This window comes from Camellia sinensis, chromosome 5, assembly GCF_055761805.1.
Source record: "Camellia sinensis isolate YWXY chromosome 5, ASM5576180v1, whole genome shotgun sequence".
NCBI classification, from domain to species: Eukaryota; Viridiplantae; Streptophyta; class Magnoliopsida; order Ericales; family Theaceae; genus Camellia; species Camellia sinensis.
Genome location: NC_138965.1, coordinates 69,327,447 through 69,457,516, shown reverse-complemented (window position 1 = coordinate 69,457,516; position 130,070 = coordinate 69,327,447). Strand labels below are relative to the sequence as shown.

General features: G+C 37.5%; 1 protein-coding gene and 2 long non-coding RNA genes across 3 annotated transcripts; all 3 read left to right on the top strand.

Annotated features, from left to right (window-relative positions):
• Positions 1-22,800: 22,800 nt before the first annotated feature.
• LOC114305959 (uncharacterized) lies at positions 22,801-105,493 on the top strand. Its single transcript, XM_028251109.2, has 10 exons — positions 22,801-22,882; positions 23,859-24,067; positions 51,088-51,177; positions 52,785-52,868; positions 73,763-73,849; positions 73,950-74,042; positions 74,600-74,665; positions 74,995-75,069; positions 75,821-75,919; positions 104,898-105,493. Exons 1-10 carry the CDS (start codon positions 22,801-22,803, stop codon positions 105,129-105,131), a joined length of 1,119 nt encoding a protein of 372 aa, XP_028106910.2. The 3' UTR covers positions 105,132-105,493.
• On the top strand, positions 44,164-44,514 carry LOC145790680 (uncharacterized). The gene is made up of 2 exons (XR_014329609.1): positions 44,164-44,344; positions 44,387-44,514. It is a non-coding gene; the product is annotated as an uncharacterized LOC145790680 (long non-coding RNA).
• On the top strand, positions 63,852-66,005 carry LOC145790681 (uncharacterized). The gene is made up of 2 exons (XR_014329610.1): positions 63,852-63,998; positions 64,029-66,005. It is a non-coding gene; the product is annotated as an uncharacterized LOC145790681 (long non-coding RNA).
• Positions 105,494-130,070: the final 24,577 nt, after the last annotated feature.

Sequence of the window (130,070 nt, the reverse complement as noted above, 5' to 3'; positions counted from 1 at the left end):
TACAATCAACCAATGGAGTAACTTGGTCCTTCGAACTGTAACCAATCAAATCCATGATATTTTCAGTTACAACGAAACAACAACAATCCCATTTCGCTCTACTAGCTATGTGCATAGTAAGCCAACAATACACCCCACTCAACAACATTAACAACAAGCCAGTTTACCAGGTGCTAGCTGGAGGGGTATGGTACCCTTGATTATTAGCACAGACAGTTCTCCAGGCGCTAGCTGGAAGGTAATGGTACCTTTGATTCTAAGCGCGGTCAGTTCTCCAGTCACTAGCTGGAAGGGTATGATACCTTTGATTCTCAGCGCGGGGCATAACACCAACAATCACAGCACATCAAGGCATAACCAACATGTATAATGCATATACATAAACTATCAAGACACCAGCAATGTGTTAAAGCATAAGAACACATGACCATCTCCTTCTGAGCAAATATACATATATATAATGTATCTAGCACTTCATCACATACGATGTTCAATTAATCAATGGCAAAATGCAAACCCGACAATTCTACACAACCGTGTCATCCTCCACCGATGACCAAGGACAAAACCTCTAGATGCATATAGTTAGTACATCTATTAAAAGACTCAAATATCATGAATCATAAACCCAACAACAATATTAACATGATAGTTAAAGATACAACTTCTACATGTGTGTTCAACACTCAAGATACAACAATCCAATTCTCAAACTTATTTCGAAAACACTTCCCTCATTTTCACAAAAACGATTTCATTTCCTTTTTGTTATCACAAAACCAACTCCACTAATCTTGTTTCCATAAAATCAACTCCAAAGCCATGGTTAATCCTTTTGGTATTAACACCCTTACCACACTCATTTTGACAAAAGAGATTTACATGCAATGGTCAACAAACCCCCATTTTAATTTACCCAACCAAAATATAATTTAGGGCTTTTCTTCTATTAACTACAACATGCTAATTTATATTCTAATTAGCCAAGACAACAATCAATTAAGCCAAAACCATTCTCCATACAACCAACCCTAGGTTTATTTCATGATTTTCAAACAAATCCAACTTGATACAAATTTTTATGCAATACAAAAATTACCACATGTCTATCTATAGACGGAGTATTGAAAAAGAACAAGGAGAATCCCTACCTCAAATGGAGAACTCAAATGGAGAAGATGACCCGAAATCAAAGTGCTCCAAATCCCAAATTTCTTGGATCACAATGAAGCCCTCGACGATCAACACACTTCTTACAAAGGCCCAAGGTGAGGAAAACACTCTAGCTAGATCAATCCTAAGAGAGAAGTTAGGTTTTAGAGTGAGGTGCTCTCCAATGGCTTTTTCGGAAAAGTAAGAGAGAGAAAGGAAATCAAAAAGTGATTCAAAAAGCTGAAAGGAAATCAAAAAGTGATTCAAAAAGCTGAATCTCGGTGTGTTATACAGGTCGCCCCGCTCGAGCGTGGAAATCCCCGCTGTCACTCACAGACTCCCGCTCGAGCGCCAAAACCCCCCACTCGAGCGGCGGATACCACCATCCAGAAGTTTTGCAGAACAGGTCCCCGCTCGAGCGTCCAACTCCCCGCTTGAGCGACACACACAAACTCCCGCTCAAGCGTCAAACCTCACGCTCGAGCGTCCAACACTACAGAGGAAATACAGGGAAGGTGATTTTCCCGCTCGAGCGCCGAAACCCCCGCTCGAGCGGAGAGGCCAAAAACTGGGCAAAGATTCAAAGTTTTAAAACACAACCAACTTATTCCTAACAAGTCCAACACAACCCAAAGCTCTACAACAAAGAGTAAGGGATAGAATAAGGATAAGACAACAACAAATCTACGGAACCAAGTCCGGATTACAGTTAAACAACAACAGGGAATACCGGGATCGCTATATGATGGGTTGACTTAGACTTATATGATCCTGTCTGTACAGAACTTTATGGTACTGTTTTTCCGTTATGAGTTATTATTGTTTATATGTTTGGTTTATTTGATGTGCCATGTATGCACAGCTCTATGGACAAAGTTTTCAATTTTGCTTCCGTTTGGCCCTTTTACTCTGATGAGTTATGTCTGATTTGGTTTGAGGTCGTAGGTAATCTCAAGATTACTGGCCAGTTATGTCCTTAACCCACAGGGGCGGGTTCGGGTCATGACACCCAAAATGAACGATGATGAAATTCAATCTCCCCCGCACACAACGTAGCCCTCGCCTAGATAACCGACTTTGGTGAAGAACTTAGGTCTAAATCCTAATGGATTTGGAGAAATCAAAGAGAGAAGATGACTTCTAGAGAGAGAAGCTCCCAATCTAGAATTCTGGAGAGTTTTAGAGAGAGAAAGAGAGGACTGAAAAAGTGATATGAAATATTAGATTCACGAACTGATATAATATGGTCCGCTCGAGCGTAGAATGTCCCGCTCGAGCATCAAATACACTAACCCAGTACTTTTGCAGACAGGTCAAACTTCTGAAACTAAACATTCTCTGCTCAAGCGGACAAGCAACTTCGAATCCAGTTTGCATTTTTGTTTTGGGGGCACTGCCCCTCAACCCCGCCGGGGCGTTGACCTAGGACCCACGAAGGGGCGCCGCTCCTTAGACCCCCACGAGCTGATCGGGCAGCTCGACCCTCGACCGGCCCAGTCGAAGTGGCAAAACATGAAAGAAGGATCGGAACCGGGATCGCTACGAGTGAAGTGCCCTGTTTTAGAAAATTTTCAAAAGCCATATTTTGTTCCAAATTCCGTTCTCATTCTTTCTTGAACACTCTTAGGCGTACATTGAGCATTCTAAATGAATTAAAAGGTTAGAAAGAAGCCTAAAAAAATTAAACAAGTTAAGGAATAGATTAAATAGCATTGTGATCTGATTTGTGTATGTTTATGACTTGTGTAGGATCAGACACAGGGATGAGTCAACAGTTAAACCACAGTGAGTAATATCTTCGTGTCATATGCTATTTTCTTAAATGCTTGTATGGAAAGTTTCCGAACTTATGATTTCTGAATATGAATGAGACTTCGAATATTTTGAATATAATTTCTGAATCTTTGATAAGTCTGACTGACTGATATGAAATGGTTGAAAGGCCATTATATTACTGTTAATTGTTGGGCCCAAGGTTGTTTCGAATATGATGGTATCGAACCGAAGGTCATTTTGATTACGAATGTATTGGACTGAAGGTCGTTGTGAATATGAATGTATCGGACCGAAGGTCATTTTGAATATGAAAATATTGGACCTAAGGTCGTTTCGAATATGACTGTATCGGACCGAAGGTCATTTTGATTATGAATGTATTAGACCGAAGGTCGTTGTGGATATAAATGTATCTGACCGAAGGTCATTTTGAATATGAATGTATCGGACTGGAGGTCGTTTTGAATATGAATGTATTGGACCTAAGGTTGTTTCTAATATGACTGTATCGGACCGAAGGTCATTTTGATTAAGAATGTATTGGACCGAAGGTCATTATGAATATGAATGTATTGGACCGAAGGTCATTGTGAATATGAATGTATCAAATCGAAGGTCGTTTTCATTATGAATGTATTGGACTGAAGGTCATTTTGAATATGAATGTATTGGACCGAAGGTCGTTTTGTATATGAATATGTTGGACTCAAGGTTGTTTCATCCCTTCGATATATTATGGATTGGACTCGAGGTCATTCCTTTATGATTTGCTTAAGTCTGTTATGAATGAGAATTGTGTTTCATATGTATTAAATACAAGTATGATTTATTTAATTAACGAATCTCATTCATTAACCTATTTACTCTGATGTTATTCACTGAGCATTAGTTCATTCCATATTTATATGTATGTAGGTGAGCAGCGGGATGCCCAGCCCCAGGCTTAGTGAAATAGTGACATAGTGAAAGAGTACCAAGATTTTGGAGTCAGCTTAGGTTGCCTCACGTATGAGGCTTTTGTTTTTGAACTTCTGTTTTCTTTTTTGGTCCCTTTGACCGATATCTGTAAATGATCCTTGGTTTATGATATGACAGTTTCTGAATGATCCTGGACATGTATAATTGGATTATGTATGTGATGTGTGAGTTATTATATATATGTGAAAGGTTTTTATTTTGCCATATATGCACGGCTCATTGGACAAAATTTATTATTCTGCTTTCGCTTCTAGCCCCTCTACTATTAAATATGATTTGATTTTTTGTCTACGGCTATAGGTAATCTCATGATTACTGGCCGGTTATGATCCCAACCTATAGGGGCGGATTCAAGTTGTGACAAATCAAGTTGTATTACTTTCAAAAATAATAATTAAAGTAATTTGAAGAGTTTGATTTTGAAAACAATAAAACTAAAACTAATTAAGATAATAGAACATAAAAGAAATAAAATAATAAATTTCTTAGGGTTTTAAATCTACCATTAACCTCATAATCAGGAAAATTTTGTATTAGTTTTCAAAAATCATTAATTTAGATAATGTGACGATCCCGACCCCTGTAACATTATATTACACTATTTCAATAAGCTTAATTACATGATTGTGTGTTTGATTGTCTAATTATATGCTTAATTTTGTGATTATCTGTCGATACATGGAATATATGTTTACTTATCAACTTAGAACTATAAATTGAAAGCCCAAACGGCTTCAGCTTATTCGGTTTCTGAAGCCGTTTGGGTTTTCAATTTCTGGTTCTAAGTCGATAAGTAAATAAATATTCCATGTATCGACAGATAATCACAAAATTAAGCATATAATCATACAATCAAACACACAATCATGCAATTAAGCTTATTGAAATAGTGTAATATAATATTACGGTGGTCGGGGTTGTCACATTATCTAAATTAATGATTTTTTGAAAACCAATACAAATTTTTCCTGATTATGAGGCTAATGGTAGATTTAAAACCCTAAGAAATTTATTATTTTATTTCTTTCATGTTTTATTATCTTAATTAGTTTTAGTTTTATTGTTTTCAAAATCAAACTCTTCAAATTACTTTAGAAATTTATGGTAACTTTAATTGAAATTTGATTTGGCTCAAAATAATTAGAATAAATTAATTAGAATTAATCAAAACTAGTTGGGATTAATCTGTCCTAAGTGAACTTAATTAGCCTAAGTTAATTACACCTTATATAAGGCCTTAATCATGTTTTGAGATCACATTATACAACTCATGGGCTGAAATTGTTGAGAGAGAGGGAGAGAACTCAATTTTGAGAGAGAACAAGCAGAATTTGTAGGAGATTGGAGGAGACTTGGAGAATTAAGCTAAGATACACTTGAATTCACACACTAGGTATGAAATTCTCCCTTAATCTTTGTAGATAAAACATGTAGAAGTTGAATTCATCTAGTTTTTGAGTTTATTTGCATGAAATTGTACAATGGAGGTATGAATTACCTTGAATTGGAAGAATTGAGTTGAATTATGTACATGAATGCATGATCCTTCATTTTGGACTTAAGATTTCTTGAATTTCATACATGCATGAGGTCTAGAAGGCATAAACTTAAAGGTTTTTCATGGTTTTATACATTTCCTTCCATCTTGTTATGTTTTGAAAAGAAGAGCATTCAAGTTAAGACATGCATGGTTTATAACTTAAAGTTTGAGTTCAAATTTGAGTAATGGACCATGATTTTGGCCAATTGGTTTCAAATTGAAAGTGTTTTCATATTCTATACTGTTTTCCATGTTTTTTGTACCAAACTTACAAGTTTTGAACCTTTGAATTCATGTTTTGAGCTTCAAACAAAATTCTGGAAATTCTAGAATTCAACCAGTTCACTCGAGCAAAGAAAGTGTCGCTCGAGTGTAAATTTTGAGCTCCCATAAGTTTTGTAGACAACTGCACAGTGGCTTGAGCGGAAAAACTTACGCTCGAGCGAACCTTGTTTTGCACTACTCATGGCTTAAGCAACAAAAAATTGGCTCGGGCCTAAAAATCAAGCAACCAGTACTTTTGCAGAGTTTTGCTGACTGCTCAAGCGACCAAAGTTGCACTCGAGTGAAGACCCTGTTTTCAGCAAATTTTGACTAACTCTTTTAAGTGCATACTTGCATTGTCATATCATTTCAAGTACTCTTAGGCACCAATTGGACTCATATAATCATGGAATGAGTTAGAAATACATGAGAAGAGTTTAATTAAAGTGAAATGGTTATTGAATGGTGCTTCAATTGTGTATTTGTTATGTGTTTTGTTTAGGTGGCCGTCCGAAGCCTAGTGTCGATAAAACCCACTATGAGTAATAACTTTATAAAGACATGTTCAACTTATTTTTATTTTCAAAATTGTTATTGTTCTCAAAATCGATATATGATTGATTGAAGGTTTATTGAAATGTTATTTTCTTATAAATGAATGAAGTTCCCTTTTGAAATTGTAATCGTGGCATCCTTTAGTGAGGCCCATGCTTGGGGGATATAATACCAAGGTCCAATGATTAATTAGCCCTCACCCAGGGGAAACAATACTGTAGCCCATTGGATTAATTAAAACACAAAGATATATGATGTTAGACCCACATGGTCACATTGAATATGGAATATTGATTGGCCCATTATGGTCCCATTGAATGACCCTTGTGGTCCCATTGTCATTGATGCATTGTTACTTTATTGGATGTGCGACGTAAATGGATTGAAATGGCTATTGATATCGAGATTTGAATAGAATTGGAAATTGATATTGGAAATGTTATTGAACTTCATTCATATAACCTCTTTATTCTATTATTATTCACTGGGCCCTAGCTCACTATTTATATATATATGTAGGTGAGCAAACGAAATGTTAAGGTTAGAAGAGAAAGCCTTGGAGTCTACCCTATTGTCAGCCTTTTTGAAGAGCTTTCGAGAAGGAGTCAGCTTGGGCTCGAGCAGAGCCAAGCAAAGTCAAAACCCCTTTTGTTTTGGAGATTTCATTTTGGTATTTGTATATGGGGCTTTTGTTTAGTCATGACTTGTGGAGTTTTGATGTATGGATTTAAAGTTTTAAACTTTTGTAATGTATGCACTTAAGGAAGGGCTGCACAACTATAACATGAGGTCTTTTCATATAAGCAAAACTTAATGGATTATATTCAAGTCTTATATTGCTTCCGCTAAGCCCCGTAATTTTATGCTCAAATTGAATTTGTTAATAGAGGTCGTAGGTAATCTAAGATTACTGGCCGGTCATGACGCTAAACATATATAGGGGGGTTTGGGTCGTGTCTGAGTGGTATCAGAGCACGAGTTATATCTCACTCACTTGTCCATTGAGCAATAGAGAGTCTAGAAAAGACATCAGGTTTGCATTCATGTGCATTTACACATTAGAGTGAGATAATTTTTTTGATTATCTCTATGAATTTGTGTGCATGAATGTATTATGTTTATCATAACACAATGTTTCATATAGAAAATGGTGAGAACAACAGGTGATGAGCTAGAGGAGGCGACCTCCTCAAGATTGGAATGGAACGAAACAAATGATGCAAGATATGGCTGAAGCTATAAGACAACAACAGCAACAATGGCAACAACAACAGCAAAAAAAACCACCACTTCCTCCTCCAATGACTGTGCCACCTCTAGTACCAGGGTATCAGATTAGTAATTGTACTATTGCATTAACTAAGGAATTCAAGAAGATAAAGCTGCCCTTATTTTATGGAGGCATAGATTCGCTTAAAGCTAAAGCTTGGGTTTTGGACATAGAGAGACTATTTGAAGTGTTTTCCTGTACCGAGGCTCAAAAAGTATTGTTAGCCGCATTCACAGTAGAAGATGAAGCCAGAAGATGGTGGATACTGGTTCGGGAAGAGAATAGAGATATTACATGGGCCTGTTTCCTAGAAATTTTCAACGAAAGATACTTCCCACAATGTGTTAGAGATCGAAAGGTGTCTACATTTGAACAACTCAAATAGGGAAACAAGCCAGTTGCTGAATATGAGGCCCAATTTATAGAGTTGGCTCGCTTTGCGCCACACATGGTTGATACAAACTACAAGAAAGCCAGAAAGTTTGAAGGAGGCATACGTGACTCGATTTTGGAAAGAATTAATGTGCTTAAATTGCCAAACTATATGGATGTGCTAGATAGAGCGTTAATGTTGGAGAAAAACAGGGCCAACTGTAGTTAGAAATTTGAATGGAAGGGTAAAAGACAAAACTTTAACAAAGAAGCATCATCTACATCAAGCAAGAAATCCAAGTCTGAGGCTTCCAATAATTTGGGGTCAACCCAAAGTGGCAACTCAATACCTACTTGTACTGTTTGTGGAATGAAGCACCGAGGTGTTTGCTATCGCACCACAGGGGCCTGTTATTAGTGTGGAAAGGTTGGACATATGGTGAAAGATTGTACACAGTAATGTCAAGGTGGTAACCGTGGTACTACAAGCTTAATTGGATTAGTTTCCATAGAAAAACCAACTGCAACACCGTCTAAAACAAGAAATGATGTGAGACAAGGAAGGGTTTTTGCTCTCGTATCAGGGGATACTCAAAATACAGAGGCAGTGGTGTCAGGTACAATTTCCGTTTGTGGTCAACCTGCTTATCTCTTAATTGATTTAGGGTCTACACATTCTATCATGACCCAAACCCGCCCCAATGGATTAAGGTTATAACTGGCCAGTAATTATGAGATTACCTACAACCTCAGACCTTATTAAACATGTTTCAAAAGAAATAAAGGGGCCAAAATGGAAGCAGACTTAAAAATTTTGTCCAATGAGCTATACTTATATGGCAAAGCAAAATTATTCCAAAAACATTTTATAATAACTCACACATATAGGCAAACTTAACATTTTGTATATCCAGGAACTTCAAACATGTAGTCAACCAAATAAAAGCTTATATACATGGGTGATCCAACGTATTTACCAAGGTAGCAAAAAGAGTAAACAAAAGAACAAAACAAAGTCTCATGCATGAGATGCTCGGGCTGACTCCACAAAACTTGACTTCCTTTCACATTCTTCACTGAGGCTGGGTTTGGACATCTCTTTGCTCACCTACATACATATAAATGAGAGTGATCGAAAGCCTAGTGAATAAAGAAGTTACATGAATGAAATTCGTAACAGACATATCAAACGGCCTTAGGCATATTCATATTTCTATCTAATACATCAAACAGCCTCAGGCCCAAACTTATCAAACAGCCTCTAGCCCATCATATCAAATGGCCTCGAGCCCAATTCATTCTTATCAGACGGCCTCGGGCCCAATTCATTCATGTCAAACAACCTTTGGCCCAATCATTCATGCCAAATGGCCTTTAGCCCAATCATTCATGTCAAACGGCCTCTGGCCTAATCATTCATGTCAAACGGCCTCTGGCCCAATCATTCATGTCAGACGGCCTCTAGCTCAATCATTCATGTCAGACGGCCTCTGGCTCAATCATTTCTATCACACGACCTTTGGCTCAATCATTCATGTCAGACGGCCTTTGGCTCAATCATTCATATCAAACGGCTTCTGGCCCAATCATTCATGTCAAACAGTCTCTGGCCTAATCATTCATGTCAGACGGTCTGTGACCCAATCATTCATGTCAAACGGCCTTTGGCCTAATCATTCATGTCAAACGGCCTTTGGCCCAATCATTTATGTCAAACGGCCTTTGGCCTAATCATTCATGTCAGACGGCCTTTGGCCCAATCATTCATGTCAAACGGCCTCTGGCCCAATTCATTCATGTTCGTGCGCATTTCATACTTGAGATCAAAATCATAATTGGGTGTGGTGTATGTTGACTATGTGATTTGGGTGCTTGAAATTGAGGGCAACCTGAGTCCTTATACCTTGCAGTAATGACTATTTTGTATTACGAGTGTGATTTTGTGTAGCGAATTTCGTTCCATTGTGAGTAAAATGGCAATATGTATCATTGATATATAGGTTTAGTACCATCACTAAGTTTAGTGTAGAGTATTCAATCTAGAGTATTTAGCATTTGTCTTTTATGGTTGTTTCAAGGTGCTGTAGACATCCCCGAGCGTCCCTGGGGGGAGGGGAACCCCGTTTTGTTCATATTGGGCTCACTACAGTTCGGACTCAAATTGTCACGGTTCTTAATCTGAACCAAAGAATCCAAATCCGGCAAATCGTTTTGAGAAAAACAGATTTTTAGAAAAGAAGTGCCAAATATGGACTGCTTTGCCAGATACAGAGTCGCCACCTAAATATTTTTATGGGGGAATTTAGAAAACCATGACTTGTTTGCCTAAGGCCACGTGTCCGTCATCACCAAAGTTGTCTCGGCTCGAGAACTTGGGTACGATTGGGGAAGGTCAGCTATGAGCACCCCCGCTCGCCTGATCAGAGATCGGCCTTTACTAACTATGATATCTAGTTTTGAAAACATTATGTGTTCTTATTCCGGTTATTAGCCTAGATTTACTACGTGATGCGCACATCAAACAAGTATAGACTAAGTCGCCTAAATTGGAACGAAACATGTCATGTTTGTTTATTTGAAAATGGTTTGATGGTGCTACCCGCAAGTAGGCTAAGACATGAATTTTTCCACCCTCAAGTGGGCTTAGAAAATATAATTTTGCCACTCTCAAGTGGGCTTAAAACTCATATTCAATGCGTTGTTCCAATTTAAGTAACTCAACCTTCACCCACAGGCATTCAGGCAGTTATATCACATAAGCACATAGCCACATGGCAAGCATGCTGTCATGTTAATATTCACATACATGCAAGATGCTAAAGCATAAACACTCACAGTGTACTCCGAGCCAAAACAAGAAACTAGTTAGTAATCATGCATGATCCTAGTTCATGTTAAAATGGCTAATGCATCACATACAAAATGTCACTAGAATAGGCTCGGCTAATCTATGGATGGCATGTGAAATGCACAGATAACATGTATTCAAGTTAGATTTGAGATACTATGCAATTAGTATGATGCACTGAGCCCGGTGCATGCAATACAAATGAATGGATGCACGCATGCATAGCATAAGGATGCTAATTGAAATATGTCATAATACTAACCATCAAAAGCAGGTAAGTAAAAGGGAGAAAGAAGTAGGGATTGGAAGATATGCATCACACACACACACGCTTATTACAAATTCGCCCTCGCTCGGAGGGACCAAAAGAATAATACAATTTAATTAACCTACAAGCTAATTAAATAATTTACAGACCACCTAATTAATTAACAAATCAATTAAGCTAAGGAAAGCGGTAAAAGGCCTCGGGAAGAGGGATGCACGCATGCTCGGATTGATTTCGCCCGAAAATCTAATGCCATGCCATTGTTGCCTCTATTTACACTATTTTGCACCTCTGAAAACTGCATAAGTCTCCAGGATGCTTCTGAACCACCTTCTGAGCACTGTGGAAGGTTATCGGCCAAGGGTAAAGGCCACTGGCCATCCATCGACCATGGATATTGATATCGGCCACAAATGTTTGGTCGATCGGCACTGTAGATGGCCGACCGGCCATATCTTTCTGAAAAACCTGTTTTGACAGCAACAGAGGGCAAAACAAGGCATGACAATGCATTTCAAGCAAATGTGTGCACCAACACACCCCTTATCATGTTTATGACTCAAAGGGGGGTGGTACTCGATTCTCGGACCACCAATCGCGCATTTCAATGCATGATGGCCCAAGAAACCAAGTTGTGCATTTTTATTTCAAATGACATGCAAACCAAATAAACGCATAAAGCCCAATCTCTATCATACTCAATTCAAGAGGCAAAGCATGCATGCTCTATGCAATGTAACCTAGGCATGGAGGCTAAGTATGCAACATGAACATGAGGGCAAGTATGCAAGTTAGCAAACACGCAAAGTGTAATCTGAACCATGCACACATGCAAGGCATGTAACATGTTAGGCAACTTAGCAAGAAATGCATACCAAATGCAACACCATTTAAACATGTAACAAAATGTCATGAGCCAAGTACCTAAGCATACAAACATGCCACAAGGACTGAAATGACATGACAAGTGGTTCTAAACCAATGAAATGATGCAAGGATAGCATGCTAGAGGGTCCGATACTTAAGGCCTACAAGGGGGACTACATGGTAGCTATACAAAGCAAAGTATGAATGACCCAAATGACCAAAAACAGTCCTCAAGCACATCAAAACAAGCATAAAAGCTTCATAAAGCTAAGCCAAAAACATGCTAGAAACAAGGCTCAAAGCATAAAACATGTTAAGGCAAATCATGGCATTACAAGACAAGTATGTAAAGCAAGCATGGTGTGTCTAAACCAAGTAAAAAACAGTGCTATATCATGGCAAAATAAGCACAAATAACACTTAAGACATGGTCAACATGAACTCAAGAATGGTGCTCACACATGAGGCTAAAATGGCACATTTTGAAGACAACAAGGAGAGGGGATGGCCCTTTCCTTCTTAGGACCTTAAGACACCATCCTCACTACTGAAATCCCTCAAGATTTCAGTGGTGAGGATGCCCAAACAAGGTGGTCCCGAAGCTCACCAAAAATAGCACAAAATGGGGCCAAACAAGGCCTAAGAGGGGGTAAACGACCCCAAACACAAAAGTGATCTTAAACAAACTTCAAAAGGAGCTCAAAATAAGACTTTTTTCAGTTTATGACAAAGCCAAAATATGCTTTCAAGTAAGGCTAAAAGTGTGTGCAAAAACGGGGAATAAAGAGGGTAAGAAGTGTTACCCTTGAAGACCAGCAAGAACCAGCAGCCTTTAGACCCAAAAATGCAACCCTCAACCTCTGAAAACAAGCTCCAAGAACTTCCAAGTGATGATGGAAGCGCGTGGCTATGAAGTGGTGTGCAATAGGCCAAGAACAAGACCCTTTTGAACCTTCTAACACACCCAAATGTAGAGAGAGGGAGATATAGAGAGAGAGTGATATATATATCTTATATATCAGATTTTTCAATCCTTGAAATGGGAGGAAAGGCCCTCTATTTATAGAGCAAGGCAAAAGGCCTAAGCTTCTTGGAGAAGCTAAGGCAAAAGGGTCAAAGGGGGCAAGCTTCTAAGGGAAGCTAAGGTAAAGGGGCCAAGCTTCTTGGAGAAGCTAGACAAGGGTTCAAGCTTCTCTTAGAAGCTTGGAGCAAAGGGTTCAAGCTTCTTGGAGAAGCTAGAACAAAGGTTCAAGCTTCCTCAAGAAGCTAAAACCAAGGGTTCAAAAGGTTCAAGCTTCCTCAAGAAGCTAGAACCAAGGGTTCAAAAGGTTCAAACCCCCTCAAGAAAAGGTCTCGGCTAGAAAAAGTGGCCGACCGACCACAAAAGGTGCCAACCGACCATCACCAATGGCCGGTGGAAAGAAAACAAGGCCGGTGGCCTCAAGCCATAGCCGGTGGGTTTAGGGAATGGCAAACAAGCCATTCTCTACCCTCAAAAGCAAAAACCAACAAGTGTTTAGTCTAACCAAGCACAAAACAGTCGAGTTGAGAGATCTTGAGGCAAGGCGCGTAGCCGAGACCTCCGAGAACTCAGGACGAACACGAACATGGGTAATCATAGAGTGTTCAAACGATGACGTCCAAGTCTCGAGGACGGTAAAAAATGGGGTGTTTACAGGTGTGATCTAGAATTTCTTGAGTATTGGAATTATATATGAGTTCCTAAACGAATTCGGTGTGAGTTGTGACTATGCGAGTGGTGTGATTAGAGTAGAAATTAACTCCTCTGCTTTATTTTTTTAAGCGATGATGACATTTTGTGTTATAATATGTTGAAACAGTTGCATAAGGGAGTATGAGTTGTTTGGTGAATAGGGAAATGACCTTATTCTAGTTTTGTTTTACCTTGGGGGTGAGGAAACTTTGTAAAGTAAGAATCTTGATTTACCATATTACTAAGTTGTGGCATAATTGTGCACGTGTGTTTGCCGGTAGGTGGCTGACAAATACCCTGGATTGATGATGCCTAGAAAATTTCCAATCCTTATTAACCGGCCTAACTGTAGTGTTGATTATAGTGTGGATTTGAGTATATCTTTGTGAATCTCTTTAGTGAGTATTTATTATTACCTTTAGTCTTGGGAAGTTGTTCTAGAACGTGGGAGATGTGAATGTACTTGCTCCTCTTGGCGGGTGGAAACCATAAGATAATTTTAGGAATATAGTTAGCAGGAAGTGGGCTAACTTGTATCCTTGTCTTTCAATACCAGTGTCAGAGTGATGCGGTAAATGGTGTTAGACGTAGTTGTCTATTAATATGAGAATTTGGGGTAGCCTTTCCTAGACTCCTTTAGTCATTTGTGTTCGGTGGAGTCGGTAGTTAGTACCACTGTGTAATGACCTGGTTAGTTAATAGAGTTAAATCTTCGCTCTTCTTTCAATAAGGCTATTAAGTGATTGGGGCATAATGGTCTTGTGGTTAGAAGTAAGAGGTTGACTTTACTTTTGATTGCCTTTCATTAATTTCTCCTATTGAGTTAGTCGTTAGTGGATGCGAGTAATTGTAATTTTCGGGAAAGAAATTCCTTCTTAATAGTTGACCTTGAGACTTAGGCTTGGTGTTTTTTTATATTTATTTTAATTCCACTATGGGTGTGGAAAGATTTTGGGTCCTTGGTGTGTTGATCTAGCGTGGTTATTAAGGTCATTCTTGTGCATTTGACTCATAGTGAGGTGATTTAAATTCTAGAGTTAGATTTTATCTTTGAGAAGGTTTTCTTATAGTTAGTTGGAAAGTTTTTGCCTCAATAAAAGGTGTCACTTATCATTGAATTAAGATGTGGGGTTGTGATTAAGAATTAGGGGTATGGTGTGGACTTCAAGGAATGTAGTGTATTGTGTTAATTATTGTCGTAGCGTTAGGAGGTTGACAGGGAGTCACCTCAAAATTTTTCTTAATTTTAGAAACGAGGTGTTTGAGTGAGAATTGCTTGTTAAGGGAGTGTGTGTGTGTGTGTAGCTCGACTTTTTCGCGCCCCCTTTTGGAAGCTTGAATATAAGCCCTACTGTTCGGACTCCCGCAGTTCTGAATCTCATCTCACAAGTGCAATGTGAAATTGATAAACACTAAAGAGTCCAAATCCGACAAATCGTTTTGGAAAATTGATTTTGAATCAAAAATGCCAAAATTGGACTGTTTTGCCAGATGTAGAGACGCCACATAAATATTTTATTTTGGAAAATTTAGGAAACTCATGACTCGTGCCAAAGGCTACGTGTCCGTCATCACCAAGATTGTCTTGGCTCGGGAACTTAGGTATGAGAGGGGAAGGTCATGAATGCATTTGAGCACCCCCGCTCGCCAATCAAAGATCGGTTTCTACTAATCATGATATGATTCTTATGTACATTATATGCTCTTGTTCCGGTTTTTTAGGTTAGCATTACTATGTGATGCACATACACAAGTATAGACTAACTTTGCAAGAATTGGAACATTTCGAGTCATGCTTGTTTTGAAAATTGTTTCGAAATATGTACCACTTGAAAAAGTGATCGCATATGAACATTACTCAAATTATTCCAATTCAAGCAATAAGCCTTCATCCATAGGCATTCAAGCAATTTATAGCAATTAAACACTTAGCCTCATGGCAAGCATGCTAAACATGAAAACATCAACACTCATGCAAGATGCTAAAGCAAGTAAAAGGCTCACCTAGTACTTCAAGCCAAAATAAACAAAAGAGTTAGAAAAATGCATGATCCTAACTTTATGCAATATGACTAATGTAACACAAGTGATATGTAACTAATAGGCTCAGCTACTAACATGGCATATGAATCAATTAAATAGCATGCGGTCTAAGCACGTATTCAAAGAAATATTGCACTAATAATGCAATTAGAATGATAAACTGAGCCTCGGTGCATGCAATACAAATGGATGCAAACATGAAAAATGCTAATTGAAACATGATGTCCCTAAACTAACCATCATAAGCTAGTAAATAAAAGGGAGAAAGACGTGGGGTTGGAAGATATACACATTATTACATTGCGCTCTCACGAAAGGAGAGTCCGAATGAATAAACTAGCTAATTAGCTAATTAAAGTTAAGCTAATTAAGCTAATTACTATAAACCAAAATGAATAACTAGCTAAATCTACTTAACTAATTATTACAAATAATGAATTAACTAACTATTCTAGTTAACTAAGGTGCCGTTTGGTAACACTTACGTTTTCAGTTTTCTGTTTATATTTACAAAAATTTTAAAATCTCAAATAAAAACTTGTTTGGTAAAATTTTTGATTTATAAACCAGTGGTCTCAGTTTATAAATTCGGCCAAAAAATGAAAACACAAAAAATGTATTTCTGTTTTGAGTTTTCAATTTTTTTTTTTTACTACCTAACACTAGCCACCACCCGCCACCATTTTCCACCACCGTCTTCTGCTACTACCACCCACTACCCACCCCCCACCGCCACCTGCCACCACCACCCACCACCCACCTGCCACCACCACCCACCACCCGCCACCACCACCCACTACACACCTGCCATCCACCCGCCATTACCATCCACCGCTCGCTACTACTACTCGCCACCTACTTGCCACCACCACTCACCATCCACCTGCCACCACCATCCACCACTTGCTACCACCAGCCACCCACCACCACCAACCACCTGCCACCTGCCACCCACCCACCACCCATCACCACCACCACCACCACCACCACCACCACCACCACCACCACCCACTAGCCACCCACCTGCCACCACCACCACCCACTTGCTACCACCTACCACCTGCCACCCACCTGCCACCACCACCCACCACCCGCCACCGTCGCCCACCCACCTACCACCACCTACCCACCACCACTACCACCCGTCATCTGCCACCCACCCGCCGCCACCACCCACCACCCGCCGCCACCACCACCCGCCACTGTCACCCACCCACCCACCACCACTACCCACCTGCTACCACCCATCACCACCAGCTACCCACCACCCACCGTCACCACTTTCCACCACCGTCTTCCGTCGCCACTTGTCACTTGCCACCACTTGCCATTTCTCACTCTTTTTTATATTTTTAAATTTTTTTAATATTTTGTCAATTACCAAACGCGTTTATAGTTTATGTTTTTCTAAAAATAAACAAAAATCAGTTTATAAAATTTTTGTAAATATAAACTGAAAATGTAAACGTTACCAAACACATTAATCAAAAAACAAAATTGAATAACTAGTTAAACTAACTAATTAATTACAACACATATTAAAATTAATTAGCTACAACTAATTAATTACAACGGATAACTAAGCTAAATATTTAAACTTAAAACAAGCTTGGAATGCAAAGAATGATCATGTATGTGCTCAGTTTCTACCCGAAAAGCCACCGTTTTGCTTCTGAAAAGCCTTTATTACACAATAGAACACCAACACTGATGCCCACTTCTAGAACAACTCTACTTGGCCTTATAATCACACTGCTCAATTTTATATCAATGGCCGGCCGGTCAGTGATAAAGGTTGCCGGCCACTAGTGATAAGTGGCCTGCCAGCCACCTGCCGGCCATGGAAAGTGTCCTGCCGGCCACTACTGCACAAGTTCATCTTGCTGCAACAAAGGACAAATAGAGCATATACAAGATATTTTCAGTGTTTGTTTGCACAACTCACCACTCATTTTCATGAGCAAATCAAAGGAGTAGCAAGTTCGGTTCATAAACCATCAATAGATGCAATTTTATTGCATGATGGCTTGTGAAACCAAGTGTGCAAATTCAATAAATGCAAAACAAGACACAAACCTCCTCCCTTTCATGATTGATCAAGGGAAGTGGTGACCTTAGAACCTTGAATCATTTCATCACTAATGAGTATGAAATGGTTCAAGTTTCCATGTGTTCAATTAACGTCCGATTAAACACAACTAAATTATCATCTTGCTCACTTTTAATTCCACATTTTAGTTACTCCATTTTAGTTACCAACCATTTTTTAATTCAATTGAGTCCAAGGGTGAGATTAAGTCCTCTAAGGGAAAGAGGGCTCAAACCAAGAGTTGTTTTAGGCATGAATGGGACATCATACCACTGATAATGAACTTCCTAAGGGATTAAACCATTAAGCATGACATCTCAATCTTATGCTTCAAACAAACAAATTGTTTGAACCACTTTCAAAGCAAAATAAAAGCCAAGAAAGGAGGGAGGTTGCAGAGATTATTAGTATTGAAAATGAGTGAGAAAAATATAAATAAATGCTATCAACTCCAATAAGATGGTGTCTAAGGCCTAGAACACCAATATCATGAGGACTATTACACTATAAGCGTGCAAAACAAAGTTCAAACGCAACCAACAACCCAAAACAATACTAAAACAGTTCTGATACAGTCCTAAAACATGTTGGACTTAAGCTAAAAAAAAGCTAGATTAACATGCTAAAACATGGCACAAACTAGGCTAGTAAGCAAGACACAAGGAGGGGAGGCTAACCCCTCTAAATTTGAACTTCAAAACATGATTTTGGCCATTGAAAAAGCTCTGAAAATCAGTGTTTAAAAGCTTGGAAAAAGATAGTAAAAGGGTGGGAAATACAAGGGTAAAGGCCTCCAAAACAAGTTACAAAGAAGAGCTATCAACCCCTCAACCTTTAATGGCCTTAAACCTAAACTTCAGTCCAAAAAACACAGAGTTTTGATAGCCCAAAACAATGGAAAAATAGTAGAGAAAACAATCAAATAGGTAAAGCCTTATACCTCTTGAAGAGAAGAAGCAATTCCAAGCAACAAAACCAACTAAACACAACCTCTAGAGCTCAAACCAAGCTCAAAAGTACCTCAACTCAAAGATGGTGAGATTTAATTAAGGGTGTATACGCAAAGGTTGAAGATTTGTAGGCAAAAGTGTAAAGATTTGGTAAAGAGAGAGGAAAATTTTTGAGTTCAAAATTTTCTAATCTTAAAACATAAGAAATGGACCTTCTATATATAGAAAACATGAAATTCCCTCAAGGAGATCTAGCCTTACATGTGGGGATAGATGCATGCATCTATGCAAACAGCTAGCATAACTGGCATAAAATATCTACAAAACACACTAGTGGGCGGCAATTAAAAAGTGATGGCCGACAGCCCAAATAGTCCAAAACTGGGACAGCAAAGGTACATGATTTGAAAGGCTCAAAGCTGTAGCATCTCGCTGAGGACTTTGAGCACTTGGCGAGCAAATAAACTCATCATTAGGTGTGCATATAATGGTGTCCAAGTCACAAGGGCCATAAAAAATGGGGTGTCTACTGTGTGTGTCGCTCTAGAGAGTGACAAGTCGTGAATATTGCTTGATAATTATTTCTAGTTGGTCGCATGTGATTCCCAATATGGGGTAGTTGCGAATATTATTTTTGCGAGCTTGAAATTTGTAATGAGTATTTGATGTATTGTAATGGTACTTGTGGGGAAAATTGACTTCCCAAACTTATGGGCAAACCTTATTAGAGCATCTCCAATGGAGCTCTCAAAACACTTGCCAAAGCTATAATGACCCCGTTTGGTGTAGCTGTTAAAACAGCTTATAGATTATAGCTTAACAGATTATAGATTATGACTTTAATCAGAAGTTGTTAATCTGTTTGGTGTAGCTGTTGGATTATTGATTTAAGTTGCTGAGTAGTGTTTGTTAAATAAGCTGTGAAATAGCTTTTTCAATTAATTTTTATTTTTTGTTTGTCTACATTTCTCATAAAAAATAATAATAATAATCTATAGTCCATTTGAGTCTTTTTCTATTTTTAAAAAAATAAAAAATAAAAAAATTTAAGAGTATAACCATAAATTAACATGTCCACAGCAGAAGTTGATAATCAGAAGCAAGGGGTGAGCAGCTTCTCAGAATCAGCTTTTTTGAGTTAAAATAAGCTGGTAGAATCAGAAGCTGTTTGAAATAAGTTTAACCAAACAGTCCAAAATAACTTTTTCAAAGCTAAAAGCCATAAGTTGGCTCTGAAAAGCTGAAACAAACACCCCCAATTTAGCAATAGTGATAAAAAGTGGGTTTCCAATGGTTTGCTATTTTACTTGTCAAAGATGACATATGTCATATCTGTTCTTAAATTTGGCAAGTAAAATTAACAATTGCCAAACATGCCATATCAGCAAATACGAACATATTTATGGCTTCAAATTCAGTTGAAAAAACATAATTGAAACAGTAAAGTAATTTTTCAAATTTAATTTTTCTATTTAATTTTTCAAATTGAATTATATTTTTTTTTTTTCTAATTTTTCTAATTTTTTTTCATTTTTTATATTTGTCTAGTTAAGAATAATATAAATATATAATTTTTTTTTACAAATAGTTAAAAAAAAGGACATAAAAGACAAAAAATAAATAAAAATAAAATCACAAAAAAATCTATATCCAAACAATACTTACAAATTTGAAGAAAAAGTTAGGTGAAAATTGCTAAAATAGTAAGTGACCATTAAAATATCATTGCTATAATTTAATAAAATAATATTATTTATTGTCAAATTATAACAATAACAATATTATAGTAACAATCATTACAGATTTATTTTTATTTAACCCTATCATATTATTTTGAATTTCGGTTGCCTGTATGATTGTGATGGGATTGTTGGGTAACGGTTGAGCGTGTCACTGGTTGAAGTGTTTTTTAAAATTGTTCGGTTACAAAAAAGAACTAGGGTTGCCTAGAGCCGGAGCTGAGCGGGTTTCGGTGGCGCTTGAAGAGAGAGAGCGAGAGAGAGAGAGCGAGAGAGCAGAGCGGTCTAAGTTGTCGAGGCTTTTCCCAATATAAGCCTTTTTTCCATTGTATTTCCAAAACTAGGCTAACTTTTGACGGAATTCCAAAACTAAGCTAAAACGCCATTACTATTCTCGTTTTTACTGTTAGGAGGCCAAAAGTTGATGAATAGTGAAATCGCTATTTGAAATCGCGATTTTAATTAAGAAAACGCTGTTCAAAATCGCGCTTTTAACATAAAAAAAATTTCTGAAGAAAACGCTATTTAAAATAGCGCTTTTACTGTGCATATACTAATTTTTTTTTTTAAAAACGCCATTTGAAATGGCGTTTCTACTGTTGAATCACCAACCAAAGCCAACCCACACACTGACACACACACCAATGGGCACACCCACAACACTCAAGCATTGAAATAATATAATTTTTATATATAATAATAATTTATAATAATTAATTATATAATTTTTATAATTTTCGTAAATATAAATCATTTTTAGGTTATGAATGGTTTGATTTATAATACGTATGTAAGGATAAAAATTTTTATAATCAAAAATAATTTTTTCAATTTTTATAATCAAAAATAATTTATAAATTATCAAAAATAATTTATAATACGTATGTATTATTTAAATCTTTATATTTTTTATTTAAAATTTTTTACAGTAAACCGATCTTCACATTTTATAATACGTATGTATTATTCAAAAATAATTTATAAAATTTTATAATTAATACGTATGTAAATAATTTAATACGTATCTTCACATTTACATTTACAGTAAACCCATCTTCACATTTACATACGTATGGTTTAAGGGTAAATTTTTTTATAAATGACTTAAATGATAAATCAAACTATTCATAACCTAAATTTTTTTACCCTTACATACGTATGGTTTAAATAATTTATAAAAATTATTGCCATACGTATGTAAAAATCGATTATAAAAATTGCAAAAATTGATTATAAATTTTTTTATATATAATAATAATTTATAATAATCAATTATATAATTTTTATAATTTTTAATTTTTTTTTTAATTTTTACAATTTTTACAATTTTTTTACCCTTTATTTTATAAATAAAGGGTAAAAAAATGATTTATATTTACGAAAATTATATTTTGCAATTTTTAAAATTATAAATAATCTAAATGTGAAGATGGATTTACTGTAATAATTTTTGAATAATTTTTGCAATTTTTATAATCGATTTTTACATACGTATGACAATAATTTTTATAAATTATTTAAACCATACGTATGTAAGGGTAAAAAAATTTAGGTTATGGATGGTGTGATTTATCATTTAAGTCATTTATCAAAAAATTTACCCTTAAACCATACATATGTAAATGTGAAGATAGGTTTACTGTAAATGTAAATATGAAGATACGTATTAAATTATTTACATACGTATTAATTATAAATTTTTATAAATTATTTTTGAATAATACATACGTATTATAAAATGTGAAGATGGGTTTACTGTGAAAAATTTTAAATAAAAAATGTAAAGATTCAAATAATACATACGTATTATAAATTATTATAAATTTTTTTATAATACATACGTATTATAAATTGTTTTTGATTATAAAAATTATAAAAATTATTTTTGATTATAAAAATTTTTATCCTTACATACATACGTATTATAAATTAAACCATTCATAACCTAAAAATGATTTATATTTACGAAAATTATAAAAATTATATAATTAATTATTATTATATATAAAAATTATATTATTTTAATGCTTGAGTGTTGTGGGTGTGCCCATTGGTGTGTGTGTCAGTGTGTGGGTTGGCTTTGGTTGGTGATCCAACAGTAGAAACGCCATTTCAAATGGCGTTTTAAAAAAAAAAAAAAAAAAAATTATTATATGCACAGTAAAAGCGCTATTTTAAATAGCGTTTTCTTTTAGAAATTTTTTTTATGTTAAAAGCGCTTTGGAAAAGCGTTTTCTTAATTAAAATCGCGATTTCAAATAGCGATTTCACTATTCATCAACTTTTGGCCTCCTAACAATAAAAGCGCGAATAATAATGGCGTTTTAACTCAATTTTGGAATTCCGTGAGGGGTGGACTTAGTTTTGGAAATATAATGAAAAAAGGGCTTATATTGGAAAAAGGCTCTAAGTTGTCTCCTCCTCACGACTCTTGGAACACTTCAGGGCAGTCTAGAGGTAGGGTCCCGTAACAAAATTGTCCCATTTTTTATTTATTTTTTGCTATCTGTGTATATATATATATATATATATATGTTTTTCATGAACATATCCGTGAATCTGAATGAATATAAGGGTAACAAGAAGCTTATTCAATCGTTGCGATGAATTGTTTATGCCCTCACATGCCGGTAGTTTCACATTCTAGGGTTTGTCCTCACAATTCTGCTCACCCCTTTTCTTTCCCTACTCTCACTGTGCTACTTTCCTTAATTTCTCTCGAGACCAATAAACTTATAATTGCACTTATCCTAATTCTACCCAGCACCAGTAATAGTTAAACGAACTAGTTTGATTTCGTTTGTGTCTGTCTGCTCATAATGTGTGTCTACATCATTTGGGGTTTTCATGCAGTTTGTTACCACATCTTTTGTTAAGTGTCTTACCAATATCAAAAAAAATATTATTTTATTAGTTCCTTGTGCATTTTCGCCAATTTGCTTGGTTTCATTTTTTTCAAAAACACTTTTTAAAAAATTTTACTTTCTTGTTTTTCGTATTTTTTTGTTTTTATTGAATTTTTTTAAATATTTTAAGCAATTTTTTTTACTTTTTAGACATACCTAACATAAATATAGCTAAAAAATAAAAAATTTGTGAAAAAAACCTTTTAAAAATTCATTAAATACCAAAAATACAAAAAAATACGAGAATTCAGTACATTTTTTTTAATATTTTTATGTATTTATTAATTTTTTAAAATATTTTTTTACAATTTTTTTACTTTTTAGATACATCTAAGTGAGATACATCTAAAAAAGTAAAAAAAATGTTTAAAATTTTAAAAATATTCACTAAAAACAAAAAAATACAAAAATAAAAAAACTCAATTTTCAAAAAACTCAAACCAAACACAAGTCTCGCTCTCTCTCTCTCTCTCCTTCCTTTCTATTCCCTTATTTAAGAATATAATTTTTTTGTTTTTTGGTTTCAGAATTGAACTTGAGACAGATGGATAAGTTGATTCCACAGCTTCCTTCTGGAATAGCATCGTTTTGTCAGCAATATCCCCCAGCTAACTGGCGTCAATTTTCTAATATATTCCTCGAAACTGAAGAATCTCTTGTTGATTATGCCAAATTTTGTTCCTCAGTAATGGACATCTACTCATCTCTGGTCATGTCTATTGCCAGTGAAAATGAGGTTATTTTGTTTAATTACACTGAGTTTTTATTTATTTTTATTTTTTATATGCTTATATGTTGCCTGAATTATGCTGTTTCTTCTGTCTGTGAAAATATCAAACCACATGATACTGTAACCAGTACATCTTTCAGGACAAGGAAAATTTCAGGAGACTTACTCTGTCCAAAACATCTACTTTGCAACATTTAGCACATGCTTTTCAACTTAGGAGCCACTGATTTGACATATTGACGAGAGATCTGAAGTCTGGCATTGACACATGAAATGTTGGGCTTTGATCAGTTTGGGCTATTTGAAGTTTTGAATGCAGCTTGGATGGTAGGAAAAGGAGTAGGGGACGTCTTATGCTGGGATATGTTTGACTTATTTTATGGTTTTGGATGCTTACTTTTGTGAGGGTATAGGGCTTGAGTTTTTGGAACCCATGGTTTGCTCTCCGGTTGCAATGTTGTTGCCGCCCCGGCCTAAGATACTGTTTGTTATTGGATCAGTGTGTAAGATGGAAGTGCTGGGGAGGAGGATGTGTCTGAGTGGGGTATTGCAAAGAATTAAGGCTTTCAACTAATTCCTTAGATTGTGTGCAGAAGGTTTTGAGGAAGTGAGGATATTGGGGAGGCAGATGGGTGGGGCCCATTTGGGGCTGCAACTGGCATTTTTGTTGTATGGTGTATGCTATAGTATTGGGTAAGTAGGACGATAGAGGAGTTTTTTTTGTCTTGTGTGTTATAAGAACTTGGCATTTTATGGCAAATATCTCTGTTATTAGAATCGTACGATTCGCGATTCGAATCGTACGATTTGATTCAATTCGGTGGATAATCAATACGAACAAGTTGTTTGAATCGCAAATAGCTATGAATCGTAGGTGAATCGGTGAACTGAACCGGTGAATCGTGAATCGATTCGATTTGCTAAAATCTATGTTTGGCTTTCTTTTTTGGTTTTTTATTGTTGGAAAAGGGTTCACAAAACTTTTTTATGGTCTTTAGGATTACTATATGCCATATTTTGACTTTCTCTGTCCCTATTTACTCTCAAATACTCAAACCTTAGCTAAAAAAAATGAACTCTCTCTCTACAATATTCTAGGCATACATATTCAGATTTATCTTAATACTTGCATTTACTAAATGAATTTTTTTAAGGTATCAAAAAAGATTTTTGAAAATATTTGAATATTTTGGTTTTTTAACCTTGTAAAAACTTAAAAACATGTTTTTGAGTTATTGTTACTTAGAAATTGAAAATTTGTCTTTGTTTGCTTTTTTTATTAAGAATGATTGATAAGAAATGGTATCTAAAAGGGAAAAGGTGAAGTAATATGGAAAACCGTGTTAACTTCTTACCTAGACCATATAATTATCATTAAAACAATATTTTCATTGATTTAAGTATAGAAATTTCATATTTATTAGATATTTAATATCTAAGTGTGTATATATGTTTTTCTATGTAATTTAAAAAAAGTGACTAAATCTTTACGATTCACGATTTGATTTGCGATTCGGTACAATATCATTTCGATTCACGATTCAAATCTCAATTTGACAACTATGGCAAATATTGACACGGGTGCTGAATATGACTTTGACACGACCCTTTTCACAAGGATATGATTTTCTAAGTAAATCAATGAAAAAGAAACACAGTTCGGAGTAGATTGTGGAGAAAGAAATGCTAAAACAGTCTCGTCATGCTGTATGTTCATCTGTTATTGTTGAAGACACTAGAGCTAGAGATCAAGAGAGGCACAATAGATGAGCTTTTCGGGGCATTTAAGGACCTTATCTCTTTTGCTATGCTGTATTGTATAAGTTGCTGTCCAGATTCAGCCCTTATTTTTTATTTTTCTTGAATTTTTTCATCATTAAATATATCTACTAGTTATGATCGACGAGTTTTTTTAAAAATAAATGTCAATGGATTTTTTGGGTCTTGTTATTTTTGGGCGGTTTCGCATTTATTTATATGTAGTACATATCAAATTTTATCCATATGTTTGAGCCAAAGTAGAGTGATTGTGAAAATAGTTAGCGGGCTTACTTTGTAACTCATCTTCGTTTTGGCTAGCCCATTCTTCAAATTACCAAACTAATTTAACAATTTTTTATTCTGCACGAACCAAAATCCTGCTGCAAGGAAAAACGAAAAAACATTAGATACAAAAAGGGGGGGGGGGGGGGGGGAGAACCAATGAAAAGGAAAAAGAAGAAAAAGTTACAATAGGAAGAGACTTGTAATTGTTTGATACCTTTTGTAGTATCCACATACTCGTATATAATTTTTTTACTTTTCTTAGCTGAGTCTGTACATCCTTTTTATTGCATGTGTATAGCTATTTGGAGGCAAGTTGACATAGGCAAGGTATAAGGTACTATTTGGGCTGGAGTCCCCAAGACTGATTTGGAGTTCTTGCAGTCTTTGTGTGAGGAACCAGTGTTGTGCCTCAATGCTAGGTTGGTTCCTTGGGGATTGCCATGATACTCCTGAGCTGAAATGTAGGGAAATGGTGGAGAGTGAATATTTGAGCTCTTGGGTTCTCCCTACAAAGTGGAACCTAAGAGGATATCACAGTCAATCGGGTGGGTTTTCGATGGTAGGGAGGTCTACTTCGACCATTGGTGTCACACCCTATTTTTAAAGATTAATTAGGCGCAATCTCTAATTAACCTACGTATGATTTATTATCAAAAAATTATTATTTTACCTTGTTAATCATTTAGCTTCTTTGCCAACCTTTTATTTGTTTATTTTTGTCAGAAAACTTGACAAAACCATATTTGTCGAGAAATGTATTCTAATCTGTTTCATTTGATAAAATTAAATAGAAGAGGTGCAAGATGACTTAGGAATGGCCTCTGGGCTTCACACAACCCTTTATAACATTATATGGGGTGCTGGTTTGCCAAAAATGGGTTTCTAATCAAGTTAAAGGGGTCTTTATGACCTAGAAATACTACACTTTATTTATCTGGGCAGATTCATTATTATTTAAAATGTTTGTTCTTCGTTCAAAAAACCATTTTTCTAGCTATTGAAAGTGCTTGAAGTGTGCCCAAAATAATTTGTTTTGAGTTATCAGCTATTGTGCCGGTTCTCTCATGCTGGGAAAGACTCGCATCAGCGTAATTCTCACAACTCATACGAATGGAAATGCATGCAAATATTATAGGCCCAATTAAGAACAACAATTATATTCACAGAAAGAGCCCTTGGCCAAAATGAGTTGGGTTAAGAACCTGTCAACAATGTCTACTCTGGGTCCTCACTAGTGCAGCCTCCTGTTTGGACTCGCAATGTAGGGGGTGACTGCCAACATATGAATCATGGATATAGGATACGATAGGGATACGGCTATACGACAAAATTTTAAATAATAGGATATAGGTACGGCTAGGATATGTTCGTAAATATTTTTTTTAATAATAATTTTTAGTATTATTTTATAAGCATGCTCAAAGAATGGCTAATGACCAACTACTTTTTCTTTTTATAGTAGATCCTATGAAAATTTCATTTCAACGTCAAGTACACTTTTTTATTGCCATTGTACACTTCCCCATTCATACTTAAATGTGTTATATGCTAAAGTGTTGTATGCAAGTTTACTTATTCAACTGTTGAAATCCAATTTTAGTGTATCATTATTTATTATTGTTTGTATTACTTCGTTTAGTATGGATATGAATATGAATATATATATGCAAGTTTACTTATTTAGTATGCAAGTTTACTTATTTAGTATGGATATGAATATATATAACCAAACCAAACCAAACTAAGCCAAGCCTTCAGTCCTATCAAATGGGATCGGCTACATGAATCCTTCTTCTCCAATCGACTCTATCAAAGGCCATTCTGTTATTCAAATTAAATAGATTCATTTCTCGATTTACTATGCTAGCCAATGTCGATCTAGGTCTACCCCGTCCCTAACATTTCCATCCACTGTCACTGTATCGCATCTCTTCACTAAAATGGATATATATATATATATATATATCCATTTTATCTCACTATTTTTTCTTTTGCAAGTTGAAAGCAAAGTGTTGAGATGTTTTTCTTGTACTTATCCTAACAATTATACCTTATTACTCTAAAAAAATTATTGCAATCTCACTTTCATAATAATTCTGATACGTGATCTAGAGTATCTAAGATGTATTCGGTACTTCTCAAAATTAAAAAAAAATTAATGTAAAGTATTGAATACGTTTAGGAAGTATTGGATATGTATCCGCGTGTATTCGAGTAGTATTGGTATTCGTTATGGATACAACTTCCTTCTAGAAGTATCCATGCATCATAAGTGCCAACAGTGTTTTAAAAAGCTTTTGGCGCATGCCTCACCAAGGCAGGGCACATGTTGTAGAAGATAAGCAAAATTTTCATCGTAAGGAGATTATTTCTAGAATTTGAAAAAACGTAGAACAAAATTCAATATTACAAGTTGCCTGATAGGTTCAATCATTTGAATAAAATGGTCATAATGCACTACATTGAAAGGAATCCCAAAGCCATATCTTGCAATCCTAGAGCTTTTGCTCAATGCCTCGCTTTTTTTTTTTGATATGAAAATTGAGGCTGAAACATGTGTTTACATTTTATATTAAAGGCATTGTGATTCCCTGTGGCTACACACAAAGAATAAGGATGAAGCAAAAATTTAAATAAAGTGCATGAGGCGTGTGCCTCGAGCCTGAGCCTAAGCTGTGTGCCTCATATGTGCCTTTCCTATAGCGCCTCACCTGAAGTTGGAAGAATATGGTTGTGTTGCTAAAACGGAGATAAAAAAACTCATCAATTATGGTTGATAACAAGGGATAAGAATGCTAACGTCTTTCACTCACGAGTAATGTTGAGAAGGCGTTAAATAAAATCAATTTGGAGTTTCTCTTGCATTGAAGGTTGACGCGTTGGATTTGTGTCCCATTTATTGTACGCTGATGATAATTTTATTTCTTATCGAGTTGATGTGCGTTAGGTATGTTACCCAAAAGGCAATCCAAGAGGAGGAGGGGGGGGGGGGAGTGAATTGGGTTTCTAAATAAATTGTCAAATTAAAAATTTAACCCCAATAATAAATAAATAAAAATGCTCAACAATATAAAATAGAGTAATGAAATAAAATGAGCAAAGGGAAGAGAAAGCAAACTCAATTTATAGTGGTTCGGCTTAACCCAAGTCTACATCCTTGTCCACTATTCTTCAAATAGTAATACACCACTAGCTTCACCGGTGCTAGTGAACTTTTACAAGAAGTGACCAATCTCGATCACTTCGACTAGTTTAGAATTCGGTGCCTAGTCACACCTCGCTAAGTGATTTATCCCAAAAATCAATCACAAAAATAGCCTGACTAGTTTTGAATTCGGTGCCTAGTTTCACCTAACCCAAGTGATTTTAACCTGAAAAATAGTCACAAACTCTCTTTTAAGAAGAATAATATGAAGGATATGAAAACCTTTTTACAACTTTGTTCAAACTCTTGACATATTTTCTCTCAAAAGATATAACTCAATGAAGCACAATACAACTCGAATATCGCAAGATATAATCACTTCTCTTTTCTTCTTCTTCTCTTTTGTTTCTTCAAAACAGAATGCAATTGATATATATACTCAAAATGTATCCATTGTAGGAGAGGAGACACTCCTCAATTGAGTCTATAGCTCAGACCACGTGGAGATAGCTCAGGCACGCCAAAACTTCTCTTTCACAAGCGAAGTTTGAAAATATAAGCCAGCGGTTGCTTTCAATAAATAGTATTTGTAATTTTTCAACAAATGAATAGCGAAGTTACTATTTGCACAGTAACTTCTGTCAATCGATTGTCAAAAAGTAAATAGTGAAATACTATTTGTATAGTACTTTTCTATTAAAAAATATATGATGCACAGTAAATCCTATTAAAATAATATTCAGATCAGATACATTACGCAACATATGTTTTAATAGACAATATTGTGTCAAAGAATGTAAAATATTTGTACTAAAAATATGATAAATCTGATGTATTTTAGACATCATCAAAATCAAACAACATGCTAGAATAGGAAATAAGAATGGGTTGGCTCATAGATTATGCCTTATGGCACTCCTGTAATTATTCATTATTATCAATATAAAAGGGGATGAGATCTAACTCATTCCCTAACTCTTTCTCTTCTCTAAAATTACATGGTATCAAAGCCAAAACCCTAGGCCATCCCTCCTTACCTTTCTTCTCGTCTGTCGACAGTCCTGTCTTGAGTCCAGGAGTTCCGACAACAACTGTAGACCCGCCGACAACCAATGTTGACCTTCACCCAGTCTCTGACAGCCACTGTCGACCCTCACCCAGCCTGAACCAGCCTCCGACAGCCTTGCCCAGGCCTTCGGCAGTTTGCCTGGGCTCCCCGACAGCCTATTCGGCTTAGGCGGCAGCCCCTCTGGCCTCCTAGGGGCCTGTCGGCAGCTCCACTGGCCCTCTTGGCCTCTGTCGACTTCTCTCCTGCCTCCTAGGTTGCTGTTGGCTTCTTGGTATCATTGTTTCTCTCCTTGCGACCGTCTCCTGTAATGGTACCCTAGACTTTGTTTAAAACACAAAAAAAAAAAAAAAAAACAGAAAAAAAAACATTGACAATCTAAAAGAAAAAAAAAAAAATTGTAATTTTTCATGTGATATTCTTGTGGTTATAGTGTTTACTATTTCTCTACCATCTTCCGGGTTTGTGATTGGCACTAGGTTTGAGGATTACTTAGTAGAATATTCATAGCAGATTTCACTAGTGAATCAACGACTTCTTAGCCACCTAGGAGTAAGAGTCCCCTTCTACCTTCTACTATGACTGATAATCTCAACCTTGGCTTTAAAATCACCACTTCTCTATTCAATGGTCAAAACTATCTAGCGTGGTTGTAGAGTTCGACTATTTTTTTGAAGAGCAGAGGGAAGATGGGGTATGTTGATGGCCGAATACAGGCACCCAGTATCACGGACCCTAGTTATGATCAGTGGGAAATTACCAACTCTCTCATCATGGGTTGGTTGATCCACTCTATGGTCCTTGAGATTGGAGAGGGCTACTTGTCTATGGACATTGCCCACGATATTTGGGAGGCTGTAGCTACTACTTACTCCAAGAAGGGGAACTTCTCCCAGGCTTTTAAGTTACGTCGCTCCATTGAAAGGTCGGTCCAAGGTAAGATGACTATCCTTCAGTAGTTTACCTTCCTTAGCAATGGGTGGAAACGACTTGATCACCTTCAGGATTACAAGCTTGTCTGTCCCACTGATTCTGTTAGTTTCCAGAAGCTTGTGGCGCAAGAATGGGTCTTCAAGTTCTTGGAAGGCCTAAATGTAGAGTATGATTCGGTTCGGAGCAGAGTAATTAGCATGGATGTGCTTACTTCTCTCCAGGAAGCCTTTGTTTTTGTGCAGAATAAGGAGTGCCGCCGTTCTGCGATGCTTTCTTTGGCTACTACTGATCGCTCGGCCTTCGTTTCTGCACTCCCTCGCGATGGAGATCGTGTGACTCGTGGTTCTCGTCCTTCTTCTGAGAAGGATAATCTTTACTGTGACTATTGTCGTAGACCTCGCCACACACGAGAGACTTGTTGGAAGCTGCATGAAACTTCCTTTGGTGGCCGAAGAGATTGTCCTGGTACTTGAGGGGGTCAGTCTGGTCAGTCTAGAGGCCGAGGGGCCAATGCACCGGCACATCATTCAGAAATTGTTGAGCCACCATCTTCATCTCCAGTTGTCTCCTCTACTGCTGATGTTTCGGGGTTATCTGTCTCGGATTCTGAGATTGCTCTTTGCCACTTGTTAGACCATCGAGCCTCCACTTCTGCTACAGGTGCACCCTCTTCTTTCTTTATCAATTCTGGTAACTTGGCTTCCTCTCTATGTGCATTGCTATCTCACATGACTGTACCATGGATTATTGATTCTGGTGCTTCCGACCATATGTCCGGCTACTCTAATTTATTTTCAGAGTATAACCTCTCCTCAGGTCAAGAAAAAATGCGTATTGCTGATGGTACTATTTCGTCTGTGTCAGGGAAAGGTTAAATTCATGCCACCTCTTCCCTTCCTTTGTCCTTTATCCTCCATGTTCTCAATTTTAGTGTTAATCTTTTATTTTTGAGTCGTATTACCCCATGACTTAAATTGTAGTATGACGTTTTTTCCTGATTATTGTCTTTTTCAGGACCTTGTCACGAGGATGAGGATTGACAGTGGTAGAGAGGAACATGGTCTCTACATTCTGGATCAGTCAGACAGACAAACTGGCTCATTCATTTATTAAGTTACCATCTACCAAGGAAGACATTTGGCTATGGCACTGTCGCTTAGGACACCCCTCATTTTATTACTTAAGCATTTATTTCCTTCTGTTTTTGAAAAAAATAATGTGTCAGATTTTCAATGTGAGTCTTGTCAACTTGGAAAACAACACAAAGCCTCTTTTGCTCATTCTATTAATAAAAGTTAGTTCTATTTTCTTTGATTCATTCTGATGTATGGTGTCCCTCCCGTTTTGTGTTTTTAATCGGTCAAAAATGGTTTGTTACTTTCATAGATGATTGTTCCAGGCCCACTTGGGTATATTTGATGAAAGATAAAAGTGAGGTGTTTTCTGTGTTTCAAAACTTCCATAATATGGTTTGTACTCAGTTTGGGGTAGTTGTTAAAATTCTACGTTCTGATAATTTGGGGGGGGGGGAATATATTGACTTTGGTCTTGCCACTTTGCCACTCATGGCATTATTCACCAGACTTCATGCACTAATACCCCTCAACAAAATGGTGTTGCAAAACGCAAAAATCGCCATCTCCTTGATGTCGCCCGTTATTTATCCTTTGAGATGCGGGTTCCTCGATCCTATTGGGGGGAAGCGGTTCTCACTGTCGCTTATTTGATTAATCGTCTTCCCACCCAAGTCCTTCAAAAATAAACACCTTTTCAAGTTTTGTTTGGGTCTACCTCTTCCGGATTTTCCATTCCTCCTAAGACCTTTGGCTGCATTTGCTTTGTCCATAATCATTCACCCACTTGTGGTAAATTGGATCCTAGGTGTCTTAAGTGTGTTTTTTTGGGTTATTCTGCCACCAAAAAGGGTTATAAGTGTTATCATCCTCCCACTCGCAAATGGTTTCTCCATAGATGTCACTTTATTTGAATATTAGCCTTACTTTCCGACCTTCCTGGTATCACAGTCATCCCTTGAGGGGGAGCCTTGGTGTGAAGAGATTCCTGCCACTTCCACCAGTGGTTGAACAGATAGAGGATGATGAGCCAGCAATTGTTGAGGAAAAGGAAGCAGGCAAAGTTTATATCAAGGACAAGGACAGATAACAAGTCACTTGGATGCAAGAGACTACTTTCCCTCCTCTACTGCCAACTTCTTCTCCGGATGAGTGTCCATAGTCAGCCCCCTCTCTTGAGAGTCCATGTAATTCTGATTCTAGTGCTCCTATTCTTGATTATTTAGATCTTGATGTTCTCATTGTTAATAGGAAGGGGGTTAGGTCATGTACTTAGTGTCCTATTACTAATCATGTCTCTTATTTTAATTTGTCTTCCTCATATAAGGCCTTTCTGTCTAAAGTGTCTTCTGTGAGTCTACCTACCAATTTTCAGGATGCTCTCTCTATTCCTGAATGGAAACATGCCGTGATGGAAGAGATGAGAGCTCTCAGCAAGAGTGGCACTTGGGAGTTAGTGGAGTTACCTAGAGGCAAAAATCTAGTTAGGTGTAAGTGGGTGTATGCGTCTCTTATTCTAATCTGTCTTCCTCATATAAAGCCTTTCTGTCTAAAGTGTCTTCTGTAAGTCTAAACTACCAATTTTCAGGATGCTCTCTCTATTCCTGAATGGAAACATGCTATGATGGAAGAGATGAGAGCTCTCAGCAAGAGTGGCACTTGGGAGTTAGTGGAGTTACCTAGAGGCAAAAATCCAGTTGGGTGTAAGTGGGTGTACACGGTAAAACACAAAGCAGATGGTTCCATGGAACGGTACAAAGCAAGATTGGTTGCTAAGGGTTTCACTTAGACTCATGGGGTAGATTGGCAGGAGACATTTGCACTGGTTGCTAAGATGAACTCTGTGAGAATCTTACTCTCTTTTGTTGCAAATTTGGATTGGCCACTTCATCAGTTTGATGTGAAGAACGCCTTCTTTCATAGAGACCTAGCAGAAGAGGTCTATCTGGATATTTCCCCTGGTTTTGCAGATGCTAAGTCCAAAGGTAAAGTATATAGGCTCTGAAAGTCACTTTATGGACTAAAGTAGCCTCCTAGGGCTTGGTTTGAAAGGTTTGCTCAAGCCATGCTGAAATATGGGTTCAAGCAAAGTCAAACTGATCACACTTTGTTTGTGAAACACTCCTCACATGGTAAGACCACATCTCTTATTGTTTATGTTTATGATATTGTTCTGACAGGGGATGACGTTGAAGAGATTCTTCGGTTGAAGGAATACTTAACCAAGGAGTTTGAAATCAAAGACTTGGGTAGTTTGAAGTATTTCTTGGGCATTGAAGTTACTAGGACCAAGGATGGCATCTTCATATATCAGAGAAATTATGTACTTGACTTGCTAAAGGAAACTGGAATGCTTGGAGGTAGACCATGTGATACACCTCCAGAACTAGGCCAGAAACTAAGTGAGGATCAAGAGGGAGAGCCAGTGGACAGGGGGAGATACTAGAGACTAGTGGGCAAGCTCATATACTTATCCCACTCATGTCCAGACATTGCCATTGCAGTGAGCATGGTTAGTGTTACAGGGTCAATTTTTGTTTCAAATTTCCAACCTGTAATGGCACTAAGTTGGGCACTTAGTCTTAGCCAATTATGAATACACACACACACACACACAGTGTTATAACAAGTAAGAGAGTAGGCAGCAAGAGATTACAGGAAAATTTTCCAACCTTTATTAATTGCACCAACAATACAAAGGAGGCCTATGGTAACTCTTACAAAACACTTGGTTCTTTTCGAGTTCCATGGCTATGTCTTAAATAGGCTTACAATCAGTTACAAACTTACAACCAGCATTACAAGGAAAGCATGCCAAAAGGCATGACAGTTGACACCCCCAACTGCCTAGGGACTTAGGAACATTTCTGGGACTAACTGCTAGTAACTGCTGCTATCTTCCAGCCTTAGTTCCTGATTTCCAGCCTTGCCTTGTCTCTGCCCAACATGGGTAACTGCTGCCAACAGACAAGCATAACTGCTATCAACTGCTATGTTGTTTGCCTCATCAAGTCAGCCACGAATTTGGTTGTTTTGGCCTCCAGACCAAGTTTTGCCTACTGATTGCTTTGAACCCCCAAATATGCTGCAGCCCACATTCGGGTCATGTTAATGCCTTGCATTTGTGTAACTGCTGCCCATACTTTGGCCAAGGATTGTGTGCTGCTGCCTCAGCATTTAGCCAACTTTTCACCTTGCTGTCTTGGCATGCCACAATCATGCCATGGTTTTGGTTGGACATTGGCGCAAGGTGTTGCCAATGCCAAACTTGCAGCCTTCAAGTAGAACGTGCTAATAAACCACCCCCATTAGAAGAAGCCAACGTCCTCGTTGGTAGGGTCTTCAAGTACTCTTGGACTTGTTTTTCAAATTGCCACAATGTTACATTCTTTTCCTAAGTTGCATCTAATTTTGAGGAACCCTTCCATTTTACTAAGTAATGGGTCCTCCGATTATTTTTGCTTTGACCCTCGGTCTTGTGATCAAGAATCTGTTCCACCTGCTTGTCAAACTGTTTTTTGATCACCGGGGTTGCTCTCCGAGCTTGTTTCCTTGTCAAGTTTGTTTGATCCTCATGTAAAGGTTTCAATAAACTAACATGGAAAATTGGGTGGATTTTCAACCGATCAGGCATGTAGAAATTTAATGTATAAAGAGAAATAGAGAATTGTATTATTGATTGATATTTGTTGTGTTTACAATGAGTCCTATATATAGAAGATTAGAGGAGGTAGGTATGTAGTAGGTAAGGAGTAGGTGAAGTGGAGGTGGTAGTGGTGTAGTGGGTTAGGTTTAGTGGAGTAGGTGAGGTGGTAGTGGTGTAGTGGGTTAGGTTTAGTGGAGTAGGTTTAAGTGGGTGAAGTAGGTGGAGAGTAGGTGAATTTTAACAGCAACACTAGCCTGTATGCAACATTGCCCACACGTTTTAAGACTTCAAAGGGGCCATCATATTTCGGAATTAAGCTTCGGTGGTCTTACTGCTTATCTTCTTCCAAATTTGTGGAGTAAGCTTCAGTAGCACTTTGTCGCCCACTTTGAGGGTCTTCGCCCTTTATCAGCATACTTCATTCGTTTGCTTGCTTTGGCCAAACTGTCTTGTGCTTCTTCCAACAATTCTTGTTTGGTCCTTGCAAAGTGGTATGCTGCTGGACATCTGCTAGACATCTACCACCAGAGCTTGTTTTAGCCACTTCGTGAGGAGTTAGGGGTTGCTGCCTCGTGGCCAATTCAAATGGACTCATCCCGGTTGCGGATGATCTATGCAGATTGTAGCAAAACTATGCGCTGTCCAACAATTCGACCCAGTTCTTTTGACTTGCGGTCACATAATGTTGGAGATACTCCTCCAGCAATCCATTCATCCTCTCGGTTTGGCCATCCGTCTGAGGGTGATTTGTTGTGGAGAACTTTAATTCGGAACCCAGCAAATTAAAGAGCATAGTCCAAAACCTTCCCGTAAACTGGGTATCCCTGTCGCTTATTATGTCCTCAGGCAAGCCAAAGTATTTTACGACATACTTATAAAATAAATCAGCAGCAAAATCAGCGGGACAAGCATGAGGAGCAGGGATAAAAATAGCATACTTAGAGAAGCGGTCAACAATTACCATGATGGAGCGCATCCCATTGATTTTGGGAAATCCGGAGATGAAGTCCGTGGATATGGAAATTCAAGGCTTCTCAGGGACAGGTAATGGTTGTAATAACCCAGTTGCCTTCTTTCTTTTGGTCTTGTCCAATTGGCACACCATGCAAGTTTTGACATAAGCTTCTACATCTTCTTCCATTTTTGGCCAAACATATGAACGCGACAAAAGTGCCATCATGCGTTGTTGCCCTGGATGACCAGCCCACTGCGGGTCATGTGTTTCTCTAAGAAGTTCCATTCGTAGTCCCCCAACACTAGGGACATATAGCCTATCTCCTTTGCCATGGAGAAGACCATCTTCAAGCCAATACCGACGAACAATTCCATCCTTTACTTGTTGTACCAACCGTTGATATTCTGGGTCGATTGCAGTACTATCCCTTATCCTTTCCAGCAATTGTGATTCAATGTTGGAGATAGCAGCCACATATTCAATTATCTCTTTTCGGCTTAAGGCATCAGCGACTAGGTTATGTCGTCCAGGCTTGTGTCGCCACTCAAAGTCATATTTTTCAAGGAATTCCTGCCAATAGGCCTGCCTTGGAGACAACTTTTTCTGAGTTTTGAAGAATGTGTTAGCCACATTATCAGTAAGAACCAAAAACTTCGATCCCAACAGATAGACCCTCTAGGTGAGAAGGCAATGCACTACTACCATCATATCCTTCTCATGGGTTGAATAATTCTTCTCACCAACATTCAATTTTCTGCTATCGAAGGCCACAGGGTGTCCTTCCTGCACCAATACACCTCCAAGTGCTTTGTCTGAGGCATCCGTGTGTACTTCGAAAGGCAACTCGAAACTAGGCAGTCGCAAGACCGGTTCACTTGCCATTGCACTTTTCAATTTGTCAAAGGCCTCTTGACGATTAATGGACCAATGCCATTTGTGATCTTTCTTCAGCAAGTCAGTGAGGGGAGCAGCCTTCTTTGAATATCCCTCAATGAATTTCCGATAGTAGTTTGCCAAGCCTAAGAAGGATCGCAATTCCTCAACATTGGTGGGTAGAGACCATTCCATAATAACTTGCACCTTCATTCCATCCATTTTGACATGGCCTTGGCAAATAATATGCCCAAGAAACTTAGTTTCTTTTTGAGCAAATTCGCACTTCTCCTTCTTTACATAGAGTTTATTTACCCGCAATCGGGAGAATACCTTTCTGAGATGGGTCAAATGGTCTTGTAGTGTTTCACTATAAATTACAGTGTCATCTAAGTAAACAACTACAAACCGATCAACATAATCGTTAAAAACATCATTCATTAAATTGCAGAATGTCGCAGGAGCATTAGTAAGGCCAAAAGGCATAACTAAAAATTCAAAAAAACCCTATCTAGTTACACAAGTGGTCTTTGCCTCGTCTCCTTCCGCAACCCGAACTTGCCAATACCCCAAGCGAAGGTCCAACTTTGTAGAGAAAGTGGCCTTGCTAAGACGGTTGAACAGATCAGCCACCAAAGGGACATGATACTTATTTTTGATAGTCACCTTATTTAGGGCCCTATAATCCACACACATCCGCAATGATCCGTCTTGTTTCTTTTGGAACAACACTGGGGCACCGTATGGGGCTTTGGAGGGCTGGACTAAACCGGCTTCCAATAACTCCGACAATTGCTTCCTCAATTCAGCAAGTTCCAACGGCGACATTTGGTAGGGTGCCTTAGTAGGAGGCTTCGCTCCAGGCACCAATTCGATTTTATGATCAGTGGCACGCCGAGGAGGGAGAGACTTCGGCAACTTTGGAGGCATCACATCAATGAACTCTGCCAAGACATCAGCCACTGCATCGAGTACTTCCATAGTAAGGTTAGGCTTCATTTCAATCAATGCTGCAAGGAATGTTTCCTCGCCTTTCCTTAATCCGTTAAGCACTTGCACGGCCGATAGCATCTCATCCTTCTTCTTTGCCCCATTTTTCTTGTCTGGTCGAGTAGAGCCCGACACAAAACAAGGTTGATTTTCATCTGAAATCAACAACCCACCCAAATATGGCATTAATGCCACTTTTGTAGCCACAAAGAAGTCATTCCCAAGGATAACATTGAAGTCATCTAATGGGACTGCCATCAAATTTAGTTGTCCAGTCCATTCACCCACTGTTACCTTCACCTTCTGAGCCATCCCATGCACCGGTTGGGCTGCAGAATTCACTGCCTTGATTCTGCTTGGATTCTGGACAATCTTCAATTTTAGGGACTGCACTACCCTTTCAGACACAAAGTTATGCGTGGCTCCAGTGTCCACCATTGCAAACACTTCGATACCGCCCATCACTACCTTTATGTACATTAAACCGAATAAAGGGGTCTTTTCTGCCCGAATTACATTCAGCAATTGCAAGGGGTTGACTCGAGTAGGGCCGTCTAAGTTAGATCCCGCCTTATCATTTTCAGCAACCATCGCGTTAAGCTTCTCACGCTTGGGGCATTCCTTCGCTCTTTGGGGTCCATCACAGATGAAGCACCCTTTGTTAGATTTCCTACCGTTGTTCTGGGAAGTTTCCCCCTTTTGTTTGTATTTGGAACCGTCTTTGCCCTTCTTGAAACCAGCCTTTTTCTTTGCCATCTTCTGTTTCCCTTTCTTATTGGTTTTGCTGGTTTTAGATGTGGGTTCTTTGCTTAACTTGTAGTCAAGCAACCCATCCGCTGCAACCATGGCAGAGGGCAAATCCTTGACACCGAGTCTCCGAAGTTCCAACTGGGCCCAATTCTGCAACCCAGACATAAAGTTGAAGAGTTTATCTTCCTCCGACATGTTCTTGATGTCAAGCATCAAAGAACTGAATTCTTTCACATAGTCCCTCACCGATCTGGAATGCTTCAACCGTTTCAAGGCGTCTCTTGCAATCCAAGTTGTTCCTTCATTTCCTTCTTTAGAGTCTCCCATGTTGAGATCTCTGGCCGAGCATCATCCCTGACACGTGTACGCCACCAAAGTTTAGCATCACCAGTAAGGTACATGCTTGTGATTGTAACCTTCTCTCTTTCTGGCACATGAGCAGCCTTGAAGTACTGCTCCATGTCCTACAGAAAATTCTCAAGTTCCTTGACACTTTGATTTCCACCGAAAGCTTTAGGGTCTGGAACTTTGATTTTCGAAGGAGTCTTGTCAGAATTCGTATGCCCACAGATAGCCTTCTTTAGAAGGGTTAGTTCGTCCACAACTTCTTGAAACTTGTCCTTCTAAGAATCCGAAATGGCAAGCACATCCGTCAGCATGTCTTTGAACCGATCTGCTGTTGAGGTCTCAAGGGCAAGAAACCCTGAGGCCACAACATCCAATCGATCCGTCAGCGAGCGGTTCTCATCAGCAGGTTCGCCCATGAGATTTTTCAACTGCGTTACTCTTTCTTTCAAGGCATCCATGCCAGAAACCATTAGAGCATAACCGTGCTCTGATACCAATTGTTACAGAGTCAATTTTTGTTTCAAATTTCCAACCTATAATGGCACTAAGTTGGGCACTTAGTCTCAGCCAATTATGAATACACACACACACATAATGTTATAACAAGTAAGAGAGTAGGCAGCAAGAGATTACAGGAAAATTTCCCAATCTTTATTAATTGCACCAGCAATACAAAGGAGGCCCATGGTAACTCTTACAAAACACTTGGTTCTTTTCGAGTTCCATGGCTATGCCTTAAATAGGCTTACAATCAGTTACAAACTTACAACCAGCATTACAAGGAAAGCATGCCAAAAGGCATGGCAGTTGACACCCCCAACTGCCTAGGGACTTAGGAACATTTCTGGGACTAACTGCTAGTAATTGCTGCTATCTTCCAGCCTTGGTTCCTGATTTCTAGCCTTGCCTCGTCTTTACCCAACATGGGTAACTGCTGCCAACAGACAAGCATAACTGCTATCAACTGCTATGTTGTTTGCCTCATCAAGTCAGCCACGAATTTGGTTGTTTTGGCCTCCAGACCAAGTTTTGCCTACTGATTGCTTTGAACCCCCAAATATGCTGCAGCCCACATTCGGGTCATGTTAATGCCTTGCATTTGTGCAACTGCTGCCCATACTTTGGCCAAGGGTTGTGTGCTGCTGCCTCAGCACTTAGCCAACTTTTCACCTTGTTGTCTCGGCATGTTACCATCATGCCATGGTCTTGGTTGGACATTGGCGTAAGGTGTTGCCAATGCCAAACTTGCAACCTTCAAGTAGAAGGTGCTAACAGTTAGCCGGTTTATGCATGCTCCTAGAACTTCCCGCTTAGAGGCAGTTATGAGAATCTTGAGATATTGGAAGTCTTCCCCTGGAAAGGGTCTATATTTCTCAAAACATGGCCATCTCAGTGTGGAGGCATTTACTGATGCAGATTTGGTTGGATCAACTTCTGGATACTGCACATTTGTTGGTGGCAACCTAGTCACATGGCGAAGTAAGAAACAAAATGCGGTTGCTAGATCTAGTGCTGAGACAAAATTCAGGGCTATGGCTCAGGATGCATGTGAGTTGCTATGTATTAAACTCTTGTTGGGAGACTTGGGGATTCATAAGACTGACTCCGTGAGACTATACTGTGACAAAAGGCCGCAATCAATATAGTTCATAATCTAGTTCAACATGATAGAACTAAGCATGTGGAGATTGATAGACACTTCATTAAGGAAAAACTCACTAGTAGCACCATATGTATTCCATTTGTGAAGACTGAGAACCAACTAGCCAACGTTCTCATCAAGGGACTAGGGAGCAAACCATTTCATGGCATTCTCAACAAGCTGGGCATGAGAGATATCTTCGCACCAGTTTAAGGGGGAGTGTAAGAATAGGAAATAATATTGGTTGTATTTTATTCTAATTTTATTTCCCTTGATTGGTGTAATGGGTTGGCCCATAAATTATGCCTTATGGCACTTCTATAATTACTCATTATTATCAATATAAAAGGGGATGAGGTCTAACTCATTCCCTAACTCTTTCTGTTCTCTAAAACTACACAATATGATTAACAAGGTAGGTTACCATAGCGCTGATGCGCCGGATTTGTGTCCCATTTATTGTACGCTGATGATAATTTTATTTTTTATGGAGTTGATGTGCATCAGGGAGGTTACCATAGGTGTTTATGCTCTTTACTTCGACACTGTTCTTGGCATGTGTTTGAATCTTGGGAAGTTTTGACTAAATGCTAGTTGGGGATGTTGTTGATTGGGTGATATAGTTTCTACTGGGATGTTGGGCCTGCCGTTAGTATTGGGAATAAACCCGACCACTCAATTGAAGTAGTGAAAAATAAAAATAGACAGAGAAAACAGAGGAACACAATTTATATGGTTCGACAAAAATGCTTGTGTGTGAGCCAGAGAGAACAATCAACAAACAATAGAAATTTCAAATGGTGAGACAATACTCTCCATGATGTTTCCCCACTCGTTTCACTATTATTGCTTCCAACCTCACAGACCACTGTATTACACATTTAGCAATATTGTGTTGATGTTTTCTTTTGCCCTTTTTCTTGGATCTAACCCATCACATATCAGGGCACACACATATATAGCTAGTTGAGGCACTTCCCTAGGCTGGCTTTTAATGTAGAAGCCACGTGAATTCTATTAAGCCTGTTATGCCTTTTTCCATTCTTCCCCAAGCTATGGCCCTTAAACTAAAGCATGAGCATTACATTTTTTAGGACTTGATGCTAGGTTCTAGGTTAGGGGTGACCATTGGTTCAATGATTGAGACTTGGCCTAATAACCTTGAGGTTACGGGTTCAAGTCTTGGGACCACCACTTTGTGTATTATGTCAAAGGTTAGGTGTGTACTCAATCTTTTCCCTCCAAACACACATTAATGTATACTAATTGGGCATTGTTTTTATGCTAGGTTCTAGGTTCCAATGTTCGTAGACTTGACAAATACCTAAGTATACAAAATGGTTCTACAAATGCAATGAAAGATCATTAGGCAGCTCCCTTGTACTATATGCTACCCAAACAAGTTGGACAAAACCATTTTTCAATGCATTATAGTAAATGGCAAAAGGTGGCTAAGAACCCCTTCATTAATGACAATGCCATTTAATCAATATGTTGGCTAGCACTAGAGAATAATGGCTATTCACATTCCTTGGTCCTAGAGGACATAATCCAAACAGGTGGGGGCATCTTTTGTAGCAAGGCATGTTTGGGATTCCATTATTGAGAGTTTTTAGAGTCTATGTTGGTGAAGGGCACTCTTCCAAGCATGCCAACTTTAATTTATGCCTCTGTTTACTATCCTAATTTCAGTTGTGAAAATGCTGGAAAAGGTGTAAAGGGATTTCTTGTGGCGAGGAGTTCAAGTGTCCCTTGATGAATTAGGACATTCTTTGGTCTCCTATCCGACAGGGCGACAATAGGGCTTATTCACCCTCCGTTTATCTTTGACCAAGCCCTCCGTTGGAAGCGATTGTGGAGATACGCTTGTAAGTTGTAAGAGGGACCAATAGTGGATTAGATTGGTGCATGTGAAATGTGGTTACATGAGGGATTGGTCCTCTTTGGAGGTATTCATGTTGCATGGTGTAGTCTTATTGTAAGGTATACATGAGAGTTGGCATATTTCATGAACCATGCTCGTTTTGCTATTGGGAAAGGATACGTGGTGTAAAGGGATTTCTTGTGGCGAGGAGTTCAAGTGTCCCTTGATGAATTAGGACATTCTTTGGTCTCCTATCCGACAGGGCGACAATAGGGCTTATTCACCCTCCGTTTATCTTTGACCAGGCCCTCCATTGGAAGAAATTGTGGAGATACGCTTGTAAGTTGTAATAGGGACCAATAGTGGATTAGATTGGTGCATGTGAAATATGGTTACATGAGGGATTGGTCCTCTTTGGAGGTATTCATGTTGCATGGTGTAGTCTTATTGTAAGGTATACATGAGAGTTGGCATATTTCATGAACCATGCTCGTTTTGCGATTGGGAAAGGATACGTGGTGTAAAGGGATTTCTTGTGGCGAGGAGTTCAAGTGTCCCTTGATGAATTAGGACATTCTTTGGTCTCCTATCCGACAGGGCGACAATAGGGCTTATTCACCCTCCGTTTATCTTTGAGCAAGCCCTCCATTGGAAGAGATTGTGGAGATACGCTTGTAAGTTGTAATAGGGACCAATAGTGGATTAGATTGGTGCATGTGAAATATGGTTACATGAGGGATTGGTCCTCGTTGGAGGTATTTGTAAGAATTTATGTATTATTGATTGATATATTGATATCTATTACAATGATTCATGATTCCTATATATAGAAGAGGGTGAGTGTGTAGTAGGTAAGGAGTAGGTGAAGTGGAGGTGGTAGTGGTGTAGTGGGTTAGGTTTAGTGGAGTAGGTGAGGTGGTAGTGGTGTAGTGGGTTAGGTTTAGTGGAGTAGGTGAGGTGGTAGTGGTGTAGTGGGTTAGGTTTAGTGGAGTAGGTTTAAGTGGGTGAAGTAGGTGGAGAGTAGGTGGATTTTAACAGCCCCCCGCAAACTCAAGGGGGATAGGAACTAACTAACTTGAGTTTGGAGAGAGTAACAAAACAAGAAAATACATAAAAAGAAAAGAGGATAAGAGACACTGTATGGTCGTGTCAGACCATTGGGGAAGACATTGGATGGTGGTGTCATAACGTTGTAGAGGACACTGTATGGGGGTGTCATAACCATGTAGAGGACACTGTATGGTGGTGCCATAACGGTGTAGAGGACACTGGATGGCGGTGTCAGACCGATGTAGAAGACAGTTTATGGGGTCATGTCGGACCGTTGTAGCAGACAATGTGGTGACAGTTGTTGTGACAGTTTACGGAGTCTTGCTGGACCCTTGTAGAAACTAACCGGAATCAATGTCGGGACAGTTTACAGAGTCTTGTCGGACCCATGTAGAAACTAACCGGAATCAATGTCGGGACAGTTTACAGAGTCTTGTCGGACCCATGTAGAAACTAACCGGAATCAATGTCGGGACAGTTTACAGAGTCTTGTCGGACCCTTGGAAAAGCTAACCGGAATCAAATGTCGGGACAGTTTACAGAGTCTTGTCGGACCCCTAAAAAGTCGCACCCTCAAAAGGTGTGCCCAATCTTTCAAAAGGCGTGCCATCAAAAGGCGTGCCCAATCCATAAAAAGACGTGCCATCAAAAGTTGCGCCCTCAAAAGGCGCGCCCACTTCATCAAAAGTCGTGCCCGACAGAAAGCGTCGAGCCATCAAAAGGTGAGCCGGAGACGCGGCGAGGCACGTGAGCGACAGAGTGGCGTGTCGGCCGCGTCGTCAGTGTCGATATAAACCAATGCGGAGGCTGTGCTTGAGGCAGAAGCGAAGACAAAAAAACCTGGGAAAAAACTTCTGAAAAACTCTTCATTTTCTGAGAGAGATATTCGTTTTTCTGAGAAATTGCCTCTAAGAGCTGCAAATCTTGAAACACTCCCCTTCCGAACATTATCAGTCTGAAATTGCTATTTCGCTGAAACACTCAGCAACCCAAAAAACATGACCTCTTCTTCCCGTTCAGCTACCCAGAATATGGCCTCTTCATCCCGTGGTCTACTCACTCTCTTTCCCGACCTCAACGAGTCAACAAGAGAGATAACTGGTGCGGAGGCCCGTGAACCTCAACCAAACACCTCTGGTTTTGCTCCGTTGAACTTTCCGATGCGGTCGGTGGAGCAAAGAATGGCAGTGCAGTCGGATGTGGAGGCTAATCAGTATACATTGAAGTCATGTGTGGAAACCATGACTGCGGTTACAAATTTGTCGAACCGGCTGCAGAGTAGGACAAATGAGGTGCAGCAGTTAAACGCCCAACTGGCTCTGCTCCAACGCATGTATAAGGATGCGCGAGCAGAGTTAAGTGTGCTAAAGGCGGAAAATAAGGAGCTGAAGCGGAAGGCCACCGTTATGTTCCGATTTGGAGGTCCACCGTATGCTGTAGTGGAGGAGCAGGGAGGAGGCAACTTGCTTGGTGGTCTAGGAAGCACAGAGGCAACACCGGCAAGGACCACCCAGGACGGAGGCAAGAAGAAAAGACCGGCGGCTGAGTAGAGAAGAAAAATCCCACTGTGGGTGTGGTAGTTTTGTTTTTGTTTGTGTGGGTTTTCTTTTCTTTTCTTTTTTTTTTTTTTTTTTTTTTTTTTGATGTAAAAGTGTGATCGGGGTTGATCCCCTGATATGAATAAAATGACAAGGTTGTGGAATGTTGTTGGTGTTATTTTGTGGTGTTGTTTTGTTTAATAAGAAAAATAAAATAAAAGAAAATAATGGATGAAGAAAATAGAGAAAAATATTTGTGGATGGAATAAATTAAGAGAAAGGAGAGATATGATTAAAGTGGGTTTGAAAGTGGGAAAAGATGAGAGAGAGGGAGATAGAGTGGGTGCATGATGATGATGTTGGGTCCATGGAGAGAGAGAGAGAGAGGGATGTCCAAGAAGCTTGTGCTTTTGATAGTTACACATTACCCAAGCTGTATGTGAAGATGCATGTTACTGTCTTACACTTCTGCAGGCTTGGTATTCTTTGTGGGGCACTTGCAACACGTGACATTGAAAATTGTATTCGAAAATGATGACATCTCCAACATGAAACGTCTTGGAAGCAGCCCAGGCCTTGTAATCAATATTCCCAATGATGGTTCAACCAGCGGAGTCCCCAACCTTGTACACTGCTGCCATTGAAACCTTCAAGCCAGCAAACATGGCTACCAACAACAGAGCCACAGCTCTACACCCCACACCCAAATCCATGGCTAAGAGAGAGAGAGCAAATCGGGAAAAAAAAAAACAGCAGTGACGAGCAAAAAGCAGCGCCAGAAACGCCAACGACGACGACGAGTAAGAGTACAACCACGGATATGTGAGAGGCAAGGTGAACGGCGATAGAGGCTAGACGATGATGCGGGTGCCGCCGCCGACATAGCGGAGGAGGGGTGTAAGAAAATGTTGAAGAAGTCAAGGTATGTGTAGAAAATAAGCGGAATAGGTTGAGGTCCGGCGGGCGGCCAAGGCGAGGTTGCCGCCCGCCGGTGAAGCGAGAAATACTAAGGTCTTAACCTTGCTCTGATACCATGTAAGAATTTATGTATTATTGATTGATATATTGATATCTATTACAATGATTCATGATTCCTATATATAGAAGAGGGTGAGTGTGTAGTAGGTAAGGAGTAGGTGAAGTGGAGGTGGTAGTGGTGTAGTGGGTTAGGTTTAGTGGAGTAGGTGAGGTGGTAGTGGTGTAGTGGGTTAGGTTTAGTGGAGTAGGTGAGGTGGTAGTGGTGTAGTGGGTTAGGTTTAGTGGAGTAGGTTTAAGTGGGTGAAGTAGGTGGAGAGTAGGTGGATTTTAACAGTATTCATGTTGCATGTAGTCTTGTTGTAAGGTATACATGAGAGTTGGCATATTTCATGAACCATGCTCGTTTTGTGATTGGGAAAGGATACGTGGTGCGATTTTGGAGTCATCTTTGGTGTGGTGAGGAGAAGCTGGAGGTGGTGTTTTTGTCCCTCATATTGCAATCATTAAAAGATCAAGCAATGGCTGTGGACTGTGTGAAATTCGAGTGTCAACAAGTCTTTTAGGACATTTCATCTCGAAGCTAGTTGAACAATTGGTAGGTCACTGAGCTTGTGGAGCTTATAAATCGTCTCCATGCTTAAGAGGGGGAGGATACGTAAACTCGGGGGAAATTTTTTTTTTTTTTGTAGTTTTAATATATTATGCTAGATGAAATGGTGTTATTTGTAACATATAGTGTTAGAAATTCTTTAAATATCAATTATTTTATTATAACAATATATACATATAATGTTCGTGTTAAATACAAACATGTAAGAAGTGTTTGCTAGAAAGTATCAGACACATATCCAATACCTTTGTCCAAGTGTGTTAGGTGTCTGACATGAGTATTTGATTTATTTTAAAAAGTCCATGTCACATAGCATGGAACATTGTGCTAAATTTATTCTATATGTAAAATAGAATCAACTGTTCAAATCTATATTTTCTATGTATCATTTAAAAAAGGCATAACAGGAATTGCAAGAGAAGCTATACAGAAGAAAATTCTTTGTTCCACAATTTTCATAGAAATTATTTTATAGTTCTCATTCCCTTTATACATTCAATATTCACAGAAGCACCTGGTTGTTAATGTGTGTATATGCCACAAGTGTCTGGCATAGGAGTCTTTTGTTTGATGCCATTGCCAAGATGGCTTTAGTGTTTTTTGATAAGCAATTTTCTTTTTTCTTTTTCTTTTTTTCATAAGAAGCAAATCTTTAGGAGACACTTTTTCCTGCTGTCTTTTGTTTTCAGGCTTGTTTGACGATCCTATCTCATAAGAGTAGAAATTTATTTATAATTTTTTTGATCACCAAAGAAAATCTTTATTGATGAAGAAAACATACATTACATATGAGTTTACATCAATAAGGATGAAAAGTAAAAAAGAAAAAGGGGAACAAAGCATAATGTTGGTGAGAAACCAACACTAGCTTAAGCCAACACTTGATGGCACCCAAAGACTAGTTTTACAAGAGCACTCTAACTTTAAATCCTCCACACTTACCACCCTATAGCCAACAGAAGAGTTATACACCATCTTGCTTCCAACTCTTGATGCTTAAAGCGAAACCAATAATCCTATAATCCTACCAATGCCCCACAGACATAACAGCTTCTTGATTCTACCTTTCTTCACAGGCCTACCCCTCGTTGTTGGTTCTCTCTATATCCTTTAGCTCTAGCTCAATAATCTTGTTCAGAACAACATCTTCTTCCCCATTGAAATTGATGCCAAGATATTTCCCCAATTGTAAAGTAGCTTTAGCTTCTTTAAGAAGATAATTGTTCGGACTTGTAGCACCTTCAGATAGATCTGAATGTGCTATAGCAGTTGCTGCTGGTCGGTAGATGACAGACTTGGAGGTGTGCTTACTGATTGTAGTAGCTTTATGCCCATGAAGTTTAGCAAAACTAGTGAATCCCTCTAATTGAACCTTCTTCTTCTTTTTTTTCTTCTCAATCCGTAGGACTCTATGGACAGAAGCAGGTTGCCTAGCTAGGTCTGCATGATTTAGGCTCAAAATGCCCCTCCCATTTAAGTTCTTACTTAGAGCTTGGGCAAAATCCACTTCAAGATTGATGCCATGCCCAAGTCCATCTCTAGATCCACTAAAGCTTCTGATAAATCCAGGAGTAGAGACTTGCACTTGACTGTTTGGGCTATGCACAGACCCTTCCAACATAGTTTCCGCTATCTCCTCTCCCGTGTGACAGTCATTAGGCCCTTCCCTTTTATCTACCTCCTTAGTACATGCTCCATTATCGCTGCTGAATCCTTCATCCCACTTTGTCTCCTCAACAATTGTGGTTACCATCATTCCACTTTTTGGGCTATGTACTTTGTCTTCTGCCACCTCGCTGCCACAAATGTTGTTGGAGTTGCTCTCTTCCATGCCATTGTGCTTAATGTTACAAGAGTCTGATATAAGATCTTCGCCCACAAGAATGAGATGTATTTTACCCTTGCACTCCAATAAATTAGTTTTGTTTATAAACTCCATACAAGATGTAACCACTCTGATTCTGGTATGGGAGAAGACCTTTGGTTGACAAATATCTCCATCCAAGTTGAGAATTGAACCCCATAAGCTTCCAATGCTGTTAAATGTGCTCCTATTCTAGAGATTTTAGGGTATGCCAAAACACCTCAACCACACACATCTCTCTTGTTCGATATGAAATCCTAGCTTCCATTCCACCACAAACTGAATCCAATCCTTAAACCATTCTTTGATATTGCCGATATTTGATTTCAGCTCCTCTTGAGATTTGAAGGTTAATACTATATCTCGTCTTCCCCCTTTTCTGACCAAAACCTAATCCAACCCTTTCTTCTTTAGTGCATTTTCAATGTAATGAGTGGGGTATTCAGTATTAAGCCTGACTATTGCACTTTCGTAGAGCCAACCATGGCCTTCTTCATTGACTTTTAAGCTCAAATTTGCTTCCCCAGCCACTGTGGGTGTGACCCCTTTTAGTACCTCAGCGAAGGATCTTTGGCCTGCAAAAGAAACTTCAACCCTGTTTCTACTTGTTTCAAAAGGTTTCCTGATGATCTGAGGCCTACTCCTGCTTTGTTCATCTCTGAAGTTCTTGACATAAGTAGCTTTTTTGACTACCAGCACCATGTCATCCACCAATAAACCATTCCCTTTTTGGATGGCAATGTCTACTGCTACATGACTATCAAATCTCACAAACCCAAATCTTGAGTTTGTCACTATCCTTCTTTTAGCAGGTATGAAGACATCCTTCACTATTCCAAACTTTGTGAAAAGTTCGAACAGTGTTTTAGCATCCATTGCTAAAGGTAAATTGTCCACAGACAATAAACAGTCCATGTTTAGCCTCCTTGCCTTGTGCTTCTCCACCTTTCAGCTTCCTCACAACCGGAATCCAACCTCCATTTCCTCCTTGCTCCATTTCATTTTCACTGGGGCATTTTTTCGAACAGGTGGTGGGCAAAACCTTCAACTAAGCTAGTCAGTACCAGCTACCTGCTCTCTGCTACCCCAAATCGGAAACACCCAAATCAAAGACCAAGCCCAAAATCACAAATCCCAGATCACTTACCCTCCCAGATACCACAGCTACCAGGTTATCAATTCTGAATCTTTGCTGAAGCTTCCATGCTTAGATCAACAATCCCGACCTCCAGAGCTACCTCAGATTGCTTACCATCAGCGCCATTACTTAACGGAAAAACGATCGCTTTTTGATAACGGAACTTAGAGTACGAGCGATCACCAGCGAAGAGCAGAGCCGATGACAAGCAGAGCAGAGCAAATCCTAACCTAATATCCCCATGAGCAAACCCTTGTTGACTTGAATCTTGAGTGACGGAATAATGCGGCCAAAAGCATTGTCGAAGCTCAGCTCTTGAACACACTCCACATACAGCTACAGGGCAAACAATTCATTTTGAATAATTTTCTGTGGTTTTTTGTGTAGTCCTTCAGGCTTCAAGCTTTTGTAATTTATTTGTAATTTTGGGAATCAAATATTTAAGAGTATGATATGTTATATATACATATATGTATGTATTTGACAAGTAGAGTTTGATATGTCATTCATTGTACAGATTTCTTTTGGATGGATATGTGGTGAAGATTTAAACTATTTTAAGAGATATTACTTCAATGCTCATGTGCTGTCTTCTGGTCCTATGCAGGTATGCATAAATTCTAGTTGAAAGGCACTCATTTTATAGTTAATTGAACCTTAGAATCTTTTTTTTTTTTTTTTTTTTTAAACTTTAGAATCTTTTGAATATTGATTTGAGAATGTCAATGGTCTCAATTTACTTCTTCAGTGAGTTGTTCATCTTTTGTATTCTATTTATATGGATTTCAAAAATGTTGTTGGCTTTGAACTTATGTTTGAGCATGAGCATTTTAATTTTCTTTTTCGATTATGGTTCCGTAATTTTGAAATATTACTGAAACTTCACACTGGAGCTATCAGGTCACAGCCATTCTATTATCAGATAATCTCAGCCAGGCATCACGACTTGTTGCTCTTCCACCGCCAAATGATATCAGTCTTTTATTTGTACCAAACACCACGGGAGCATCTCCCCTCAAGACTCCGTCATTTTCATTCCCCGCATGACTCCACTTAGTGCGTCCCGTGGGACCCATAACGGCAATCCGAACCATTCTTTTGGTAGGCCTCGAATAGAAGAATGTATATGTAGAAGATTAGTTTGATCGAACATCTTTAGTCACATTAACTAATTGTGTTTTGTTTATGAAATCAATGTTAACTAAAACCATTCATTTTATAAAGCAAAACACAATCGGTTAGTGTGTTTATCAATGTTTGATCAAGCATTCTCTTTGAGAACTACAAGTTGAACAGTTCGGTCACTGTTGTGGACCCCATTGGACCCCCATAAAGTGGAATCTTGAGGGGTATGGAGAGGATGGATTCTCGAGGGGAGTCACTCCCGACACCCACTGCACCAAATGATAGCTCAGTTGAAGCACCATATGCTGTGGATCACACACCATTTAGCTACCCACTTTCTTGCCATCCATTGGCATGTACACCCAAAATGTGTGATACTGGTGTGAGATTTTTTAATTTGACCCTGTACTTATTTGATGGGTGATGTTGATGAATATGCATTTTTTTGGACAGATTTCAATGATTTTGATGAACAACTTATTAAGTTTTTTCTTTGCAGTGATTTATTTATTTATATTTCTTTATAACATTTTGCAGCCTACCTAATTTGAGTGTGTTTTTTGATTTTTTGTCAAATGTTATCTGTGCAGTAGTCTAGGGTATATATGCTTTTGACTTAAGCTCTGTATCAAGAATATAATAACGATGATTTGGTTTCTTTGTTATCTAAATTACCTTAAATTTTTAATTGGTAATTACAAATACATCCTTGAGGTTTGCTTAAAATACGATTGACACCTGTAGTTTTGGAAATTACATCCTGCTCCTTCAAATTTTCTAATTGCATAACAAATAATCCCTTTTATTAATGAATCATTAAGTCAACTAACAGTTTTTAATGATGTCGGAAATATATTTCAATTAACAAATTTGGTAATTTTATTGTTTTACAAGAGGTAGTTAGCATTTTTATTTTTCCTGTTAATTCTGTTAAATATTAAATTATAGCAAGGTGTAATTTCTAGAATCACAGGGGCAATCCGTATTTTAAAGAAACCTCGGGGGGTGTATTTGTAATTTATCCATTTTTCATTGGTTATATTGCAAACCATTTGTTTGCTTTTAATCTTAGATGATCATTTGTTGCAGCATGATACCAGACTTGTTGACATAATACATGGTGGCTTTGAAGGTTTATCTATGCCAAAGGGAACTCGTTTGGATCACCTACTAGTAAGCTTTTCTTTCTCTATGTTGTAATTGTTTGGAAGGATATGTATGACTGAATGAAATTAAAGCAGGCACCCTTAGATGTTTCTAGCTGTTAGCACTAGAAGTGGTGAATGACAGACTGATGGTATAGATGTAGGATTGTTGAAAGAAGAGACAACGTGCCACGCCCCAGTTTCTAATCTCAGTGGATTATCGCTACGTGTAACAATTAAGGTCACTTAAACCAGTTATTAAGTAAGCATAACAAATCTGAATTAATATAAATATGTCTGGTTTTCTTTATTATTGTAAATTGGCCGTAATTATTGTGGAGTTGTTTCTGATCAACTCTTGAACCTAAGGGACTCCAGGTAAGACTTGGACATTTTGAAAAAAATGTGGTTATTGGGGGGATAAACAATGCTGAAAACGTGTAATAATTGGCAAAAATAAATAATGGGCAGATTTGAATAAAGTTAAGTGTTGTGTTGAGTTGCATATCAATTACTTGGGATAAAATGCTAAAATATCAAGCATAGTTCAAGTCCGGTTACAAAATTACAACTTCCACATGTAGGCTTCAAAAGCTATGAGTAAGCCCACAATTCCCAAAGTGTTACATACATGCAATCAACTTAAATATTTGCATACTAACCAACACTACAAGTCCCAAAAGAATAATAGATAGATTACATATCAAGCCCCAAATACATACAAAACTCAAAAACGGCATACATATGAATTGTATAAATCAGTATCAATCCACAGAAAAATATAACTAGGTGGCCAAGAAACACCGACACTTCTAAAAACATTGCGTGTCCGTGTCGAACACTTGGACATCGACACTCCTTGGACACGTATTCAATACTCTTTTTTTCCATGTTCTTAATTGAAAATAAAAATCTTAATTTTGGGCACGTCTTCGACACTCACATGTAGGCTTCAAAAGCTACGAGTAAGCCCACAATTCCCAAAGTGTTACATACATGCAATCAACTTAAATATTTGCATACTAACCAACACTACAAGTCCACAAAGAATAATAGACAGATTACATGTCATGCCCCAAATACATACAAAACTCAAAAGTGGCGTACATATGAATTGTATAAATCACAGTCTCAATCCACAGAAAAATATAACTAGGTGGCCAAGAAACACTGAAACTTCTAAAAATGTTACGTGTCCGTGTCGAACACTCGGACAACGACACTCTTTGGACATGTATTCAATACTCCTTTTTTCTATGTTCTTAATTAAAAATAAAAATCTTAATTTTGGGCACGTGTTCGACACTCATTTTGTGACGTGTCCGTCATTTCTTGGTCATGTCTGTCATTTCTTAGTCATGTCTATCATCAAAAAAATAAATGTGAGACCAACACTTCTTCGATATTTGCTAGCATATGATTTTCAAAGGTGGAGAATTTGACATTAGCATCTTATATTCTTAAAAAAAATGTATAATTATTAAGAACTGGACCGCACACGCGATGTGTGCAATTCAAAAAAAATAATATTATAAGAATAATGATAGAAAAATTCACGCATAGTATGTGTTGCTCAAGTGGTAAATGCCTTCTTTATCAAACCCATGATCCCTGTTTCGAGTCCTATCCTCTTATTATAATTTTTACATGAGACACCAACTACAGGGGCATTTTTGGAAAACCAAAAATATGAGACGTCAACACCATCAAAAGCCTTGACATATATAATAGTATAGATATAGATATAGATGATTCTATAGAAGTTTCACAAAAAATTAAATGAATAATGAAAACGATATGTATATTTATTGGTAGATGACTAAGGATGTTAAGCCAAATGTCACAATTACATGTTTGCTATAGTTTAAAAATTCATGTAAATGAATTAGATACATGATTTACTTAGTATAAAGTAATTACTAAATTTGTTTGAGGTTGTTTGGGGTGATCTACTTTAGATCATCTTTTTATCTTATTAGGGTCACATCATCTCTCTACCACATTGCACAACTTTTCGTAAAAAGTCAAAATGTATACTTATTTGGATCATCCCAAACAACCACTATATTTGTTGTGTGTCTGAAACGTAGAGTCCTACTTTTTTGGAATTTTCCGCGTGAGCTGTTCGTGTCGTATCCGTGTCCATGTCTATGCTTTATAGCTAGGTGACAATGCTGCCAAAATCCATGCCAGTTGTAGCAAAGACAACGACTTACTAATAATCATCTATAACTTTTGAAACATGAAAACTACATGCAAGAGTGATTATCTAATTTTTAGTTTTTGTATTAATCATAGCAAGAATGATACCATAATCTATATTTAACTTAAATTACATATGTAAGAATAAATTGTTTAAGTAATCCAAAATTGAAGGACAAAATCAACACTATTTGACAATCAAGGAATACTTCTCCTTAATCTGGATCCTAAGCTTCTAAGCGACCACTCGAGTCCCTAATCTCATAGTCATGGTTTTCTAGATCAATGGACGACGAGGAACCAACCTCGTGCGGGTCCGCAGATTCTCACTGATGGAATGACAACTTACCAAACACTACCAAATCTAACTTCTAAATTTCTCAACACTTTTAGAAATTCTTGTTTCCCTTTTTGAAACACTGTACTAAATTGAATTGGTTTGCTTTATTCTCTAGACTTCTTGCCTTTAGTGAAAACAGGATCTTTCTTGAACTTAAAATCTTCTTGAACTTCTTAGCAAAGAGGGCTCGATATTCATCACCTATTTCATCTCATCTTTAGAACCAACACTCTCATCCTTTCTATCCTTGCAAGCTGTGGCTCTACTTGAGCTACCGCTAGCTTTACTTGGAGATATGTTAATTCATAGGTTTGAAGAGATCCCATAAGTTCGTCTATCTTCATGTTTTTAAGATTCTTTCTTTCTTATATGGCAGTGATCTTGGCCCAATCAAAAATTAAGAAAATTAAAAGACTATAAATCTACTTATAAAAAGAAAATAAAAAGTATTTTTCTAAGAAAAAGCCTTCTTTTAGTCAGAATACACAGATAAACAAGTTACTAATTTTGCAAAAACAACTTTCAGAAAGAAAAATAATTCCTCAGCAAAATGTTGTAAGTGTGGTAAAATCGGCCACTATGCGAATAAATGTAGGACAAAGCAAAAAATTAATGCCGTTAAACTTGATGAAGAATTAAATGCTTAACTTTATGAGATATTAATGACTTCTTCTGATTCTGATTCGGATCAAGATAGTGAGAATCTGGTAGAATTATATTGTGATAATGATACATCTACCAGACCAAGAAGGTTCTAGCAATGAATGTTGAAATCTTAACACTGAATCTTATTATTGGAAGGCTATTGTAGAAATGAGTGGTCTCTCAACCGGCCCCAATATTAATGTTCTCACTGATGAACAAAAATTTGCTTTAGATCTCATTGATCAAATTAAAGATCCCGAATTAAAGCTAAAAATGCTTGAAGTTTGCTACCAGAAGACACATGAGTAGTCCTTTGAAGACAATATGCAGCCTAGTCATTACAGTTTTAAGGTAGTATTTCACATCTTGAACATACTACTCCTAAACCTGAAATGCTTGCTAACCTCAACGATATCCGAGAGAAGTTAACCTGCTTAAAATAGAAATCAAACAGTTAAAATCTCATCAACATCAGCATAATTTGGAATTAATTCAAAGAAAAAAACCAATTTCTGCTAGATCTAATCAACAAAAGAATAAGGCAAGAATTGAAGTACATGAAGACTCTACTTCTAAAAATCAGTACCTCAAGTTATTAAACCAAATCGCATACCAAAAATGGTATATCAAAATCACACTTGTTATTGATAATAGATTTGTCATGAAAGATGCAATAGCTTTAGTTGATAGCGGAGCTGATATGAATTGCATTCAAGACGGTCTTATACCTTCTGAATATTTTGAAAAAACCACTCAGTCGCTAACCAGTGCAAGTGGAACTAGAATGATAATTAAGTATAAATTATCCGAAGTTCTCATATGTAATCAAGGTATTTGTCTTTCCACTTCATTTGTTCTTATTCGTAATATGTCTCAAACCTTGATTTTAGGAACAACATTTTTATGTCTTCTTATGCCTATTTGAAAAATTTGGCTCCGAAGGCATCCATACGACTATTAGTAATCAACTAATTGTTTTTGAATTTATTACTGAACCATATACCAAGGAAATTAATTCTTCTTTTGAAGTATTCGGATTATATTGTTTAAGTATTCCTCCATAACCTTTATCAGAAGCATCTGTTTCAACAATTTTCTTCCAATTAGGGTTAGGAATAGCTAAAAAAGGTAATTGTTTAACTCTAAGCTTAATTTTCTGTATAGCTTTGGTATGTTCAGATGACCTAGGTTCGAGATTCTTTTTTAATCTTGCGTAAAGGATAGCAGCATCTGTGGCTAAATGCTGATAGTAATCTGCAATATAATTTAAACAACCAAGAAAGCGTGTAATTGAGTTTTATCCTTAATTTCATCCGGAAATTTAGATGCAAACTCGATACTATGGTTAATAGGAATGATTGTGCCATTATGAATGTTATGGCCAAGAAATCTTACTTTTGTTTGAAAAATTTTCATCTTTGGAGCTGAGATTACAAGTCCATTTTTAATAATAACATTCTTAAAAATATTAAGATGTTTAATGTGTTGTTCAATAGATGAAGAATAAACAAGAACATCATCACTTAGAAAATATGAGGAAGAAGAACTCCGAAAATATGAGGAAGAAGGAATATATTTCTGTTATATTCAAAACTTCTTATCTTACAAGACCAAATGACACTCCTTATATAGGAGATATTACAAACATCATTATAACCCATTATATGCCACTTACATATTATATACTACCACTATCTACCACTATCATATTCTATACATACCACTATCTGCCACCAACACCACTATCATATTCTATACATGCCACTATCTGCTACCAACACCACTATCATATTATATACATGCTTCTTGTGTAGTCCCTTCGTTAGCACATCAGCTAATTGTTCACCTGTTGGAAGGTAGGTCATACAGATTATGCCAGCATTGATTTTCTCCTTGATGAAATGTTTATCCACTTCTATATGTTTTGTGCGATCATGTAGAACTGGATTATGAGCTATAGATATAGCTGCTTTGTTGTCACAATAGACCTTCATAGGTGTCGGGTGAGAAAGCTTTAATTCTTCAAGAATTCTTTTAATCCACATTACTTCACAGATTCCATGGGCAACAGCTCTGAACTCTGCTTCTGCACTACTTCTAGCTACCACATTCTGTTTTTTACTCCGCCATGTAACTAGGTTCCCACCTACAAAGGAGCAGTATCCGGATGTTGATCTCCTGTCTGTAACACTTCCTGCCCAGTCTGCATCTGTGTATACTTCAACTTGAAGATGTCCATGTTTCTTGAACAGTAAGCCTCTCCCTGGAGTTCCTTTCAAATATCTTAAGATCTTATAAACGGCCTCAAAGTGCTCTGCCCCTCGTGAGTGCATGAACTGACTTACCATGCTGACTGCAAAGGCAATATCAGGTCGCGTATGAGACAAGTAAATCAATTTCCCTACAAGTCGCTGATATTGTTCCCTCTCTTTGACTTCTTCAGCCTTAGCAGCTTGTAACTTCAAATTAGGCTCGATCGGAGTCTCCACCATCTTACAACCAAGCATACCTGTTTCTCCAAGAAGATCAAGAACATATTTTCTCTAATTAACGAATATACCTTCCTTGGATCTTGCAAATTCCATTCCGAGGAAATACTTGAGGGCTCCCAGATCCTTAATGTGAAATTCTTTTGCGAGTTTCTCTTTGAGGGCTGCTAACTCTGCTTCATCATTACCAGTTAAAATGATGTCATCAACATAAACAATCAAAATTGCAATTTTACTATTTTTTGAATGTTTATAAAATATTGTGTGATCTGCTTGACTCTGCGAGAAGCCACAACTGATAACTGCCTTCCCAAAGCGTTCAAACCACGCTCTTGGTGATTGTTTGAGTCCGTATAATGACTTGTTCAATCTGCATACTCTGTCGCTTCCAAGTCTCTGCTCAAATCCCAGCGGTAGGCTCATGAACACCTCCTCTTCAAGATCACCATTGAGAAATGCATTTTTAATGTCAAGTTGATGTAGAGGCCAATCTGAATTTACTGCAAGAGATAACAGTACTCTGATGGAATTTATTTTAGCAACAGGAGCAAACGTCTCCTGATAGTCGATCCCATAAGTTTGAGTGAAGCCTTTAGCCACCAGTCTCGCCTTGTATCTCTCAACGCTTCCATCTGCGTTACATTTTATCGTAAACACCCATTTACACCCAACTGTTTTCTTATCTTTGGGTAGATCAACTATCTCCCAAGTACCACTTCTCCTTAAAGCATTCATCTCCTCCATGACTGCTAATTTCCAATTCGGATCATCCAATGCTTCCTGTATATTCCTTGGAACAAACAAGTGTGAAATCCTAGATGTGAAAGCTCTATGGTTTTTAGACAGTCTTTGATAGGAGAGATAATTTGCAATAGGATGTTTAATGCAATTTCGGACACCTTTCCTAATTGCTATAGGAACATCAAGGTCAGAAATAGAAGGAATAGGATTACCTAAAATTTCGATGCCAGAACTCGGGTGGACATTCGGGTCATTAGGATGGACATTCGGGTCATTATTCCTCAGATGAAATCGCTTCCTAGTATAAACCTGAAGCTCAGGATTTAGATCATTTTGTAGTACTTCTCCCCCTAAACAAGAATCTTCTTGACTAGGCACCATAGAACTTGGTTCTCCTAAGTGATCATTATCAGACAGATGTGGTTTTTGTGTAGGATAAATGACATTGGGGAGCGGGATAGAAATATCCCAAAAACGGTCTTCTACTCCACTTGTCTCCCCCTGAAGAGAAGTGTTAGGGAAATAGGATTTTGTTTCCACAAATGACACATCCATACTCACATGAAATTTCTTGGTTTGAGGATCGAAACACTTATACCCCTTTTTGTTTGAGGAATAACCCAAAAAAACACATTTTATAGCACGGGGGTCAAGTTTTGAACGAAATTGACTGGGAACATGAACATAGGCAGTACATCCAAAAACTTTGGCGGGTAAATCAGAAAACAACCTCGTGTCAGGAAAAAAAGTTTTGAGACAATCAAAAGGTGTTTTGTATGTTAACACCTTTGTAGGCATCCTGTTTATCAAATAAGAGGCTGTTAAAATTGCTTCACCCCATAAATATTTCGGAACATGCATGTAAAACATTATAGCACGTGCTACTTCAAGTAGATGTTTATTTTTTCGTTCTGCAATGCCATTTTGTTGAGGGGTATCCCGACATGTAGATTGATGAAAAATCTCATTTTTTTTCCAAAAACTCACCCAACTGCTCATTGAAATATTCTGTTCCATTATCAGAATGTAAAATACCAATTTTGGTTTGAAATTGGTTTTCAATCATATTGTAAAAATTTGTGAATAAATTTTTCACGTCAGATTTTTTATTCATCAAATAAATCCAACATAAGCGGGTATGGTCATCAATAAATGTAACAAACCATCTTTTACCAGAAAGAGTAGTGATTTTAGAAGGGCCCCAAACATCACTATGAATCAAATAGAAAGGTTTGGAAGCCTGGTAAGGTTTTGGCAAATAAGTAGAGCGATGAAATTTTGCAAAAATGCAACTTTCACAATGAAAAGAAGAACAATCAATCCCTTTAAATAATTCTGGAAATAAATGTTTCAGATAAAGAAAACTAGGATGTCCTAGCCTATAGTGACATAGCATTATTTTTTCTCGAACAGAGATTGAACTAGTACTATTAAAGCTCTAAGCTTTTTTATTACTAACAGGTACTTCATCAAAGTAGTAAAGACCTTCAAGCATCCTAGCACGCCCAATCATCATCCCCGAGTTCTGGTCCTAAAATTCACAATGGGATTCAAAAAATGTAACACGACAGTTAGAATCTTTAGATAGTTTACTGACAGACAAAAGGTTACAGGCTAAGTTGGGGACGTGAAGAACAGCATTGAGATTAATTTTCTCAGTTAGTTTAATAAATCCTTTTCCTGCAATAGGTGAAAAACTACCATCGGCTATTCTGATTTTGTCATGACTAGAACAAGGGAAATAGGTACTAAATAAATGGGAAAAACTAGTCATGTGATCGGAGGCACCGGAATCTATGATCCACGGAGAGAAGTTTAGGCAAGAGAAGGCTTTAGGATTTCTACTTGTTTGTGCCAACAAAACACTAGGAGTACCGGATGAGGAGTTGGATTTTATCAACTTTAAGAGTTGATCAATCTGCTCTTTGTTGAAGGGACCTGAATCGGCTTCATTAGCGGTAGGAAAGCCACGATTCTTCTCTCCTTGTTTGCTGCTTTTCCAGTTGACAGGTTTGCCATGGATCTTCCAACACGTTTCGTGTGTATGGCGAGGCTTGTTGCAAAAATCACACCAGACTCGTGGCTTATCATCAAACCTGCGCTGGTAATTTGCAGCCTTGTTGGCCGCAGCATCGCTAATTAAAGCAGAAATTTCAATTGATTCACCAGTACCTTTTTTCTTAAGCATGATGCTCCTTCGGCTCTCTTCCCTTCTGACTTCGGCAAATATTTCGCCAATAGATGGGAGAGGAGGTCTGCCAATAATTCTTCCTCGCACTTCATCGAACTCAATGTTGAGGCCGGCAAGAAACTTGTAAATACGGCTGTCTTCCACAGTTTTCTTGTGGTGGTTGCAGTCGTCAACCGATTTCTATTCGTATGTGCTGAAGATGTCAAGATCCTGCCACAACCTTTTCAACGAATTGAAATATTTGGTGACGGAATCATCTCCTTGACGAATCTCTCCCAACTTCAAAGTTAATTCGAAAACTTGAGATTGATTTCCTAGGTCAGAATACATCTGACTAACATTATCCCACAATTCTTGTGCAGTAGTATAGCACATGTAATTAGAGCTTATATCCTCCTCCATAGAATTGACCAACCATGTCATAACCATGGAGTTTTCAGCGTCCCAACTGTCGAACAGCGGATCATTAACAGCAGGAGCCTTCTTGTCACCAGTGATGTAACCGATCTTTCCTTGCCCACGGATATACATCCGGACAGATTGTGACCAGCGGAGAAAATTATCACCATTTAGGCGGATGGTGGTGATTTGGACAGAGTGAGAGTTGGACGTTTTCACCGGAATGGCAGCGGCAGGGGTTGAAGTGGTTTCGGACGTGACTTCCGACATGGCTATGACGGTTTTAGGGCTGCTGTGTTTTTTGTTGCTCTGATACCAACTTAGAAAATATGAGGGAGAAGAACTCCGAAAATATGAGGAAGAAGGAATATATTTCTGTTATATTCAAAACTTCTTATCTTACAAGACCAAATGACACTTCTTATATAGGAGATATTACAAACATCATTATAACCCATTATATGCCACTTACATATTATATATTACCACTATCTACCACTATCATATTATATACATGCCATTATCTGCCACCAACACCACTATCATATTCTATACATGCCACTATCTGCCACCAACACCACTATCATATTATATACATGCCACTATCTTATTATATACATTAACACAAATTTCCAGCATCATCTATATAACATATAGAAAATTTAGAATAAGGGATAAAAATATCATTCATAATATTATGAAATTCGGATGGAGCATTCTTCAAACCGAATGACATAACATTCCATTCATAATGTCCAAAAGGCACATGTGAATGTAGTTTTATACCTATCTTGCTTAGCAATTTGTATTTGCCTATATCCTGATTTAAGATCAAATTTGGAAAAAATAACAGCATCCTGAAGACTGTCTAAAAGATCTTTTTTATTTGGAATAGGATATCTAATCCATTTGAGAGCATCATTAAGAGGTTTATAATTTATAACAAGTCTAGGAGTTCCACATTCTTTTTCAGCATTTTTGTTAACATAAAAAGTGGTGCAACTCCATGGAGAATAACTTTTTCGGATCAATTTTTTCTAGAGAAGATTAGAAATTTCAGTCTTACGTAATTCCATATATTCCTTTTCATTTGAGTTGGTCTAGCTTTAGTTGGAATATATTTTTCATTAAAATCAGATTTATAGGGAAGAGTAACATTATGTTTCTGCTTATCCCAAAAAGATTAGGAATATCACTACAAATTTTAGATTGAAATTCAGATGCAATTATTTTGATTTTATTCTGTAAAGAAGTTTCCTAAAGTTTTTGTTCAATACTAAGAATAGGAATTTCTTTTTGTAAGAAATCTAATTGTTTTTCTTTAAAAACTATTGTGTCTTTTATTTGATCCAATTCCTTGGTATATGGTTCAGTAATAAATTCAAAAACAATTGGTTGATTACTAATGGTAGTATGGATGCCTTCAGAGTCAATTTTTTCAATAGGTATAGGAAGATATAAAAATGGTGTTCCTAAAATCAAGGTTTGAGACATATTATGAATAAGAACAAACGAAGTGGAAAGACAAATGCCTTGATTATAGATAAGAATTTCGGATAATTTATACTTAATTATCATTCTAGTTCCACTTGCACTGGTTAGCAACTGAGTGGTTTTTTCAAAATATTTAGAAGGTATATGACCTTCTTGAATGCAATTCTTATCAGCTTCACTATCAACGAGAGCTATTGCATCTTTCATGACAAATCTATTATCGATAACAAGTGTGATTTTGGTATACCATTTTTGGTATGTGATTTGGTTTAATAACATGAGGTACCGATTTTTAGAAGTAGAGTCTTCATGTACTTCTTCAATTCTTGCTTTGTTCTTTTGTTGATTAGATATAGCAGAAATTTGTTGTTTTATTTGAATTAATTCCAAATGATGATGATGTTGATGAGTTTTTAACTCTTTGATTTCTGTTTAAGCAGATTGACTTCTTGTAGAAATTTAATGTATAAAGAGAAATAGAGAATTGTATTATTGATTGATATAATGTTATGGTTACAATGATTCCTATATATAGGAGAGGATGAGTGTGTAGTAGGTGAGGAGTAGGTGAAGTGGAGGTGGTAGTGGTGTAGTGGGTTAGGTTTAGTGGAGTAGGTGAGGTGGTAGTGGTGTAGTGGGTTAGGTTTAGTGGAGTAGGTTTAAGTGGGTGAAAGTTTAGTGGAGTAGGTGAGGTGGTAGTGGTGTAGTGGGTTAGGTTTAGTGGAGTAGGTTTAAGTGGATGAAGTAGGTGGAGAGTAGGTGGATTTTAACAGCCCCCCGCAAACTCAAGGGGGATAGGAACTAACCAACTTGAGTTTGGAGAGAGTAACAAAATAAGAAAATACATAAAAATAAAAGAGGATAGGTGACACTGTATGGTCGTGTCAGATCATTGGTGAAGACACTGGATGGTGGTGTCATAACGTTGTAGAGGACACTGTATGGGGATGTCATAACGTTGTAGATGACACTGTATGGTGGTGTCATAACGGTGTAGAGGACACTGGATGGCGGTGTCAGACCGATGTAGAAGACAGTTTATGGGGTCATGTCGGACCGTTGTAGCAGATAATGCTGTGACAGTTGTTGTGACAGTTGTTGTGACAGTTTACGGAGTCTTGCTGGACCCTTGTAGAAACTAACCGGAATCAATGTCGGGACAGTTTACAGAGTCTTGTCGGACCCATAAAGGAGCTAACCGGAATCAATGTCGGGACAGTTTTACAGAGTCTTGTCGGACCCATAAAGGAGCTAACCGGAATCAATGTCAGGACAGTTTACAGAGTCTTGTCGGACCCATGAAGGAGCTAACCGGAATCAATGTCGGGACAGTTTACAGAGTCTTGTCGGACCCTTAAAAAGTCGCACCCTCAAAAGGTGTGCCCAATCCATAAAAAGGCGTGCCATCAAAAAGCGTGCCCAATTCATAAAAAGATGTGCCATCAAAAGGCGTGCCATCAAAAGGCGCGCCCACTTCATCAAAAGACGTGCTCGACAGAAAGCGTCGAGCCATCAAAAGGGGCGCCGGACACGCGGCGATGCACGTGATTGACAGAGCGCGTGTCGGCCTCGTCGTCTCTGTCTTTATAAACCAAAGCGAAGTCTGAGGCTTGGAAGCATAACAAACCAGTTGAAACCTCTTCGTTCTCTGTAACATTCTGTAACCAACCCTTCTCTGAAACACTCAGCAACCCAAAAACATGGCTTCTTCTTCCCGTTCAGCTACCCAGAACATAGCCTCTTCTTCCCGTGGTCTGCTCACTCTCTTTCCCGACCTCAACGAGTCAACAAGAGAGATAACTGGAGCGGTGGCCTGTGAACCTCAACCAAACACCTCTGGTTTTGCTCCGTTGAACTTTCCGATGCGGTCGGTGGAGCAAAAAATGGCAGTGCAAACGGATATTGAAGCTAATCAATATACATTGAAGTCCTGTGTTGAAACTATGACTGCGGTCACAAACTTGTCGCACCGGCTGCAGAGTAGGACAAATGAGGTGCAGCAGTTAAACGCCCAACTGGCTCTGCTCCAACGCATGTATAAGGATGCGCGAGCAGAGATAAGTGTGCTAAAGGCGGAAAATAAGGAGCTGAAGCGGAAGGCCACCGTGATGTTCCGATTTGGAGGTCCACCATATGCTGTAGTGGAGGAGCAGAGAGGAGTGAATGTGCTTGGTGGATTAGGAAGCACAGAGGCAGCACCGTCAAGGACCACCCAGGACGGAGGCAAGAAGAAAAGACCGGCGGATGAGTAGAGAAGAAAAATCCCACTGTGGGTGTGGTAGTTTTGTTTTTGTTTGTGGGTTTTTTTTTTTTTTTTTTTTTTTTTTTGATGTAAAAGTGTGATCAGGGTTGATCCCTTGATATGAATAAAATGAGTTTGGTGTGCAGTTTCGTCTTCTTCCGGTTTTTTTTTTTTTTGTGTAAAAAATAAAAAATAAAAGGAAAGAAAACAAGAGATAAAGAAAATAGATAAAAAGAATTGGTAGATGGATTATATGAAAAAACATTAGTGTGGGAAATGAAATAAAATAAAATAAAGAGTTGAAAAAAAAAAACAGAGGTGGGTGAATAATATAAAAATAAAAAGAAATGAAAAGAGGGGGACAAAAGTTGGTGTCTGGTGTGATGATAAAGAAATAAGAAAAGAGGGGGACAAAAGTTGGGTGAGTAAAGATATTAAAAAGAAAGTGAGTGGTATCCATGTTGGGTGAGTAAAAAAAATGTTCTCCTCATAAGAAAAGGAAGTGAGTGGGTCTAGTGTGTCTTTACCTTTCAAAACTCAAAGCTTCCGAAAAAAAAAGAGAGAGTCAGTGCATAGAGAGAGAGAGAGAGGTTCGTAGCCCCTCTCCATTTGTGCTGGGTTTGCTGAGAGAGAGAAGAGAGAAAATCAATTTGTGTACTTTAGACACAAGATGTTGATGCTAATGGTCAGGCTTAGCTTCCAGATCCATTTGGAATATTCTCTTCTTGTTTCATGGTTGCAACCAGTAGACAGAATCACTATCATCACTGCCAAACCAGCGCATGCTGCGTTCCCAATCACTGAGAGGGGCTGCCACACTGAAGGCAAGGCTGGAAAAGGGGTATGGAGCTACAAGTATATCCCTGACTGACGAACAGGTTGAAGAAGCAAATGTCTCAATAGCATTGAACTTTGTTTCTAAAGGGGGCGAGCTTCTTAAACGCACCAGGAAAGGAGCTCTCCACTGGAAGCAAGTTTCTATCAACATAAATTCAAATTGGCAGGTGGTAGCTAAAATGAAAAGCAAGCACATGGCGGGAACATTCACAAAGAAAAACAAGTGTTGCCGTGTCGTCACCTTTGTCAATGTTCAGAATGTGTAGAAAAGAAACGGAATAGATTAAGGTCCGGCGGACGGCTAAGGTGAGGTTGCCGCCCGCCGGTGAAGCGAAAAATATTAGGTTCTAAACCTGCTCTGATACCATGTAGAAATTTAATGTATAAAGAGAAATAGAGAATTGTATTATTGATTGATATAATGTTATGGTTACAATGATTCCTATATATAGGAGAGGGTGAGTGTGTAGTAGGTGAGGAGTAGGTGAAGTGGAGGTGGTAGTGGTGTAGTGGGTTAGGTTTAGTGGAGTAGGTGAGGTGGTAGTGGTGTAGTGGGTTAGGTTTAGTGGAGTAGGTTTAAGTGGGTGAAAGTTTAGTGGAGTAGGTGAGGTGGTAGTGGTGTAGTGGGTTAGGTTTAGTGGAGTAGGTTTAAGTGGATGAAGTAGGTGGAGAGTAGGTGGATTTTAACACTTCTCTACGGATATCTTTAAAGTTGGCAGACATTTCAGGTTTAGGAGTAGTATGCTCAAAACGTTGAACTACTTCCTTAAAACTGTAATGACTGGGTTGCATATTGTCTTCAGAGGACGGCTTCTTTGTCTTCTGGTAGTAAACTTCGAGAATTTCTAGCTTTAATTCAGGATCTTTAATTTGATCAATAAGATCTAAAACAGATTTTTGTTCATCAATGAGAACATTAATACTGGGGCCGGTTGAGAGACCACTCATTTCTACAATAGCCTTCTAATAATTAGATTCAGTGTTAAGATTGCAACATCCATTGCTACAACCTTCCTGCTCTGGTTCTTCATAAGAAGATGTATCACTGTCATAATATAATTATGCCAGATTCTCACTATCTTGATCGGAATCAGAATCAAAAGAAGTAATTAAAATCGCATAAAGTTGAGCTTTTAATTCTTCATCAAGTTTAACGGCACTAATTTTTTGCTTTGTTTTGCATTTATTAGCATAGTGGCCAATTTTACCACACTTATAATATTTTGCTGATGATTTATTTTTCTTTCTGAAAGTTGTTTTTGCAGAATTAGTGACTTGTTTATCTGTGGTATTCTGACTAAAAGAAGGCTTTTTCTTAGAAAAATACTTCTTTTTTCTATTTATAAGTAGATTTATAATCTTTTAATTTTCTTGATTTTTGTTTTTTGTTTGGATAAGGAATTTTTACATCGTAGGCAAATTAATCACAAAATTCACCTAATTCCTTTCTCCTGTTAAGTTTTCTCTTTTCATTTGATATTGTAACTTTAGATCATTACAAAAAGACAAACCTTCTTCAATAATTATAGCAATTAATTAACCATAAGTGTAATTATTATAAAGGATATTCATACCATGATTTTGATCTCTTAATTTCTTACGGATTTTTTCGGCAAATAAAGCTAGCAATTCATCAATAAATTTAGCTTTCCAGTGTTCACTATTAGCATTAGTTCGTTGCATGACTTTCATTAGAAAGACATCTTTATACCAACGAAAATGTGTGAGAGAAGGACAACGGAGATTATGGAGAAGTGAAGTGTTCGGCCTCAATCATATGTTCCAACACCTGGGCCTATAAAATGCATTAATATGGTTTGGGAAAGGATATAGACCGCATCCTCAACTTGTTGAGGGGTATTAGTCAAAGGATTGGTTTCTTGCTTAACAGATTGTAATATTTCCATTTGTTGAGTAGGTGTAAGGACATTATCCCACCATCCTTTGAGAATATCGATAAATCCAGTGGTAATAAAGCGAGCAATTTGGCTATCTGTATTACCATTTTGGCAGCAAACAGAACTGTACATGAGCATTTCATGGACAGTTTCAAATATTTGATATTTGGATTTGCCATTAATATTCCAAGAGTAAATGCTTTTTCCATGATAAGATTTTTGATCATGAAGAAAGTCTTCTTCATATAAGATATTTTGTGGAGTAGGACTAGGATAATAATAACGATCTGGTCCTAATTTAGAATAATCTTGTTTATCACGGGTAAAATATGTTTTATGTATGGAACCCGGATGATCCTGAAATTTTTTTTGGATTTGAAAAACATGATCGATACCTGCTTTAGTATAGGGAAGTTTGGCAAAGTCTAAGACATTTGGAGAGGAAGATCCTCCAATATGCAAATTTTTCATTTTGCCAAGTAGAGAATTAGCAAATTTTTCATTTTTAGCAGAGGATGATAGTTTAAAATTAGAATTGGCTACTGGAGGTTTGAGATTTACATGTTGAATAGGGGAAGAATGCACAATATTTTTTTTACTAATAATACTTTTCATAGATTCTTCAATACGGGTTAATTGAGAGCCAATCGTCTGAAAATGGAGATTGAAATAATTATTCTGTTTAATTACTGAATTAAGGTCTTTAACCTTGCAATATTGACCCAACCTTTCTTCATTTGTAGTAGGTCGAACATAAGCTGAAGTAGAAAGGGGTTCTAAGTTGGTAGTATTACTGGAGACTAATTCTACAAATTCAGTAGGAGGATGAAGGGAGGTAAAAGTTTTTCCTTCAATAGTGGTCCAGGTTTTATAGAAATTATCTGAAGTATCGATTTTAAATTTTGGAAGGATTTCCATGACAGTGACAAATTCATAAAACCATTCAGTAAAAGAAATGATCTTTTGATGAACTTGAAGATGAAAGTAATACTGATTTTTATAAAATTGTTGCTGATTTTTTGTATATCTTTTAAAATACCAATCCCTAAACTGCTGGTATTTGGGATGCTGAAATTTCTGGTTAATTTGTTTGCGAATTTCACTTCTTGTTGTAAAATGTTAGAATTTATCTCCACCTACCACCTCCACTATCACACACTCCACACCTACCACCTCCACTATCACACACTCCACCTACCACCTCCACTTCACTCCTACACCTACTACCACATTTTCTTCTATATATAGGAATTGTAAATATGTCAACAATTAATCAATCAGATATCAATCAATAATAATACATCAGTTATTTTTACATGGTATCAGAGCTAGGTTAAGAAGCTAGTAATTCTGCTTCACCGGCGGGCGGCAACCTCGCCTTGGCCGCCCGCCGGACCTCTACACATGCCTTTTCTCTCTCTCGCTCGCTCTCCCTCCCAACTGCGACTGAAAATGGAGAACAAGGCAGAAGCAGAGCTCTCACCACCACCACCTCAAAACCCTGATACAGAACTATCAACAACAGCAACTTCCTTCGCCGCCGTCGAATCCTGCTTCATCCTCGGCGACGTCACCTACGGCGCTTGTTGCGTCGACGATCTCTCCGCCGCCGCACTCTCCGCCGACCTCCTCATTCACTACGGCCACAGCTGCCTCGTCCCCATTGACAACACTTTGATCCCTTGCCTCTATGTCTTCGTCGATATCAAAATCAATGTGAATCGCTTGATCGAAACAGTCCAGCTTAATTTCGATTCGTTTATCCACAAACAGATCGTTTTGGCCGGGACGATTCAGTTCGCGAATGCGATTCGGGCTGCGAAGCCTGACTTGGAAACCCTCGGGTTTAAAGTTTTTTTTTTTTCTGGGTTGTACTGCGCCGAGCGTATGTATAACGCCGCCGTTTGATCTCCACCGGGAGCCACTCATACCAGAAGACAAGACTCGAGCTGATGAAGAAGATGGCTGTGTACCAAGGAGGAGCCTATGAGCGCATGTTTAGGTTGCCTGTTTACAGGCAGAAGCATGAGGTCGAGAAGCACCTAAGCCGCTTGAACAAACCTCCCCTTAAAAGCATTAAGGGTCCAGATGGGGATATCATTGACTGTATACACATCTCTCATCAACCAGCTTTTGCTCACCCATGCCTCAAAGCCCACTGATTGACTGTCCATCTGCAGACGTTTTTTATTTATATATTTAATCTGCCACAAACTCCCACTTTCTATATTTTAATAAGCTGAGTGCCTCACTTTTCCACCACTTTCTATATTTTAATAAGATGAGTGCCTCACTTTTCCACCGCACATACATCCATTTACCTTTTTTTAAAAAAAAATCACTTTACCTTTCTTTATTTTTTCTCTTCCCTTTTCCAACCTTCTCCACTTGCCATAATGATGCTGTCCATGCCTTGGTTCATCTTCTTATTCTTATTACCAAAAAAAAAAAAAAAAAAAAAAAAAAAAAAAAAAAAAAACCAAGTTCCATATTTGCACAACACACCATATTTTATTCATATTGGGGATCAACCCCGATCACCATTTTACAAAAAAAAAAAAAAAAAAAAAAAACACACCCACACCCACAGTGGTTTTTTCTTCTCTACTCTGCTGCAGGTCTCTTCTTTTTGCCTCTGTCCTGGGCGGTCCTTGACGGTGCTGCCTCCGTGCTTCCTAGTCCACCGAGCACGTTCACTCCCCCCTGCTCCTCCACTACAGCATATGGAGGACCTCCAAAACGGAACATCACGGTGGCCTTCCGCTTCAGCTCCTTGTTTTCTGCCCTTAGCACGCTTATCTCTGCTCGCGCATCCTTATACATGCGTTGGAGCAGAGCCAGCTGGGAGTTTAAATGCTGCACCTCATTTGTCCTACTCTGCAGCCGGTTCGACAAGTTTGTGACCGCCGTCATGCTTTCCACACATGCCTTCAAAGTATACTGATTGGCCTCCACATCCGACTGCACTGCCATTCTTTGCTCCACCGACTGCATCGGAAAGTTCAACGGAGCAAACTCCGGGGCGCTTGGTTGAGTTTCCAGTGCCACCGCACCAGTTCTCTCTCTCGTTGACTCGTTGAGGTCGGGAAAGAGGGTGAGCAGCCCGCGGGAAGACGATGCAGCCATTTTCTAGAAAACAGAGTGTTACAGAATCTCTCTCAGAAATCTCTCTCAGAATATCTCTCGCAGGTTTTTTGCCTCAGCCTCAGCCTCCGTCTTATAGCCGAGGCAGCCACGCGCATCGCGCGCCTCTTACCGACAGACGACAAACGGGCGCGCAAGCCAAGGCGCCCACGTGCCTCGCCATCATCATGTCCGGCACACCTTTTTATGGATTGGGCATGCCTTTTGATGGCACGCCTTTTGAAAAATTGGGCACACCTTTTGAGGGTGCATTTTTTAAGGGTCCGACAAGACTCTGTAAACTGTCCCGACATTGATCCCGGTTAGCTCCTTTATGGGTCCGACAAGACTCTGTAAACTGTCCCGACATTGATTCCGGTTAGCTCCCTTATGGGTCCGACAAGACTCTGTAAACTGTCCCGACATTGATTCCGGTTAGCTCCCTTATGGGTCCGACAAGACTCTGTAAACTGTCCCGACATTGTCTGCTACAACGGTCCGACATGACCCCGTAAACTGTCTTTTACAACGGTCCGACATGACCCCATAAACTGTCTTCTACATCGGTCTGACACCGCCATCCAGTGTCCTCTACACCGTTATGACACCACCATACAGTGTCTTCTACAACGTTATGACACCACCATACAGTGTCCTCTACAACGTTATGACACCCCCATACAGTGTCCTCTAATACATCAGTTATTTTTACATAAAATCCATATAAACTATATTTGAAAGTTCATTTCACTGGCGGTAGGGCTTTCCCTATGCTCCGGTTCGGGAGCTGGCCTTTTGGTAGTATAAATCCCATGTAGGATACGATTTTCGGATATATGGAGAACGCGAACAAAAGATTCATTCGGGATATGAGAGGATACAAAATTCCTAGAAGTTTGAGGTAGGTCAACTTCATAAGGTAAACTTCTAGGTATACAAGTACTAGATGTACTTCTTCCTAGTATTTTGGGGTATAGGTTTTCGGAATATTAAATATATATATCACCATCTTTATTTTGAACAACATCTTCAAAAGCCCACTTTTATAGGGTAATAACTGTGGATGGTCTTTTTTGTGTAACTTCTTGCAAACTAAAGGCTAATAATCATAAAGTAGAAGCCAAAATCACTGCTTCCCTTGTTTGCCAATAGTTAGCTCTTTTTAGCTTATTTAAAAGAAAATTGCTCTGCTACTTTAAATTCTAAAAGTATAATCTATTGAAGTCTACCTCTATCATTCAACATTTTAAAACATATGACGTACTACATTCCGGTTCCTGTTCCCGTTCCCGTTCCATGAGCCAAAACAATCCATGTTTTAGGTAACATAGGTTAAAAATACAAGAAAACCAAAATGGAGCTTTTATTCTGTCTATTCAAAAGGCTCCTAGATCCCTTGAAATTATTATTTCTTTTGCCTGAAATGATTGACAACAAATGTAATGGAGCCAAAAGGCACGCTTTTCGTGTATGCTGGCCTTCCCTATCTACACACATTTCTCGCAAAAGTCCTAGAACATCTCTTTGGAACACACGCAATTGATCGCAAGCTATGAAGCACATACACATCTCTTTTTAGCTTGTTGTCTAGTGGGTTGTAGTTGCACTTGGCTTGTATGTATAACTATTGAAGTCAACACAAAAAAAAATGTTTACAAAACTTAGAATTGTCAACTTAATTTTAAAGTGTGAAACATAATAATAGTTAAAAGAAACTCAACAACATTTTCTGAATTAATGAACATAATGTAGGACTCAAGTGGAATCCGTATCAAGAGTATGTGTGGTCCCACGTGTTCAATGTTTCTAAACAAAACTAAGCTTTATGATTTTCCTCGAGTTTCTTAATAACTTCATCGCAAGATGTTTTAACTAGATAGGATGTGTCCATGCATGTGTGTAAGTCAAAATGGATATTCAAGAAATTAAAACCCTCTCTCTCTCTCAATATAAGTGTCAAAAAGTAAGACTGTTGCAGGAATTATAATTTGTTACCATCACATGGTAATTTGGTTTGACAAGCACATGGTGTTTGGGAGTTTTTTTTTTTTTTTTTTTTTTTTTTTCTAATAATATGTATGGATAATAAAGTTGGACTCAGATGGAGTCCAGATCGAGATTATGTGTAGTCCCACGTGGTCAATGTTAGGAAATCAAACCAATCTTTAAGATTTTCCTTGAACTTTTCTAATAACTCCATCACCTGAACTTTTAATTACTTAGGATGTGTCCTATTTATCAAAAAAAAAAAAAAAAAAAAAATAGTTAGGATGTGTCCATGTGTGCTAATTTGGTTTAATAATATATATGTGGTTTTGCAGCGTTATACCTCATACTTAAGGGAATTGCATTATATTCACAAAAATTATGCATGCAGAAAAATCCTTGCCAAATGTGATTTTATAAAGGTGTGGTCAATCTTTTGGCATTATGTTCTTAAACAACTCTCTTTGATTTAAGCTTTATGTTGTGTGCATGTTGGTTTGTAATTATTCTTTAATGTTTCAGTGGGACAGTGATTTTGATGACATATTTCAAAGACTCAAGTCAGAGAAAAAATGGTCTGAATTCTCCGATAGCAGTCTTAAGACTGCTTTGATTGTAAGTCTACTCTCATTTTATTTACTTATTTTTCTGTTTAACTCCATTGTTATGGATTTCTATTACTATTCATTTCCAATTTAACTCATGGACTGTCCCATGTTTGGTTTAAATTTGGAATGAATGGAAAAGAAGGAATTTGCCGTTCCTTACAAGGTGTCCATTACAAGTAACAATATTCTTATGTTAATAGCGTTCAAGCATTGGGAATAGTCATTAGTCCTATTTGGAGAAGTGATAGATTTTATTAATTGTGGGATTGCTTTTCATTTTCTGTTGTTGAATGGTTTCCAAACTGTGATCCCATGGATAGTGTCAGAATGAGGTTTCTATTTAGCTATCTCATTTGGTGTTGAATGGGTAAGCAGAAGCCTGAAATAACTTTTCTTGTCTGTACAATGCAGACATTTTTGGTAGAAAGAGATCTTGATCAAATTTCAATTATGGCAGTCCATTTTAGCCTTTCAGGCATATTTATTGTGGGTTTGCTTTTCATTATCATTCATTGGTATGCAATATGAATTTTATTATCAGTATTACTATTATTATTTTTGCAGGAACATTTCTCCCTCCTTCATAAGTTGAATGATAATTTGGATATTAGTGTTGGCAACATGTCTGAGGTAAGACATAAAGATTTGATCTTATTTTTAAAGTTAAGATAAGTTGTTATTATATATGGGTTCATTTAGTATCTTAATTTCTTTACTAATGGTTATAGAGCCTTTTTTTTTAATTGATACAAGTCCGGCAGTTGATTTTTTACCTTAATTTTTTAGAAGTTGCATGGTGGAATAAAAGTTTACACAATACCATGTGGGAGCAAAACAGAAACCTGTTTTGGATGTGTAGTCTACTACTTTTTACTTACTAGTTTTGATTTCGAGCTAGAGCAATACGATACTACTAATACTACTACAGTTTTTTACGAATAATTTTGATGTTGAGCCAGGGCGATAGCATATTGGAGGCAATCACCAAGGATTATTCTGAAGAACTTTCTCGTTTAACCAAGGGAATCGCGGAGGTAATTCTCTTAACAGAATTTCCGCACAATTTGTTAAAGGGTTTTGATGCATTAAATCCGCTCAACAACCTCCACTACCATAGAAAATGTAAAACACTATAAATACATTTTGCTTTTAGACTAAACTACCATTTTTTCCAATTTCATATATTTTAACATTCTATACTTCTCCAAAAAAATATTTTTTTAAAAACATTTTCTTTAATCATAAAAGTAAATTATATGGTTAAAAACTTATTAGAGTTTTTTTTTTTTATAAAAATTTTAAATAATATTTATTTTCAATCATAATTAAATTATAGGGTTAAAAAATGAATTTAAAAATTATAACAAATATAAGAAGAAATTTATAAGATCAATCAACAAAGGAATATGAAGTTATTTAAAGATAAATGCTGCAGCATTGTCATTCAATATCACCATTGCATATTATGGTTCCAAGGATTAAATAAAAAAAAAAAAAAAACTACGAAATGTGATTTCAAAATAAAGGACGTTTACATTTATGATAAAAAAATATTAAAAAAAAAAAAACTCTATTTTGAAAAGTATATAATGTTAAAATATATGAAATTGGAAAAAGGGGTAGTTTAGTCTATAAGTAAGATGTATTTATAGTGTTTTATATTTTCTATGATAGTGGTGGTTGTTGATTGGATTTAATGCTAAGGGCACTTGTTAACAAAACCCTTTGTTAAATATGTCCATCTATACGTTTGTATAATATTTTTTTTTGGTGATGCCTTGGCAGACGAGGATGAAAAATTATGTTGACCACTTGGAATTCAAGCGTCTCGTGAATAAATGTGCTGCTCAGGCTAAAGCTTTAAGTACTGAATTCATTGCAAAGGTTATTGTGCTGTCCCTTGTTTAAATATGCATAGTAGACCTCTACCATCTACCATAGCTTCTAATCCAAAAATTGTTATTAAAAAAAAAAAAAAGGAAAATTACAAAAAAAAAAAAAAAAGATGAAGAAGAAAAATCCAGGGTTTGATCCTTGTAACAAAATAAACCTTGAATTTTTAATTTTGTCAATTTAAACCCTAAACTTTTGATTTGTTTTCAATTTAACTAGAAGCCTATTTCCGTTAAGTAAAAGCAATGGAAAAAAAAAAGTATTTTAATTATTAAACTCAATGAAAAATGGTATTTTAGACATTTTATGTATGCCTACATTGAATTTAATGACTAAGATATTCTTTTTTAGTCGGTTTTACTTAACGAAAATACACTTAAAGGTAGTAAGTTAAAAATTTTGGGTTTAAATAGGTTTTAAATGAACTTGAAATGTTGAATTGAATGATTTTACATTTCAAAGAAGAAAACATGTAAAGGTAGTAAGTATAAGTTTTGTTTGGTCTTTTTATCGAAGTTTGGTGGGGGAGGTGGTTTGTGCGTTTCCTTGGAAGAGTATTTGGGTGCCTTGAGTTCCTTCTAAGGTGGTTTTCTTCCTATGGATGGCTGCTTTAGGTTGGAATCTTACTATTGATAATCTGTTGTTGAGGGCATGTGATAGTGAATCGGTGTTGTATGTGTTGTGTTGATGTGGAGTCGGTTGATCATTTATTTCTTTATTGTTCTGTTGCTTTGTGTCTTTGGGGGCTTATTTGTTCTCTTTTCGGAATTGTTCGGGGGCAGCCGAGAGGGGTTTTGGATATGCTGTGGAGGTTGAGGGGGCTCGGGTTGTGGCGGCGGTGACGGGTGTGATCATTGATGCCGTTTTGTTTGATGTGGTTGGTTTGGTTAGAGTGAAATAGGCGAAATTTTCAAGAGATTTATCATTCTGTGTTGTGGCTTGTGAATCGGCTTTTAGTTACTATATATAGTTGGTTGGAGAGTAGAGTTGATCCGGATTTGTTTGATTTCTTTAGATTTTTTGAATGATGTAATTGGTTAGGCGTGTTTAGTTTTCTTTTTTTCTGGTTTCCTTGTATTCTTTGCATCATCGTGATACTTTTTCAATAAAGTTTTATTATTTATCAAATATATATATATATATATATATAAATATTGTCAATTATATTAACTCAGATGACCGATACAATGTCAAAGCCTAATATAGATAGGCCAAAATCCTAATTTAATTAGGAAACTAGCATAATTTTGTTATAAAATAGTATTAACATCTCATACTAATATTATGTAATTAAATCTAACTAGAAACTAATAATTATATTCTACCAATTACATTTATGACACAAAACGCCTTTTTCACAGGGGCTTCACTTTAGGCTTCCAAATCCATTGACAGGCTGCCAAATAGTCAAAGGTTGTGCCATCAATTATCCTCTGCTGAAAAGAAGTCGACTCTAGCTTCTCAAGAGCACGTTCAAGCATTCCATCGGAGGGAGGAACTCTTGTAAGCAACAAAGAGTTCTTGCTCAATTTAACGACTTTGGAGTCGCTAGCACTAGCAATGGTATATCTTATAAAGCTATCATTGAAAGAGTAGGTGTTGGCATGTCCAGCATGTGAAACATTGCAATTCCAAAGGCATGTACGTCCCAAAAAAATGTGATGGTGATTAAGAGGCATAACATGGCACATTCCATCTCTTTTAGTTTGCCGGTGTTGAACGTCAAGAGGCACTGTTTGTTGACCTTAAGTTTGGTATTGGTGATCCATACCACATATGGCTTGGGATGTATCTCAACTGTCAAACCAATTTCTTCACAGTATCTTCAACCACAATATTTGTGCAACTTCTTGGATCAATCACCAGAAGTTTGAAAATTTTGTCAATGTTGCCACTTTTTGGGCTTCTTGTCTTCCTTACTAGTAGAGCAAGTAATGGCCAAATATTCGAATCACCACATGTTGGAGATCCTCATCGTATTCGGGATGAAGGAGTTCAACAAGTTGTTCATCAAGCTTTGTTTTCTATAATTCTTGTACCCCCATGTTGTCTTCACTTTCAAACATAGCAACTCAATTAGTCTTGACATAAGGGAAATCTCTATCTTGACGTCCAAAATCTTGACAATTAAAACACTTGAACTTAATGTTACATCTGTATGAAGATTGAAAAGGACCAAGAGTGGAACGGGAAGGTTGACACGAAGTTTGCTCCAAATGGGTTCTAAAAAAATTCTCTCATTGTGAGGGTGTTCACTTGGGGGCTGCATAGTTGCCCTCTTTTGTCCTGTTTTCCATTCAAAGTATTACTTGGATAGTGTCTCGCAGATGATAAAGCCTGCTAGCAGCCAATTCACGAGAGATTTGCAGATTTGGTCATTGACTATACATGGAAATCATGACATTTTGATTTCATTTAAATTCAAACATGGTAGTCAAACTGTAAAACAACCCTGTGTATTCACTCACGGACTTGTTTCCTTGTGTTGGTTTAGTAAACTGCACGCGAGCTCCTTGCTTGCAACTTGGTGGAACAAAATATTGATTCATTGCAATTTTTGTCTCTCAATTACGTCTAGTTGCATAATGATGTCATTGATATTTACCCCACCAAATTCTAGATGTTACCTTAATTTTGCATTGGCAAAAAGTAGTTTTTTTTCCTCTCGTCATGTGGTACCAGCGGAAAAAACTCTGAACTATGTTACGATTTAAAAAATACCTCCAGATTGTGGACCACACTAAAATCTGGGAGTTCTGGTTTGGCTTCTCTATCCACATCAATTAGGCGATGATCAGTTGGCATTTGTTTGTATGCATACCCAAAAGGGGGTAGCATTGGAGTTGCCATAGGTCCACTAATTGTAGATTAGTCCCTTCCCTGAAGAGTTATTTTTTTGAGGTATGTTGCATCTGACTTAATATTCTTTCTCTTCATCTATTGCACATCTTGGTCTAAGGTCCTATATTTGGAATTTTACTTTGCATTGGGAACTGGGGTTGATGGTAAGAGGGTCTTTTGTTTTGTTTTGTTTTTTTTTTTTTCTTTCTTTTGGCTGAGTTGGATTTGGGTAAAATGGGCTTGACTTGGTCGGTCTTGAAGGCACTGTGGCTTGGTTTGGATGCGAAAGGTTTTGCTTGGGGTTGACTTAATGTGAGCGTAGGTTGCCCTGATTTGGGTAATGGTTGGACTATGGATGTTGTTTGGGTTTGGTTAAAGGTCTGGTTGGGTTCTCAAGATGTTGATGTTGGCTCCTGGTGGTGTTCCTTGCTGGTGGCGATGATGCTTGATGATGTTGGTGGGTGATGATGACCACAAGTAGATGTTCTGTTCGATGATGAGATGTAGAGTGAGCACCAATGGTTGAACATCATTGATCGAGGTAGCAAGTGTGAGAGACCAACGACGAAGGACAGTCATCCGTGAAGCTCTTGTGTGGCTAGGGTTATGATGACACAAGGTATGGTTTTGGTCACCGATATAGGTGTTAGGCAAGAGAGGGAGGAAGAGAGAAAGCAGGGAGCAATGCTTTTGCTCTGCTGCCAAATGAAGCAAAATATAATACAGAGAAGAGGGAGAAAACTTACAGAAAGCCACAACCTAATACTCACAGGAATAAACTCAAATACGGCCATTACAATGCTAAAAGCCTAATATTACTTGGGAAACAAAATTAACATCTCATAATAATATCATGTAATTAAATCTAATTAATTATTGAATACTAATAATTATGTTCTAGCAATTACATTTATGAGCCAAAATGCCTCCGGACCCATGGGCTTCGCCTTCGGATTCCAAATATGACATTGGGCTTCCAAATAGTCAAGGTTGCGCCATCAGGCGGTGGCATATTAAGAAAATCTCTTTCGAACTACTACCCAACTTAAAAGTCATTTTACCATAATGCTATGTTTTGGCCTTTGATATGTGAACAGAAAAGAAAGAGGACGAGATTTGTTAAAAAAAAAAAATAGCTTTTATATTTCTATCACCTTTTCCCTATACTTCTTATCCCTCCTAAATCCTAGATTCAAACACAACATAGAGGTTTTTTTGGTGCCTCACTTGGGTGGACTGGTCTAATTAGGGATTTTGAGGAAATGGGTTATGTCTAGATCAAGAAGCACAAACATTTTCGGACTTTGACACTGATCAGACAATTTGCGACATGTGCCGAACACCTATCCAAACTTGCCTATTATTCCTTTTAAATTTTGTCGAGCTTGACATGTTTCCGACACTCAACGGAAACACATGCGCAGAGCTTAGACAAACATGGAACACTTTACACATCACAATGATAAAAAAAACTAATGTAAACTTATTTATATTAATCTATACTACTTCAGATTTTAGGCAGTAGTGTTTATGTTACATTTTTTTTTTATTTATTGTTTTTGAAATGAAATATATATATATATATATATATATATATATATGTGACATAGGTTGGTGGGAGGATTAGTCTATTTTTGTTTTGATGATGGGGTGTCCAGTCTAGCTTACGTGCACCTCTACCAATCTCAGGACCCACGCAAAACATCTCTTCCACGTGCATCGGGCAAATCTTGGACAGAGCCCATGAGCATGGCCCTAAGGAGTTGATAGCACCAAGTGGGAGTTGAACCCGAGACCTAGAGGGAGCACACCCCTAACCCCCAAGTAGCACCCACTAGGTCAATCCCTTGGGGATGAGTCTAGCTCAAGCAATGATCATGGAAGACACCATGATGTTCTTGATGCCTATTTAGGTGGAGACTAGCCCAACTATTCTATTTCAAGAGCAACAGGGAGGGGGGTGGAGCATGTTAACCGCGACAAGCTTGTGAGGGGGAGAAAGAGGTGAGTCATTGATAGCAATCACTTGGTGGAAGGAGAAGCATGAGAATGTGCTACAAGCTCTTGAGGGGGGAGAAAGGGGATTGTTAGGGGCAGGGTGTTCTTATTTTTTTGCATTTACCTTTTTATTTCATGATTCAAACTCAGTTCTCTCCAAACATAAATGTTTTTTTGTTAAAATTTATCAATAAACCTACCACCACTACCACCTCACCTACTCCACTAAACCTAACCCACTACACCACTACCACCTCACCTACTCCACTAAACCTAACCCACTACACCTACATCTATATAAGGAACCATTTGTAATAGACAGAAGATATCAATAACATTATATCAATCAATAATATATCAAAAAATTCTTACATGGTATCAGAGCAAGGTTGAGAAGCTAATAATTCTGCTTCACCGGCGGGCGGCAGTCTCGCCTTGGCCGCCCGCCGGACCTCTACACTAAACAGTCAACCGACGATCTACTACACTGAACGGCGAGTGGCTATCGATCTACACCGAACAATATTCTCCTACGATCTGCTCATCTCTGCTCCTGGTCTACACTGACGGAATATAAGGAGGTGATCATGTCTTCGTCATATGTCCCAGCAACCACTGAATCACTCGATCAGGCTCAAGAAGCAAAAAAAAAAAAAAAAAATCCAACAGAGGCAATCTCAATCCTTTACCGCAAACTTGAGAACCCTTCACCTTCTTCTGAAGCACTCCGGATAAAAGAAAAGGCCATCTCGACTCTCTCAGATCTTCTTAGAGACCAAAACAGGGCAGAGGAACTCAGAAGCCTTCTGACCCAACTAAGGCCTTTCTTTTCCTTGATCCCCAAGGCGAAAACTGCAAAATTGTTCGTTGGATAATCGATGCAGTAGCTAAAATACCAGGCACGTCAGATCTCCAGATCTCTCTTTGCAAAGAAATGGTTCAATGGACCCGAGGCCGAGTTTGACTTCCCTTTCCCACCAGACCTCAAAGCGGTTCTCTCCGCCGGTTTACCCGTCGGCCCCGGCTTCCCCGACTGGCGCTCCGGCGGCTCCGCTCGGCTCCATCTCCGCGCCTCCATAAACCTCCCTATCGCCGCCATCTCATTCCACATCGCGCGCACTGCGCTGTGGTTTCGATCTTGTTGCTTTCTTCGATCGCGAATTTTCTGCTTGCTAGCTGGACATCCCATCTTGTTTCAGAGCTTGGCCCCTACAGCTCATCTAATGAGGTTTATCAACAAAGATGCTGAAGGATAATATCTATTGCATCTTTTAAGAAGCTTACAGCTGTAAATCATCCACTAGTCCACTTTTGTCCCCTCCTCCACTTATATATTCTTTTATTATACATATATTTTATTATTTTCTTTTTCACCGTAGGCACTCCTAATTCCACCAATACTATATATATTTTATCCCCACTTTCTTTATTATATATATATATATATATATCTCTTTTTATTATCTTATTGTAAAAAAAAAAATAAAATAAAATAAAATAAAATAAAAACAAAAAAAAATAAAAACATCATCATCTCTCCTCCGTTTGATTTCCAACTCCATTATTTTTATTTCTTTCCTCCACACCACTTTCCTTATTTCCCCATCTTTCATTTTTTGATTTCAAATATATTTTTATTATTTCTTTCTTTATTTTTCTTTCACATTATTTTTTATCTTTTTCAAATTCCATTCATACCATATAGCTTTGCACACCAAACCATAATTTATTCATCTCAGGGATTAACCCCGATCACAATTTTACACAAAAAAAAAAAAAAAAAAAAAAAACAACAACAACAACAACAACAAAAACAAAAACAAAAACCACATCCACAGGCGGGATCTTTTCTTCTCTACTCTGCTGCAGGTCTCTTCTTCTTGCTTTTCTCTTGGGTGTCCCTTACCGGCGCTGCCTCCATACTTCCCACGCCACCGAGCACGTTCACTCCCCGCTGCTCCTCCACTGCAGCATATGCCGGATCTCCAAATCGGAACATCACAGTGGCCTTCCGCTTCAGCTCCTTATTTTCCGCCTTCAGCACACTTATCTCTGCTCGCGCATCCTTATACATGCGTTGGAGCAGAGCCAGCTGGGAGTTTAACTGTTGCACCTCATTTGTCCTACTCTGCAGCCGGTTCGACAAATTTGTGACCGCCGTCATGGTTTCCACACATGACTTCAAAGTATACTGATTGGCCTCCACATCCGACTGCACTGCCATTCTTTGCTCCACCGACCGCATCGGAAAGTTCAACGGAGCAAACTCCGGGGCGCTTGGTTGAGGTTCCAGTGCCACCGCACCAGTTCTCTCTCTTGTTGACTCGTTGAGGTCGGGAAAGAGGGTGAGCAGCCCGCGGGAAGACGAAGCCATTTTTCTGGGCTACAAAGTGTTCCACAGTTTCTCTCTCCGCAGAGGAAGAGTTTTTCAGAGAAGGGTTGGTTTCAGAGGTTTCAGAATGGTATGCCTCAGCCTCAGCCTTCGTCTTGGTTAAATAACCAAGGCAGCCACGCGTATCGCGCGCCACTTGACGCCAGACGACAAACGGGCGCGCCAACCAAGACACTCACGTGCCTCGCCAACATGTCCGGCACACCTTTTGATGAATTGGGCACGCCTTTTGATGGCACGCCTTTTGAAAAATTGGGCACACCTTTTGAGGGTGCAACTTCTACAAGGGTCCGACAAGACTCTGTAAACTGTCCCGACATAGATTCCGGTTAGTTTCTACAAGGGTCCGACAAGACTCTGTAAACTGTCCCGACATAGATTCCGGTTAGTTTCTACAAGGGTCCGACAAGACTCTGTAAACTGTCCCGACATTAATTCCGGTTAGTTTCTACAAGGGTCCGACAAGACTCTGTAAACTGTCCCGACATTGATTCCGGTTAGTTTCTACAAGGGTCCAGCAAGACTCCGTAAACTGTCACAACAACTGTCACAACATTGTCTGCTACAACGGTCCGACATGACCCCATAAACTGTCTTCTACAACGGTCCGATATGACCCCATAAACTATCTTCTACATCGGTCTGACACCGCCATCCAGTGTCCTCTACAACGTTATGACACCACCATCCAGTGTCTTCACCAATGGTCTGACACGACCATACAGTGTCTCCTATCCTCTTTTATTTTTATGTATTTTCTTGTTTTGTTCCTCTCTCCAAACTCAAGTTGGTTAGTTTCTATCCTCCTTGAGTTTGCGGGGGGCTGTTAAAATTTATCAATAAACCTACCACCACTACCACCTCACCTACTCCACTAAACCTAACCCACTACACCACTACCACCTCACCTACTCCACTAAACCTAACCCACTACACCTACATCTATATAAGGAACCATTTGTAATAGACAGAAGATATCAATAACATTATATCAATCAATAATATATCAAAAAATTCTTACATTTTTGTTCTTGGGTTGTGAGTATTTTCTTAATTTATAGACTCCAACACAAATTGGTAGAGCGAAGCAAAAACATAGTGTCATGACCTGAACCCGCCCTTATGGATTAAAGTGATAACCGGCCAGCAATCATGAGATTACCTACGGCCTCAAACCTGGTCAAACATGTTTTCAATAGAATAAGGGCCAAAGTCGAAGCAGATTTAAAAATTTTGTCCAACGAGCTGTGCTTATGTGGTAAAACAAACATTCCATAATAATTCACACGTATAAACAAAGTTCACATTTCATGTGTCCAGGACCTTCCAAACATATAGTCAGCCTAACAAAAAGCTTATGTACATGGTGATCCAACATATTGATCAACATAACAAAAAGGAAATCAAAGGTAAAAGAAAAAATGCAAAGTCTCATGTGTGAGACGGTCAGGCTGACTCCACAAAACTTGACTCCTCTCATGTCTTTCACTGGGGCTGGGTTTGGACATCTCTTTGCTCACCTACACACACATAAATGAGAGTGAGTGATGTCCCAGTGAATAATATCAAAATAAAGGAGTACATAACTGAAATTTATAGCAGTCATATCATACGGCCTTAGGCCCATTCATGACTCGATCTAATATATCAAACGGCCTTAGGCCCAAACATATCAAAGGGCCTCAGGCCCATTTCGTTCTTATCAAACTGCCTTTGACCCATTCATTCATATCAAACGGCCTCTGGCCTAATCATTCATGTCAAACAGCCTCTGGCCTAATCATTCATGTCAAACGGCCTTTGGCCCAATCATTCATGTCAAACGACCTCTGACCCAATCACTTATGTCAAACGGCCTTTGGCCCAATCATTCATATCAAACGGCCTCTAGCCCAATCATTCATTTCTATACTCGTATCCACGTGTGTGTCATACTCATGATCGTAATCACATTCGTATTCAATTAGTCTTGTGTAAAAGACTGCCATTCAAACTATTCATCCATAATTCAAATTTCAAACCCACAAGGCTCACATAGAAGTAACGTTGTGAAAAATAGCGTACTTGAACATATCTTTATTAAGGCATTACTCACAGTGATCTGCCGGATGATTTGCTCTTGTGCTTGACCCTACACATTACATAAACATAAGGGGTCACAAGCGGTTCAATCCGTTCTTAATTCATATATCCTTCTTAGGCTTCTTCCTTATCATTTTAGCTCATTTATAATGTTCAATGCATGCCTAAGAGTGCTTAGAAATGAAAGAGAACGGAAAACAAATCATAAAACACCTTTTTAAAGTTTCTGAAACAGGGCTCTCCGCTCGAGCGCAGCTTTTGCCGCTCGAGCGGACCCCTTGGGTCTACAAAAGTACTGGTTACCTCATTTTTGCGCTCGAGCGTGACTTTGGACGCTCGAGCTGAAAGTCAAAACATGAGTCTGGGCGCTCGAGTGGGCATCAATGTCTGCAAAACTTCTGGGAGCTAACATTTCACGCTCGAGCGGCAGATTCCCCGCTCGAGCGGACATGCCGAATTCTGGAATTTCCAAAATTGCATTTGAAGCTCAAACTTAGTATTCAAAGTCCAAAGCTCGTGTTTTTGGGACAAAAACATGGAAGGTCAATGCATGGCATGAGAATATGAATTATTTGAGACTAATTGACCAAAACCATGATCTAATTCTCAAATCATTTAACATTTTTTTTCGTATGGTTAAAGCTCATGCATTTAAACTTCATACAAACTTCATATCTTCATGAATCATTTATGCATGTCAATTATTGACTCCAATCCCCCCTCAAATAGCACAAATGATGCTCAAAATTATGGAGTTCATTAAAATTATGCATGCATATATGATTTGGTGTCATATTCTTCATGTTTCAATAATCAACTTCCAATTACAACATAAATCCTTGTAATTGAGTTTCATATCATGATAATTCTCACATGCATGTAGTAAAGGATTCTCAAATTAACATGAACCACATGTTTCATGCTCAAATATGCAAATTCTTGGCAATTTCTTACATGCATGTGTACATTGACTTCAAATTCATCAAATTCTACTTAATTCTTGTTCTTGATTACATAGCAAGCTAGAATTCATGCAAGGATGAACTTAAACTCGTGAAATTGAGTTCATTTACTCACCTAGGAGTCTAAATCTACCAAATTCTAGCTAACTCTTTGAATTAACCTCCTCAATTTCAAGCTCTTAGTTCAAATCCCCAATTTTGTGCTCCCTCTCTCTCTATAATCAGCTCACTCTCTCTCTAGAGTGTTTTTTTCAGATTTTTGAGCTCCAAGGAAGATGAATATAAGTGTAATTAGGCCCTTATATAGGCTTGCCTAATCAAATTTGATTAGAGTTAAGTAATGGTGTTTAATTCAATTAGTTTAAACTAATTAATTCGTTCCGAATCATTTTCAATTAAATTTCACCAGACTCTAAAAATTACGCTAATCACAATGGCATAGTCAATTTCAGTTTCTGTGGCCGATAAGGCCTTCAATTTTCAGTGCACAACAGTAAGTTGAACAGATTTTCCTACGGTGAACAGATATAAGGCCAAATCCATATATAATCATGCAATTAACACCCAAATTCAAATTAATCACATAATCACAACATAATCACGATTAATTAACTTAACACAAGACAGGGTCATCACACATAGATACTAGAAACAACCTTAATATCAGGTCTCTTATCCCCTCTTCCTCTGTTCGTGCTGTTTTTGGGGGTGAGGTGGTTCTTTAACCGCCTATTTTTTTAATTGTATGGCTTTTCCTTTGCTCTCGAGCATTTTCCAATATGAAAGGTTGTTCGGTCAAGTTGCAAATTATTCTCTATTACATGTCTTTAGGTCTCTTTATTTTGTTAAATCTTTCTAAATGGGAGCGTACCAAGCTCAGTGCTCACTCCAATCTTTGTGTTCTCTTAGGATAAGTGTTCATGAAAAACTGAATAGCTTTCTTGATAGTAATATTCAGAGAAAATGGAGAATATGTATCTGTCTCAAATACTTTTGTTGAGTCTATGTAACATAGTTTGAGATGAAAGACTTGGGACTCTTCTATCTTATTTTCTTAGTATTGAAGTTGCTTTTTCTCCCAAGGGATCTATTTTGTCTTGGTCCAAGTATGCTGCTGTGATCATCTATCTTTTTTAACTCATTGATGCTATGGTCATTATTACTTGTATTGAGCTACATGCAAAATTTCTATTATGATAATGTTCCTTTCGATGATCCTACCTTGTATCTTGAGTTAATTGGTTGTTTGGTCTGTTACTCTCCCTGACATTGCATAAGCTATTCGGTTGGTTAGTTAGCTTGTCTTTACATCTTGATTTACTCATTGGGTTACCTCGTTACAAATACTATGATATGTCCGTGGTACTATCTTCTAGCGTTTATTGCTCTTTTTTTATCCCACTTTGACACTTACGGTTTATGCTGATACTGATTGGGCTAGTGAATGGTTAGGTTATCTTGTTGAGCGCCTGATAATCAATGCACGAGTCCTCGCTTCTTCTGGAATAAAACAAGGGCTCCTGATGTGTTTGATCACAAATCCACCTCTGTTTTTTGGGTTTTGATGACTATTTCATTTCCTGGGAAAGCAAGAAACAATTTGTTATTGCTTGGTTTTCTAATGAGGTTAATTGTAATGCTTTGGCTTATGCTACAACTAAGATTGTTTGGCTTGTTGGCTTTTTTCTTCTCCTACTTTTCTATATTGTGACAACAAGAGTACATCCAGATTGCATGCAGTTCTTTGTTTCACGAGCACACGATGCATATCAAGATTGAATGCTATTTTATTCGTTAGCACATTCAGCTCAATACTATTGCTTTGCCACCAAGACTCGTATGTTTGCTCACTTCCACATCTTACTTTACACTCTCAATATTCACCAGGCTCACATCATGTGTTTTGAGGGGAGAGAGGGTGTGAAAGGGATGTGTATTTTGGTAGTTTCTTTTTTTATTTTTATTTTTATTTTTTGGTAAATTGTGTTGCGTATCTTTTAGGGTATTTTCTTTTATAATTTGGAGCAACAAGCATTGTAAACAGACATGGAAGAATAATACAATACCTCTTCTTCTCCCTATGTTGTATATCTGATATGGAAAGCCACTGGGATTGATTCACTGAAACAATTAATGTTTTAGAGGAAAGTGTGATGATTTCAGTTGACTACTCATCCATAGCATTCCTAGTTTGGAAAGGGGAAATAAACTAGTGGCAGTGTAGTGTGGATATAAAAGGAGTTGGAGGAAGATTAGAAAATGATTGGAAATTTCATCTTGTGTCCTCAAAATGATTGCAGGGCCATTCTGGTATTTGGGAGTTTCTTATGAAAGATTTGAGAAGTGGTGAAGGTATTTGGAGATGATGCGGATAGAAAAGGAGTTGGATGAAGATTAGAGAATGATTTTCTTAATTTAATGTAAAGGTATTTTGTATTTAATGAGGATTTTTTATTTGTGGTAACTGTTATTAGGGTTTTTTCGTTTCCTATAAGTAGTAGGCTTTTATGCAGGTGGGTTTGTTAGCCTTGAATGAATTGAAAATTGATAATCTTAGTTTTGAATATTTAGGGTTTATTTTATTTCGTTTCATGTGGCTTATTCCTTATTTTCGTTATTCTTGTTCTTTCCTTGGTGGTCAGTCGTACATTAGCAGATTTAGTAAAGGGGAGATCTTGGATAGATTGCAAGCGGGGGGGAGCTAGGGCTAGTGCAAGGCTCTTGCAAAGCTAGGGAGCTTACAAATTTTCAGATTCAAAACAAGTACGAGAAGGAAATTTGTTTATGTGGATCCTTGTGGGGAAAAATGTGTTGGAACCTAAGATTTGTAAATGACCCAAACGAAGGTAGAATTTGTAAAGGTGTTTTGAGGACATGGAAGGGGAATTGGTTCATATGTAGGAAATTAAATTCGAGTAACTAGTTAGTGGTGAGAATTTGATGGTAGGAGGTTCTATGTAGCAGAAACACACACACACGAATTGTTGGAACAATGATTTTCAAAAAATGTAGGACACGATATGCTTAGGATACATTAGAAATTTTTATTTATTTATTTATAAATATATTATATGTTAAATGTATGCATAGTTTATTTGAAGTTAATGAAACTAGTTAAAATTAAAAAAAAAGCCTTATATTTCTTAACTTGTTTTTCTTTTTCGATAAATCAAGATATCTTCTACCCCAGTCCAACCCAACCCAGCCCAGCCCAATTGGGCTCAAGTTACCTTGTATCTGGATAGTCATTAACCAATCCCTAGATGGCTATGAAGCACATGTACATGTATGGGTACTGATACAATACATGTATGCTGATATGGTAATATTTTAAAAAAGTAGGGTATAAGTACAGTTGTATCCTGTAACACCTCAAAATGACACTAAGTGATATGAGTATACCACGTTAATTTCCTAATGTCCTGAATTGACTTAGGCCTTTGGTAGTTCATGACTACTAGCCGGTCACTGAACTGTCCTGTTAGGGCGGGATAGAGTTATGACAGAGTGGTATCAGAGCACAACTTTATTTCACACTCTATCCTTCAGGTCAATAGGTTCCTTTAGAAAGGAACTTTAGGAATGCATTCATGATTTGAAATGTGTGTTTGTACGAAGGTGTAATATAGCTATGTGAAAGATATATGATAGTTATGTATAAGAATTGACTTTAACATTGAAGGATAAGAGTTTAAAAACATCATAGGAGTCTTGATTTCAATAGAAGATCATAAGTAATTGGTGGAGTTGCATCGTTTGTGCATGTATCGTACGATTGGGATAACAAAGGTTAGTTGCTTGGAGTTGATAGATCTGTTGTCAACTATTTGTGTGACATTATAGAAGTTTTGAGGTATGATTTACCGTTTTGTGTACAGAACACATGTCATTTGACGGATGGCCTATAGTTTGAAGTGTTGAACTTTAGAGTCTCATACCCTTCTTGAATGACCTTGAAAATTCGATTGGAATCACGTTCGGTTGGCGTAGCTTCAAATCGGAAGTTTCGGGTAAATTGCTTAGGAGTGTATAGGTTACCCTACCAGTGTGTTTATGTAAATATATTTAGTGTTATCTTTGATTATGTTTAAATGTATATGTTATGTATTGCATGCTAACCTTTTCCTTCAGTATTCAAAAATCATAGTGAAGAGTGAGAATGTGGAAGGGAATGAATCTTTGTCAGAATGAGTAGGAAGAGTAAAGGAAGTACAAAGAAGGATGTATCTAACAATTTTATACAGGGAGAGATAAGTAATTTTAGGCAAGATAATAGTATTGTAATATTTCTGTGCATTCACCATGTTATAAGAATCATTGGGGACTATATTGTCGAATATTTGGGACATGTTTTAATTGTGGAAAAATGGGGCATCAAGTGAAGGATTGTTTTAAGGTCTAAGGAAATCTCCTTGTTCATGTGTCCAACCTAGTTATAAAGTAAAGAGATCATTAGGAGTACTATAGGCATATGTATAGAGTATTGAAACAGTTATGCCGTGCATGCCTTTTTATTTGTACACATCCTACTCGATTTTTGATAACCTTAGAATCTATCCACTTGTTTGTTAGCCTTTTAGCATGATAACTAGATTTCTTAGACTCTTACAACGTATATTGCTAGGACTTAAACTAATTGAAAGATTGAACAATTTAGAACAAGTAAAACTAGCCTACGCATTATTAGTTAGAGAACGAACCAGTTTCTTTTGACTATATCATTATTAGAATCCTTTTAGGACATCAAAAAGAGAAGATTTTACTTTAGTCTATAACCCAAAATGTATTGACCTCATAGGAAAGAAAGATATAGTAATGATTCCCTCCGTTTGTTTTAACCACATAACACGAATAATTGTTAGATGAAGAATCATGTTGTGATCTCATAGGAAAAAAATTTAGATTCAAATTCTAGCCTAAATAGCATACTTATTGTAAAGAAACTCACTTTTAGTGTTATCATAGTGATTTAGTATTTAGTAGGAATCAATGAATGAACTTTTTCAGAATTATAATTGTTAATATATTAAAAGAACTTCTTTGGAATCTAAGAATCTCAATTGATTAATCTATAGTGAATTAAAAAAGTCGAGAACTTAACTTCATGATCAATTAAATGAAATTTCTGTCATTGTTAGTAACTACCAATTGTAAATAGACAGAATAAGATAACAAAGGAACAAAAGTGAAAGAAAAGTAATATGCTTTCAATATGCTTAGTCCTAATGGAAGATTTTTGGAAGAAGTAATCCCACTTCATTTTAGGCTATACACAAGAAGAAATAATGTAGTTCTCTAGGTAATATTTTTGATTTAGATCTTAGATTCTTAACACAGATAGTACCTTTATTAAGGAAAATTCTTTACATACCTTATTTAATGACTTCTTGGTGTTTAGTGGACTAAAAATGGAACTGTGATAATTATAGTATTAAAAGAATCTCATCAAAAACTAAAAATCTTAATAGAATAACTTGTAGAGAATTGAAAATTCCGAAACCTTAGCCCTCTCATTGTACGAAATGCCCAAGTAAAACTTAGAAGTGATGCCTTGCACGTATAAGTTTTCTTGTTAAGTATTGAGAGTTAGGGAAGGCGACGCTCAAAACAATGAACATTCCTTGTCCTTGTTTCCTTGTCTTGCATTGCATAATCACTTAACTTAGAAAATATGAGGAAGAAAAACTCCGAAAATATGAGGAAGAAGGAATATATTTCTGTTATATTCAAAACTTCTTATCTTACAAGACCAAATGACACTCCTTATATAGGAGATATTACAAACATCATTATAACCCATTATATGCCACTTACATATTATATATTACCACTATCTACCACTATCATATTATATACATGCCACTATCTACCACCAACATCACTATCATATTCTATACATGCCACTATCTACCACCAACACCACTATCATATTCTATATATGCCACTATCTACCACCAACACCACTATCATATTCTATATATGCCACTATCTACCACCAACACCACTATCATATTATATATATTAACACAAATTTCCAGCACTCCCCCTCAAGCTGGTTTGAAGATATCTTCCATAGCCAGCTTGCTAGTCAGCTTATCAAATTGCTTCTTGTGTAGTCCCTTCGTTAGCACATCAGCTAATTGTTCACCTGTTGGAAGGTAGGTCATACAGATTATGCCAGCATTGATTTTCTCCTTGATGAAATGTTTATCCACTTCTATATGTTTTGTGCGATCATGTAGAACTGGATTATGAGCTATAGATATAGCTGCTTTGTTGTCACAATAGACCTTCATAGGTGTCGGGTGAGAAAGCTTTAATTCTTCAAGAATTCTTTTAATCCACATTACTTCACAGATTCCATGGGCAACAGCTCTGAACTCTGCTTCTGCACTACTTCTAGCTACCACAGTCTGTTTTTTACTCCGCCATGTAACTAGGTTCCCACCTACAAAGGAGCAGTATCCGGATGTTGATCTCCTGTCTGTAACACTTCCTGCCCAGTCTGCATCTGTGTATACTTCAACTTGAAGATGTCCATGTTTCTTGAACAGTAAGCCTCTCCCTGGAGTTCCTTTCAAATATCTTAAGATCTTATAAACGGCCTCAAAGTGCTCTGCCCCTGGTGAGTGCATGAACTGACTTACCATGCTGACTGCAAAGGCAATATCAGGCCGCGTATGAGACAAGTAAATCAATTTCCCTACAAGTCGCTGATATTGTTCCCTCTCTTTGACTTCTTCAGCCTTAGCAGCTTGTAACTTCAAGTTAGGCTCGATCGGAGTCTCCACTATCTTACAACCAAGCATACCTGTTTCTCCAAGGAGATCAAGAACATATTTTCTCTGATTAACGAATATACCTTCCTTGGATCTTGCAAATTCCATTCCGAGGAAATACTTGAGGGCTCCCAGATCCTTAATGTGAAATTCTTTTGCGAGTTTCTCTTTGAGGGCTGCTAACTCTGCTTCATCATTACCAGTTAAAATGATGTCATCAACATAAACAATCAAAATTGCAATTTTACTGTTTTTTGAATGTTTATAAAATATTGTGTGATCTGCTTGACTCTGCGAGAAGCCACAACTGATAACTGCCTTCCCAAAGCGTTCAAACCACGCTCTTGGTGATTGTTTGAGTCCGTATAATGACTTGTTCAATCTGCATACTCTGTCGCTTCCAAGTCTCTGCTCAAATCCCGGCGGTAGGCTCATGAACACCTCCTCTTCAAGATCACCATTGAGAAATGCATTTTTAATGTCAAGTTGATGTAGATGCCAATCTGAATTTACTGCAAGAGATAACAGTACTCTGATGGAATTTATTTTAGCAACAGGAGCAAACGTCTCCTGATAGTCGATCCCATAAGTTTGAGTGAAGCCTTTAGCCACCAATCTCGCCTTGTATCTCTCAACGCTTCCATTTGCGTTACATTTTATCGTAAACACCCATTTACACCCAACTATTTTCTTGTCTTTGGGTAGATCAACTATCTCCCAAGTACCACTTCTCCTTAAAGCATTCATCTCCTCCATGACTGCTAATTTCCAATTCGGATCATCCAATGCTTCCTGTATATTCCTTGGAACAAACAAGTGTGAAATCCTAGATGTGAAAGCTCTATGGTTTTTAGACAGTCTTTGATAGGAGAGGTAATGTGCAATAGGATGTTTAATGCAATTTCGGACACCTTTCCTAATTGCTATAGGAACATCAAGGTCGGAAATAGAAGGAATAGGATTACCTAAAATTTCGATGCCAGAACTCGGGTGGACATTCGGGTCATTAGGATGGACATTCAGGTCATTATTCTTCAGATGAAATCGCTTCCTAGTATAAACCTGAAGCTCAGGATTTAGATCATTTTGTAGTACTTCTCCCCCTAAACAAGAATCTTCTTGACTAGGCACCATAGAACTTGGTTCTCCTAAGTGATCATTATCAGACAGATGTGGTTTTTGTGTAGGATAAATGACATTGGGGAGCGGGATAGAAATATCCCAAAAACGATCTTCTACTCCACTTGTCTCCCCCTGAAGAGAAGTGTTGGGGAAATAGGATTTTGTTTCCACAAATGACACATCCATACTCACATGAAATTTCTTGGTTTGAGGATCGAAACACTTATACCCCTTTTTGTTTGAGGAATAACCCAAAAAAACACATTTTATAGCACGGGGGTGAAGTTTTGAACGAAATTGACTGGGAACATGAACATAGGCAGTACATCCAAAAACTTTGGCGGGTAAATCAGAAAACAACCTCGTGTCAGGAAAAAAAGTTTTGAGACAATCAAAAGGTGTTTTGTATGTTAACACCTTTGTAGGCATCCTGTTTATCAAATAAGAGGCTGTTAAAATTGCTTCACCCCATAGATATTTAGGAACATGCATGTAAAACATTATAGCACGTGCTACTTCAAGGAGATGTTTATTTTTTCGTTCTGCAATGCCATTTTGTTGAGGGGTATCCCGACATGTAGATTGATGAAAAATTCCATTTTTATCCAAAAACTCACCCAACTGCTCATTGAAATATTCTGTTCCATTATCAGAATGTAAAATACCAATTTTGGTTTGAAATTGGTTTTCAATCATATTGTAAAAATTTGTGAATAAATTTTTCACGTCAGATTTTTTATTCATCAAATAAATCCAACATAAGCGGGTATGGTCATCAATAAATGTAACAAACCATCTTTTACCAGAAAGAGTAGTGATTTTAGAAGGGCCCCAAACATCACTATGAATCAAATAAAAAGGTTTGGAAGCCTGGTAAGGTTTTGGCAAATAAGTAGAGCGATGAAATTTTACAAAAATGCAACTTTCACAATGAAAAGAAGAACAATCAATCCCTTTAAATAATTCTGGAAATAAATGTTTCAGATAAAGAAAACTAGGATGTCCTAGCCTATAGTGCCATAGCATTATTTTTTCTCGAATAGAGATTGAACTAGTACTATTAAAGCTCTGAGCTTTTTTATTACTAACAGGTACTTCATCAAAGTAGTAAAGACCTTCAAGCATCCTAGCACGCCCAATCATCATCCCCGAGTTCTGGTCCTGAAATTCACAATGGGATTCAAAAAATGTAACACGACAATTAGAATCCTTAGATAGTTTACTGACAGACAAAAGGTTACAGGCTAAGTTGGGGACGTGAAGAACAGCATTGAGATTAATTTTCTCAGTTAGTTTAATAAATCCTTTTCCTGCAATAGGTGAAAAACTACCATCGGCTATTCTGATTTTGTCATGACCAGAACAAGGGAAATAGGTACTAAATAAATGGGAAAAACTAGTCATGTGATCAGAGGCACCGGAATCTATGATCCACGGAGAGAAGTTTAGGCAAGAGAAGGCTTTAGGATTTCTACCTGTTTGTGCCAACAAAACACTAGGAGTACCGGCTGAGGAGTTGGATTTTATCAGCTTTAAGAGTTGATCAATCTGCTCTTTGTTGAAGGGACCTGAATCGGCTTCATTAGCGGTAGGAAAGCCACGATTCTTCTCTCCTTGTTTGCTGCTTTTCCAGTTGACAGGTTTGCCATGGATCTTCCAACACGTTTCGCGTGTATGGCGAGGCTTGTTGCAAAAATCACACCAGACCCGTGGCTTATCATCAAACCTGCGCTGGTAATTTGCAGCCTTGTTGGCCGCAGCATCGCTAATTAAAGCAGAAATTTCAATTGATTCACCAGTATCTTTTTTCTTAAGCATGACGCTCCTTCGGCTCTCTTCCCTTCTGACTTCGGCAAATACTTCGCCAATGGATGGGAGAGGAGGTCTGCCAATAATTCTTCCTCGCACTTCATCGAACTCGATGTTGAGGCCGGCAAGAAACTTGTAAATACGGCTGTCTTCCACAGTTTTCTTGTGGTGGTTGCAGTCGTCAACCGATTTCCATTCGTATGTGTTGAAGATGTCAAGATCCTGCCACAACCTTTTCAATGAATTGAAATATTTGGTGACGGAATCATCTCCTTGACGAATCTCTCCCAACTTCAAAGTTAATTCGAAAATTTGAGATTGATTTCCTAGGTCAGAATACATCTGACTAACATTATCCCACAATTCTTGTGCAGTAGTATAGCACATGTAATTAGAGCTTATATCCTCCTCCATAGAATTGACCAACCATGTCATAACCATGGAGTTTTCAGCGTCCCAATTGTCGAACAGCGGATCATTAACAGCAGGAGCCTTCTTGTCACCAGTGATGTAACCGATCTTTCCTTGCCCACGGATATACATCCGGACAGATTGTGACCAGCGGAGAAAATTATCACCATTTAGGCGGATGGTGGTGATTTGGACAGAGTGAGAGTTGGACGTTTTCACTGGAATGGCAACGGCAGGGGTTGAAGTGGTTTCAGACGTGACTTCCGACATGGCTATGACGGTTTTAGGGCTGCTGTGTTTTTTGTTGCTCTGATACCAACTTAGAAAATATGAGGAAGAAAAACTCCGAAAATATGAGGAAGAAGGAATATATTTCTGTTATATTCAAAACTTCTTATCTTACAAGACCAAATGACACTCCTTATATAGGAGATATTACAAACATCATTATAACCCATTATATGCCACTTACATATTATATATTACCACTATCTACCACTATCATATTATATACATGCCACTATCTACCACCAACACCACTATCATATTCTATACATACCACTATCTACCACCAACACCACTATCATATTCTATACATGCCACTATCTACCACCAACACCACTATCATATTATATACATTAACACAAATTTCCAGCAACTTATGATATGAATTACTTGAAGACGAGTTTGGAAGTGGATGTTAGTGTGGGGCTTTGAACATAGGAACCCTTTTGTATTAAGAGTTAGGGAATGATTTCTAGATTGAATTTAGTAAGTTTTGAGTTGTTCTATTTGTTTGAGAGAGAACAAAACTTACGGAATGATTAGACAATCATGCCCTTTTTACATTGATAATAGGTAACTTACAATGGAAGCCTTGGAAGCACAAATATGGAAATAGCAGAATGAGGAAATAACAGTCAATAGAATAATCATACAATAACCAAAGATATTATTCCAACAAGATATTATTCTCACACTCACCCTCAAGCTGGTGTGAAAATCTCTCTCATGCCCAGCTTGCTGGTGCGAAAATCTCTCTTATGCCTAGCTTGCCAAGCACATCATGGAATGGTTTGCTTCCAATTCACTTGGTAAGAATGTCTGCCAGTTGTTCACCCGACTTTATAAAAGGAGTACATGTAGTGCCACTGGTGAGTTTCTTCTTAATGAAGTGGCAATCAATCTCTACATGTTTTGTTCAGTCATGCTGAGCTGGATTGTGAGCTATGATAACAGCAGCTTTATTGTCACAGTACAGTTGCATGGAATCAGTATAGATCACTTAGCAGCAACTTGATATACAAGAGTTCACATACACCTTGTGTCATGGCTCTAAACTCGACCTCTGCACTAGATTGGGCGAGCTCCTCCAAGTAATCAAATTACCTCCAACAAAGTTACAATAACCAGAAGTGGGTCTTCTATCAATTACTAATCCTGCGCAATCAACATCTGTATAAGTTTTCACCCAAAGATGATTATATTTGGAAAAATAGAGACCCTTTCTCGGATAAGATTTTAAGTATCTAAGGATGCGCATTACTACAACCAAGTGTGTCTCATGAGGGGCATGCATGAATTGACTAACCACACTAACTGCCACGGCAATGTTAGGACAAGAATGGGATAAGTAAATGGCTTACCCATTAGTCTCTGATAACTCTCCTTGTCAACAATAGCTCCCCCACCATCATCACGAAGTTTCTGGTTTGGCTCCAGCAGTGTATCACAAGCTTTACTCCCAAGCATCCCGATTTCTTTCAACAGGTCAAGAACATATTTCCTTTGATAAATAAAGATTTCATCCTTAGACCGGACAACCTCAATACCTAGGAAATACTTTAGATTCCCCAAGTCTTCTATTTCAAATTCGCTTGCTAAATACTTTTTCAACTGGGGTATTTCCTCATTATCATCTTCTGTAAGCACTTTGTCATTCATATAAACAAGTAGAGCTGTAGTCTTACTATGTGAGGAATGTTTCACAAACAAAGTGTGATCAGCCTGACTCTGCTTGAAGTCTTATCTGAGCATTGCCTGAGTGAATCTCTCAAACTAAGCTTTTGGAGACTGTTTGAGGCCATATAATGACTTCCGAAGCCTGCTTACTTTACCTTTTGTCTGATGGTCGTCAAAGCTAGGAGGAATGTCCATATACACTTCTGCTTCTAGATCACCATGTAAGAAAGCAATTTTTACATCAAACCGGTGAAGTTACCAATCCAGATTAGTTACGAGAGAGAGGAGTACTCTAACTGAATTCATCTTAGCCACTAGTGCAAAAGTGTCTTGATAGTTTACTCCAGAAGTCTGAGTAAAGCCTTTTACCACAAGTCGAGCCTTGTAACGCTCAATTGAACCATCCGCTTTATGCTTCACAGTATACACCCATTTGCATCCCACAAGTCTTTATATAACTCAATTAATTCCCAAGTGTCATTCTTACGAAGTGCTTCATTTCTTTTGTTATGGCATGTTTCTGCTCAGAGGTAGCAAGAGCATCCTGCAAATGATTGGGTATACTAATTAAAGAAATTTTGGACACAAAAGGCTCTATGCGAGGGAGACAAATTAGAATAGTACACAGTTAGAAATAGGGTGTTTAGTACAAGACCTCACACCCTTTCGTTGAGCAATAGGAATATCAAGATCAGTATACTCAAGAGGAACAAGAGTTTTAGAGTTACTTGGACTCTCATCAGAAAAAGAAGATAGCAGTGGAGGATTAGAAGTAGTCTCTTTTATCCAAGTAACTTTCTATCTGTCTTTGTCTCTAACATAGACTTTTCCCTCCTTTAATTCATTAGATTCTGTATTTCTACCACTAGTAGTTGGTTCACCTTTTGTATTCTCAATCACTGGTGATGAGCCAAAAATGGATACAGACCCAAGAATCTCATCACACCAAGGCTCCCCCTGAAGAGAGGACTCGGACCCCGAGGAGGATTGGGGCAAAGAATGTGACATCCATAGATACAAACCACTTACGAGAGGGAGGATGGTAACATTTATAACCTTTTCGAGTAGGAGAATAACCCAGAAAAACACACTTTAGAGAGCGAGGATCAAACTTACCACGAGAAGGAGCATGATTGTGGACAAAATAGACACAACCAAAGACTTTAGGGGGAATGGAGAACACAGACTCCGAACCTAAGAAAACCTGGAGAGGAGATTTTTTGTGCAACACTTGGGTTGGGCGACAGTTGATGAGGTAGGCGGCAGTGAGAACTACGTCCCCCTAGTAAGATCGAGGCACGTGCATAGAAAAAGACATGCAATGAGCTATATCAAGAGCATGATGATTCTTGTATTCTGCAACCTCATTTTGTTGAGGGGTGTTGGTGCAAAAGTGTGATGAATAATAATACCATGGGTGGGAAAGTAGCTTACGAGACCAGAATCAATATACTCACTCCCATTATCATAACACAATATTTTGACAACTACCTGTAGCTGGTTTTTCGTGCTCCTTGGAGGGGTTTAGTCTCCTTGGATATGATAGCCTTACAGTTCGGACTCCCGTGATTCTGAATTTGGTTTAACAAGTGCAATGTGAAACAGAAAAATAGAAATGAGAGTCCAAATCCGGCAAATTCTTAAAAAATTGATTTACAATCAGAAATGTCAAAAATGAATTGCATTGCCAGATTTCAAAGTCGCCACCTAAATATTTTTGAAAAATTTAGTAAGACGACTTAATGATAAAAGATTAACAGCAAAATTGGGGACTTGTAAAACAGAAGATAATGGTAGAGAATGAGTGGCATGGATTAGATATTTCCTAGAAATAGAACAGTGCCATTAGTAATCTTAATTTTGTCCTGACCTAAAGAAGGCTTATATTTTGAGAATAGATCAGAAGACCCAATCATATGATTTGAGGCACCAAAATCAATAATCCAAGGTAAAGGCCTATGAGACCGACTCGGAGAAGTGGTTAAGTTACCTGAACAGGCAAACGATGATGAGGATGTACTGGATGGAGTAGTTGAAGAAGAACGGCGATCCAGTAGGTGGCTCAAAACATCCTCTAACTCTGAAGAAGACATACCAGATATATCACCACTAGAAGGAGCAACTGAAGAGGTGTCAAGAGTATCCATTGCACTAGTATGATGTGCACGTGGATTAAACCCACGTCCTCAAGACCGTCCGAAGCGACCCCCCGTGTACTAGAACGGTCACCACAACCACTAGACGGAATCCTATGAAGCTTCCAACAAGTCTCACGGGTATGTCTCGGCTGACGGCAATAATCACGGAATAGTGTATCGTTCTTTGAAGGACTAGGTGAGGTACAAGGTAAACTAGTAACCATCCCTAGGAGGAGCAGAAAGTAGGCTGAACGCCTTGTAGAGATAGGTGGCAGCGTAGCAGAACGACGACTCTCCTCATTTTGTACATAAGCAAAGGCCTCCTGGAGATAGGGTTGAACATCCATACCAAGGATCCGACTCCTAATAGGGTCAAACTCTAAGTTGAGACCTTCCAGAAATTTGAAGACCCTTTTGTGTTCAATAAACTTCCGGTAACCCATTGAATTAGTTGTGTAAACTGCCTTATAGTCCTATAGATGATCAAGACATTTCTAGCCGTTGTCAAGAAAAGTGAAGTACTGAAGGACAGTCGTCTCCCCTTGTACTGAGCGATCAATAGAACGACACAACTCAAAAGTCTGTGAGAAATTCCCCTTACGAGAATAGGTAGTGGCCACATCCTCCCAAATATCTTGAGTGGTATCGATAGAAAAGTAGCCTTCCCCAATTTCGGGTATCATGGAATGAATGAGCCATTCCATAATTAAAAAATTGGTAATCTCCCATTTGTTATAACCAGGATCAGTGATGCCCGGTGCCTTGATCCTCCCATCAATATAACCTATCTTCCCTCTACTCTTCAAAAAAAGTGTTAGACATTGTGATCAAGCAAGGTAGTTCTGACCATTAAAAGAAGTGGTGATTTTTAGGCTAGGTTTTAGATTTTTAGGCTAGGTTTTAGGTTTTCAGATGTATTAGTCATAATGGGACTCTCTCCTATAGGTGGTTGAGAAGTAGTGGTGGATTCACTAGTAAGGTCAGCCATTTAGATCCTACAAACCGAATAACAACCTGCACTAATCACAAATACTTGAAGAGGGAATAAAATCAACTGGACCAAGCAATATCAATCACAGACCATAATAGGAGCATACCAATCAGTCAAAGCTGGGTAAGGGGGCCATATAAGGAACCAAAAAATAAATGAAATAAAGAGAAAGGTATCCTCCAATCAATACAGTGGCTGAATTAATCTCAAGAGGGGAAAAAAGAATCCCTTGCTTTAAGTGGAGACCTAAATATCAGATGGGTCAATCAATGCATATGGTCGACTAGGTTGAGATGCCAACCCAAGAAAAGAAGAAACAAGATCAGCAGGGGCTCATGAAGCTGTCCATAGAAGGGTAGATGGTGTGCGACCCTTAGAGAAGCATCAGCAATGGCTGACACTGACAGAGAGGTTGTCAGAAGTGTTGAACAATAGAGAGACTGTCAGCTGGCCATGGGTGGTCTCTGACTGTGGTCGGAAGCTATCGTGAGCCCTAGAAAGATGAGAGATGGGCCGAAACAGGGTGGGTAATGATTGGCTGCAGATGGGTGATAGTGGAAGGTGAGATAATAGCCCTATTGCTCTGATACCATGTTTGCTTGAAAGAAAACAAAACTTAGGGAATGATTAGACAATCATCCCTTTTATTATATTGATAATAGGTAGCTTACAATGGAAGCCTTGGAGGCACAAATATGGAAATAACAGGATAAGGAAATAACAACCAATACAATAATCAATACAATAACCCAAGATATTATTCTAACACTATTCTCTAATCAAGGAGTTAAAGATCTTAGACTAATGTACTTCACAATTTGATGCTAAGTATAAAATGTTAATTAGGATTAGTGATAACTAAGTAAGATTAATTAGACCTAATCAATATTAATTAAGCTAATTGGAATTAAGACCTAACCTCGATTAATTAGCACAAACCTTGATTAATTAAGCTGAGGGAGGATTAAAAATTTGGTGAAGCAAACATGTTGAAGCATATACTTAGAAGCACACATACACCGCCTTAGGTTTTGGAACACCTCCTACTTGGAGGATAGTTATCAACCCAAGATGGACACGTGTCTCTCCCTTGTTATAAAATAGAAAATCTATATTTGAAGAGAGAGTAATTCTGCTGGAAATTAGAAGCAAGAAGAGACGAGAAAGGAGAAGAGGAAGAACCATAAAAAGAGCTTCAATCCTTACATAAAAAATTAAACAAAAATCACTACAAGGTAAGGTCTTCAACCCTGTTTCACATGATATAAATATTAACCACCAAGAAACTGATTTGAGATAGGGATTAGTTATTGAAAACGATTTAAGATAGAAAGAGAAAATCCAACCACAAACCAAGAAACATGAATTATTAAGAAAAATTTGAGATACAAGATGAATATCAAGTTTCAAACCAAGAATACGAAATGATAATTTTATCATAGTACATAGCGGAAGTTAATAACATATCCAAACAAATAAATTCCAAGGACGAAATTTTAAAAGGACGGAAGATTATAACACCCCAAAATGACACTACGTGATACAAGTATACCATGCTAATTTCTTTGTAGTTGGGGAGGGGGTCGAATTGGGAAGAGGCGTAAGAAGGCTTTGGCTTTGGCTCCTTTGTGTTTGATGTGGTTGCTTTGGTTGGAACGGAATCAGCGAACTTTTCGGGGGGTTCCTCAGACGTTATCTTGGCTTGATAGTCAATGTTTTGGCGTTTTGTACAGTTGAGTGACGGGGAGGGTGGATCTGGATTGTTTGATTTTTTGGACTTTGTAGATGACTTGATTGGTCAGGTGTTGCCCCTTTTTCTTTGGGGTTTTGGTTTTGTATTCTTTAGCATCTTCTTGATGCTTTTGGTAATAAATTTTATTAATATAGAAAAAGCATTTTAAAAGGCATATATATGCTAATTGTTCAAAAAAGATCGGAGTTAGTTTGGCTATTTTTTCAAAATCTGTTACTAAAAAAATTTCAAAAGAATTCAAACTAATTTGACAAAAATAGACACTACAAATTTTATTTTAAAAATTTACTAAATTTATTTTCGTTCCCCCCCCCCCCCCCCAAAAAAAAAAAGAAAAGAAAACCATATGAAAATAATGTGTTTTTGATTTTATTTTCCATCTTGTTTTTGAAATTTTAACAATTTCTAGAACTTGACTAATCAAAAGCCACATTTTTTTAAGAGATGCTGGAGATGCCAAATTCATGACCCCTAAATTCACTACTAATGATGTGGCAGGAGGTTGGGTAAATTGTGAAGCCATGTTTTTGGAGGCTCAAGTTTCTTCTTCTTCTTTTTTTTTTTTTTTTAATAAATGTTTTGACCATCCTGTCAATAATTTTATATTTTGTTTTCCCTTCGTACAGTTTAACGGACTTGATGTTTAGAGCCCCATTTAATATGTTCAAACATAAGCACCCTAGGAAAAGAATTGGAAGCATGTAAATTCGAATTACAGGCATTAACGGCAATTTAGTACAGATCATGGTTCTAAATCGCAGTATTGGGTAACATAACGGTATCGATCGTGGAGTATCAGTATTGATAATATCGGTTGGTATGTATAGGGAATCGAGTGTCGTGGCCGGGAAATTTCTTAACTATTTTCATGGTAGTATCGGCCGCCTCGGTGAGTATTAGCCTGTTGCGACTTGTGTAACGGGTTGAAAAACGGTTACGACCCATTATGTAACGGGAACCGGCCGGTTCGCCGTCAATTTTCAATTCCAACGCAATATCGATCTGTATCCGTATCGCCGCCTTGATTTTCAGATACGTATCGGCTGGTACGTAGCATACCGGCCGTTTTTTAGAACTATTGCACAGATTATGTTAAGCAATTGCATAAAAACATCATGCACCACGAAGGACTGTTTGTTTCTTTGTTTTTTCATCTCTACTTATTCTACTTTTGGTATTTTGCTTCTTCTTATGATTATGTTGAGTCGCCTTAAGTGATATATGTATCCCATTCATGTCCCATACCCAAAGAAATAATAAAAAGTTTGGGCACGCTTGTGGTGTGAGGTAATAATAAAAAGTTTGGGCACACGTGTCTGCGGTGAGTCGGCTTAAGAGATACATATGTCATGTCCCAGTCGTGTCCCAAACCGAAAAAATAAAAAATAAAAAAATTGGACACACATGGCATTTCTATGCCTGTTGGTTTGTCAGATACCAGTAGGACAACCATATTGGCATGCCATGATTCATAGGTTGCAAGTATTCTCTGCACTTTGTTTACTCTCCCCAAGTGTTTGAATTAAAGACGTTGGCACTGTGATTATGATAGGACCTTTGTTTACACTATTTGCGTAATTTTAACCTTTCTTTATCTATTTGTTGGTTTCTTCCTAGCTAATTTTTGATTCCTTGGTGTTATGCTGTTTGTTAATGGATTGCTCTTTTGTTCGTCTTTAAGATCATTTAATTCACAATTTAGTTCACTATATTCACTCCATTATTACAGGACTGTGCCTTGAACCCCCAGAAGCTGTTTCGCCTAAAAGATAGAGCAATGACAGCTGAGAGTTGGATGCTGGAAAAATTTTCCAGACTCAAAGCTCGAGTGGGAGGGAATTATGTGGGCTCTTTTACTAGAGGTGTGCCTGCATTTCTTTTGTTAGCTGCATCATCTGTCGCTGCTCTAGGTACTGGAAGACAAAGGGCTGAAGATAAGGAAGATAAGGGAATGAAGGGCTAGGGCTGTTCATGTTTGTGGAAAGATAATTATTCTCTGATTAGGCCTCGTTTGGGAACAAGATTTTGTAGTAACTTTTTTGAATTTTTGATTAAAATATGATGTAAAAAAAAAATAGTATGTTTGGGATGATTTTTTGATTTTTTACGAAAAAATGTGCAAAAAAAAAAAAAAAAAAAAAGAGAAAAGAGAATCTTTGACTTTGTGATAGAAGTTGCTGATTTTTTGATTTTTTTAGTAACTTTTTGACTTTTAGACTAAAAAGTGATATTGCCAAATGAGGCCTAAGATTTACTTCTGGTGCAGTAGTGATGTGTAAATGCATATATATTATATATATTTATTTGTTATTTTAGTTTGACTAAGTTGACCAAGGCTGTTCATGTTTCTATGGAAGATATTTATTGGGGGCTTTTTCCAAAATAAGTCAAAATACTAACCTATTTTTCAAACTAAGCCTAGTTTGTGTGGAATTCTCAAAATAAGCTGAAACGTTATTCCAAAACACGCTTTCACCATATTTCTGGCCCAGGTGCGGAAAATGAATAAATCATAAAAGCGTGGTTACAAATCACGCTTTTAATTAAGAAAGCGTAGTTAGAAACCATGCTTTTAAGGAAATCTGTTTTGTAAAGAAAGCATGGTTAGAAACAACGCTTTTAAAGAAAACTGTTTTGTAAATAAAGCGTGGTTATAAACCACGCTTTTAAAGAAAATTTGATTTTTAAAGGAAGCGTGGTTCGTAACTACGTTTTTAAAACTTATATAAAATGGCCCACTCCCCTCATTTGTAACCACGCTTTTTAACTTCATTTTTTCTTCCCCGATCAGCTCTCTCTCTGTTCTCACTCTGCTCTCACTCTCTCTTCGTGGGTTTTGTGCTCTCTCTTCCTGTGGGTTGCTCTCTGCTCTCTCTCTTGGTATGTAGACTGACTGTCTGTCGGTCTGTCTCTCTCTCTCAGTTTGAATTTGAATTTTATAGGTGTTGATTTTGTTTGTGAAAATGTGAATGTTGGTACAATGTGGGTAGAATAGGGTTTGTGAATGTAAAAATGTTGTGAATTGATGAAAATGTTGGTAGAATAGGGTTCGTGAATGTGAAAATATTGTGAATTGAAATTGATATCAATGTGGGTAGAATAGGGTTTGTGAATTGAAATTGTGGTTTTGAATTCACAGATTGAACCGTAGCTCTAGCCCTAGCCCTAACCCAATTCTAGGGTTTCAAATTGAACTCTAGCCCTAACCTAAAGTCTGTAATGCAAATTGAATCCTAACCCTAACCCAATTCTAGGGTTTTCAATTGAATTTAAATTCACAAATTAGGGTTAGGGTGTTTTTATTTTTTATTTTTTATTTTTTAATTCACAATTGAATTGTAGGGTTTTTATTTTTTGATTGTCAGACAAATGTTCGCAAAAATAATAAAAAATAAAAAATTTAAACTCTCTTAAAAGAGATAATAAGAATCTTATAGTTTATGCTTTTTAATATCAAATTAGAATTTGTAAAAATCTGCACCACGCAGTTAATAAATTTATTCACATTACGAAAATAATACACACTTTTCAATTAGTTGGACAATGAGATGGTTCCATCCATGTCTGACTCAAAACCAACCATATGGACTTCAAATTTTGTGTATTTAAAATAAAAATATTGTGTATTTAAAATATGACTTCAAATTTAAAATTATATTTTTAAAACAAGGTTTTCAAAATAACTTAAAGAAATAAGTTTAAAACACATATGGACTCTTCCTTGGAACTTTTGCTTTAGGTGAGAGTGAATTATTTTATTTTACTTTTTATATCTATATGGGTACAAAAATAAAGGATGGGGACATTAGGACTCCATATATAATACTAATTTTGGACCTTTTAGATTTGGACTCCATTTGAGTGAGGCTTATTAAGAATATTTTAATTTTGAACTTAATATAAAATGTATAAATTTTTTGGATCCCAATTTTTACATAATTGTGAATTTAAACTTTTTGTTTTACAATGATAGACTTATTATTATTATTAGGAATGATAATGTATTATTATTATTAAGAATGATAATGTAGGGATCCACTCATTTTAATTTTGAACTTATTATTATTATTAAGAATGATAATGTAGGGATCCACTTATATCAGATTGACAGAGATAAATACGGACGACGTAATTTTATAATCTTAAGGATGGCGGTATTAATAAAAATAAGAGACAATATAGTATATTATAGATAATTATTTTTAGGTCATGCTAAGGGTTGTTAATAAGTACCCATAACAAGATCAAAAAAATTATAATCCCAATACATTTTCCCATATATTCCAGAATATTTTTACACATTTCAATACACTATTAATATACATGTTACACACTTTTTCAACACTATCAATAGGTGTTAGGGCTTATAATAATAATAATAATAATAATAATAATAATAATAATAATAATAATAATAAGCCTTAGGGCTTTTATTAGCATTTTTCATAAATTACAAAAAATGAGACTTAAAAAATGTAAAATGAAAAATGAAGAAATGAAAATGAGTGTTTTAAGTATAATATTTAAGTGTTTTAGTCTTATTATATTTAAAAAAAAAATTAAATTATATATATTATATAAAACTATATTTGATTAGTATAATGGAGATGAGGGTGAGAATAGGAAAATGTGTCCCCACAAGTAATTCTATTTAAACATCCTTACTTATGCTAGTATATGCCATTTATTCATTTTACACCATACACAAATTAAAATTTTTAATTTTATCTCAATACACATCATTTTACACCATACACAAATTAAAACTTTGATTAGTATAACGGAGATGGTCTATGTAATGGATGCCGGGCAAGAGGAGAGGAATGCTATGAAGGTGGTGATGATCGGAAGGGAGGGAGGTGACTGCCGGTGGTCAGAAATGGCAAAGGTTAGGGTTGAGTTGGGAGAGTGGGAGGGAGGGAGAAAAGGATGGGGTGTGTTGGTAATTTGATTGAAAGATAGAAATGTAATAAATTTTTTTTAAAAAAAAAGATGTGTACTGAATTAATTAAGTGTGTGAAAATAGAATTTTCCCGGCCCCACCCTATTTTGTCATTGAAGTGATATTGGGAAAAATTACCATCTCTATTCAAAACTCAATTAAGTTATTATATTTGAATTTTGTATGTAATTTATTTAATTTTTTAGGTACACTGCACGAAATAGAATAGTGTGGTGTGTTTCTATGGGTTGGATTGAGATTTTTCTTTTAGGTGGACCTATGATGAGCTCTTACGATAAAAGTTCTTGACGTGGACAAGTCACAAGTTCTTGTTTTTTTTTTTTTTTTTTTTTTTTTTTTTTTGGTAGTATACCAGTTTTCTAACAAATGTAAAATATACCTAATTCATGTAACTTAGAAGTAGGTGCAAATGTTATGAATTTATAATTTTATATTTAAATTTTTACATAGTTTTTGATAAATAAAAAGAATTATGTAACAATGTTAGTCGGTTTGATTAATAAGAAAAAAAAATTATTTAGCAAATATTAAATGTGATAGTGATTGTATGTAGGGAGTGTTTGTTCTTTTTTTTTTTTTAATTTTTTTTTTTAAATGTGACATCCTTCATTTATATAATAGAATACATTGCATGTCTATTTGTGTCAAAATTACAATATCAAATTTAAATTTTAGTGCAAGTCTTAATTTTTTTTTTTTAGATTTTTTTTTTTTGGTTGAGAAAACACAAGATTTAATATATTATACATCTAACAATAAGTCATCTAATAAAATAAGTCTGAGTACAAAATATAAAATACATCTAACAATAAGTCATCTAATAAAATAAGTCTGAGTACAAAATATAAAATAAATTCTAAATGGAGAAAAAGAACCTTCACGCAAAAAAGATACGAGTCTCTACATAGGGAGTAATAAAAAAATCCACGTAGAGTAAAAAAAAAATCTAAAAGTCCACATAGAGTAAAAAATCCAAGATTTCATTATGAAGATTGTTGGGGATAATAGTATCACAATCACTTTATAGCATAAATAATTTGTATCAAACTATAGCGTCATGCGAAAAAATGTATATATATATATATATATATATATAAACTCTATAAACTCAAAAAAATGATCATAGATTTACTTAAGACTTTTAAATCAATGGTGTGTATTTAACTTTATTATTGTGGGACCAAATTATGAATAAATCTCAACCTTTAATTATAATTTCTAAGTAGTTTTTTGAATTTTTTAATATGAGTTTGTTACCTTGCTCATAGGGGGGGGGGGAAGTCTCAAATAAATGAATAAATCATCAATTGATCCTGTTAGCAATTCTTTGTCTTTGATCTCCTCTGTCAATGACACATGTATATCACATGAGTATCATTCCTTCTCCATAATCATTTTCTTCATTGCTTGAATAATACTTGCATAGTTCTTACAATATTTAAGAAAAAAAAAATCAAAATAAGAACTTAGTAGGATTATAAAAATTATAGTTTTAATCAATTTTATTTATAAAAAAAATGACGACAAACGATTTGAATTGTATTCGAAGAAATATAATAAATGATAGCTTTTATCCTTATATACTAACAAATAAATTATATAGGCTACTCAACAAAATAATGGTCGAATGCAACTAAAGTCATAGACATTAAATTAAATCATATAAGCTCTAAATTGATAGTATAATCTAGAAAATCAACTAATAATAATAAAGAGAGGTCAACAAATATGTAGTACCTCCCTACCACCTTTGTGTTCTATTTATTTTGTAAGATTTTTGTACTACATCCTCTCATGTAGCCTTCGTCATCTTATTATTAATACTCTTCTTATTCTGAGCCAACATAGTCTTCCTATTCATCTGTATGAATTCATAACAAATTCTTAAATAATTTTCAAACAATATGGAATTACATTCTAATAATGTAATTGCTTTGCAACCAAAAGTATGCAATCAACAACAAAAATAGAGATAATCTAACGAAATCTACGTACAATTTATTCAAAACAAAAAATGATTTGAACATAAAGGCACATATGAATAAAATCCTAAATCATTTGAAAATATGGACATTAAAGGTGCTCTTGTGCGTTTTGTGCTTTCATCTTAAGAAATTAAACTATGGGAAGTTAAAGATAAAGGAGAAAAAAAAATCAAACAAAAGGGTTAAGTATTGATTGGAAAAAGAAAAAATATTTTATCTTTATCACTTAATCACTAATAACGAATAATAAAATTATGAGTAGAAGATTAAGAATTTAAAAGAAGATACGAAATTATAGATAAGAACAAATCATATCCTTATTTAAAATTCATTATTTCAAATTTTGTAATTTTTAATATATGTAATAGAGGGAGAGAAAAAAATAGGAGTAAATCCAAATAAAGATTTAGATAATGCTTTTGGTAGATATAGATTAACAAATCATATTCTTATTTATATCTAAATTTCATTATTTCATTTTTTAAATATTTATTTGAATTTTATTAGATTAAAAAATTAGAAATTAGGGAAATGGGGTAGGGAGACTTCAGAAACTGACATGCAGGAGAGAGAACTTTGAGATATTAGTATTGAGGTTTTGAAGAATTTTAAGAATACATTACATTTGCTTATATATATAGTATAGGTAATAAATTTTAAATAACTTTAACTACTAATTTTTCAGTCTTAACTACTAATTTTTAGTATTTAATTTGCATTTTTATCAAACATCAGCTAAATTTGAATAATATCTTAAGTCTAATTAATGCATTGATTTAATCAACCCATAATTATTGTTTACGCCAATACATTGATTCTATATGATCATTGTTAATTGGGTAAATTGGGAAAAAATATTGGGTATTTGTTAATTTGGAAAAAATATAATTTATCTTACACTTTAAAATTATATATAAGAAAATTCTCAATTAGTGTGATAAATTTTTCATCATGTCTAAATTGAACAGTGGTATCTAGACTATAGGTTCTGCCATAGATCTCATTTTGATGATTTAATTTTTTTATTTTTATTTTTTAAGCCCTCGTATATATATTATTCATAAGAAAATCAAAATAATTCACATTTATTTTAAAAAAATTGATGACTAGTATAATTTTATTTTTCTTTTAAAAAACAAATATAATGAAATTATATGATTATAATTATTGGATCAATTTAATTTTTATATGAATAAACGACACATAAAGTAAATAAAATAAACAACTTAAATCATTACAGTGAGACTTGTAATAAACCTCACATGCCCAGATTACATTTTCTATTCTACAACGTGAACTGGATACAAGTCCAATACTTTATTAACACCTCTCGATATAGTGTTTATCGGATTCAAGAATAATTTTATTATTACAAAAAAAAGGACACATTTAATATTTTTCTTATATATTTTTCTCATTATGTATATATTTGATATATCTAATTGGAAGGGTCATACCAATGATGAGGACAATGAATTATTTTAGAGCCTATCCACATTGACTAAGAGTTGTTCCATATTTTTTGGTCAATGATTGTTGTCTTTGTTGAACCTTTAGTCACTGTGAAGTAAAAATTCGTAATGAGACAATGAGATGCCCATACTCCAGGACAAAGCCTCAAATACAAGCTCAAATGTCACTAAAGTTGTCTAAATAATTGCACCTCATATAAATATATACTTATTTGTTGCTCTGATATGATATATTTGGGTTTGACTATTACTTTTGTGACGTCAATTTTCCAGTACATCATTAAATGGTCAGTGATTAATATTGGGTCAATCATTGGGTCTACTATAATTATCTTCATATAATTGTACTTCTGAAATATTGGGAATGGAATTGTTTTAGGGGCAGGATAAAAATAAAAAAGTGTTTTCCTTGTCTCAACTCTCATCTCATCGCAACTTTCTACTGTTTGATAAATCTATTGTATTTTTTTTATTTGAAAATGGATATATATATATATATCCTACTTAAAATAAATGAAAAATATGTGTACCTACTGAATATGCAATTTAGTATCATTTTGTTAATAACTTAAACTATTTGTTTGATATTAGACCAATTCATTTGACTGAACTTGAAAATATTACGAGATGAAATTGATAAAATTAAAACTTAAAACATGAAAATAGTACAAAATTCATATTTTAACAACTATAATTGCATTCCATCCTTTCTTATTTAGTGGTCTTGAAATAATGTTTCACATTCTATGGTATATCATTCCATATCATTATACATTTAGTGGTGTTGAAGTAATTTTTCATCTCTAGAGTTCCTTCTACCCTGGAAAATATAAAATGACAAAAATGAGAGGACTGATTTTTATAGAAAAATGTCACTTATGTTATGAGCCACATTCATCAACCAGATAGCTCAATGAAACCCTCGCCCTTTCATAGTGCCTTTCTTGGAGAGTCATCTCCTCAAACTTGTCATGCCCCCATTTCCTGTTGTCTTTTGACTCCCACAACTTCCTTCCACCAAGTGTTTGCCTAAACAAATTCAAATAACCAACACAAAAATAAAAGCAAGTTAATTTAAAAAAATCAATTCAACACTAAAATATTATCAAAACAAAGAAGAAGAAACATGGAAAAAGAAAAATTTACACTTACTGTCATGCCCCAATTTTAATTACACAGAAACATTACCAAAAGCCTGAAATTTTGGTCCATTTTTTTTTTTAACATTCACAAATATCTATTACCCTTGAGTAATAGAAACATAATAGTACATGTCCTCTCTCATGATGAATACAACAACAATAATAAAAATACATGCCAAGCTCCCGCTACGGAGGTACAAATAAATAAATACAAACATCAATGTTTAATAAGATTACACATAAGAGGTACAAGAACTTCTTAACTCCCCAACCAATCAATCCATAATGAGGGGTGAGCATAATTGCCCAGTGGGAATCTCACAGTTCAAAATCAATAACCATCCTATAGATAGAAATGATCATGCATGCAGGGTGATACCATATAGTAGGTGACATTTTGGAACCATATAGTAGGTGACATTTTGTAATTCCAAAATATCATATGTAGAGTACTTTTTTTTTTCTCTCAAAATTTATTTGAACATTTAAAGAAAACCTTCAACCATCAAAAACTATCCATTTTCATTAGAAAACCATAAATCCTTTTTGGAAACAACATGTTTAAGGAATCACTTCATTTTATATTTATTAACCCATTCCAAAATATTCCTTATTAAATTTCCATCTTAACATTTTTCTTTTTATTCCCATTCTCCCCTTTTTCTAGTTACATTTATTATAACGTCATAACCTCAAGTTCAAGTTCCCTTAATACTCCAAAACATCCCATATACATGCTATTCCCACCAATCTATTCATAGTTACTGTAACCCCTCAATGTAAAAATCCAAATATCTTTTATAGTCAATAGTTGTGATCCTACACTCAACTCATACTTATCTAACCACTACATCACATCAACACTTGCATTATCAACTATAATTCAACATATCACAACTACATCATATCTACATGTGTGTTATCAATCATAATTCAACATATCACAAGGATAATAAACCCTTTTAATTCAGTTTCTCAATTAATCACAAAACAAAACTCTTAATTTTTCCCTATAGATACAAACAACTCGGTGAGTTTTTATCACCAATCCCTTATCTAATTACCATTTCATTATCTATTCGTTTCAAGTAATTTCCATAGTATTTCCATTCCATACCAATTTACACATCAAATGATAATTTCACAAGTTCATAACAAGACACATATATCATCACCGACCTCAACACACGTCACAATACATTCCACCTTTTGCCGACTTGATACAGTGGGATAGCGGGCACCCAATTCATAGCACATTCCACCTTTTACCGGCTATTATACGGCGGGAAGTGAACTCCCAGAAATCATTTTCTCAAAAACCATGTCTTTTTTCGAAAACCATTTTCAACTTTTTAAAACCATTCCCCACATTTGCCGGCTATTATACGGCAGGACGTGGACACCTAAGACATTTTTGAAAACCATCCATTTTTCCACTTTTGACGGCTATTATACAGAAGGACTGTGTGGACACCCAAAAACATTTTTCCACTTTCACCGGCTACAATACCGCAGGACTGTGTGGACACCTAAAAACATTTTTCCCACATTCGTCTAGCAATAAGCCTAGACAGGGCAATTGGGCACCTTGAATTCCAACCACCCTCACATTTATCGATTATTATACAGACGGTTGTGGGCACCAAAAAATCATTTTTCAATTTTTAAAACCATCCCCCACATTTACTGGCTATGATACGGACGGTCGTGGGCATCGAAAAACCATTTTTCAACTCCCTGCGCGAGTACCAACCACAACACAACCCAACACAACTCAACTCAACCCAACACAACTCAATTTCCACACAACACAACTCAACCAACTTAACACCACATAACCCAATACAACTCACATACACACAACAACATTCAACACAACCATTTCAACATAAAACTCCTATCATCCATAATATTAGTAATTTCTTTTCCTCCAAGTTTAGTTCACATTATAACATAATTTAAAACATCAACATTGAGGGTTCAATCGCAACTCTTACATAAATTTGCAAACTCTTTAAAATTTCAATTAAACTTGTACATGTGTAATTTAACAATTCAATTTCATGATTCTACTATCAATTGAAGCAAAACCATTAACCATCTTCATGATCCAAACTAGGGTTTTTAAGAGAAGTTAAAGCTTTTCACAAAACACATTTTATTTCAACCCTTCTATTACTTTTACACCCAAACTCAAGACCCAAGATAATAACCCAACAAATAAACCCAACTCTCTTTAAACCCTAACCCCCAATCTCATGATTCATCACAATATGCATAAAAATGTGAACTTTTGTATTTAGATAAATAAAATACCACAAATCTATCCATAAACGAGGGTATTGAAAGAGAACTAGAAACCCCTACCTCTTGAAGCCAAGAGATAATGACCCAAAAATCAATGGCGATGAAACCACGAACCAATCGGACCAAGAGGAAGCCCTCGACGAGATCTACACTCTTTCTCAAAGGACCATGGTGAGAAGATCACTCTAGGTGAGTAGATCTAGAGATCTTAGTGAAAAAGTTTGAGTTTTAGAGAGAGAGAAGAGAACTCACGGTTTGAGAGAGAGGAAAGAGGAGAAAAAGTTAAATGAAATATGCTTGGAGCCTATTTATAGTAGTAGAGAAGTAACCCTAAGGTCAATAAAATAATAGGCCCAAAACCCCCCAAAGGTAGGGCCCGAACCAACCCAAAAATCTGAAAAAAATACGCAAGGGTCGACCCTTTGGGTAGGAGGGTCGACCCTTTATGTAGAAAAGACAATCTGGTACAAGCAAGGGGGCCGACCCTTAGACAGGAGGGGGTCGGCCCTATTTTCCAGCAACTTACATAGAAATTCTGCAACATAAGCGGGTCGACCCTCCCCAGATTGGTGTCTACCCTATTTTCCAGTAACACCTCCAGAAACTTCACCAACAGGTAAGGGTCGACCCTTAGGAAGGCTGGTGTCAACCCCAAGGCAAAATTTCTAAGTTTCCAAGGAACTTTTTGACAAGAACAAGCGCAAACAAACAAACCCAACGAGTTTAAATCGGATCATACTCCTCTGAAACCAACATTCAACAACTCCAAAGACTCCCAAAAGAAAATAAGGGAATTAAATACACTCTCCAAAGGATTAAAGGATGCGGGTGTTACACTTACCATGCACAAGAGCATGATGTTAATGGTAATAAATAATGAAAAAAGCAGAACACAGGAGTTCCATAGACAATTATGTCAAAACAAACCAACATTCTTTATATGTTGTACGCTTTTTTCTTAAAAAGCTAAAAAATTCAAAACATAATAATTATTTTAACTCATATTTTAATTAAAAAATCAATAATTATTGTTGGATTACAATTGTTGATTACTTAAATAAAGTTCTTGACTCACAAGTAATTGTAATTGAATGAGTTAAAATCCATATAATTCTTTTAGAAGTAAAATCCGATATAAATATATTGTTGATATTTTAATTTTTTTTGTTTCATTGAAACAAGTATATGGAGACTGTTCCAATTATCTTCTATTGGGGGGAAAACATAATTCGGGATCCCGATGAAGGTGTGTCAATGATGCTGAGCCGAAAGGGATATATGGGGTGCAACTTGGCACCACGCTTAACAATTTGGAGGAGATGTTCATGTCCAAGGTGGCAAGTTCCGAGGAAAGTGTCCGATTGAACTTCAAATGGAGATATCCTTATCGCCAATGGCGAGCAATCAGCAAATACAAGATATTACCGATTAATGACGATGAGACGTTGAACACTGTATTAAGTATCACTACAAGTTTCCAACCACCAAATTGTTTGGAAGTGTACATTGATAAAGAGGTTGTACACAATGTCCCAAATATGACACAGATGGATTCTCGTCCGTTCACTACATTGCTAACACAGGGATTGACACGATAGCGTTTCGGTCTACTATGTATGCATCAGATCAATGTTATGCAGTGGGCTACACACAATAGACATTTGAGGGCCATGGTGTGGAATCAAGTTCATGTGGTGCATATGATTATGAATTTCACAATAACACAAAAGATGTGCCCACCTACAGCCATCATACCACTCCAGTTGAAGTTGCTGGGAATATGGCGGAAACGGTGAACTATGTGCAGTTTGCTGACAATGACATGTATGGTTCTGATGTCACCCTAGATGATGATGAAAATGAAATGTGTGATGAAGAAAATTTATTAGCTGGATCAGATGATGATGATGAAGAAGATGATGCCGATGGCCCCATTGATCCTGAAAATGTCCCCATTCCACCTAGACCTGAAATCCCTTTCTATGAGAATATTCACATGGGCGGTGATTTTGACATGAGTAGCCATAATGTCGTTCCCCGTAACCGGATCTGGAATGCTGAAAATCTAGAGTTGGACAAAGGGATGGTTTTCATCGATAAGAAGCAACTTATACATGCTGTGAAATTGTACCACGCAATAAATAATCGAGAGTATAAGGTTATAATCTCCAAGCGAGACCTTTGGGTGTCTGCTTGCAAGCACAATTGAAGTTGGTGGTTGCGTGCATCTCTTAGTAAGAAACATGGTATTTTTGAAATAAAGCAGTACAGGGGTCTTCACCATTGTTTATACCCACGAATGAACAGGAACCACACTAATATTAGCTCCAGTTACATTGCTTCTCATCTTTTGGGACAAGTTGCAGTGAGTATAAAAAATAAATTTATATATATATATATATATATATGTTTGTTTATAGTGTTCACACCTAAATAACCCAACTCATATTTGATTGTCGTATGCAGAATGAACCTGATATGCCAATTAAGAATGTCATTGAAGATATCAAAAAGACTATGAACTACAGTATATCACACAAGAAGGCATGTGTAGACACCCCATTTTTGACAGCCTTAAGATTCAGACGTCATCGATTAAGCGCTCGGTAATAGTGCATGTTGTGCTCGTTTTGAGCTTCGGAGTTTGGCTGAGAGCCTTGCCTTCGGGTCTCCGAACTCGTTGTGCTTTGGCTCGGTTTGCGGACTGAACCTTGTTTCTCTTCCTGGAGGGAGAGAAAGGTCTTGTAGACCATCTCTTTGTGGTCATAGACCACTCTTCGCGGTCGTAGACCACTTTTCCCATTTGAAGATCAGTTTCTGATTTTCGGAGCCTTCGGCTGTGCGCCTTGTCTCGAGACTGCTTAACGTTCTCCGTTTGGCTTGGTTTTTGGACCACACCTTGTTTCCTTTGTCTAGAGGGACACTGTGGTCCGGGAGACCACTTTTGTGGTTGCATACCACTTTTGGTGCTCAACAACCAGTTTTCGAGGCTCCCGGCTGCGTGCTTTGCCTCCCGAACTCTCGTTTTGCATCCGTGTTGGTTTGTTTTTGGCAAAAACCTTGTTTCCCTTGTTTGGAAGGTAGTACAAGGGTGGGAGACCATTTTTTCTCCTTGGAGACCACTTTTCTTCCTGCCAGCCGGTTTTCTGGTCGGGAAACTAGTTTTCTTGGTCTTTGGGCCACATTTGCTGGTCTCCCACCACACCATTGGCTTGCTTTCAGTGTGGAGACCACCAATTCCCCCTGCCGACCACTTTTTTCCCTGGGAGACCACTTGAAGTGGTCGGCCGACCACTGAAAGTAGCAGGCCGACCACTTTAAGTGGTCGACAGCTTTCCCCTTGTTTTGTCAGACTGAATGGATGCCAACTGTGCCAGCTGGAGGGCACAGACTGTATCCTCCATACAATTGCATCCAAGTTTTATCTTCTCCAAGAAGCATGAACCCTTTGTTTTTCTATAAGAGAGGTTCTTCCTCTCCGTTCCAGAGGTTCTGAATTTTGCCTAAGGCACAAGTGTATATCTCCCTCTATATCTCTATATTTGGTGCCTAAAGTGTGTGTTGTTCTTCACCTTTACACCACAACTCTTAACCATACACCCCACCATTGAACTGAGGTTCTTGGAGGACCTTTTTGGAGGTTGAAAAGCTGGTTTTTGGCTGAGAAACTTGCTGGTATTGCAGTGCTTCAAGGGTAACCTCTTTTCTTCCTTTTTAAGCTTTGTCTTGATCATTCTCTTAGCCATATTTGCATGCCCATTTGGGCTTTTCTTTCAACTAAAAAAGGTCTTGTATTTAAGTGTTTTTGATGTTTGTTTAAGGCCTCTTGGGTGCTAAGGGTCTCCTACCCTCTTGCATGCCTTGTTTGGCCTTGTTTTGTGCCATGCCTTAAGGCCTTTGAGCTAATCCTTGCTTGGCCTTTTAGCCATTGAAATCCAGTGGATTTTCAGTGGTTGGCATGTGGTTTTGAGGTCCTAAATCAGAGAGGGGTGACCCTCTTTCTTTTTGTCTTGTTTACTTGCATTTTGGCCTATCAAAGGAGCATACATTTTCATACTTTCAAGGCTTGGTTCAGACACTTTTTGGTGACTTTTAGGGCCTGCCTAGACTCTGTCCATGGTTGGTTTGGTTACCCTTGGCATGCTTCTCATATGTGTAGTGTATTCCCATTTATGGCTCATCAAGGTAGCATGTCAATCTAGCATGTTTTAGCTCCATTTCAGTATGTTTTTGGTCATCATTTGACATATCATGGCTTTGTTTTTGGCTGGTTTAGTAGCCTTTCACATGCTCCATATGCTTGTAGTGTAAATCTTGTTCACTAACTTCGAGTGCATGATGTTTTGGCTCTTTATTCTAGCACATTTTGGCTATGCTCCAACATGATTTTGTTAATATTTTGGGCTGCCTTAGCTCTATTTTGAGGCTCCTTGGTCGAATGATGCTTGCCATGCATGCTTATAGTGTAATAGCCTTGACTAGTTTTGAGTTTAGAGGTCCCTTGCATGCTTAACTTGAGGTATTTGCATGTTTTGGCATCATTGAGAATGTTACTTCAGAACACGTAGGGCTGCTACACTTCCATATTTTCCACTCTTCAAGTGCTCTTTAGAGTTGTGCTTTTATGCCCTATTTGTGAGCCATTGCATGAGCCTCATTTTTGTGCCTTTCAAGCCATCATCCCAACTCTTTTTTGCTACTGTTTTGGCCTACATAGGGTCTGTTTGGGGTTGGTTTGGTCATTTGAGAATCGCCTTGCATGCCTCTAGTGTAATATGCCTCACTAGCTTTTGATGCTTGAGCCCATTCAACATGCGTAACATGAGTTGTTTGCATGATTCTAAGTTATCTTGCATGCCATTTCAGTGCTGGAACATATGCCATTGCAATCCATGTTTCATCCTTTCAATGCTTATGGAAAGTTGTGTTTTGTGCCTTAGACTTGGGCCATTGCATTATGCATGTTTGTGTGTGTTTTGGTGCCTTGATTTCATCATCAATGGCCGCTGATTTGGACATGGCCAAGGCCTATCCATTTTGGTATAAGTCCATTGTGCATTGAGTATGCCATGGAATTCATAGCATTGTGTATGCTAGTTGCATGTTCACATGTTTACCCCTTTGCACGTTTGCATGTCTAAGTTGTATTGCATTAAGTTACATGATTGAGTCGTATTGTGCATGCCATGTTTGTTGCATTTTGTTTGGAATAGGCGTTAGTCCAAACACGGGAAACGAGGGACTTTTCATACTCGAAGTGATGAAACGTGCCTCGATTCCCGGTCACCGACACTCTTGATTATACATGATGGAGTTTTGGTCTTTATGTGTTCGCGCGTGCATTCATATCACATTGAGTCATGCAATTTGGCTTCTCGGCCATCATGCATCGAGATGCGTGATTGGTGGCCCGAGGGTCGAGAACTATACTCCCTTGAGCTTATGTAATGATAGGGAGGATGGTTGTGCATACATGTTTTGCAAATACTTTGCCACGCCCCTTTCTTGCTCTCTATTGCAGCAAACCAGAAACCAGCAGCAAAAACTGGTCGGTCGACCAGATAAAGTGGCAGGCCGACCACTTTTTCTGGTTTTCACCACAAAAAGTGGTCGGCAGGTGGTCTCCAAAGCCAGCAACTGGTCGGCAGCCTTCCCACAGGTTCCCTTGGTGGAGTTTCAGCCTTTTGGAGCTTTGTGCAGTGTTCTGAGACCAATTGCAAACAGAGGCAAGTTGGGGCGTTGCGATGGATTTCCGAGCAAGGCAATTCGGACATGCATGCATCCTTTATCATCCAAGGCAGAGCTGAGGCAGCCCATTTCACATAGTTTGCATGCTTATTTAATTGCTAACTTAGTTAATTTGTTAATTAGTTAGAGTTGTGTAATAATTAGATGTAGCTTGTTATTCATTATGTTGTGTAATAACTAGTTTAATTAGATTAGCTAGTTGGTTCTGTTTTATTCATTCAGACCCTCCGTCGAGAGGGCAAAACTGTTGTAAATAAGTGTGCGTGTGTGTGATGCATGTCTTTCAACCCCCATTTCTTTCTCCCTTTTATTTACCAGCTTACGATGGTTAGTTTTAGGGCATGTTTCAATTAGCATCCTTATGCTCGCATGTTTGCATCCATTCATCTGTCTTGCATGCACTGGGCTCGGCGCATCATACTAACTGCATTGTATTTCAATTCCTGTTTGAATACATGTATCAAATTGCATTTCACATGACATTTTAGAATAGCCGAGCTTATCTTAGTTGCATTTTGTATGTGTTACATTAGGCATTCTTGACATAGCTAGGGTCATGAATTGATTTCTAACATAGCTTTTGTTTTGGCTCGGAGTACTCGGTAAGTGTTTATGCTTTAGCATCCTTGCATGTGTGTGAGTGACTGCCATGATAGCATGCTTGCCATGAGGCTAACTGCTTATGTGATATAACTGCCTGATTGCCTGTGGGTGAATGTTGGATTACTTGAATTGCAACAATTCATTGATTGCGAGTTTTAAGCCCACTTGAGAGTGGCAAATCACCATGTTTTCAAAAGCCCACCTGAGGGTGGCAAATCCACGTCTTAGCCTACTTGCGAGTAGCACCTTCAAATCGCTTTAAAAAACAAACATGAGATGTTTTGTTCCAACTTAGGCGATCTAGTCTATACTTGTATGCTGTGCGCATCACATAGTAATTCTAGGCTAATAAACCAGAATAAGAATGCATGTGTTTTCAAAAACAAGATATCATGTTAGTAAAGGCCGATCTTTGATCGGGCGAGCGGGGGTGCTCATTGCATGACCTTCCCCTCTCGTACCCAAGTTCTTGAGCCGAGGCAACTTTGGTGATGACGGACACGTGGCCTTAGGCACGGGTCAGGGTTTTCTAAATTTCTCAAAAATAAAATATTTAGGTGGCGACTCTGTATCTGACAAAGCAGTCCATGTTTGGCACTTCTTTCTAAAAATCAGTTTTTCAAAACGATTTGCCGGGTTTGGACTTTTTGGTGATTTATCAATTTTGCATTGCACTTTGCAAGACCAGATTAAGAATCGTGACATTGAGTTCGAACTGTAGTGAGCCCAATGAACAAAATGGGATTTGCCCAGGACGTTCGGGCGCGTCTACAGCATGGCATGCAAGGGTTAAGGCAATTAGAATGGTATTCGGGGATTGGGATGAATCATATAGGCAGTTGCCTAAATTCATGCATGCATTATAGACATCTAATCCTGGCACCATCGTTCAATGGAAGCATAGATATACCGGAGGTACAACCATTATGCCCGTCTTTCACTTTGTTTTCTGGTCTTTCAAACCTGTCATCGACGGATTTAGATATTGTAGGCCTGTTATAACCATAGATGGTATATTCTTATACGGAAAATACACTGGTGTGTTACTTGTAGCAATGATCATCACTGCCAATGGCAAAGTATTACTGCTTGCATTCACTGTTGTCGACAAGGAGAGTTTAGAGTCCTGGTCGTTCTTCATTTCAAATATCAAGGAACATATTGTCATGGACTGACATGGAGTGACTTTGATATCTGATCGAGCTGAGAGTATTTTAGCTACTGTGAGGCGGCATTGGCTGAATCCCTCGCTCTAATTTGTTGGATATCATCGGCACTGCCTTCAACATGTTTGTAGTGACTTTAACACAAAGTTTAAAAATAAGGAGCTGAAACAACTTCTGTGGAAAGTAATGAGTGCTCATCAACGACGAAAGTGCAATGCTTACTTAGAACAGATACAGGCTATTAACCAAGATGTCATCGATTGGGTCCGCAAGATGAATCCTGTGGAGTGGGCCCTTGTGTATGACGGTGGATATCGGTGGGGGGTATTAACTAGCAATGACGCAGAGTGCTTCAACAGTGTCTTGAAAGGTGCAAGGAATTTACCTATCTCAGCTATGGTTGAGTTTACATTTCGACGGCTCGTAAAATATTTTGACGAGATGGGAGCCCAAGCAGAAATAGATGCACGGAATGAGTTCCAATACCCTAGAGAGATACAAAAAACTATCGAGGAGGGCATCGCAAGGGGAAATACTTTCCAGTTGATATCGTAGGACATGTTAGTTTGTAATGTAAACTAAATTGTTCTTATTATGTTGTGAAGTTAATTACACCTAAAAACATGAACTTGATTAGTTTGTATCAATATTGTTTGATAGGCCCTGCCACGTATTTGAGGTGCAAACATCTTTTCGCCATGGACGAGGTCGCAATACACAGATTGTGCGCATGAATCAACCCACATGCAGTTGTAGAAAATACGAGATAAGACACTATCCATGTTCCCATATGCTAGCTGTTATGTCTGCATGCGGTGACAATTCATTCGAGTACGTTGATCCAGTATATAGGCTTCCTGTATACATGAGGGTTTGGGAAACTAAATTCAATCCAATACCGTATCAAGATTATTTGGATGATCCGCAGTGGACCTTAATGCCTAATGTACTTCGTCTGCGAGAAGTAACACGGGGTCGTAAATCTATGTCCCGTATTCCGAATGAGATGGATATATCAGATAGGCGTTTGACCTCTCGTTGCAGTGAGTGCCAGCAGACAGGTGATGACAGGCGAACATGTCTGGTGCGACTTGGTTGATGAAGACTATGTAATGCTTACATGAGTTTCGTGAATTGTGAAATTGTAAAATGGTTGTGCTTTTTAATTGCGCTTTTTTAATGGTTGCGCTTAATCAAATAGTTCTTCTACCATTTGAAAATTTAATATTTATGAATAAATTTAATATTTTCAAATGCTCCAAGCATTTTTCACATTTACAATTTATGAATAAATTTATGTAATTTAAAAACTTTATACTTTATTGAAACTTTTAGCATTACAAAATCAATAATTAAGTTTTGTCAAATATTCCATAAATGTAATCATCAATCTATTTTTGAAACAAAATTTTCTCATTCAATTTTTTGGTAAATGTTTATGTAGGAAAACTATCCACATGTTACTGCACTATGTTCATGGTCATTATTAAGCATAGATAATGGTAGGTTCTGTTGAATTGTTCATCATGTTTAATGAAACATAATTTTAAATCTTAAAGTACAAATATATATATATATATATATATATATTTAAAAATTATAAATTATGGAATAATTAGATTTTTTTTTTTATGATTATAATTAAATTTTAGTGAATTGCTTCCATATTAGTGGCACACAAATTTATAATTTTAAAATAATCGAGCACATTTTTTTTTTTAAAAGCCGTTATGTATGGAACAATTAGAGTTTAATTGTTATAGTTAAATTACAGTTAACCAATAAAGTTTTTTGAAATAAAAATTAATTACATTTTAGTAAATTGCTTCCATATATAGTATCACACAAATTTAAATTTTGAAATAGTTGAGCATACTTTTCTTTTACAAATTGTAATTTATGGAATAATTATAGTTTTTTTTGTTATGATTAAATGAGAGTTTTATTGTTATGATCTAGTATTTCACTTGTACAGGCTTCATGGCACATCTACCTGAGGAGGTCCCACTTTTCATTCATCCACATCGGGCTGACAGTATATGGGAACATCCGGTATGCAATAACGTTTGTTGGACTTTCCGCTTACAATTAAAATACCCTGCATTTTGTTTTATCTTACGTGATAATGCTATTATTTAAACTAGTGATTCTGTTATGCAGAAGGAGGCACGCACAGTGTTAACATGCCGTCGGGCAGATTCTAGCCCGTGGGAGCATCCATTGAACCATAAAGTCCTGCAGTATATACTACGCGCAGGATTCTATGGTGTTTACATCAGTCATATTAGACTGGACCACCCACTCATTACTGCTCTGATCGAGAGGTGGCGCACAGAGACTCATACATTCCATTTCCCAATTGGAGAGGCCACGGTCACATTGCAGGACGTATCTGTCCTATATGGTCTACGGATTGACGGGCGAGCAGTTACTGGTGTTGACCCATCATTTATGAGGGAGCAGTGGATAGCTCTATGTGGTGAGCTATTGGGAGTAACACCTACACCTGCAGACTTACAGGCAGGTAGACTGAGGGTGAGGTGGCTAGCCGAGCATTTTGGTCCTCTTCCAGAGCAGGCTCCAGATGAGTTGGTACAGCAGTATGCCTGAGCATATATTCTGTGGCTTATTGGGGAGGGGTACTTCTCCTTGATAAGTCATAGAACCTGCTCAAGCTTATGTACTTGCCACTGCTGAGAGACATTGAAGAGATCGGCGAGTACAGATGGGGTGGCGTGACTTTGGCATGCTTGTATAGGATACTGTGCCGAATAGCTCAGGTGGGTGCGAAGGAGATCGGAGGACCACTTGTCTTGCTACAGGTTAGTAAGAATTTTATTACATGTCAATTCATATTGTATGACATATATTAGAATTGTAATTGCATTCACACTATTGCAGATTTGGGCGTGGGAGAGATTCATTCGCATTGCCCTGTCTAGATGGCAAGTGGTTGCTCCTGATGAGCTTCCCATGGGCCACAGAGAAATGCAATTGCCACCCGGACCTCGAGGCAGCCGGTGGAGGGTTGACTTCGGCCACGAGGTCATATCGACCCACGTAGTTGTCGTTTATAGAGACCAGTTCGACCGGATGATCAAGGGCGATGTATGAGATTTAGTGCATTTTAGTTGTCATGTTCATTGTATATGTTTTGAGTTCACGAGGGAATTTTAATATACTTGTCGTTGTTGTAATTTATATGGTAGCCTTATGCTGGGGTCCTCAGTACGCTCCCAGACTATTGCCGACTAGGTCGGGAGATATGGATGGCGAGAGTGCCACTTATTTGTTTTGACGTGGTTGAGTGGCATCTCCCCGATCGTGTCCTCCGACAGTTTGGTCAGGTCCAGTTCGTGCCTGATCGGTTCGACACCGAGTGGCAGTTGCATGTGACTGATAGGTGTGGCCGAGATGACACTGAATAGAGTCTGTTTTATATGCGATATATACAGTAATGGGATGCTCGTTAGGACAGTATTGTATAGGCTGACTGGAGCGATGAGGTGCTCCTCTCGTCCGACCCTTACATGTTGTGGCATAGGCGATATACATGCCTACTAGTCAGTAATCCGAGCCACCTATCTGAGTCCGGATATCAGGGAGTTGGGCATTCTCTTGAGGCATTGGTGAGTATCATAGTATCTGTCAGATAATTATTAAGATCATAATTGATTTACTTTCAGTCAACTATAGCCTAATACGTCCGAATTTTTGTTCAGATGGTTGGAGCTGGAAGAGGTCATATCACTTGGCTAAGGACGCCCTTTTCAGACGTGATGGACAACATGCCTTGCAGGTCGTTGCAGAGATCCGAGACTTATTGTACGAGGCGATCTAGCATGCCCATCGGGGGGATCGTCTGCATTTTGGCCATTACGGTGTACACAGTGCAGCAGTTGTTCTAGACACATCAGTGTCGTCCACGTCAGTGCTTTCCACTTCAACGCCAGCCACATCAGGTCCTTGGACATCAGTGACCCCACCGCATGCTACCCCATACATATCTCCAAATTTCCTCCATGTACATCTTACCCAGCATACTGGCATACTCTATGTAGCTGACCCTGATTGGACACCTCCCCGATACATGCATGAGGTTGTTACCCCACCCACCCAGTTACCACCACCACACAGTTCAGGTGTGTGTAGTGTTGCAGTTGATACATATACATCACATTCTCCCACACTACATACACCTACTTTTGTGGGGACTAGTTCGACCGCGACCATGACTACACATGATGCAGTTCTCACTGATATCTCCCACGTTCAGGATGAGGTCCATATTGAGGCCCCCCCCAGACCGCGAGGGAGAGGCCAAGGTTATGGTCGTGGCGGACATTGCGGCCAAGGTCGGGGTGCGGTCAGAGACAGAGGTCGAGGTCTAGCTGCAGATCGTGATACAGTTGCACTAGATGAAGGAGTTTCACAGCTCACAGCAGTATTCGATGTTGGGCCAGAGAGAGAATCAGGGACAACACAGGCAGGAGAGGGAGGGTCATAGTCACAGGCTCCACAAGCAGTCATTGGAGGGCCACATGCAGGGGAGGGAGTGCCACAGGATCTGCATTTACGATTGGGGCAGCCACATATTTAGAGAGTCTATGGCAGGAGACCGAGGAGGGAGGTCCACGGTCGGGGTCGTGGGACTGGGGGCAGGTTAGGGCATTAGAGGGTGTGATATGGAGTGTATAGTATTTTTTATTTATGTTTTTTGTTATAGTTTTTGTAAATCAAACTTGTACAGAGGATGTAAATGTGCTATATTTATTTATTCCAAAATAGAATTTTACAATTTTTGATTCTTACTTATTCTGAGGCTTTCCTAAATACTTCAAATATTCAAATCATGATGTCACAATGGGTTTAAACAGGGTGATTATATACATAAGAGATTGAAGTTGTGCTGCATTTGGTACCATATGGTTTTCGTTTTACAATAATAAACTATATAATTTTTTATATAGTTTTTTTAAAATTTTTTTTTTTTTAAGAACAATGAATTATTTCTTTACAAAAAACACCAAATAAATAAATAAATAAATTTTATTTCTTATTCTGTACTTTTTTTTCCAAAGAATTTGATAACATAATGGAAAATTTAAGAACACTTTTTTTGAAACACACACACACACAAATTTAAGATTTAATAAAACTACCCAAAAAAAAGGTACAAAACCTAATAATATAATAGAAATTTTAAGAACATTGATTTTTTTAAACAACGCGCGCACATACACACACATACAACATTAAGAAAACAAACACACAAATTTTTTATACTCTGCTTTTTTCCCCCCAAAAAACAAAAAGAAAGAAAGAAAGAAAAAAGTTCTTGAATACTTGAATAGTCTTTCTCGAAAAAAAAAAAGAGACAAATTTTAGTTTTTGAATAGAGTGAAAATGATGAACTGTGGAACTTAAACAGTAGTTTGTTATAAATTTAAAATATAAAATAAAAAAAATTAAAAAAAAAAGGAGAGAAGATGGTGAAACGTGGAACTCTACAGCAGTTTCTAAAATGTGGGAAGTGGAAAAGTGGACGTTATTTACTGAGTTAGTAATTTACGATTTTACCCATAATTACAAATTGATATAAGTTTTAAAATAATAGATTATTTAACAAGTTATGGTCATTTTAGGAAAAATAGAAAAATTTGTAAGCCAAGCTTCAGATTGATTTTTGTCAACAGCCCACTCGTTGCCACCATTGGACTCGTTATTTTTATTACAACTCCAGATATTAGTGGGTGACTCATTCTCATGCCTGGTTTGAGATTGTATTTCAACTTTACTCCCCTCAGTATTTGAAGAACCCCAAGTAGCAGAAGTTTTTGATTGAGGTACATGCTCTACATCTTCTTACTTGACTGTGGGTGACGCATTCTCATGCCCGGTTTGAGATTGTATTTCAACTTTACTCCCCTTAGTATTCGAAGAATCCCAAACAACATAAGTTTTTGACTGAGGTAGGTACTTCATTGTGGGTATGTTTCACAGTGCTGTCTGCGACTGAGAAAATAATTTCGGTTTTATCTCATGTAACTTAGCTCATGGGCATTTGAAGACACTTGAGGGTATTATGGGCATTTCAGTATTTATTTTTGATGACATCAGAAGCTTCAGTTAGTTGGGTGGACAATAGTACGAAAATGAGAGAATCTTGATATTGTCAGTTAAAGCAGGGTAGACTTCTGTAATTATTAAAATTACAGGAGAGATTTCTGTATTTGTCAAAAATCTCAATGGAGGTAAGTGTAATTTACCGAATACAAAAAGAAGCAGAAAATGCAAAGAGGAGAAAAGGGGATAACTGTAAAGTTTCGTAAAGTGAAAATAAGATAAAATATAGGCTGCAGTGCCAATCTTCTTTACGTATCAGGTGGCCATTATTATTTGTTTTGAACATTGTTTTGGTAAAAAAATCAACGATAGTTTTGTAGGTCGAAGTGAGTTGGAAGGTTGTGTATTTACTTGCACTCTGTTTCATAGTTGTTTATGAACAGTATTGCTTTAAAACAAAGAAAATTAAAGCCTCCGTTTCATTTTATGATTTAATTTATAATTTTTTGTAAACATCAATTTGTACGAAAATCGTCAGTTCGAAGTGACTACTTACTGTATTAAAAAAGCAAGCATTAGAAAACAGTTTGCTGTGGCGATGTGACAACTCACTACATTACTGATTAATTTGACAACTCACTGCTTGAACATAAAAGGATTGCATTATGAAAAAGACAACCCACAATTATTGTTTTATCTGACAACCACGTCCGTGACTGCATCACGGGTACACAAAGTCACGGGTACTCAAGATTGCATGAAATGAATAAGATAAAATAAGATCACGGGTATCACTTCTTCCACAGTGCCCCAATATCTCAATTATCGTCACCATGTCATCTCTTTTGCATGTCTATAAATAGCGCTACCCCCAGTATGATGTTTGTTCAAGTCATAACAATAGTAATATATCTACAATTACTATTATTATTAATTTTTTTATTTTATGAACAATGTCTTCAAGAGGTGCAGGAAGTTCACGCCGTCAAAGAAATCCGAAAGTGTGGCTACTACCTCCATTTACTTATGACTATAAGAGCGAAAAGTACTCGAGTCCGAAGGATTATTATGCTGGTATCAGAGCAGAATGGGCGTTCAGGATAACGGAGCAAGAATGATTGTTTAATGATCTTCATAACTTTGGAGCACCAGTACCTCATCGTCATTCATTGACCATGGCTAGACGAAATGTGAGTGACTATGAAAAAATAGTTACCAGAATTAAGAAAGAGAACAACAGAATGTTGATGCGGAGATGTCGACATTTCATGCTTCAGCTAGCCACCGAAATGCAGAAGCAAGCAACAGAGAATTGACAGTGATTGAGTGAAATAATATCTTAAACAATGAAAAATATCTCTCTAACTACTACATCTCAGATGAGGAATGAGAAATCAAACTGTAATACCCCTGTTCCGTAATATGCTAATTGGTCCTTAAATTGAGTGTG

Bases quoted from the DNA above. Each gene is read 5' to 3' on its own strand.
- LOC114305959 (XM_028251109.2), top strand. From the start codon at position 22,801: ATGAAAAAAGGGCTTATATTGGAAAAAGGCTCTAAGTTGTCTCCTCCT. The intron at 74,666-74,994 runs GTAAGACATAAA...ATGTTGAGCCAG, and splicing joins GTGTTGGCAACATGTCTGAG to GGCGATAGCATATTGGAGGC. The intron at 75,070-75,820 runs GTAATTCTCTTA...ATGCCTTGGCAG, and splicing joins TAACCAAGGGAATCGCGGAG to ACGAGGATGAAAAATTATGT.